General features: G+C 39.4%; 2 protein-coding genes across 41 annotated transcripts; both read right to left on the bottom strand.

Moving 5' to 3' along the window:
• Positions 1-3666: 3666 nt before the first annotated feature.
• clasp2 (cytoplasmic linker associated protein 2) lies at positions 3667-91792 on the bottom strand. 39 transcript variants are annotated; one of them, XM_041808634.1, is made up of 46 exons: positions 90862-91792; positions 80309-80387; positions 73792-73895; positions 73111-73202; positions 69837-69912; positions 68993-69090; positions 62894-62964; positions 44909-45049; positions 40726-40799; positions 40474-40566; positions 40227-40372; positions 39189-39324; positions 38343-38413; positions 38164-38223; positions 37964-38041; positions 37616-37783; positions 35706-35746; positions 35157-35309; positions 34497-34520; positions 34084-34101; positions 31684-31785; positions 31448-31474; positions 30485-30511; positions 27659-27832; positions 27424-27468; positions 23232-23339; positions 22912-22974; positions 22221-22327; positions 22038-22061; positions 19525-19680; positions 18505-18596; positions 18164-18227; positions 17405-17464; positions 17107-17109; positions 16479-16642; positions 14950-15028; positions 11521-11664; positions 11271-11414; positions 10844-10950; positions 10486-10627; positions 10109-10295; positions 9822-10015; positions 9604-9732; positions 8932-9138; positions 8600-8716; positions 3667-5062 (listed from the first exon to the last, which is right to left on the bottom strand). In XM_041808634.1, the coding sequence occupies exons 1-46, from the start codon at positions 91057-91059 to the stop codon at positions 4985-4987; spliced, it is 4665 nt and encodes a 1554-aa protein (XP_041664568.1). In that variant the 5' UTR covers positions 91060-91792; the 3' UTR covers positions 3667-4984. The 39 variants fall into 39 exon arrangements, with proteins under 39 accessions (XP_041664568.1, XP_041664569.1, XP_041664578.1 ...); XM_041808635.1 differs by having other exon boundaries at positions 19525-19677; XM_041808644.1 differs by lacking the exon at positions 17405-17464.
• Positions 91793-92158: 366 nt separating this feature from the next.
• fbxl2 (F-box and leucine-rich repeat protein 2) lies at positions 92159-121002 on the bottom strand. 2 transcript variants are annotated; one of them, XM_041809701.1, is made up of 14 exons: positions 120473-120998; positions 111630-111691; positions 105522-105576; positions 103503-103577; positions 103182-103276; positions 102530-102694; positions 99929-100055; positions 99060-99134; positions 98814-98944; positions 96424-96484; positions 96283-96327; positions 96083-96139; positions 95780-95992; positions 92159-94228 (listed from the first exon to the last, which is right to left on the bottom strand). In XM_041809701.1, exons 1-14 carry the CDS (start codon positions 120500-120502, stop codon positions 94121-94123), a joined length of 1299 nt encoding a protein of 432 aa, XP_041665635.1. In that variant the 5' UTR covers positions 120503-120998; the 3' UTR covers positions 92159-94120. The 2 variants fall into 2 exon arrangements, with proteins under 2 accessions (XP_041665635.1, XP_041665634.1); XM_041809700.1 differs by having other exon boundaries at positions 95780-96139; positions 120473-121002.
• Between the last annotated feature and the right edge of the window lie 429 nt (positions 121003-121431).

Raw genomic sequence — 121431 nt, 5'->3', positions numbered from 1 at the left:
CCCCCCAGACACAGGTGTCATTATACTGCAATCCATCAAGATTAATTCACTGCACTTGGGTGATCCTCATTTCACTTATTGTGAGACTACTAGCACTAATTGGGTGGACCGCTATTGAATGAGGTCAGTCACCCTACAGGGGGTGAATATTTATGCAGTCACTTATTCTACATTACATGTTTTTATTTAATTGACATCACTTTGTAGAAATCTGTTTTCACTTTTACATAAAAGTTTTTTTTTTTTGTCAAAAAAGCCAAATTATATATACCATGTTTGATTTATAAAATTATAAAACATCCGAGGGGAAGAATACTTTTTGTAGGAACTGTGTGGTCCATGGGCTACTTGTAGACCATGATCCATTTTTGACTGGCCAACAATAAATAAAATTGCAATGAAATATGACACACATAAGGACATGAAAAATTTGTTGTAGTAAGTTTGGTCAACTAACAGCACAATCATAAAGGGTCTCTTTGTATCTAAAACTGAGTGTGAAAAATCCACCCGTTTTATAGTGCACCCACGAACAATGACCAGCTGATTAACCACAGAAAAAGAACTGGATCACTGTTGGATGATGAGCCATCACATCTAAAATCCTCCCACAACTGATTACTCAGTCCTGCAACTTCCCCAGCATCAGATTCTCTTTCACTGAATGCATTCAACTTCTCCGCTGACACTTCGCAACAATCAAGACTGACAGACTTTAAAATGTTTAAAACAAAGTTAGACACTATTGAAAAAACAGCCTCTGCTAAATTTTACCTGATGGTGGTTGTTGTGTTAAAATTGATATTAAAAATAAGTATCAAAAAGTTTATAGCCTTGAGTTACATTGGATTGGTTTTTCTAACTTTAATTCACTAAAGGTGAGATACATCAAAGCTGCCTGAGCCCGCACAGCAGCTTGCACAGAGATGAGTGTTCTCACATGAACTTTGATTTCACAACTGAGGGTTTGAGTTACATTTCATCATCCATGTGACTGCAGCTGAAGGAACCTGCTGCTGCTCAGTGATTTTAACAGGACTTTCGTGTTTTTTTTTTCCTTTACTCAGCACCTTGAAAGCAGCCGTCTGGTTTCCCTCTCTTACACAGGGTCAGGCCCCGTCTCTTTCCACACAGAGACACCAGAGAGGGAACTCGAAACTAATGTGTGTGACTTACTCAGACTCTTCATGTGACCTCCAGACCAGCTGATGGGAGAGGTACTTGTGTGTGATGTATTTCTGCTGTGGTATCAGCTTACAGGCCAGGAACATTATGTTAAATGAACTGTAGTAACCGTCTGCCCCTTTGGAGGGTTAAAGGGAAATACCACAGAAAATAAGACTCATATTGGAGCCCAGATTCATCATTTATGTAAGGTCTGTCAAACTGTGCAGTGTCTTTTACATTAAACCACCAATAAACCAGTATCAACAAAATATTTGTTCAGAGTGAAACCTCTCTTGTAATTCTAAGATAGAAATGTTACTCTCTCAGAAAAAAACTGAAAACTGAACAATTATTCACATGGTTATGACATAGTGAAAAAATGCATCAAATGTAATTTTCTAATAAAAATGTAATACGCTCCCCTATACTCCTATACATTTTTGGAATAGAGTTAATGTTTTAACTTCCAACATTTAACATGCTAGTGTTTCTTTAGTGGTGATAAAATAAATGTATTCTTTTTCTTACAAAATTTAGTCTGAAGTGTCATTGGCAGGATGGTGTTTGAACTGAAAGATTATCAAGTCTTTATTAATTATTTTTATATGTGATTTGTCTGTTTTCACTGACCTTTTTTTTCTAACTTCATTTTAGTTTTTATAGTGAATCATTTAAAGTCAGATTTCAACTGTGCAAGAGAGCCACTGCCCTCTAGTGGCAAATAATTTAATCCCATTTGAGATGAGTTATGATCAGATTACCCTCTACATTTAAAAAAAAAAAAAAAAAAACACATTTTCAACAAATCCGAGCCTCCCCACTCTGTTGAGTTGTAATTTTACCTTATCTGCACATCTTTATGTAGGGAGGCTGACTAACATAGCTGGAGTATTTAACCCTTTCATCCTGAGAGGCCCTGGTATCGAAGGCAGCCCCTCCTTCTCCTGAAAGACACATAGAGCAGTCTAAATGTGAACAGATATTGTCATGTGACATTTTAAGCCCAGAAACCTTGGCTTGGCATTATAATAAATCTTTAATTTCTGCCATGTTCCATCTTTATTTACTAGCTTATTAATGTAGACCTTGTTGCTGCAGAGAAACATTCAGCTGTATCTGGGTATGTCATTTTCTAGCTAAAAAACTGGAAAGGGGCCTAGGGAAGAAAGTGTTAAGTCGGCTCCCTAAATAGTTATTGTTAATAAGATATATTTCTATTTTTTCCACCACAGGCCTAGATTAGACCACTTTATCAATGTATTGTGCATATTTACATGCAGGTTTTCTTGGCAGCTATTCAGCCCCACCAGTCAATCAATCCTGGCTGTAAAAGGGCCAAAATGAAACTGTCAGTGGATTAGCCGTGTGACCAAAAGTGAATCACTTTCATCTTTTACTGCTTGGAACTGATCAGTAATTTTAACATGATGAAGTGAGAATTGAGAAAATAAATTAATATTTAAAAAGTTTAAACGGTTCAACATGCTCATATTTGAGGTATAGATAGCGTACTGTAAAGGAATTCTTGTCATTAATACTGAGAGTATTTTGACCCTAAGAGGGGAAAACTGAAATGTGAAAAAATGTTGAGAAGAATTAATTACACTATATAGACAAAAGTATTTGGCCACACCTGTTCATTTCATCATTCAGGTGTTTAAATCTGATGAATCAAACCTATTTGTTTAGCAGTCAGATGGGCGAGTCTGGGTTTGGTGCATGCCAGGAGAGCGTGACCTTCCCGAACGCACTGTGTCAACTGTGAAATTTTGGTGCTGGAGGGATAATGGTATGGGGCTGTTTATCAGGGTTTGGGCTAGGTCTCTTGTGAAGGGCAATCTTAATGCTTCAGCATACCAACACATTTTGCCAGGCCTTCTCCAACATCAGTGCCTGAGCACATAAATGCTTTACAGAATAAATGGGCACAAATTCCCACAGAAACACTCCAAAATCTTGTTGGAAGCCTTCGAAGAAGAGTGGCGGCTGTTGTAGCTGCAAAGGTGTTGGGGGAGTCCCTGTTGGTGTAAAAGTCAGGCAGCCAAATACTTTAGTCCATATAGTGCATCTTTACTGGTATATTTTCTAACATAACCATAACCATTTTTTAACAAATCTACACCAGAAGTTACAACTACGAAGACAAAGACAAGGAAAAAGAATCATATTTTGCCCTCGTCTTCACCTGTGCAAGATTGGAGCCAAACTCCTTCCTTGTGCCACATCCTACCTGCAAGGCAAAGGTTATCTGTGTATTGTCAGATATTTTTATGTGTTAATGTGTGTGGTGAGAGGTTTAAAAATATTTTACCTGCCATGAGGGCAGCTTTTTAAATTCATCCTCTATCAGAAGTGTTGAGAGAAAAAGATCAAGAATCACTGGTTTGAGCTGAATGGGCATCACTGATGAGTAAAGACAAACACGCTCAAGTCTTTGGACTCTTCTTTTACCACGACACTACTTGTTCGTAAAAAACAAAAGAGCTCAGCCGTATGATCTGTACAAGTTCTTGATTTTATTGTAAGCACAGCTTTGTAAATGCACGGAGGAAACACAACAGTGGAAACTAGAATGTTACAATAACAGGAAGGAAAGAAAGACACGATGAAGAGGAGAAGAGAAAATGGTGACATGACATTTTTTTCCGAACTGTAAATAATACATTTCTACAAGTTTCTCAGCAGAGAAAACATGAGTGTGAGAGACTACTGCACGCGCAAAGAGAGAGAAAGAGAAAATAAAAACAAGGACGGGCACAGGTGCGCGTGTGCACCTCCCAGGGGGACTCTCCTAAATGACAGTTATTAGATGATTCATTTTAATATTTCATTTAGATACATATCCACTATGTGATAAAAAGCCATGTCCTGTCATACTTCATGTAGTAAGCAGCACGCACTTGTCTTCCTCCCCATGTTGCCAAGACCTGGCCATGGGTTTTTTGAAAGGAGCGGACTTCATATTAATTTAAAACCCCAATCACGCCGACTCTGTCCCCGATAAAAAGTTTAAAATTTAGTCTCATGCATAGCCAAGCACACAACGCCTCCTTTACTTTGGGTTCTGCCTTTGCTCTGTTTTTGGAACAAGCAGGCATAACCCTCTGTGACTGCGCGCGTTAGTGCTGGGAGGGGTTGCTCGCTCGTACCTTTTAGGCTCTTCAGCACCTTTTTGAGAGAGAAAATGTTCGTTTATGAGTGTGTGTGAAACTCCAGACATCAAAAACTGCTGCAGTAAAAACTCATGGCATAAAAGAAACCCAAACTATGACACAATGTACATTTACATTCCTGTCTACCTGGCCCCGGTAACTCACTGCTCAAGAAAGACACAAAGGTTGCACCGTTTCTTCGTCTCGGCCCCGCCCTTTGAACCTTAACCTGCCCCCCGCCCCAAAAAGAAATATGAGATCCATGCAGTTGCACCACTTTCTGTTGACATCAAGAGGACTCAGAGGGGGATACTGTTTGTCTGAAAATTAGAGGAAGTGGAGAGGATGGACGTTTTCATCCTTGAGTGATTAGTGACAAACCTGTGTGACAGAATGAGTGTTATCTGTTCATGTTTAATTGAAGGGTTCAGTTCAGTCGGGGTGGATCCTCAGCAGTGGTCAGGGAGAACTACAACACTCCTCTCTGCTGCATCAAACAGGAAATGTAAGAGGACTGTGTTTGTGTGAGTGTTTACATGTGGATGGAAGCAGTCTGACAGAGTGTTAGGATGTCTGTGTCGGCCTGTGTTGGTGTGAGCTCATTTAGGGTTTGGTGGGCAAAGTTGTAGTTCTTCAGTTGCCCTGTGGGAGGGCGCTGTTGTCTCCTATAGGCCCTCAGATGGGGGTTCACTGCCACTGGAGCCAGACTGGGCACGCTTGATGTATAGATTCAACAGCTTCAGCTGCAGACAGAACAGAGACCACTGATAAGTTTTGGACTGAACTTAGCATCAAACACTTAATATTAGTATTTTCTTATTTCTACATTCACTCTCTATGCTGTGACATTATTTCCAAGATTATTTTTCATTTATTTTGATAGGACAGCTGAAGAGAGACAGGAAATATCAAGTCTGGCCTGTGGCCTCTTTCCCGCATGTCTCCCCCACTCTCCCATCCCTGTTTTAAACACTACTGTCCTCTTCTAAAAGATAAAGGCATAAAAATCCCCAAAATATGTCTAAAAGAAAGAAAGAAAAAAAGAAATATGAACCCAAATTTCAGAAAAATTTAAATCACTTAAAATCATTTAATGACACATTTTGCAGTTTGGACCCTAGATGAAACAAAACAATTATACACAGAGACATGGCAAACAAACATGTAAGCACATCACTACAGAAGCCCTGAGAGGACATGTATACATTAGCAATGCCTGCCATTGGCTGGCTAAAAAAAGTCAGATCACTTGTTGGTCAGCACATAAATTATAAGTTAGTTAAAGGGACAGTGTGTAAAACAGTTAGACTAGACCACAAATGTTCACTTCTCGTCTTAACCAAGGCAATGACTAGAATTAAAATACACCAGACCGTTAAATGGTCTCTCTCGCCATTTCATGGAAATGTGGCAGTACAAGATGGTTTAACACTAATACAAGCATATGATTATATATTATGCTCCATTTTTAACCAGACTATTGCTAAATTTTACTAAATGTTACATACTGTACCTTTAACCTCATTCTTAATATCCTTCATGAGTTCAGACACGCATTTTTGGTCTGAATCATGAAGGATATTAGTGCTTCCCAAAGTGTGGGACCCAGAGGATCATGTTTTAAATGATTATTAAAAACTTCATTGCATGCTATTTTTTAGGCTCCAGATAAAATAGAAACACAGACAGGAGTTTTAACTCATTACTACCTTTATAACATTTATTTTGTCTGATGTATACAACTGCTGTCACGGTTTAACTTGTCTTAGATTAAGTAGTGACACGCCATTAAATATTCTACTATACCACTGGCTTCACAATTTTAAGAATTTATGAGTGTCTTCAGAGACATTGATGCTACTTGGAAAGACTTTAACGGACCTTGAAGTATAGATAAAAAATAGACACTATAACTACGTGACTTTGCAGGGGTACAATAAAACAATATAGAGGGCAGTGGCTCATTAATTGAAATCTGTGACATTATCATTACCAAAAAAAACAAAAAACTTTTTTTTGGTAATGATAATGCATCTGAAAAGAAAGCATTTGCATTGAAATCCCTATTAATGAAAAAAAAATATGATCTTTTTTTTTTTTTTTTTTTTTTTAAAAGATGGGACAAGAAAGGGACAGGGACGAGAGAGCTGGGGAGCGATATGACACCTGGGCTGACGGTGTACATGGGGCATGCCTTAAACCATAAGGCCACCTGCGCCCACACAGTTGCAAGAAAGGTATGTGAACCCCTTGGATTTAATAACTGGTTGACCCTCCTTTGGCAGCAATAACCTCAACCAAACGTTTCCTGTAGTTGCAGATCAGACCTGCACAATGGTCAGGAGGAATTTTGGACCATTCCTCTTTGCAAAACTGTTTCAGTTCAGCAATAATGTGGGATGTAGGGATGTCTGGTGTGAATCGCTCTCTTGAGGTCATGCCACAGCATCTCAATCAGGTTGAGGTCAGGACTCTGACTAGGCCACTCCAAAAGGCGTATTTTCTTCTGTTGAAGTCATTCTGTTGCTGATTTACTTCTATGCTTTGGGTCGTTGTCCTGTTGCATCACCCATCCTCTGTTAAACTTCAGTTGGCGGACAGATAGTCTTAAGTTTTCCTGCAAAATGTCTTGATGAAATTGGGAATTCATTTTTCCGTCAATGACAGCAATCCATCCAAGCCCCGAGGCAGCAAAGCAGCCCCAAACCATGATGGCCCCTCCACCATATTTCACAGGTGGGATGAGATTTTGATGTTGGTGTGCTGTGCCTGTTTTTCTCCACACATAGCGTTGTGTGTTCCTTCCAAACAACTCAATTTTGGTTTCATCTGTCCACAGAATATTTTGCCAGTAGTGCTGTGGAACATCCAGGTGCTCTTTTGCAAACTTCAAACGTGCAGCAATGTGTTTTTTGGACAGCAGTGGCTTCCTCTGTGGTGTCCTCCCATGAACTCCCTTCTTGTTCAATGTTTTACTTATTGTAGATTTGTCAACACAAATGTTAGCATGTGCCAGAGATTTCTGTTAGTCTTTAGCTGACACTCTAGGATTCCTCTTCACTTCATTGAGCATTCTGCCCTGTGCTCTTGCAGCCATCTTTACAGGACGACCACGCCTAGAGAGAGCAGCAACAGTGCTGAACTTTCTCCATTTGTAGACAGTCTGTCTTACAGTGGATACATGAACATCAAGGCTTTTAGAGATACTTTTGTAACCCTTTCCAGCTTCATGCACGTCAACAATTCTTGATTGTAGGTCCACTGAGAGCTCTTTTGTGTGAGGCATGGTTCACATCAGGAAATGCTTCTTTAAATTAGCAAACTCAATACTGGTGTGTGTTTTTTATAGAGCAGGGCAGCTTTAACCAACACATCCAATCTCATCACATTGATTGGACTCCAGGTTGGCTGACTCCTGGCTCCAATTAGCTCTTGGAGAAGTCATTAGCCTAGGGGTTCACATACTTTTCCCACCCTGCACTGTGAATGTTTACATGGTTTGTTCAATAAAAACATGAAAAAATATCATTTTTGTGCAGTATCAGTTTAAGCAGACTGTGTTTGTCTATTGTTGTGACTTAGATGAAAATCAGAACACATTTTATGACCAATTTATGCAGAAATCCAAGAAATCCCAAAGGGTTCACATACTTTTTCTTGCAACTGTAGGCTGTGTCAGGTTATCATGCTAAGTGGGACTGTGGATGTTAAACTACAAAAGAATCGAAGGCTGGTGGTGCTAGCACTGCTTACATTAATTACATTCAGCAAACCAACTTCATGGTGTTTACTCACAGCTATCATGATCCCTTCTCAATTAAAAAGTGCATGATTTTAGTGGTTTTCTGGGCTTTCTCTTTAATTTTAGACTGGTCAAATAGATAAAATTATTATTATTTGTGTTCAATCAGAAGTGAAATTATTTACCAAAGAGTATAGCTAGCATACAACATTATACTGTTACATTTTGAGATTTTCTACAAATCTGGAGAAACTGACACATAAGGAGAAAATCAGCTTTGTTACCCCAAGATGACAGAGAAAATATGTCGAGATTTCAAGAAAACACAGCAAAAGGGAGTGAAAAACCACATGGGTGTATGTCCGCTTAAGGATTCATATTGACATTTGGCCATTTTTTGTCCTCCAAGGCCCACATTCGTGACACACTGAAATCAGCTCCGAGATCCACTTTTGGATCTAAACCCACCCGTTAAAAATCACTACAGCAGAGCAGAGTGTGTTTAAAACTACACACTTGTGCTGAAAGCTGTGGTTACCTTGCTGCTGGAGAGCTGGCTGAGGTGTGGTTTGAGGTCCTCACCAATCACTGCATAAATGGCCACCAAGCAGAAAACACAGGCTTTCCTCACACTGCTCTCAGAGTTATCGTAACCCTGAACAAACAGACAACATCATATCAAACACCAGCAGGACTCACTGCTAACGACAGCACACTTAGGAGTGTGGAGGGTTTGCTGTATCAGTAAAAAGGAGCACAGAGGGCTAAAATCTTAAGTAATAACCAACATTGTTATTTCTATTAGTCCTTGGATCACAGAATCAAAACTATGTGAACTGACTGACACTAAGGTTGGTATATGAGCGTTACCTGAATGAGTCCTGGCACTATCTCAGGCAGCATGCTGATCAGACCCTCTCTGGGAATCCTCTCCACCACTTTGGTCTGCATCTTGATGGCGGCTAGGTTAATGGGATAGTCAGCAGACTGGATGATAGGACACAATACTTTGATACACTGGTCTGGGCTGATGGACAATGCCAACATAGCCGCCGTCTCCTCTGCTGCTCTTACAACCTGCAGGAACACACAGGAAAATAATTTATATCTATAATATAAAACAATAATGTAGGCTTAGATAACACTCTCTACAGTCAGAGAAATTCTTGTACCATGTTTCCTTTATTATACATTTCTTAAACATGTTCAAATATATGCCTCAAGAAAAACATAGCATTTCTTTTTTAATGTAGCTGAAGAGTCAGCTATTACTAAGGGGTAAAGGGAAGATTTAGAGACATTTGTCTCTTTTGGGTCTGCTTGACACCAGTTTTTCACACAGCACTGCTGTCTTTAGTGTTTTCTCTGGTTATAATTAGCAGTGGCTTGATGCACCAATTATGCACAAGTAAGTGTATCCAGGCTGCCACATTTCCAACCATCGTGGATTTGATTGTATAAGCTGCAAACATATATCACAGAGTAAGCACGATCTGTTTTGGTATTGCATCATCTCTGACTGCAGTGCATGTGTTTTAGTACCTCTTTGTGGGGGTCTTTGTGAGCCTCCAGTGCCTTCATAATGGTGAGCTCTGCGTAGTTTTTGAACCTCCCGGGCTGTTTACAGAGAATCTCCCTCAACACCCGCAGAGCCAGCGTTCGGATCAAATGCTACAAGAAAAACAAACATTCAAACTCATGAACTGATTTATTTATTTTTTTGGTGTAATTCATCACAGTCACGAACACCATGTGAGTACCTCTCTGTCTCCCATTGTCTCCAGCAGCAGCAGCAGGATGGTCTTAAAATGTTCATCCCACACCTGCAGCGTGTTTTCACGGATCAGCTTCAGCAGCTCGCACAGAGCTGCCTTCCTTTCCTCGATGCGCTCGTTGTGATTGGACAACTCTTTGAGCAGCTCTGCCACCAGCTCTGATTGGTCCAGGCTGCTTTCTGTTGACATTAATACAAAGAATGAAGCTACAATCACAGAAAAAATCATGCTGTGATTTGAAAATATTGTTTATTTTCATTCTGATTTTGTACCATCTGTTAGCTGCTCAGAGTCGTCCATGCTGGTGTCTTTGCGACTGTGTTTGAATGGAGAATCAGAGAAGTGCTCGCGGGCTCCTCGGGGGCTGGAGGAGAGAAGGGGGGTGTTGAGGAGGGACGTCTTGTTGTCCAGAGCCATGCGGCCTCCGTCTACAAAGTCTGACACTCTGTCTCCGTCTCCCTGCAGTAATTTAATGAAAGATTAGAACAAATACTTACACAATCAATCAAAACTTTCTCTAACTGCATGTAAATGCAGCAAAATATGGTTTAGTATTGTCTCTGTTGTCATTCAAAATTGTGTTTCTCGGATTTGTAAGAGACTCAAATATTCACAATACAAATAAAATGCATCAGTTTGGTGTACTGACCTCGTCTCCCTCCCTCCTTTGGACAGGTTCATTCATGTCTTCTTGGCTGCGGACACTGAAGTTCTGGATGGCCTCAGTGACACCTTTCAGTGAGCTGTAGATATCCTCTGAGTTCATATTCTCTGTGTCATAGTCAAATGCACTGCACCAAAACAAAAACAAAGAACCATCAATAAAATGAAAAACCAAAATTATTTAAATATTTATTAAATGTGACCTCTTCATGATTTCTTTCCTTTTTTTTTGTGAAATTAACTACAGTCCGTCTCCTCCTTAGATCATCCTTTTTTATGTGCATGTTAATTTTCAAATGGATTTTCTGATTGTGTGTAAGTGATGAGATAACACTGAGGATCACCTTGGTGAGGGCGTGTTCTGGGAGGTATTGGTGGGGGAGGTAACAGGGCTGGACCAGCTGGCAGGAGATCGAGGGGTGTGGCGTGTCAGGGGGCTTCCCATGGGTGCCTAGGGAGGTAAATAAGGGGAAAAAAACAAAATGAGAAAAAATTATGGCATTTAGAGATGCACAGATTAATATCCAATCATTATTATATTTTTTGCTGATTCCAATAATTTTTTCATAACATCTTATGGTGTAACACTCCCACTACTCCCAACTTTTTCTCTGACCATAAAAACAAATCAGACTTTGTCCAACAGTGACTTCTACCGCCCAGGCTTGATATCAGCCCATACTGATATTAAACAAATGCATGGGTGCATCCTTAATGGCACTGATGTTTCAGAACAATGACTGAAATAAAGACTGTGTGGGTGTGTTTTACCTGTGCAACATTGCCTGTGTTCTTCAGGTGGTTTTGAAGCAGCTTGGTGGCTCCGTCCTGGAAGGTTTTGGGCAGAGCTGCCAGCAGCATTGTGAACTCTGGAGTGTTGAGCTGGAACAGAGCGATCAAAACCGACTGGGCAGCCTGAAACAGAGAGAATCCTTCTATATCAAAAGTTTTTCCTCCAGTGTATGTCACATATTGTGTGTATGAGTGGATCAAAAGCAGCTGAAAGTCTGCGCTTCAGCACCTTTCTGACATCAGAGCTCTTGGGTTCGGTCGTCCATGTGATGATGCGGGAGACGGCCAGCCGAGTCTCACTGGAGTTCACAAAGTCAGGAGCTTCCATCTGTAATGTCAGCGTCTCAATGTACTTCAGAATGGCCACCTTCACCTGTGATAGAAAAACACATATTAATAAAAGTTATTAGAAATGATTTATTTATGAAAATTAAACTACATGGGCGATAATCACCTGTAAAAACACAAAAGGAGTAAACACAAAATTAAGCACAGATGAGAAAAACACCACTTATGTTCACAGCCAGCATGAAGAATCACAGCAGATTGTGAATCTCTTGTAGGTCTGAAAATGAAAAAAAACTGATGAATTAGTGACACAAATCAAAGTGCATTCATGGTAATGTTGTAAAATAACCAAAAGTAAACAGATGGCAAAAGAAAAAAACAGAAGAAAAGTAAAACACTAAATGCAAACTTCTATGCAGATTCCAAAAACTGAACAATGACTGACTCCTGCCCTGATTTTTCTCCAAATCTCCCACTCTCTCTCTCCTTCTTTGTGTCTCTACAGATGCTCCTTTAGCACCAAACTTCCTCCAAATCACCTACTTGTTTAATGGGCCATATAATTGCTCCCCCCGGAGCGCACTGACCTGGGAGGACTGGCTCCAGGCTGCGGCCTGCTCGTCTAGAGAGCAGGCGTGGCGCCGCGCTCTGGGGGGGAACAATTTAACCCCGGACCCTCCCCTGCCTCGCCCTCGCCCGCAACACGAGCTCCGTACAGGCTTCAGAAAGAGAGAGGAGAAGCACCGCGTCAATCAACGGAGACAGAAAGGGAGACGAGGACAGGGGGAGGGCAGGGGGAGACAAGAGCGGAGGAGGCAAAGGAAGGAGGGAGGGACGGTGCAGGGAGTTAAGGAGGAGGAAGAAGAATGGAAAGTAGGCTTGGGCGGGAGGGATTTATTGAGTAATTTTTTTCTTGTACACAAGGCTCCCACATGATGGCAGCAAAGAGCTGTGTTGTCAAGCATCGGAAACACAATATATCCATTGTCCTCACTAAATTGTATGTATTCATCTTTGTGCTGCTATTTGCATTTTTTACTGTGAGATATTGTCTCTTTTGGAAACTCAATTTGGAAACTGACTCAGATAAATAAGAAGAAAATCAGGACATTTAAGTGAAATGCAACCAAAAAAATCCAGAAATATCAACAGGCTTGCAAAAATCTCCAACAATTTTTTTCTAAGAAGGTTTTTATGAAATACTTAACTCGTCGTCCGTGATGAAGAGTCCTGCTTTGAAGTAACAGGGGGCAGATCCCTTTTTATGGGTACAGTGATGCCTTTAAGTGGACTAATCTTTATTGTTCAAGAGGAAAAAAGCATATGAACCCTAACTTTTCTAACCTGACTTGCCAGATAGAATAATTCCATATCCAGATGACCAACATGGAATCTGGCCAATCCAACACCTTTGTAAGGTTTTTCCTTTTTTGGTATCTACAACAAAATAAGTTACATTTGTCTGAAAGCTTTAAGTTTACAGAAGTGGCGTGCTGTTTCCTGTGTTTACACAATGGAGGCAACGATGACTCAATTCCATTGCAATAACTCTCAAAGTCACTCATTTGAAGTGATTTATTTCCTAACTGAGCCATAAATGCGTTTCTACAACAAGAACAGTTCTGCACATTCACTGTCTTTTATCCTGTATCTTTATCATATTAATATTGCATGGCATTAGGCTGTTTGATTCCTGTTGATCACTAATTCATTTATCATCACCATTGTAGTGTGTTAGTGAAATTTGTCATCACTTACAAACAGAACGCTTTGCTAGCTCAGCCTTAAATTTCCCATGCATCTGTTTAGCTGTACATCCTTATTACGTTCCTAGCTGCTCAGAGAGACAGGAGTGTTTATAAAGCTTAAGTCTCTCCGTGAAAGTTAAAAAAGATAGATTTAACCATTTTCAGCATGACTTTACCCCCAAAATACCCTGCTTTGGACAGATATTTGTTGACCTTTACACCTTATAGAAACAAGGTTTTGATTTCCCATGTCATATTCATCCAACCTTGCAAAGCAGATGTACTTGCCAGACTGTCATTAGGCAAATCCATCTCGCAAAGCACCAATCCACAATGGTTGTTGTTATGGATTAAGTCGGTATATACAAAAGGCTATGACGATGGTGGTGACCCACCCGGATGTGGCTTTAGAAGAGAGTCAGTTTAATCAGATCTGGACCACTTTTCTTTATCAAAACCAGAGCAAAGAGTCAGACTGAAAGCTCCTTTTAGCAGAGAAGGTGGTTTTTGCACGTCTACCGCTGGGCTTTGGCATAAGTTTAAGCCAACAACAAGCTTCCCTGTTCAAACACTATGGCAGCGCCAGCCTGTATAGCTCAGATTAGTACTGGAGCCAGGCAAGTCTACATCATTTTGTATTGTCTCTTTGATTGTCAGACAGAATGTTTGTCCAATCGCCTTCTGACAATTTTTTGGGAAAAAAAAGACCTGGCCTTTCCAAATGCTTTGATTGGGAGGTTTCCCAGATGAATGTGAAATATATCCATGCTATGGCTATGTAAGCAGTCTATCTGGCATGTCAGGTTAATATTTATCTGCTTGAAATGTCCAAAACCAGCTGTTCGACATTTGACAAACTGAATTGCAAGAAACGTCATCAGCCAGCCTGATTTGAGCTGTAGCAGTTCAGTTCAGACAGCTGCAACTGTCCCCACTCATGTTCTAGAAAGGGCTCGTTGCATTGCGAATTTTTGGTTTGAACCTGACTTTAGCCTCCATGTTGCTGTTGCCTCACAACCATTTTTTGGCAGCACAAGTTTAGCCTTAAGCATCCAACTCAGTTAAATGTTTGAATTACAGTCTTCTGATAGCTTTAATAACTTTGCAAATAAAGAAAACAGAACTCAGAGGTGTTACATTCTAGTAGGGAGAGGAATAAGGGACAAAAGGTGAGAATAAGGTGAAGCAGGGGTGAAAAAAGGGTATGGGAGGGGGCAGAAATAATGGGAAGGCTTGATGTGAGGGATGGGTAAGGCATGCTGGTGAGCCAAGAGTTTGCTCCATCAGCAGGGTTAGTGAGCAAGAGGAAAGAAGAGGAGGAGAAGATGGATGTGAGGAGGAAAGCTTGAAGGGTGTGTCCACACTGTAGCAGAGCAAAAAAAGCCAATCGAATGCCCACGGCAACTGCCGACCAATCACAGCCCGGGACTCAGGGTCTTTTTTGGGAGGTGGGGCTGCATGTGCAGGCATGAGGTCATATCAGAACTGCAGTTACCATTGATACAGTCTCTAAGTTTCCAGCCTCCTCTCCATCACTCAGTCATAAACAAAAACACCTCCTTCGCCTTCTCATATAAACATACATGGACACACGGTGACACCAAAAGAACCATGGGATTTACCTTGAGGTTAGGCGTCTGCGTCTGGTCCACTGTGAACCTCATAAGAATAGTAAACTGGAGGTCATTGGGGAAAGACTCTCTGTAGAAAAAATAAAACAAATGTCAAACTCACACAGTAATGCATCTCAGTCTTTCAGGAGTCTTCACAGTTTAAAATACAGTACTATGTCAAAGTTTTAATCAAATAAAGAATGTCAAATAAAAAATCTGACATTCTGATGTCCTTCAATTTTCTTACAGCCTATATATATAACCATGTAGCATATAGCAATGTTTAACAATGTACATCATCGTATTGCATCATGATTACAAAGATCTAGAAACTCTATGTCTCCAACCTGCTTTCTCTGAATGAACAGAAATTGTGTGCATGTAGGTTTATATAACTCATAATCATATTATATATTCTTGTAAATTGTTTTCCTGCCTCAGTTGCATAACTGGCATTTTCACTGAGTATCTATTGACAATGAGTTGAAAGAGTATAATGCCCTCTGACTGTTGTCACCACTAATTGATGTATAGTGCTGCCCATGGTGCTGATCATGTGATCGTAGTGATTTCATGGTGTAATGGCCTTAACTATGCACTACATCCCAACTGAGGCTACACACTGTGCATGAACCAGGCTATCAAGTTTTAAGTGTTTTACTGTAACTAATAGGCTGCACTACTGGAGGTCACTGCAGGTCGCAAGTAAGCCATGATGTCATGTTGTAAAGTGCAAAGACAGGTAAACCTGCATATGTATCAGTTGGGGGCTGAGAGAGTGAGCACAAGAAAAGAGGGCAGCGGAAAGGAAAGGAACAGCTACGTGGTTTCCTGTCTTTTCCCACACAGTTGGCCAACCTGTCTATCTCTTCTTCCCCATGAAGCCTAATCAGAAACAGCATGTTTCATAGTCACAGCAAGACTGGCAGTTTTTTTTTCTTCTTGCCCAGCCTGTCGTCCCACAAACCCAACTGCTCACTGGGGAAATCCCAAGTGTCCCAATACTGAGTGACTGGCACGGCTGAACATGTTCCAATTGCGAAGGGAAGTAGTTATGATGTGCCTATTATTTGCAGCACTCACCCCTCTTGTCCTCATCATTCTAAGTTTCTTTGTGACTTTTTCAGCATGGACAGCACATCTGGAAACCACTGTCATTACCACTGTCAACACTGACATTAAACTGTATTTAGCGACCTCAACTTGGGAGTTTGGCTGTTACTCACCCAGTTTCAACCCTCATACACAGCTGCATTCGTCTGAGTTAATGATTGTGTTTCAAACTTATGTTTCAACTGCAGACAAAGGGTGGTCGACCAAATATTGACTTGTGTCCTTACGTTTTCTCACTTTCTCTGTTCACGTATTTGTTAATTAATGAAAATCAACTATTAACATTTCTATTTTTTGAAGCATTCATACTTGTGTGGCTGTATATATACCACACATATCTTTTTACACAATTCTAGATTCATCATTGAGTTAGTGGAAACATCGTCATGGCTATGTCCTTTGTTAGTTGCTTAAGTGGCACCCACCGTGTGACATCTAGGGCTCTCTGAACTTTGGCCTGTACAGAGCCCAGCAGGTCAGCTCCCATCTTCTTCAGCAGCTGTGTGAGCAGGACAAACAACCAGTCCTGCAGATCTTCCTTATGGACCACGATGAAATCTACCAGGGTCTCCAGGAACATACTGAATACCTGAACAGACAGACAGTTAAGGTTAAACAGAGACTTTAATCCCTGAACAACACACATGTTAAGAGCCCAAACGCATGCATACAAATGGTCCAACATTTACACCATGTTTACAGGATAAGGTCACGATCAAAAAGTATCATGTGAAACCAAATATTAGTTCCCATTTTGAAGTTAGTGGTTATCAACTCTTCATTGCAACAGCGACCATCATTCCCAAACACCAATTAAACGTAATCACCACATAACGAAACGTAATATAAATAAAATCTATCAAAACAACACGTGACAGCACCAATCACACCGTGTTTTGGCCAGATGGTGTAGATACAAACAGCATTATGTCAGTCAGGTTAGTGAGTGCTTGTTAATTTGTTTGCCCTTGTAATTGGTCATCCAATCAGATTAATGAAGCAGATTTTCATCCAAACACATTAATGACAGTTTTACACATTTGCCAAACTTACTCTCTACAGAGAGTTCCAGAGGGGGGGAGGCATGGGGGAGAGAGAGACACATCTGTTAGCATCCTGACAGAAAAAAGCCTGAACATGCCAGTTTTCACTCATAATCAAGACTTTTAATCCAACATTTGCTAAATGAAAAAAGATACACAAAGTAAGAGAAACAGCATTTTTATATATATGTGAGGCGATGATTTGTGAACACTAGAAAGAACTGAGATAAAAGTTTAGGGAAGAAAGGAGATGAATAAGAAGTGGGAATGAAACAGATGAAGCTAGAGTCCACGGCGTGATGCGGTACCTTGAAGGAGGCTGAGCTTATACCGGATTCTGCCGTGCCGTACATCCTGCCGGAGTCTCGCTGAAATTCATCAAATCGTCAAACACGTCAAAAACGAGGGTGGGAGGAGAGGGGGGACTCACACACCTTACGTTATGTGTGAGGCACTCAAAAAATGCCGTAACAAAAGTTTCAGTGTTAGAAAGGGCGAACCGCAGCTGGTTAGTCAGAGAGAAGAGCTGGCAGCCGCAATGTTCATCTGTAAATGTAAGTGTAGGTGTGTGTGTGATCTGTGTCGTCGCTTTTGATTGCAGTGCAGGGAGGGGAAGAGAGGGAGTGGCAATAAATGCAGTGAGCACAGCCAGCAAATCGGCTGCTGAAGAGTAACAGAGCAATCCAGCAGGACGGCGCACGAAGAGTGAGGTCACACGCAAACTCAGGCGTGGCATGCCGTTAGAAAACAGTACGTCGCACACTCTGCATGCCTGTGTTTATGTCTGTGTGAGTATAAACATGTAAGTGTACATATGAGAGGTCTTTTTCTCCTGTCCAGATTTAGAGACTTCACTTAACATCTGTGACTTTAAAAATGTCTGTGTGAGGCAGTAAGGAAATCCTTGTCTTTGTTCTGGCAGAATCCGGTACAGTGAAGGATGGTGAGACATATAAAGTATGTGAAACCAAAGTTAAATCAAATGGGTGAAAATGGATCTGTGTGAAATGAGACTGTAAATGAGTGCTGTGGCTCTGTGTGTGTATGTCATCCGCATGCAATCATACCTTACTGTGAGGATCTGCAAACATCCTGGTGAAGATCTCACATAATCTCTTCAGCTCTACCCGACTGCAGATCAAAACAAAGCACACTTAAATAAAAAAAAAAAACAATCCTTAGATAATTTTAAAACATTATTTTAGAGTATAACCTGTAAGATGTCCTGCATTTGTAAAATTAGTTTTGTTTTTGAAATACCTGCCTTCAGTCTACAGATGAAAATTAGCTACTGTGCTAATAACAACATACAAATACTGGCATGTGTTGCTGATATGTTGATTAATGTGCAATTCAGTAATTTCCATTAAAAATCATTTAAATATAATGTGACTGGTCTGTGGAAGACCTGAGGGTGCGTTGGTTCTTGAGCAGCGCCTGTAGACCCAGCAGTCCCTCCTTCCTCTCGGACCAGTTTGCACTGGCACATCTGTTCAGCACCTAGCAATCAAGGATGTTTTGTTGGCACGATGGCAAGGCAGCTTTATTATATAGCCCATTTCTGATCAAGAGTTTCACAGAGTAATCAAACACAATAAATACATCAACAACTCTTCCAACATAATAAAAAAGAAATAGTGAGGATGAAACTGGTGACATGGCTTTAGCATTTTCCTTTGTGAGATTTTGGAGATGGATACAATAACTGGAAAAAGAACTCTACTGTAGTGTACTGGAAAGATAACACTTCATTGAGTCCTAACAGGAAAACTGCAGAAAATCCCCCATCTGCACGGCTTGCTCAATGTAAGAATTCTGCTGTTTTTACTTTGCCATCTGTGTAAAATGTCTGATACTAAAACTTCTGTCAGCTTAATGTACCAAGAGTATGATAAACCTCAGTGTAAATGGGGTGAAGAAGGCAGGAGAAGGCTTGATGCATTCTAAACATGTGATCTGCTGCTAACTTAAAAAAAGAAAAAGATGCTTTTAGCTAAACAGCAGCATCTTAAAATGCAAAGTGAGGTTCTGAGATTCCAGGAACATCTGAAATTGTTAGTGACCAGAAAGCAGCAGCACGGACAGAAGCATTTGTGGTTTATCACACTGATTCTTATGCTTTTAAATAATATAATCCAGCCTTCTCACCGAGACACTTTAAAACAACAGATTTGTTTTAAAGCATTTGTTTAGATTGATGCAATTAAGACAAAAGCAAAGCTAAACCAACAACAGGGTAAATGAAAGGACAAAGAAAGCAGGGTCTCTGTGGTCCAGTGTCTACTCTGATATTGATAATTTCCTCATATTTAGAAACCTGTGATGATCAATTTAATATTAAGTTCATGACTGTGCATATTGCTTTAAAGAAAAAGGCTGCCAAACAAAGACTAAGATGAACATCAAGGCTTTCTGAATCTGTTCTCACCTCGGCTACATCTTCTGTCTGTCTCATGTAGGTGGGGATGGCTCCTCCGTTCCTGGAGCTGTAGGACCGCTCTGAACAGGCGCTGGAGGCGTCACTGTTAGCGTCATCATCTGAGTACATGCCGTAGTTTTCGTACCGCCGCCGGGCGGGCTTCTTCTGCAGGAAAAGGACAGGAAAAGAAAAAAAAGGTATGAAATTAAGCTGAAAGGGACAAACTACAATCAGGCACTGGTTGAAAATACGAGGGTTTGGGGAATATTCTACGCTACGATTTTGTCAAGATTCTTTGGTTCCAATTCAATTTATGACGGAATTCTGAAGTGTTACTATTCTCTAAGTATCATGACTGGAAAGTGTCAATTATTGCAATTTTCTTTTCTTTTCTAAATCAAAACAATTATACAATAGGACAAGGAGTCTCACACTGGTAGGAAATATTGCCAAAAACAAAGCACATCATGTGTTAATTTGTTTTTTTTTCCTCTTCATCAGCTGGCTTTTCTTACCGCCTGTCAAACACTCAGCTTCAGCATTGAGAAGAATCGTTCCCAAAAAATCACTTACTCTATGATCATTTGACCAGCTCCATCTTGTATAAAATTGGTTGGCTGAAGTAGTGACATCAGTACCTTGCTGAACAGGCAGATTTTTGGGCCTATAGCCAAAATATTGGTTCTAAATATTTTCATAGCTTACTGCTGATACAGATTACTCACTTTTTCAGCTAACATTTGCTGATATCGATATCATTCTGATAAAGTAATACATCCCTATCCTGAATAGCCCGGAAAAGATGCTGGTTGCAGCAGTATCCTTTTAAGTACCCTAAAGCTACTGATTTCACTCTTGCTTCATTGGGAACAGCTTTGCAAAAAAGATAAACAGACTAACATAGCATGCAAACTAACTCTAGCAGGCTTAAATTAATCAATGATCAACTATGAAGCTCTCTGTTACAACACATTCACTAACATGAATCAAATATCCACTGTTCACTTAATTCAATCATAGTGGTTCACACTGGGTAATAGTGAATGATGTTTTGAAATCTTTTCTTAAAAACTGAATGCTCATTAGCTAGTGATCCAACTTGCTCACCTTGAGATAGCTGATAACAGTTATAGCAAAAACTTCTGTCTAGTCATCTTCTGTCAGTGAGGATGGAACAGTTTGTTCCTTTACTAGTCAGTTCAGTCAGGGAGACTGACAGGAAGATGACACAGAGTTTTGGCTTTGTTACTAAATTGTTGCGGTTTTCTAAGCAGATACTGTATATATTATCACAACTGTTGTAGGCAGAAAAATGTAAACAATCGTCCAGTAATTGCATGACAGGCGAGATGCAGACTGCAGATCTCAGACGGCCCCCCTTGCAGAACACTACATGAGATGCTGCATGTGTCAGAATGGAAATGCATAACAAAACTTCCAAATGAAAATTGGATTACACTTCTGATTAGGGCTGAAGTTGAAGTACACACAAGGCTACTAAAAGTTTAAAAAGCTACTAAAAGTTAAAAGGCAAAAACCTGACCTGGAAAACCTAATTGGGAATTGTTTAACAAAGTAGACTACTCTAATGCAGCTAACGTAGCTGAGGCTAAAGTTAAGGAAGCTACATTAGTTTCACAGATAACAGATAATGTAGCTAAATCTAAAGCTAGCAAAACTACATAACACAAGCTAAAGCAACAAAGCTATGTTAGCTACATCAGCTTTATAGGTAATAAAGCTAAATACAAAGCTAGCACAGCTACATAACCCAAGCTAAAATAAACAAAGCTATATTAGCTTAGTATATAACAGCTAAATCTAAAGCTAATGAAGTTACACAACTAAAGCCACAAAACCAAACAGCTATGTTAGCTAAGTAACCGTCGAAGGTAACGCAGCTAAATCCAAAGCTAACACGATACATAACCCAAGCAGCTAAGCAAACAATTTTCTGTTTGCCACATTAGTTTATGCTACATTTGTTAAAGCTAGACCTGTTCTAGAGGTAGGCATGCAAATATTGACACACATTAGCGTCTTTATCTTTAACTAAAACTATTGAAGTAACATTGCTTATGTCTTACATAGTAAATGCGTAGCTAGTAAAGCTATGCAAGTTCTAGCTAAAGCTAATGAAGCTAAAGATAGCCAGCGTTAGCATATTTACTACTAAAACAGGTATATACATAATTCAATCCTGGAGTAGACCTGAGATTTTCCCCTCTTTTATTTATTTAATGTCTCTTGGTCTGTAACGTTTGCAATTAAGATATTTTATGAATGCAACAGTTTCAAATGTTTTGCCAGTAAATTACGTCTCCTCCGTTCTGACGGATGCAGTATCTCACAGTAGTGGTCTGCAAGAGGGGTTGTCAGAACCCTCTCAATAATTGCAGTGTGTTACTCAATCAGATTTTTCCCACTGTTAAAAAACATGCACCCAAACACCAAGCTGATGAAACGTTAGCAGCTAAAAATCACACACAACACACAGGTAAGAGGCAGGAGAAGAAGCTGACCTTTGAACGCATGTCTCCCAACAGCTGACAGCATTAAACAAGAGGTAGAATCAAGGGTTAGTTAACACACACACACACACAGACACACACACTACAGGAGGTGTCAGCTCCAAGTGGTCACAGCTTACTTGAATGTTCAGGGTTTTAATGTGTGTTTTAATGTATGTTTGTATGTTTTCATACCAGTGCATCAGCGAGAGCCTCCTCTACATCTGAGCCTGTGTTGAGCACCCTCATGGCGCTGACTGAGGAAGAAAGACGACTGGACTGACTTATGCCAAAACCCGATCCTGCAGAGCATCAGAAAGACAGATAGAAGGATGGAAGACAGACAGAAAACTTAAAATTCTATACCAAACACAAATATGAGACCCTCTCTTCTCAGTCATCCATCAGTCTCTTACTTGTCCTCTGATGACCCATCATCCACTCTCTCTGACATTTACTCAGCCCATACACTTTCACACTACATATCCCATAAGTCAACATCGTAAGTTGATGTGATGACTTGTTAGATGACATTGCAGGCACCACTGGGGAGGAAAAAAAGATTGACAGAAAACACAGGAAACATTTTGGTGTCCCTGCAGAAAGGAGGTGGAGCTAAATCAAGAAGAAAAATGGGTAAAACTGTCAAAATGGTCGTCAACTGGCAACTGAACGGGCGGAAACATGCAATTCCACTGGAGGATCCTGGAGCAGAATGGGAAAAAAAATAGAAAAACAACACGGAAGCTGATGGATAAGAAAAGAAACAGGCTGACGAGTAAAACAGGAGGGAATGCTTGGCACTGAAGAGAACAAAATGAAGCGAACATAAAATTAAGGCAAAGTGGGTGGGTGAACAGAGAACAGAGATGTACTCAGCCTTCACCTGCAGCCCCAAAAGTATCAGGTGTGTGAAGAGCTCCGGTGGAGCGAGAGTAGCTTCGTGTTGCTGCAACCAAGATTAAAAACACACACACACACAGTTTAACACCCGTGCACACGCACACGAGAAAAACAGACGGGCACTAAAACTACTCAAAGAGTTTTAGATTGAAGTCTGAAAGGCAGAAAAAAACATGCAAGTTTCTTCATTCACTCTTAACTTTTTAACTGATGAGATTTTGTTCGGCTTGAGTTTACTTTGAATATGTCTTAGAGGTCTTACTTCTCATCCCTCTTGCTTCTCTTTCCACTACTGCTACTCACCCAGGGGTGTGAAGGAGCGTACGGGGCTGGTGTCCCGGCTGCTCTCCCTGCTGGCCTCTCTGCTGCAGCCCTGACTCATACTTGGACGAGGGATACGACTGCCCCGAGCTAACGCCACCCAGGGGGAGGGGTGAGGGGGAAGAGGAGGGAAGGAAGAGAGGGGAAGAAAAGTGGTATCAAGGGTATAAAGACAAAGAAGAAAGACAAACATGAGCAGTGACAAAGAAGAAAGAGGGGGGAAGGTACAAGAAAAAAAGACATAAATATGACAAAACAGGTAGGGATGCAGAATATTACACGCAATATACCGCTGTCTGCAGATAGTAGCATGAGAAATGTATTATTAGTATCGGCAGAGAGAACATGTCTGTCAGAATTTACAGCTAAAATATGTAAGTATGTGCTTCTGTGTTATTTCAAATTCTTAGACAGGATAGTCTCAGTGAATCGCAACACTGTTAAACTTGATGTTTTATTCACTGCCAGCAGGTTACAACTCTGCTGGCTGTGGCTCTCAAGAAGCATGTTCTCATCGTTACTGTTTAAAAATACTTATACTGACTTTACTTATACTGATTTGAATGACTTTACAATTTTCATAAATTAATGTCTACATTTGACAATGAATGCATCTGTTGTTGATTGTAGAATCAAGTGTTGATTGTCTTGTTTTATGTCAGTTTCAAAAACAAAAAGACTTATAATAAAAGGAAGAGCGTCTTGAACAAGACACTTAAGTGTTCTTGTATATGTAATTGTATCAATATCAGAAATTACTAAAATTAGTTTATTATTGGCACACTGGTTACCAGTAAAAATCAAATATTGTGCATCCCTAAAACAGATAAAAGTGACAAACAAGGACAGCTATGAGCACAGGTCTCCTGGCCCTGAGGGAGCATCTCATTAGGCTAAAGTCACCTCTGAGGACAGAGATAATAAAAAAACAGTGGACAAGTTTATTCACTAATAATCAGCCTGCAAATATAAACTTAGATTCAGGCTGTAACTATATAATTTTCATCATCTGTTAAACTGCCAGCTGTCATTGCTCATTAAAATTTCCTAGAGTCACAGCTGAAGCCTTAATTTTCGAAACCAAACCACTAAAAATGACAAACATGTGGTTCACTATGTTTTAAAAACAAAGAAAGCAAATCTCCCACTGTTTAAAAGTTTATGGAACAAAGAGGCTCAAAAGTAGTTCAAGTTAACTATCAACTAGGGAAAGTTAATACTCTAATCAATGCAGCATTTCATCTATATGCAACTTCTAACTATTATCAGTAAACTAGTGGACCTTTTCTTTACTCCGAGGATACATGTATGGATGCGGGGATACATCATACATTACATACATACATTATGAAAACTGTTTTCTGACAAGTATTGCACTAGGTGGATCTCATTTTTAACTGCAATTGGCAGAATTATGCTGATAAACGAAGCTGTAGGATTGGGGTATGAAAGCGTGCCTACCCTATTTATGCATGCTCTCCCACTGTCACGCCAGGTGGGCTGGGTAGCGTGATAGGTTTATTTAATTAATATTTCGGTAGTATCCTTTCCTTAAATGATAAAACCTCAGTGCATGAGCCAGTGATTACAAAGGTTGAGCATCAATCAGACGTATCACTGAACAGGAAATATGGATTAATTTTGATGATCAGCAGATATAAAATATGATCAAAACTCCATTAAACCCATTTAATGAGGCAGAGAGGAGAGAGGTGGTTAGGTAAACGATGTGAAGCAACAGCCAAATGAAACAGTTAGTTATTGTAAGGATTTGTTAGATATTTCATATTTCTCCAGTCAGAAGCTGCAGGAAACTTCTCAGCTCAACTTAACACAGAAATTATATTAATTATTAAGATATACTGTATCATTCAGTTCAATAGATAATTTATAGATAATTTAGTTAAAAAATAATAATTCTAGTATTAATTAGAGAATAAAGCTCAAATAAAATAAAGGGGTTGACACTATTTTCTGTTGGAAATTTGTTTTTAGTTCAGATTTTTTTTTTTTCATAAAAAGGTGACATTCAGTTTATTATTATGGACATAAAATTGAACAGACAAGGAAACAGTTGGGTATTAGAATTGGCCAATCAGTGCAGTCAGAACTGGAATCAGCGCATCTCTGGTAAAAGTACTACAAGCACAAAACTCTCTAAAGAGAAAAACATTTTTCATAAACTTAGTCTCTTGATTTTGCTTTGAAAGAGCACTGGTTTGATGTGATTTACTTTGAAATGTACAGTGCTTAACACATTTATTAAACCATCACCCAAAGTAAGGTTTATGCCACAGCTGCCCTAAATTAACAGCACTGGTAATTACCAAAATCATTTTTTATGTTTTTGCAATGGTTAATACACTGATATGTAGAAGCTCTTTAACCAAATTGATATTTTTTATGCTAAAATATAATTATTATTGTTATCCATGAATTTTCAAATTTACTGATTTACAAAAAAACTGAAAAAAATAGTAAAGCACATTATTATTTCTTGATTAATATGTCAAATTATAGTTCTTTACTTGCATTCCTGAACAGAACAATTAGTTTTAGTGGTTGAATGTTATGCTTGATTCATTTCTTACTTCTCAGAGAAGCCCAGTGAGCCAGCTTAAATTTGGGTATAAAAAGGTGAATTCAGTCTGAAATCCCTCATTCCTTTTCAAAATGGTAAAACGTTGAGAACTCACTAAAAATGAAAGAGTTTGCATTAAAGCACTTCATGATGCTGGATGGTCTCTGAGACAAATATGACAGGTGGTCTAATAAATTTGTTAAGCATTGTACATATTTTTTTCACAGGGGAGCATGCCCCCCAGCACCCCTTAGAAAGTTTGGAGTGTACAGGATGGTACCACTTCTGCCTCAATTTGAGCCAGTGAAACCCAGCCAAATAATATGGCATGAACTGATGCCATTAGCTTATTTTTAGCTGCTGTCCAATCATTTTAATGCTTGCAGCTAGCATGCCAAACTAATGAATTAAAGGTATATTTTTCTGACCCAACAGAAGTCACTTGTCAGGCAAACGCAGATTTGTTTCCATTGTGAAACATGAGAAAAATGTTGGCATGGAGGGAGACCTACAGCAAAAGATTACTTAAAAAACATCAGTAAAAGTAATCAGATAAATGTGTATCATATCAACCCTAATTTCAGAATTGGTAATGACTAAAATGCTATAATGTAATTCAAAGACAGCCTCTATAACAAGTTTTATTTTTCATGTTAGAAACAACAAAAGAAATTGTTTTATTCAGTGTTATTGTCATCTTCACATAAAATAAGTTTTCTTTGTAAAGCTAAGATTTGCTCTTTAAAAACTCTTTTTAAAAAGAGGATGGGGGCTAGGTGTACAAATAATTTATCTAGATTTCTGAGAAATCTTTAAGAAGTTTTGTATTCCCCATGAAAACAGCTGGGGATATTTGGAGTGACTCTAGCTATCAAACAAATCTATCAAAAAGCCAACACAAGTACCAGTTAAATCCAGTCATACTGTTTGAGAACAAAACGTTAAAAGCATTACTGTAATTTCCAAATTGTTGTGGCTTTATGTTCTGTTGGCAGATCAAATGTTTCAGCCAAATTCAGATGCACCCTCGGGATGGAGTGCTCTCACATTTAAACAGTTGCATAAACACACAAAGTCAGGTAATCATCTGCAAACTCACAAACAGACACAAAGAAAAGGAAAAGGAGGTGATTTGAGATGAATTTGAGCGATAGAGGGGTGGGAGTGGGGGCTTGAGGGGAGGATCTGCGATTGTACCCAGCAGCACCGCAATCAACTTCACTGTTCATTGCTCTGTTCATCAGCTTCAGCAGCTACACTCAGCCAATCAGGGTTAATCACAGCCTAACAAAAGTCCTGATGAAGCTTTGCTGATATGCGTTCACCAGCCACTAACAACAAATTAGTACAGAGAGGGAGGAGGCGTGTTTATCATGTATTAGAATATGGGGCACCTGTTACCATAACATCACAGCCATGAAGTCATAGAAAGGTTAAAGAGGTAGACTAAGAGGCAGAGGCAAACAACTACAGCTTGATTTAAGAGCTGGGGAAAGAAGTAGAGGCTGTGAGAGTGATGGGATGATTTTACAATGCACAGACTGAGGGAGAGACGTAAACAGCAGGATGGTCCATTTGAGGTTGGCACCTTACCTCCTCGACTTGCTCCATTGTAGATGGAGCTAATGCTGGAGGGAGCTTGAGGACAGAAGCAACAGAAGCAGGAAGAGAAAGATAATGAGGGGAAAAAAATTAAGATCAAAAGTCATTCAGTTGTAATTCTTCAGCTGAGAGACATTTTATTATTTCAGTTGTTATGAAAGAAAACAAACCCAAGTCAAAAGGGAAGGATGATACAAAACTGAATAAAAAAATTACATAATCTCACCAACAGACAAGCGGGTAGGGGAAGAGTCTCTGGAACAGCCCTGGCTGCGAGGGATGCGGCTGCGTCTGTGTCCATCAGTGCCGGCTCCAGCCAGCACCCGCTGGGCCCCGGAGCTCATGGTGCTCAGGGCCGTACTTGTCAGCACACGACCCGGGGAGCCACTCCGACTTCCAGCTTAAGAGAGACAGAGAGAGTGAGAGAGACAGAGAAAAACAGTAAAGTCAGATGACTGATCTTGCAACAAGTGAGAACTACGAAGTATAAACAATTTCACTCTACAGTGAAGAAAAGATAGTGACTTGATCTGTAGACAAACATATAATAAAGACCGGTGTTACAATCCTCTTAGTGGCAATACTCTAAGTACATCTGGTAAAAGTTTTAACATTCAGTACACAGATTAAAACAGACAAAACTTAATGACCAGGTTTCCACTGTTTGATGACATTGGAAAGAGGGACTAGGAGAGATGAAAAACATACTGAAAGGAGTAGAGATTTAAAGTGTTGACAATAGGATTGGGCGGTGTCCATTCTTAATACAGTTAAACCTTTCCCAACTTCCTTCAGTATATAGTATTACCACCACGTTATTAAAAATCCAATTATACAAGAATCAGTTCAGCCCAAGAACTTTCTCAAGAAATTGAGAAAACGCATCCTTTACCAACTCTAAAAACACTGATAATCCACTTAGAGCTTATAACAGCGGAGCTGGAAGTGAATTATACTTGTTCACAAACTTCACGAGTAAACAAAGGTACATAATTAAGAAAGGTGGTTCAAATGAGGGTTTGTCTTTTTCCCTCTCCCTCTAGGTGCCACTGTACACATTCTCTGTTTTACTCGTTCCTACTCTTGCTTCATGAACACTGGGCTGTGTCCTATATACTTAATATGTGTGGGCTCCATGGCTGACACTTGTGATGCTACTTCAATTGAGGGTGATGAAGCAATTTGGTTAAGGCCTACGAGACAGCTCAATGTGTGTGCCAAAGTGGCTATGGCAATGTGGAAGAGCTTTACCACAATCCCTGTACATTTAAACACCCCCCCAACAGCCTGCTAACAATGTTCACCTATAGTCACGTTAGTTTGAGTTGATTTAAAAAAAATTTTAATGACACAGGAGGCTGTCCGTCACATTTACAGCTCAGATTTGAAATCCTAACCGGCCAATCTGAAGTTCATTTTACTCACTAGACAATAGATGGGTGTGTGTGAAAGACAGAAGCAGGGGACACAGCTGTTTAAGAAAAAAGGGAAAACTTAAAACTACCATCAATCATACTTTCAAATATCAAGCCTATTTTAAAATGTCTTTTCAAGAAGCTGTCATTTTTCATGCAAACCTTTTTATTTTAATTAATCTAGTTATTTCTTTATTGTTAATCTTATACAATATCAATTAGTTTAATGATATAAATGACAATGAATTTGTAAAGAAATTGACATTGACATTGAGGGGTTCAACAGACTCCTTGCCTCCATTGATCAAAAGTAATCGTGCAGAAATGTAGAAAATGGAGGATGTATTGGATGAATTGTGATGCATCCCAATAGCGAACTGAATAGTTTGCCTGATAATTGTAGTTAAATGAAATGGAAAGGCGAGACCAGTCAAGACGCACAACTCTACTAAACAGTACATCCTTTTTTGATCGTTTATTCATTTGCCAAATCAGCCCTGCGTGGTTAATAGTTCTTTCCTCACGTTACATCATCTTAAAACACAGGCAGTAATGTTGCTGCTGGAAATACACACATTTTTAAAGGCATTTAGTATGAAAAATTAAAAGCAGATTTTTCCATGATTGGACTTAAAGCAAGACTATGGCTGTTTTCAAATACTCTGGCATACGATATTGTATAGCCGCCCAGTCCTAGTTGACAACATATATTTTTACTGAAAAATAATGTGATAAATAAACTCTATTCAATGAGTTGAGAAAATTACATAAAATACACCCAAGTTACCGATGTCATTAGTACCTCCTCCCAATTACATCATGTCTCCAGAAAAAACCATGAATGTCTGATTCTACGTGATTAAATTACACTTGACCTGAAAATGAACAGCAGAGAAAAGCTGCTTTACATAAAGTGTAGAAACAGACTATAGGGGAACAAACTAAAAGGCTCATCACATGAAAAGCTGACTGAACAGTCTCACTCACTCTCAATCATTCACACAGACACACTCTGCAAAACGCTAACACACAAACTTGGTCTAATAAAGTCTGTCTCTAAGTCTGTACTTAAACTAAACACGACTAAGTGACAGGGAAAAAAAGATTTATAGAGATTGTTTTGCTATCTTAATGCAGTCTTAATAACCACTTTAAGACTGCATATTTACTATAGTTGTTGCACACTTTTTACATCGACAAGTAACTTTTTCCCTCTGCTATATTTCATCAGTTTTTGTGTGCATATGTTTATATAAAGCAATGTCTCAAGTATCACTAAATGTTGTTTCTACTGATTTTTTTCACGAATCTGAACTACATTAGAGGTGTTATTATACCAAACAAAACTGCAAATTCTTATTATTGAGAAAATTATTCATCTCCTCAATAATTTGGCTTCACTCTGACACACATGGGGTGCAGAAACACAAGACTCCCAATGCAGTGTGTCTAGCATGATCATAGAGCAGCCATGTTAACAGTCTAGTGATTACAAATCCCAGCATGCCTTAGCCAGAGTGGGACGAGCCTTAAGTGACCTTTCTGGGTGCATGTGACGGGAAAGGGGGTAAGAGCAACAGAGGAAAAGCAGTAAAGGTACAGAGAGCAGATAGAAAGAAGTAGCGTTGTAATCTTACCACCAACAGGGGTAGCAGACTGAGATCCTGAGCCATTAAGCCCATTGGTTGGGAGAAAGGGGAAAGCAGAGGCGAGGGGTAAGGAAGAGCAGATTAAACCAGAAGAATTAAGGGTGTTAGCGAAATTAAAAATAATAAACAGACGCCATGGGAGCCAGAACACAGAGGTTGATGGCAGCGCATCCTAGGGTTCAATACCAACAAGAAAGGCAAAACTGAAGCATTTCGATAACATAAATCCATGTATTAAGGAGAAAACTGAAAATAGATTGCTTAGACAAACACATACACTGAACCAGCAGCAGATGAAAGCCTGGGAAAAAGCAGTGCATGTTGGGAAAGGCTGGCGTACGTATGAAGCGAAGCCTGTTTCACAATGAGGAAAAAAAAAGCCTCAAAGTAAATATGCTTAAAAATATCCACACACCAACACACAAACGTAGAGATCTTTCTGAGCCTCTGTTCAGCTGCCATGTCCTCTGTCTTTGCAAGTGTGCTATTTTCAGATTTGGGCTTTGAACTTTCAATCAGACAATCAATATTTTCTCATCTTTCACCAAATGTCCGGATATGATTGCTGCACCGGGTTGTAGTCAAATCACTGTCCACTGTCCAGAACTGGAGTCTAAGCCTGCACCAGAGCCATCACGCTGTAAGCAGCATCAGTTTTCCCGTATCAGCATTTTGTGTTGAAATAGCAGTTAACACAGACTTGTGTTGTCTTGTTTTGTACTTTTGATCACCTAAATGACAGCCAGAGCCAGGCTAGAGCAGTGTAAATACACTGTTCAACACACCATCCCATCAGTGATGAGACAGAGCATGCAGAGGAAAACACAGCACACACTCCTAGTTATAAAAAACACCTTGATCAGAATGAATGCAATAGCAGGTGGACCACCAATCCCACTGTGGAACACAGACAGACACACACACACTGACTCTGACGCACAAACAGAATACCTGGTGTGCAATCGGATTCGTCGGAACCTGAAGGCACAAAAACATTTACATGGAGCTTATCGTCACCGTGAAGGCAACAGGAAATCAAACTCCACAAAGAAAGAGCCTGAAAACTACAATCACACGCTCTCAGAGGATAACAAACACCTTTCTGTTGGGATGTGAGGTAATACCCAGAATGTTTCAGTTACAGCTTTATGTCACGCTGCGTGTTTCGTGTGAGGTTGGGTACGTACGTTGTGACTGGGAGACCATCTTGGTGCGGCTGCGTCCCCGTGAGTCCACCTGGCTTGAGACGCTGCTGGCTGTGGACAAGGGCTGCTTGGTGCGTACACGGCCTGTGTGTTTGCAGAGTGACATATTAAAAATAAATACAAGGCAGAGGTTACCTAGCTAATATTTCTATTTACAGAAGCAAAATGAAGCAGTGGAACTAAGAAGCACTACAGCAGACTAAAAGCTGCTACTGAAAAAAGCAGCTAAACTTAAATCAGAGCCTAAACCAGACAGGTGCAGCAGGATGCAAACACAGATAAATACAAAAAAAAGAAAGCATTAATGGATTATCTAAAGTGTTAACTGATTACTGATGATACATGATTATATTTTAACTAATAAAAATATAAGAAAATAGACTTTATGAGCCATGATGAGATATATCTGCATCAGAGACAGTTTATTGTACACTTAAAGGTGTTGTAATGCAACATACAGTCAAACCACTACTAATGTTTCTTTTGTTATGCTCTTCTACTGTTAAAATCATTATTAGAACTACTCAAACTACAATCAAAGGCAATGTTTCCAGTACATTGATAATACTTGGGTGGGCCACCCAGGTATATTTAAAACAAAGTATATTTGCCAACCATACTCTCTTTTATTGGATGCACAATATTGGAGGTGGTGTCCTCCACTTCTACAGGTCTGTTTATAGTCTTAAAATGTATTAGCAACAGCCCTCTCTGCTTTCACAACTAAAATCAGCATGGAAGCAAGAAAAAAGAAGCATGTGGTTCTGCCTACTCTGCTGCTCTTGTAGCAGTTGCCAATTTTTCTTCTTTGTGTTTTGTTAAACTCCCTTCCTTTCTCTTCCTTGTTGGTTGTTTATTAGCAGTTAGCAAACACTTTCAGACATTACTGCCACCAATGTTGGTGGGTAAATACTCAACACTTTTGCCTCCTTTTTTTAAACTGACAAATTCATCGTGTGATTACGTGCAGCAAACAGTGACCGCCGAGCTATGATGGTTCAGGACGAATACAAATACTGTTACAACCCTAGTAAATAGAAGGTCTAGTAGTTGTTTTTCACTTAGGGCTTCATTCAGGATGTTCAGGGTTCATAATGGGCCTCCTCATGTGTTGTGCCCCAGGCAACAACCTAGGCCTGAAAGTACATTTGTACAATTTGCAGATATTTTTGTCAGACATACTGCTGGTATGTCAACCCAATCTATCGGCAGTAAATATCAGCAGAAATTTAATAACAGCAACATACAGAGACTGTTATGCTTTGTAGAGCATCTCTGTTGGCTTGTTTGGGGCTTCAACAAAAGTCTCTAAGTTTATATATAAGTTATAAGTTTTTTATTGTGAACACTCACATCAGGAAACATGGCATTGTAAATAGCAGCTTGAAGGAAGGAAGTGAAACTGAAAACTAAAGGTACAGTTACAAAAAAATGAACATAAAGAGACTTTTGAAATCATCTTTCTAGGGGTCGCCTGATTGTTAGCCTGGTCCATTATTGAGGCTGATATTTGGCATATAGCCAATTACTGGCATCTGCATTTTATTCTACCAGTAATCAGTACAGGTAATTAATCAAAGAGTGTGCTACTTTGGTTCCAATGCAAAGTATGCCTTCCCTTCTGGCTCTAGTTTCACTTTACGCAGTCCCACCAAGTTGCCTGTAAACAACAAAATCTGATAAGCTACATGTCATGAGTACTAGCTAATCAACACTTAAGCCTGGGCACCACTGATACCGGAAGCATACAGAAGTACTTCCCGTTTTCCTGCTGCTACTGTGTTGCTCTATGCCAATTTTCATGTAGATAGGGCTAGAGCTATTTTGCTTATTTTTCTTCATTTTTTGATTATGCAGTTTTGCTTTTGCTACATGAAATACATTTTTTAAGTAATAACAAATGCATATCAGTTCCAAATATTGATCATCGGTCTTATTACTATCAGCCCTGAAAAAAAGCCATATCGGTCAAACCCTACATTTTTCTACAATCTTGTTCTCAGGCACGAGTTCAGTATGCTATTATATGTTTGTTTAAGGGGGACAAGGGGGTTGCAGCAACTGTAAATGGATTTAAATGAATTATCTTATCTTAATTTTGTCATTTTGCATATCGCCCAGCCCTTTGGGATGGCCATTCCTATCACCCAAGAACACTGTCATTCTGTGGGAAACATTCAAAGTCTTGACCATTTTGTAAATCTTTGATTAAGATGGAAAATTCAAAGATTCAACAGTGTAAGGTTATGTTTCAAAATTGAGGAATGACAGTTCCAGAATCTAAAAATACTGACTGCATGAAATAAAAAGCTTTATTTCTAGCCTAAGTGTAAGTTTCCAACAATTTTAGGCCCACACACATCCACCTAATCAAGATCTTACCATTGTCTGACCTGGTCCCTATGGACAGACAAAGAAGGAGCATGTTGTAATCAACACATTTCCCCCACAGCACTAAAACAAAACATCCTACATATCCTACAACAATTCAAAAGCTCTGACGCAGTTAAATACAGCTGTTAAAAGATTATTTATATATTAAAAAAAACTTCAAACTTTAATAAAGGAGAAGATGACATTAGATGTGTAATTAATTTGATTTATGATGTGCTGAGTAGGATGTTGACATGGATGAGGGTGGAGCATAATGCTGACAGCAGAGGGCGCTGACGCTTCACTCTGCAACAAAAGGAGTTGACACGGACTGGGATGAAATGCGGGAGAAGAAGAGATAGAGAAATAAAAGAAAAGCGTGTGTAGGCTGTAGCTGGTGAAGCAGAGTGAGATGATCTTACCATCCGTTTTATCAGAGGCATCATCTTTAGTAGCAGAGAGAGAGGGGAGAAGAAGAAAGTGATGGAGGAAATAAAAGGGAAGAAATGGAAGGAAACAAAAGCAAAAGAGTGATACAAATGAATATTTAAGTAAAAGGTTGAAACGGAAAAGAACGAAAGAAGGAAGGACGTGAAACAGAAGATGTAAGAAACAAAGAATGATGAAATAATGAGAAGAAATAAAGAGTGTAAGAAAAGTGAAAAGACAGAGAAGAGAGGAGCAGAGTCTATTAGTTTATCTGATTAACAGAGAACCGTGCAGATACAGAGGTCAACGCCGAGACACAGAGAGAGACAGAGAGGATGATATTCATCTACTGATCATGCACACAGAGAATATCCATTTTACACACATAAAGGATACACATAAACAGGCAATGAGCAGGCAGCAGGAGGAGAGAGTACGGGAGCGGAGAGGAGAAAGGCCAGTCCAAGCTCTGTGTGAGTGTGGAGGTCTATCTTGATAATCCTGAGCTTTAATCAAGGATGTTTACTTTAAACCGTCAGAAACTTTAGAAGCATGACTTCAGAGCTGATCTGAGTTTGGAGTTTCGATCCCTGCTGATTACATGCTGTCTGACATCTGATTAGTCATCTAACTCAATTTGCAGGGGCCCTTACCCAATGAGGAGTAGGAACCAGGGGGCAGACGACCCGCTCCCCTGGTCTGCCCGACGTGCCGGTGCTTAGCGACTGCTGCTGCGTTTACATCCACGTCGCTACGGGATCGCTGCAGGGAGGCTGATGGCGCCCCACCTTTTGAACCCGCAGGGACTGATGGGACAGGAGGAGTGGGAGGAGGAGGATGGGGAAGGAGCGTGTAGGATAAGGGATGGGAGGTGATGAGGGCATATATACATTACAACAACACATGCAGGCACCACAGTAAACAAACATAATACTGATACCATACAGAAACACACAAACAGCCCAGACACATATACGCGTATGTGTGCGCACATGTGTGTAGAAACATTAAAAAAGAAAACAGAAAAGGAAGTGACTGTACGGGGCCGGACACAGGCAGATGTGAATGAAAAGATGGGAAATGGTTTTGTAGAGGCCGATGTCGGTCAAAGTAGTGCATGTGTGTCTGTGCATGTGTTTGTGTCTTCAAAGGAAGGAGTGAGCGAGAAATTATATGTTGGTGTGCGTGTGTGCTTGACTCACCTCGCCCTGGAGCTGCTGACCATTTAGAAGTCAGAGGCCGGCTGAATGAGAGAGAAAAGTAGGTCAGACCACATCAAAACAACAACACACAGCCAGAAAAGTAAATACACTGCTAGGTTTAGGGTCATTATTTTTGTTCTAAATGAAACTAATATTCTGTAATATTTCCTTAGAGTAAAGTGGCTGCTTTTTCAAGCTTTATGTAAAGACCAAATGTAAATATAAACAGATATAACCTGAATAAGAAAGGAGGACAGTATAAGTACAGAGTGAAAGAGGTGATTGTGCTCATTTTGATCACTTAATTTAAATCAGTGGGTCCCAGCCTTTTTTTCCTTAGGGACCTTAGTGAATCTACCTGTAATGCAGTCCTACTCATATTAGCCATATATAAGATTCATCACCATTAATTAATCACAAAGCCTGTAATAAATATGATTTTTAAAAATCTCTTAACAGCACTTCTTTAAATTTTTGATGAGATATTAGAAAACAAATAGTGTTTAAAACTGTGATATTTCAAATGTTTTTTTTATAAATTTGAAACTTTTTATGCTCCAAAATTCTGTGCTTGGTTTATTGTAAATATACAAATTTTTAATGTTAAAAATTTTGAGTTCCTATTTATTTTATTTTAATCATGCACAGACAGGGCCCCTCTTAGATCTTTGGTGCCTACCCTTGGGGTGCCCACACCCCAAGTAGGGAATCAATGATTTAAATTATGACTCAATATCTTTTTCTCACTCATTTAAATTTTTAAAGGGTAAAAATTGACTTTCACAGTGACTAGTCTTTGAATATTTGAGGAAAAAGAACTGAAGACATCAACACAACTCATTAACTCTTCACAGTTATATGAAATGTAAGTATGAATAAAAAGGGAAAGAACTGAAAATTACTAACAGCTATAAACTTGGGTTAAAAAAGTTCAGTTTCATGCACTGCATTGGAATGATATTATACTGCACATTCCATATGAATTTAAAGATGAATCAATAAATAAATTAGCAAGCATCATCTAAGCCAGTGGTTCTCAACTTGGGGGTCAGGACCCCTTTTGGAGTCGTGAGACACTGAGAGGGGGTCACTATATGCCTTCCAAAAAAACCAAGAGTATTCTAAATAATTTCAAATTGTATATTTTACCAATTTTTATTTAAAAAATATCATTATGAATGCATTATTTATTTTACATTCATATCATTATGAATACATCCATTAATAAAATTAGTTTATAGTAAACAAAAACATGGGCATTTGGTGAGATTTATGCTAAAATTAAAGTAAAGCTTAAAAAAATCCATAAAATATAAGTCTGCACGACCATTCCTGAATGAAAACGGCTGTGTTCAACTATGCATCAACCACCTTTAGGTACACTGGGGGTCCCCAGTTTCTGGCACCTTTATTTTGGTGGTGGTCGCAGGCTGAAAAGTTTGAAAACATCTGTTTTGTGACACTGTTTCATCCTATTAATGTCCACACCAACGCATGTGTCAAACATTGCTTGATTTTAGATTTCTTTGGTACAAATTTGTTGGTTGAAATGTGATTCAGAAGAGGCAAAACACTGAAAAAAATCCACTGGATATAAAGCTATTATTTACTATTACAATGAAGTTAAAAGCTTTAGCACTAGTGGAGAAGTTAGTAAGGACCCTCTGGAGATAAAGAGGAGAAAAATTAAAGTAAACTGGCATTTGTTCTACGTTAAAGTGCCAAAGTGGCAAGTAGTTTAGCAAATAAACTCTATGATATTTTATTACATGATATTCCGTATGTATATGATTTATCAAGATGAGAACATGTCCCTAAAAATTATTCCCAGACAAAGCTAATAAAAATTTGAACTCAAAGCACTTCTAAAGTCTAAAAAAACGTAAGAGGGAGAAGTGCTGAGGGTTTACTTTAGGCTCTCTTGAGAAGAGGACGAGGAGCGGTCGCTCTGGGGAAGAGAGGCTACACTGCCAGAGCTCTTCAGGCAGGACTGAAGGGTCCTCTGGTACGACGACTCCAGGGAGTTGTAGAGAGCGTCTGCCTCCCCTGGGAAGTGGTTCCTCAGACCCCAGTAGGCCCTGAGAGAGACAGCAGCCAAAAAAATGTGATGTGGACTTAGGACAGGAAAAAAAGACAAGGTGATTCAAAGAAAAGTAGGACAAAGGGATTTATAAAGATGGAAACGATGCTGGTGGGATATTAAACAATACTCCTCTTTCAGATAATTCAATCTTTAGAAAAGCCTGCATGTATCTTACTTGCGAGCCTCAACTCTGGCCTCTGAGTCCGCATCTCGTATTCCCTTCTTGATGCTCTCAACTAGAACTGCTGTGTGCCTGCAAGGCAAATATATAGATAGACAAAAGAGGAATTAAGCAGAGAAAAGGTTTAAAAGATGTTTCCTTCTTTGTAAACCACACTAATGTGAATCTTGCACCATGCAGGAATGCATCCTCACCTCTCTAGAGAGTGGGTCTGCCATTCTTGTAGTAAAAGATCCAAGAAATCATAACAGCGCCTGAAGAGGACAAATTATTATCGCTCTCAATAACAGAAAACAAAGCACTTTATGATCACAAAGCGAAGAGTCATTCAATATGTGGCCATTACACCACACCAGGTTGCTGTTAATCTCACCTTCTAACAGCCACAGACTTGGATGTGCAGTTACTGGTTATCAGGGGGATAAGCCTAGGGACATGGGTGTGCTGCAGAGAAGGGACAAAGTAGGAAAGGAAAGGAAAAACATCAATGAGAAGAAATAAAATCCAATAACAAAGACGACAGCAGTACAGACCCGGCTGCAGAAACAAACTAGACAGGGGGCACTACATTTTTTTTTTTTTTTGGGGGGGATGTTGTCAAAGTTGTCGAAGATGTCGTCACTCACGTTTCTTCCATGCGGATGAGTTACACTGCTTGGAGGTGCTCCTTGTGCTCCCTAGCTGCCGTAGCTAACCCTCCTAGCATGAATGTTTACTCCAGTGTGGCTGTTGACTTAGGTGCTAATGTTTCCAATAGAAGTGAAGCTGTATGGTGCTGCTTCCTGCTAGCTCCCGTCTGCATCGTCACTTGTCCTCGGTACTTTTGTAGTTTTTGGAAATAATTTCAGATATTCATGTTCAGTTAACGCGCACTAGCGAGGGTGAACGCCATGAATGTATGGCTCGGTATAACTCAGTGACCCGCCCCCCTCTATTTGTAATTGCTAGCACGTTGTCTTCGTTCGTTGGTTGGATCGGTTGAATTGTAGGATCAGTAAATCGAAACAGGAACAATAGAATATGGCTACTCTGATGAAAAAAACAAAACCCAAATATGGACAGCTTCAAGTCCCAGGGGGGGCACGGCTGACTCCGTGGGCAGGCACAGCCCCCCAATGCCTGCCCATGCCGCTGGGTCTGCAGCAGTGTCCTAGATTGACTGAAACAATCTCTTCAAGACTGTTGAAAGAATTTGGACGGCTATTTCTGTAGAGCTTACCCGTATAATAATGCGGATGGCCGACACACCTGAGGTGGCCATGACTTTGGCACAGTTTGGGATGAGGTTGAACAGGACGGGAACGATGGCTTCCGCTCCATGGTCAAATTTATTCCCCAGCACTGTGGAGAGGTGGCTGCAGGAGTACACACACATAAATGCTTCACAAACATGTCAAACAGAAACAAGGAGCCCATTCTGTTGTAAAAGTCATTAAAAAGTTCTAGTGTTGCCTGATTCATCAGGTATTTTTCTACTTTATTGTGCCCTCATGAATTATAACAGAGTAAAAAGCTTTTTTGCGTTTAGCTGAAATACCCACATTGCAATGAGTTTCATAAACAGTAATAAAGCCCAGTCCAGACCAAAGTTTCATGACACAGCTGACTGTTTTAGAACAGCTATGTGAACTGAGCCATCAAAGCTGGAGTCAGGTCTGCTGACAGTGTTGCCTCAAATCACCCTTAACTGTCTTTTGGATACTGCAAGCAGATCAATGTAAAATGAGAATTGAAAATCTTGTTTTAGGACAGATACAAAGACACACAGGGCTAGTACAAGCTAAAAATTAAGAAATTGGAGGCTGCAGAAATTGGAGGCTTTAAATGGACTGCCTGTAAAAATCTTCGTCTCCCAGTCACTGGGCTGTGAAGTGGTAGGCTTTCATAAGGTTGCAGATTGGCCCACTGTAAGTCACAAGCAAGTTTTAACTAATTTCATCATGAATCTTCGGTCAGAACTGAGCTTAAAAGTAACTGTTTAGAAATCCTACATATGTCAATAACGGCACAAAATGACACGCCTTAATCACTCCAACAATTAAACTTACTGATCCCTAAGCTTACAAAATATAGTGATCTGTGAATGCTTGAAAGAGGGATGGATTTTACTCTCACTGCACATCAAGCTAACCCCTGTCACTTTTAAGAGGAGAGCATACTGCACTTCTGATTTGACATTTGGCAATCTACCCATCAACTCCAACAATGGCACTGTTTGCCATCTGTGTCCCCCCTAGTATCTGTAATCAGTACTCACGCCACAGTAATGCAGGCCTCTCTGACAACTTGTGAGCGCAGATCTTTGGCTGACAATTTGAAGGCTCCATCCAGTAGCCGTAGGTGCTGGTAGAAACAGTCATAGGTCTGTGCGCCAGCCACCAACAATGAGCGAATTTTCTTCAGCTGCAATAAAACAAAATAAAAATCACAGAAATCAACAAGGGTTCAACCTCTAAAATGTGATACAGCTTAAGAAAGGAATATCTGAGGGTGCATTAACTCACAGCATTGGCTCTCTGGTCCCAGTCGTGTTTGTCATCGGAGCAGATCTCGCGGATCTTATTCAGGTTGTCCTCTAGATCCCTTGATGAGTAGATCTGTAATGAGAAATAGTGGCGGAAGACAGGGGAGAGAAGAGGGAGCAGAGCAAAAATGTGAAAAAGTCTCAGACAATCTGAACTTGACAGTCCAGTTTGGTTATTAAAAGAGATGAATGTGTGCAAATGTGTGAATCTCTGCTCCTGTGTGTGGCTAACCTGAACTGTAGGGACATCTGTGAAAGCTTTTATAAAATCTTCTTCATCAATCGCTCCCGCACTTTCCTTGGATACTGGAAAATAAGAGCAGAGAGTGGATATGTGTACATTTAAATGGTTTAAATGGTATGATTTAGGAATAAACACAAGCACACTTTTATAAACATGAACACAGTTAAGCCAGTGGGAGCAGCCTGGGTTTATTATGGGCTTTCTGGCAGTAATGGGTATGTACATCGTGTTTCTCTGGGGGGCTGGAAGCCTTGTGGTCCACACCTCCTACATCCTCTTACTGAGGGAGAGGAGAGGAGAACAGGACAAGATGGAGTAAGAGTAGGAAGGCCAAAAAGGGAAGTCAAAAAGATGAGAATACTCCTAAAAAGTGACATACATGAAGAAAAACAAATTCCCAAAGAGAAGGAGCAAGGGGGGGCAAGTGGAAGAAAAACATTTTTTCTGGTGTGTGTTTTTGACAATGCCGCAAAGAAATAACATAAAAACTCTATATGGCCTGTAGAGAGAAGGGACACACTGTTGTAATTGGGTGAATGTGCGCAGTATCATACTGTGTAACACACTTGCAATCTGGGCACGATCTATTCAAACAGCACTTCACCAGCATTTTATCATTTTTATTACCCACTTGATGAAATGGAAAGGTTAATGGCATGCTATCAGGGTGAGCAGTAATTGGTGCTATCAAATTTGACAACTATGTTGACTTTAACACTGAAGGAACTGTAAAAAAATGGTTAGATTAAAGTGTATTGACAACGTATAGATATATAAGTTTGTTATTTGTATATAAACAGTTAAAGGAGATTATAAAGTACAGGTATAAATGTGTAAAAACAAACAGCACACATACTTCACAGCAAGCATCTAAGTATTTAAGTGAAGCCACACCTAGCAATTTATTTTTTAATCACAGTTATTTAAAGCTTCTGATGTTTTTCCCTGTGGGCTATGGGCAAAATAAAAATCTCAATATCCAGTATGAGTCTAGCTGTCAGGTGTTGCCACAGCATGTAGGCGTTCTGTATTATTAATGCAAATGGAGACAATAGGGCCTCCATCGCCACCATCACAGACTGATTAACTCACTCCCCCTGAGCGGAATAAAAAATATTTACAGCTGTTTTACCCAAGAAACAAATGAAAAGCTCAAGGTTTGGAAGGTGTAAACCTCTGAAGGAAATATCCCCAGCATGCCCTTGACTTCAGCTGCTGCACAATCAATAAGCCTGTAATGATCTAAGTGACAAGAGATCACAGTCTTGTGTTTTCACCCAGCAGAGCAAATGTAGCAGGACTCTGACAGACTGCTTGCTGGTGAAACACTTCCACCTACTCATGTATGAGAGCATGTATGTGTATTACTGCAGACAGATACATAAGAAGGAAACTGGCTGTATGGCGGTGGGAACACAGCTTTTTTCCAATAGAGACAGAGACAGACACGGGGGGGGGGTGATCAATACATGCAAAGGCGAAGCTAGCATAACACTCCAGCCATCTAAAGCAGGGGGAGGATTTGGCAGAGAGGGCGACGCTCTCTCAGCGGGGAGGAGGATATAAATCAAGCAGACCACAGATACAAGGCTGCTGATAAGAACATGAGAGTGTATCAGATTTCTAAGAGAGATAGAGTCAGAGTGAGCCACTGTGCAATGCTGTCTTATTCAATTTCAGTTTGTTTCTTTGTCCTACAGTCTGTCACTTTGATACACTCTCAGACTACTAATAAACCCTCAGACAACTGGGAGATAGAACAATGCATCCACTCTGGTAATATGATGCCTTAGACTGACTGAAGCTAAAATGTCAATTTTTATATCAAATATATTAATATCAATCAATAATTTATGTTTAATAACAGAATAATTTAAACCATGCAATAGCATACAAACAATGAATGTGCACTAAACTTCTCCTTATTGTATGCCCTTCAGCATCTCTGTAACTCTTCTGTTTTAACCTAAACTACTTGTTTATTTGTGTTCTGTGGCCCTTTATTTAATTCTTTACTGCTTTGGACATATGAGGACATTTACAGGCAGTTAGAAAATTATAATTATTGTATTCACACTAAAGCTTGGCTTAAAAAATGCATGTAAACATGTCAGTCCTGCTAAAATCATACTAAATCAAAGTTCTCAAAATCAGACTTGCACTCCTTGACAATGTGGTAGGTGACTGATCTTGCTGGCACATTAACACCTCAAACAGAGCCGACTAGACTAAGCATTCTGCTCCACAGTTTCTGTGCTGGGTTTTTGTTGAATGGCATAACTGTCAAGCACATCAAGACTTGTGTTATTGTCTGCCTTTGGTTATCACCTTAAGAAAGAGGTATGGTAATAAGATGTCATCTTATTTATGCCAGAAGTAAAGTACAGAGTGAATCAATGGAGCTATACTGTTTGTCCATGATTTCCCAGTTCAACATACGACCGGCTGGCTGCTTGTTAACTTGCTAGCATGGTCAACAGGAAGAAAGCTTATAGTAATCTGCTAAAAGAGGACATACTGCCATGGATTATAGTGGAGGTGGACATTCTCCAGTCAGTACATCAACTCTCCCACTGTGCTTGTATCCTAGAAAAAGGACAGTGGTCCAGTTAAATTGCCTAATTAAGCTATAACCATAGTGAGACTTTAATGTGCATTTAAGGGTGTTTTCACACCACAAGTCCAGACCAATGTTCATGATTTTGTTACATTGTATGCATTTGGTTCAGTTGGTTTCGGTGTCAAACTGTTATTACTGCAAACAGACTAACAGACTTTATATAACAAACCTAAGTGATATCGTCATCAACCACGTGGGTTGAATGTCTCTGTAGTTTACAGTGATTGGTTTGTTAGCCGGTGGGCATTTGACGTCATCACGTTGAATAAGGCACATGGCTTGTGTGTAGGAAAAAATGAATAAAGTAGTTATTTCCACCATTGTATTATTGTTGATTTACTACTATCAACAGCGCAAACTTGAAGAGCAGCACATATTACAAGCCTGAGTTCGCTCGGACAACTTTAGAGCTCACAATCCTGCAAGTCAAGGCAACGCTGACTCAGAAGAGAAGGTGAGTGTTGTAATCCTTGGAAGCACTGATTCTTCGCAGAGTATTATGCACCATCATACTGAATACTGCTGTTGCAGTTTCTTTATCTTCAGATGGCACTGTTCTCCTGTCCTCTCGTATCCTTTCTCTTTCATTCTCCAAGAAATCATTTGGAAAGTTTCCGTATTTTCATGTATTTTTTCCAGTTGGCCCAAAGTAACACTGTCAGACCAAATGTCTGGTTCTAATGCCATAGTTTCCTGTCATTGATGTGAAGGTCCGAACCTTTCAAAATAATGCTTTCACACTGGGCATGAATCAGACTGTGGTTCAGTTTGGTCCGGACTACCTCTTTTGGTGAGAGCAAGGTCCAACTGTTTGGTTCAGACCATGGTCCAGGAGAGGTTTCATACCTGTCCTTTAAGTTTGGATCAAACTGAAAAGTCCAAAAGTCCGTACCAAACGACACAGGTGTGAAAGCACTCTTAATGTACAGACTGAAAATGTTGTCAGTTGTAGGATTCATTTATGTTGTTATCTTAAAAGAACTGTACATATATGATGATAGCAGCAGCAGCTGCTAAATCATGAGTCTTAACAGAACCTAAAACACAATCAGATGCAAACTGCAAGCATTTAGAAAGATACAGTCCAGTTCTGGTTTCAATAAAATGCGAAAGAAAGGAGAATTTAAAATCTGCTTATCTAGCTTTGCATTGTGATTCATTACGACTCACTGAATTCAAGCCTGTGGTGTTGGCAAATGCATACAAAGCCTATTCCTTAGGAATGAATAACACAAGGCAATTCTTAACAATGCCTTGTGGCCTTGAGATCTTTACAAGTTCTTTAGTCCTATCATTCAGTGTCAAGTATAAATGGTGACAGTGCTGAGCACTTAATATACAGACGTGATGCACACTGAACAAAATACTAAAAATAACCTCTAAAGAGACAGAAGCAATATCATAAGTTGTTAAATGGTCATTGACAAATTATATGTCTGAAAATATAAATGTTATAAGCCATACTTGATCAATAAAAGATCCCTTCTTTTTTAAAAAACTTGAAGATGTATGCGTGAACTGCATTTGTGTGTGCAAATATAAATTTGGTACCTAGCTTGCCTCCAGTGGCACTGGGCCTTCGTGCAGCTGAGGACTCTGCCGGTTTCTTGGGAACTTTTGGGACCTTGAATGCGGCCTGGGCCGAGGAAGAACGACTCCCATCCACACTGTCATCATCATCAAAACTACGATCTGTGGGAAGAGGGCAGAGAGAAGTCTGTTAACATCCAGGGTGAAGGTAGGAGAAACTTTTTGCTGATACTGTTTACTTAAATAGTGTTACGAATGCAACAAATGCAAATGAAAGCAGAGAGTCAACCTCAAAGTCACAAGTGGGAACTCTGGCTCAGTGTACAACTTCACTCATGGTGCAAATGTGTCTCACATCATAAAAAACAACAGCCCACCAGAAAAGTAAGCAAAAGAACCCCCAACAATGACCGCTGTACAACCAGCAACATCCAAACACAAATTTACACTCTATCAAAGGTCATGATGGGGAACTCCTAACACTGGTGTATCAACACTAGGGCTGGGCAATTATGGCAAAAATCAAAATCATGATTAATTAATCAAATTTTCCTTGATTATGATTAACGAACAATTATTTCACACCTGACTTGGTTTGTGCTGTAAATATCTGTATAATTTCAAAACAAATAACTGAAATTTTTATATCCAATCTTGTGTACTTTGACAACAAAATTATGTGGCTAAATCTATTAAATGTTGTTGTCTTTTAAACAGTTTTGTGCCCCTGAGGTAATCAAACCAGAGGGGTACTGGTTCGAGTTTGATTGGCCATTTTCAAATAAATTTTCCAGGTCTGACCTCCTGATAAAGATTTAAGATGATACAGATATTCTTTCCATAAAAAACTGTCATGGACATTAGTTACTGACACTGACATGAGCTACAATTAGGTTATCAACAAGGATAATTACCAAATACTACCACAGACCTGTGTCTTTTAGCAAAACAAAACTTTATCTGAAAAAAAGTGGCAAAAATGATCATTCCTTTTAATAATGATCATATTTCTACTGCACTATGGCGATAATATTTTGATTTTCTTTCTGTGTCTATTATTATAAAGACTGCCATCACTGAGGGTTAATTATTCAAATTGGGATTAATGCTATCTGTTTGATTGGTGTGTTTTCCACAAAATTAAACTAACAGAAACTCATCTTGCCCCCTCCTCTGCACCCCCCTCCTCCCCTCATAGGCTACACATAGTAGCTTATCAGTTTGGCTTATTTCTCTCCCTCACCGTCTTTCTGCTTAAGTGTTATCATCATCATCAGTAGCCTTTCTTTCATCAAATCACCTTTAAATAAACGTCGTCATTATTTGTTTTCACCCAGGAGCTGATTTTAAAATGACTGATCTGCGCGACAAAGTTTGATGTTTATTAATTCATGATCAGAATCAGTGCAGGAACTTTATGGGGTTTAATCATAAATTCACAAACTAATCAATGGCAGAAGTTGACGTTTAACAGGAGAGGATGTAATTACAGGAGAGACCTGATAAAAGAGTTTCTGTGTAGAGAGAGAGGCAGAGCGTGGACATGGTGCACTTATTGACTGATCACCGATCTCCAAAAATAGATATATTGAGGGTTAATTTACTGATGAGTGACGCCCAACTAGAGTACAGTCATGGACATAAGTATTGGTACCCCTAGAATTTTTCCAGAAAATACACCATTTCTCCCAGAAATTGTTGCAATTACAAATGTTTTTGGTATTAATATGTTTATTTCATTTATGTGCTTTGGAACCACACAAAAAAACAACATTTACATTAAGACTTCTATGTTTACTACGTACAGACAAAAATGGTCTGTCAATATATGGTGTAAACCAAAACTACGAACGTATTGTCTTATGAAGAATAGTTATGATGTAGAGTCTTATGTTAAGTATAATCTCACTGGAAGACAGAGATCATTGTGTGCACAGTTGTGCTCAGGAACTTTACCCCTAGTCACATAGACTGACAGATTTAATGCTATTCCAGAGGAGGACAGAGTGTGTTTGTCGTGTAACTTTGGTGAAACTGAGAACACGATTCATTTTCTGTTTTACTGTCCAATTTATGATGACTTAAGGGATTTACTTTTTAGGAAAATGTCCTTGATTAATGCTGATTTTTTCTGTGAAAACCTTGAGTTCTGTTTCAGAAAAGGAATCTTTGCTGTAGCAGATTTTATCTGCAAAGCCTGGGAGAAAAGGCAGAGTGTATTGTTTACTACTGAGCTTGGAAAAGATCACACAACTTTGTAATTGTTGTGAATTTATCTTTTTGTAAAACACTGCAATTGTATTTCTGGTGCCTTATAAATCCATAAGGGTTGGGCACTTTTTGTACATGACACGTAAATGAAGAACAATCAATCAATCAACAAATCAATGTAATTAGTTAATTTGATCCCTGTATAGGACAAAAACATGTTTGGCCATAAACGCCCAAATTTGTTGATTTCTGGAACATTTAGGGCCTCTATAACCTGACGCTATATAACCTGGGAAAAACTTCAATACTATGCGTTTGGGACAGGGCAGAGGCTTTGAAAAAACTCAGAGTATGATTGGTTGAACATTCTGTCTGTCACATCTTTAAGGGCCAATCAGAGCAACAAAACACGAGACTTAGCCGCGACCGAGGTGTGCATTTGCTGCTACCGAGGAATAAAGCAAACCATGGCAAATATATACATGTCAGTACACGGCTTTTGTCGTTTTTGAAAAGAAAACAACTCACTGCTGTTCTTTGTTCTTTTAACTAAGAAATGTCAAGTTTTGATAAAACTGGCGCTTTAGCAGCATCCGCAATAAGCTCTTCTGCAATAACTGCACCGGCCTCTTGTTGCTGCTCACTTATGTCACAACTCCGCCGCATCTGAAAGTACTGCCTCTCGTCGCTGATCGGTCCTGTCACTTTCTAACCGGGCCCAAATGGTTCAGACGGGAGCTTTGCAAGACGGATTCGCCAGTGACAAACAAGGAAACGGGTGTATCCATCTGCTTTGCAAGATTAGGGCCTCTATTTTTGTCATAACAATGCTGTTTATGACATAGACATGCATCATATACAAAAAACATTATTAGAATACTATAAAGCTGGCTACAAAAATAAGACTGGATGAATACATGTCTTGGTGAACTTGCCTTCTAAATTCAAGACTTCTCACTGGCAAAAATAAGACTTTTTATAGCCCTAAATTTCAAATGTCCTATTAAAGACATTTTAAGACTTTTAAGTATCCACAGTAATTGAAAACTGGTTACTCCAATACAAGAAAAAATTGCTTATTCAAGTCCTCAAATATTTCACAGCACCTTGGACTTTATCTACCTATCCTACACAGCACATAAAAAGCCGAAGGCTATTTGAAGGCTGGAAAGAAAAGTACAGATGAGAAGCAGAGAATGGGGGAGGCTGTGGTCTACAGAGAGCTTGGTCAGGAATCACTAAATCAATACTAATTACAAACACACCAATGGAAAGAAGGAAAAAAAGGCAAACCCACGCATATACAATCACTTCAAAGAGCCCAAAAACACAAAAAAAAACAATCAAGGTTCCCACTTGTGCAACCAATGACTGACATAACTATCTGGAACTCAAATACTCAATCTGTATGCTAGCAGAAATAAAGCTAGCTAGAGCTAACAGTGAAACCGGAGACACACTTACAACCATGCAGGATTTCAAATATGACAGTCAAGACACTTGTGGACAACGAAGCAACACACACACACCTTAGTCCACAGTGGAGGTGAAAGTGTTGGCATAGGAATGCAGTCGCAGTCTGGTCGCTCTGACAACCAGCCGTGCAGAAATGCGCCAAAGCCACCACCCAACACCTTGACTCATACATCAACTTACCTCCATACACTCACAGTCAACATGCACAATGTATTGACAAGCATGCAAGTGAGTACAAACAAGCTAAATGCTCACACTTAAAGCACCACCTATTGTTTCAAGTTGACAACATAGTTACTCATCATGTAAAAAAGCAGATATTACCGTTATTTATCATCATTTATCACACTAAAATACATCCACACACCCAGGTCCATCCCTGCACTCACAGTCACAGATCCGCTGGCAGATAAGACGCCTCATACTTCTAGGAGGGCGTGGTATTGGGGTCCCCCCTCTTCTCCAAGCCGTACCCCAACAAACAAACACACACAAACCTCAGACACACTTCACATCGGGTCTACACACACACATAGACACCGCACATCACTGTCCGAAAATCCCTCCACCCATACCAGTGCCGGCATTTTCTTTCACTCTCTCTCTCTCTCTCTCCTCCCTCTCCCTCTCCTAGCATCTCCCCTCCTCTTTCCCTCAGCAGCCTCACAGCCAATCAGAGCAGAGGTGACATCATACTGTTGCAGCCAGTGCGGAGGCAGGACTATGAATGTGTGTGTGATGGGAGAGAAAGGGAGAGACACATACAGACACCCCAGGAATATTAAAAGGCCAGGGCTTCTCTGTGTCGCCGCCAGACCAGCTAACCTACACTCATTAGCACTATCAACACAGACTCGTCATCCTCTCACAAATACACAAACATAACTGTCAGTGACCTTTAACACAGTTTTTATGCCACTACGTTTACCTGCCAGACAACACATTTAGTAAATCCCTCCATCTTTGTCTTAAGAGGCACTGAAGAACAAAGGATCATAGGGTGAACAGAGGGAGGGGGCTGAAGACCACACCTCTCTATTTGAGGTCTTGACCCTCCCACTCTCACTCAGACAGTGTTGTCACTAAGTATTTGGACTGGGACATTTTCTTGTGTGTATTGTGTTGTCAAAGGACACAGTGAGGCTGATCGACTATGGCAAAAATTATAGTCATGACTACTTTAATAATGATTTACAATAAAAAATCAATAAACAAAATAACTACTTTCATTGCCAAAATATCACAAAAACACTTAAACATTTACCACATGGCGGAATGTATGGACACATTTTTGCTGTGATGGCCTAAAAGGTGGAGTAGCATGCTTGCAAGTCAAACACCTGAAAGGGCCAAATATTTCTGGAGAAACTTTTGCACCTCCTTTATCGCCATTACTGATGTGCTCTTGAGTAACAAACTATGTAAACAAACACACACGCTAATAAAACTCCCTGATAGCCTGGATACAATCCGAAATATTAAATAGAGACTACATGAATAACACTTTTGTTTTCAATCATGAAGTTACAGCAAAGAAGCAAACAGACCAGCTGTATCAACATTAACTTGAGATAAGACTACAAGATCCCTTTAACTGAATCAAAACCTTTATAAAACTGGCTCTTTCATTCAGTTTGGTTCGTGTGCAAGGTACTTATAGAAATGTATTCATAGTATCAGACATCAGTCAAGAGAGTTTAATTGCTTTCTTACAAAACCCATGGGACAATTAGCAACACTCAGTCATGCATTGAGGGTCTTAGCATTGATTAGCATCGCTGTTAGCATTATTATTTTGTCTAGTCAGACCCCATGGGAGTAAATGATGTCTCTGGGTGAAGGGCAAAGGCGAGCGAGCGAAAGAGAGAGAGAGAGAGAGAGAGAGAGAGAGAGAGAGAGAGAGAGAGAGAGCCTTGTAGAGAGCAGACTGCACTCATGCTGTTGCTATGGCGACCTGTGCTTGCCAGCTTCTGAAATGAATAGAGCAACAAACAGGGGGAATAAAAATGTTCAGTAAGCCTCCTTGTGCACATTCAAATATTACATTTATTTTAATCTACAGTTAATATTTCTGTTTATTTACTGACTCCAGGCGGGTTTAATTTAATTAAGACGGATTCTGCTAATATGTGGATGAGAGGCTCCTCATGCACGACCAGATAATACGGCACAACATGCAAATTATGAGTTTATACGCACACACTAAAAGAAACAGACACAGCAGACAAACACATGCACACTCTGTGAGAGATATCAGCTCTGCCATGTACCAGGCAGTGTTGCCATGGAAACTCCAGGCTGAGATTTTCCTCCTCTCTCCATTTCAGAAGACGACTCATGACAAGAGAGGATTGGCTTACATACATAGACCTGATCAGTTGTCCAGAAATACTGAGTCAGGGGTCAAAATAATACAAGTCTAAAAACATCTGCAAAAGCACACAGCAGGGCCTCAGTGGGTCAATCCCTAATCCGTGTGGGAATAATCCCACAGCATTTCCCAGCCTAAAAAAAAATTATAATCTACATGCAAGGTCATACACTCTCGCAGAAGTACTTTAGTGATTAAATGCCAAATCTGTGAACACAAACACACAGACTTCACACGCAAACAGATTGTCAGTTGTGGCCACATGATGGCAGCACTGGCTCTGCTCTCAACAGACAAATCCATCAGTGAAAACCTGATGAGAAACTGGACACAGACACTTAATGTAATAATGTTTTTTTTTTTTTTCCATAGCTTTCATAGTCGAGCAAACTGCTGTGTAGTAGTTTCCTGTGAAATTTCCATGAAATCCTACATTTCCCACAACCCTTGCGCGTTGTTTACATTTTTCTGTCATGGTGTCCCACACTGACGAAGCCTGCTGGCTTTGCAAAGCAATAAACTTAAGAGACGGTGGTATGTACGGCCATTAAATGCCACAAGAGAAGAGGAAGGGGAGTATGCCATGTTGGTGAAGGACATGCGAAGTATTGACATGGAAAAACATTTTCAATACTTCCAAATGACATGTGAAAACTTTGATGATCTGGTTGGGCACCTAGCCCCACTCCTCCACTCTGGGAGTCACTGCTCACCCATCAACGCTGCACAGAGGAACAAAATGCAGGTCGGTGTCACATTTAGTGTGGGTCGATGTGAAAAATACATGCCAAGCAGTGTTTGTGTGACACCAGCACGTGGAGCGGAGTCCGCGCGGTCGTAAAATTTGAGCTTTGCACACACGGGCCTTGTGGACGTCTGATTTGAGTCTGCCCGAGTATGTTTGGGCCTTTAATCAGGATGTAGCATTAAAAATCAAACTTCTATGGTGAACTAAAAATGTGCTTGTTATTTTTAGGAGTATATTCAACCTCCTAAGATCCTGCATATACATATGAGGACAATACAACTTGGCTTTCCAACAACATAGTACAAATTCGTATAAAAATTTTTGAGATAATTGTCAAGGATGTCCACTGATGTTTAAGCAATTTGCATAATTTGTTAATGGATATTTTGGGGAATTTGCTTGGAAATTTTCAAGTATTTTCATGAAAAATTATGGGATATGTTAGTCTGTTTTGGGAAATTTCATCAGAAGTAGTAGGAAAATAATCTTTGAATTTATTTGCCACATTCATGGGCATTTGGGAAACTTGTCTGGATGTTTGGATAAATCTGATTGGGAATCAGGGGGTTCTTTGAAATTTGAATGAATTTTTATAGAAATTTCAGGAAATTTGTTTGGATTTTGGGAAATTTTCTGTCAAATTCTTTGAATTTTTGGCAATGTACTTGCAAATGTTTGGGGATTTGCTAAGAAATTCCAGGGTGAAACTGCTTTGAAATTTGTGAATTTGCTTGAACATTTTCAGGAATATAAAATTCCTTTAAACTGAAATCCAAATTTTGTGTCTTATCAAACTAGATATGTTAGAATAAGATTGCTGTAAGCATGTGAAAAATACTGAGATCTGTGTGTGACTGAATTTTGGATTTGCACTTAGAAAGCTGTTCACCTCTTTCCTGGCTGGGTTTAATTTTGTTGTTTAACGTGACTGCCTTCATCGAAAATTAACAGCCAGTTACATGCTGTGTTTTTGTTCAATATAAGGTAAATTTCCAAATCCATCAGCAACGGTAGCCTACGAATCATTAAAAGTATTGTGTTTCAAATACAGGATGAGAAATGAAACCGAGACTCTTTTGCTGTAAACTGCCTGTCATGACATCAATGTGATTGCTTCTCCAGTGGATTAAGAAAAGAAACTGTTACATAGCAGTATAGCAAACAGATGATTCCTCCACCATTCAGACTGCAGCATTTTTTTATTTAAAAGGATCATATCTCTCATGCGGGGTGTGGCTTCAACTAACATGCCTACACCATTATAGAGCAGATTTTACTGCCTTATTATTTTAATGTCTGAAATTTGGCTTGGTAGTTAATGGCACAGTGGCCTGTCAAACAACAAACCTAAAAACATATTTTTTTTCACTTTATAGGGACTTGGAACAGATTTTTGGTGGATAATTTTTTGATTGGAATGTTTACATCTTATGATAAAGTTTCACTGACACATTTGTGGAATATTAAAACATTTTAGGGTAATTTCTATGGGATACTTTAAAAATATGTTCAAGAATTTTCACAGAACTTTGAAGTGATTTCTCTGAAATTCCAGGGAATTTGTGTAGATGGTGCAAAGTAAAATTTCACAGAAATTCCTGTCGAATGACAAGGCTGACGTTTTGACTTATCAGGTCCTACTTATCTCCAGACAATTCCAGACAAAAAAAATATCAGGACTTTGATGCTCATCATGACCTCAGCTGAGTCAAGTAAAGTCTTCAATGGCTCACAACTCTGTGCAACAGTAGCCATACAGTAAAGCTTGAATACAGAGAACTTGTTACAGCATACTTTCGCTTGACTGGTCATTTATGGAAAGGGCAAAGCTAATTCAAAGAAAACCAGAGGGTTTTAGGACCAAACAGATAAATCACTGAAACAGCATCCAGAAGCAGCATTTTTGACTCTGTTCTTTGATTTCAACAAATGTGAAGACAAAATCTTGATATGCTTAACGGGTCATAAGATTATGTGATGACATGCATATCTTACTTTGACCAGCAAGATCTGTGTACTCTTGAGCGTGACGCACAAACTCTGTCCTTATTCTACTCAAACTTTGACTAGTATCAGAGACAGAAAGTGTAGAACACAGCAGGGGGACTGTCCAACATCTTTGCTTATATTACAGCTGAACATCTCAACATTTAACTTAGAGCACAACAAGATACCTTTAAGGAATGAAGAAATTACTGCACAGAAAGCCTGGCAATGCTACAAATTCTCGCTTAGGATTCAGGTGACCATGTACAGAGTCTCATGTAAACATAGACAATACTTTGACATTGAATTTAGACTTCATATGAGTCTAACAACAGAGGAGCACAGGCATCATTGCATAGACTGGGCCAAAAGACCACAAAAAGCACAGGCCCTGAAGTAAAAAACAAGACATGTAAGTCAGTATGAAACTAGACTTAGTTTCTACCAAGTGGTCCTGTTTGACTCAGTACAGTTTGGTACAGAAAATCTTGATCTTACTTGTGTTTCACAGCCAATATCCTTCCAGCCTTACTCATAGAAATGAGCATTATGCCTCTTCTTGCAGATCTGGATCATCTGGCGCAGCTCTGTAAAAAGAGCCAGTCTTTTACCCTAAAACAGGAGCTGACTCCCTTCTTCCTGGCTCATTTGGGAAAAACACATCACAACAGCAGCTCTTAATTTGTTGTCCTCCACAAGGTTTATATTTCCTAAAAGTATATTGCCTTTCCTTAAAAAACAAAACGAAACAAAACAAAAAAAAACAAAACAAAAAAAACAAGCTGTTCAGCTCAGTACAAAAACATGCAATTGTCATGTTTGTCCTTACTGCCATCAACCAGGAATTAAAGTTTCTTTTAAACAACCAACTGCCTGCAGCGAGTCTAGCTGGGGATAGGATAGGATAGGATAGGATAGGATAGAATAGGATAGGATAGGTACACTTGGTGTCCCAACAGAAAGATGCCAAAAATGTAGAATGCTACAGATCAGTTGTTTTCGTACCTTTTCCAACAAGCTCCATTTCTTTAAATAAAGTCAGAATTATAAAAGAAATCTAACCAACAACAGTGGCTTTTTTTTTTTGAAAATCAAACCATGTTTAAGGATGCAATAGCAATAGGCCACTAATAAGTAAAAAGGAGGATGTTGTTATGAACAAACTAATGAAGCATAAATTCAAAGGTAGTTATTTTATGGGGAAAAAACTTTATACATTTTTTCATGTGTAGGCACTGATTAGAAAACATAAGAAACAAGATGTTCTTCTTTCAACCATCCAGTTGTTTCTGTGACAGATAATAACAGAGAAGGGAGAGAGGGAGAGACAAATTTGAGGTTTAGGCTGGGATTCTCTAATAAGAGACAGACTGCACCATTTCCAGCCAGGCCAGAGAAATTGAGCTCCTTAAAGGAAGCTCACGCACGCACGGACACACATAGATATAATATGAGTCCAAGTCAGGGAGAGCAAGCCAGGGAGAGAGAGATAAACCATAATATTCAGAGGAAAAGCTTTGCCATGGCAACCAGCCCAGCCTGGAAACGGGGTCATGGTTTCCTTTTGCAGAGCAGGAGATGCACTGAAGCAGAATGAGCATGTCTGCAAGAGCGAGTGCATGTGTGTGTGTGTGTTAGTCCCTGTCAACACTGAAGTACTATGCAAGCAATGAAAGCTGCTACTGATGGTCAGTTTATTGGGCACCCCATATCTCTGGGCTTCTATGGTATGTGTGTGTGTGTGTGTGTTTGGATTCACATGCATTTTCAGACCAAACCAAATAACATTAAGTACACACCAACCTCTACGCCAGCAGCACTGACATACTTTACTTTTATACACAAACACCAGAAACACGTGTCTTTACTATACATATAAACCAACACTGACACATGTACAAACCTGAAAAAGGAATCTCATCAATGTCACTAGCTTTTCTCTTTGTTTCAGTTTTATTATGTTTGGTCTATACTAGGGGTGCACAGATGCAGCAGCTTACATCAGTATCAGCTGATATTGGATCTGTTTACAAACTCTAGCCATCTGCCAAATTATGGGGCATGAACAGATATAAGTTACTAATGTTTATCTGTTGTGTTCAGTTAATCTCATGCTGGCTTCTACTTTATCTAGCTGCTAAATCTAGTTTTTAACAGGACATTGTATCATTAGTGGTATCTGTCGGTACTGTTGGTAGCTATTTATTCTTGCTGGGGAGTTGTATCATGATTTCAAGCACAGTAATGGAAATAAAATTAAATACTAAACAGAAAAAAACTTGAAAATTACACTGTCGTTTCACTTTACTTAAATACACTTAAAGTTTTTGAGAAGTGGAAAACAAAATGAAGACAAAATTCATAAAACTGGTAGCAACAAAGAATACTAATATATAAATAGTTTGGTTTGGACCCAAAAAGTGGTCACAAAGTCATTTTCAGTGGGTCACAGATGCGTGCCTGGAAAGAAATATGTGGTAAAAAAGTCTTTAATGTAGTTTTATTTTGAAGGTTATGTCTGTTAGTTTGTTCAATCACATCTATTTTAAATCTAAACTGCCCAATCTTTATTTCAAAATGTTTGATATGGTTGATAAATTTAGGATGTTTGGTTGTTATTCATTGTAAAAGAAGTGGTGGTGGGTGAGGGCACTATACCAGTTGAGAACCACTGTTTTAGTCTACTGAACAATCATGTTAGTGCATGTCTAAGAAGAAACTGATACAACTGACCACACAAATAAAATATTTTGGGATGTTCTATGGTCGCTTAAAAAACACATTTTGGTATGGATAGTTCATGGACAAGATCTTTCTAACACTGATACAGTGAATGATGTAGATAAATATTGATTACTTTGTTGACACCACCAAAAGGTAGACAATTACAAGTAAGTGCTAATTTTGCTGTTTCAAAAACAAAATAATCAAAACTGTGTCCAACTCTGAGCATTTTTTTAACATTACGAAAAGGCAACATATGTTTTTTCTTACAGAATAGTTACATATCTTGGTATACTGACACTAATTTTGTGATTTTGACCACACAGTCAAAATCCCCACACCCCACACACACATCACCACCACCAGTCCCAGTCAAATTACCCAAAATCTATACAGAAATTTCACAAATCCATGAAAATGAACCAAAATTTCCCCAAAACCCCAAACATCAAAGGAAGACATTCAGAGGAAATATCCCATAACTTTCTACGAAACTCTGAATAATAAATACACATAAAAAAAACAAGAATGAGAGACAAATGCTCTCTCCAATTTGACAACTAGAGTAAACGGAGATCAGAGTTACAACTAAATATGTTCACTAAACATTTGGTTGTCTAAAGTAAGGTGCATACTTTACCATGTAGCTGGTATCTTGGATTCAAGTAAGGCCTCCGGTCGCTTGTATCACGAATGACCATCCCTCCCTAATATGTCCACTCTTTTAATTGAACTTGAAGGAATCACTAGAATGCACACATGCTCTTCAGCACAAACAATGCAATGCTATAGAGACACTTTTGGACACCCGTTTCCCTTCCCTTTGCAGATGCAGCCTCGGTCTGAGCTGGAGCACTCAGGGTGAAAGCACTTTGAGTTTAAGCTGATTTCGATCTAAAACCATATGCTGACAAGCCTTTGTCTGAGTGCCAGCATCCGTAGCCAGATGAGATTAAACACACACACTTACCATCGCCATCATCCCCAGCCGCCATGATCACAGTGTGTTATGGGTAAAAAAGTCCTGTTGTCTGTGAGTGTATTCACTTCTCTTCCTCTGTTCTCCCCTTTGTTTTCGCTTCTCTCTCGTTTGGTCAATCTCCCTCTGTCTCTGTCATGATGAATCAGGGAAAGGCAGTGATAGGCACAGCAATGTGACTCGCCGACTGCCACAGATCTCTGTCAGCTTCCTCCCTCAACCCACCGTCCCCCCCAACATTACTCCCCCCTCCTCCTCCCTCAGCAACAGCTGCCTTAAACCCTTCAGAGCAAACCAGAGCTGGCCAAAAAGAGATGTGGGGCAAGGGCAAGTGGGAACAAATTTGTGTGTGCGTACACACTGTGTGCTTTAATGTGAGGTGTAAGTCTGTGTTCTGTAATCAGAGGTTAAACTCTTGAACAGTTCTTTGGAGTGTTAAGAGCCAATATGTTCTTCACATCTGTCTCTGACCATTGGATTGGTCAAGTTTCTAATCAAATGTAGAGTTTTCTTCAAGACTGGAGCAGACTTGCGTTTCTAAGCACATGCTGTCTATAAAAGAAGTTCACATAGCCAGTGGGGTGCAGCCCATTGGTTTGTGGACTTCTTTTATAAAGTCTTATTTTAAGCATTTGTGCCATCACTTGCTTTTTATAGCAGGAGGTGACCACATTTAGAGCTGAACACTGAAACTGCTTTGCTACATCTCAGTCCAAATATCTTCTGCCAATTGTTCCTGTTATATAATTAATGGGACCAGGAACTAACAAAGTGTAGTGGATTGGGCGATGGCTACCTGATTGCCCCGCAGAGAGAGTGTCTTCACTTTTAAAACCAAGAGCCTTTTATACTATCTTTAGTTGAGAAGATGTGCAAAATCAAAAGAAAGTTATGAGATGACAAAACAAGCAGACTAAACAATATATGCTTATTCAATAAGCAAATATTGATTTGAGCACAACTAACATAATATGACCTTAGACCTGCTTTTAAAACCACTACTCTATAAACTAAAAGATAAGATAAGGATAGAGAGAGGACTATGATCACTTTTTTCCATTTATTTTTGGGCTTTTTATGCCTTTTGTAACAGAGGACGGTAGATAGGGTTGTAAACAAGGATGAGAGAGTGAGGAATGACATGCTGGAAAGGAACCACTGGCAGGACTTAATGTCTTATTCAGCAAATCTGCCTGAATCAAAGTCTGTATTAAGATGTCACTTTAAGCCCTATTCACATGCAAAAAAAAAATAAAATAAAATAAAAAATCTTGAAAGTTTGCAGAAGATTTAGGGGAAAAGCTGTTTGTGTGAATGACACCACCCTAATTTTTTATCCCAACTTTACCTGGCCTTCTTTCTGCCAGCCCCATTGCAAATTTTCTGCATAAAATCAGATGAGCTGATGTGTGAATGCAGAGGGACACATTCAAGAAAGGTCACCTTGGGAAAGTAGGAGGGGCTGACAATGCTTACATCTGCAACCGGCATGCAACCATGATAGCCTCATGAGACTTGTGCTTTTGTTTGGAATACATTTTTAGTTTTCTGACTTATTTGAGACAAGTAGGACCTGATAAGCATAAAACATAATCCCTGTTTTTGAAAAGGACTCAGTTTTCACCCAAAAAAAAACACTGACCCCCCCCCCAAATTCCCTAAAATCTACAAATAAATTTTCCCTCATCAACGTTAAATAAAGTAAAATTCCCCCAAATATCCTAAAGAATCCATTACATTTCCTTGAAAATTCAGGGAAAATTTGTACGGAAATTCCACCAAAATCTACAATTAAACCTCCATCCTCCCCAAATTTATAAAAATAAATTCCCCAAATATCCATGAAAGTACCTAAAAATTTCAAAGCTACTCTAACACCCCCCCTAAATATGAATTCCCCCAACATTCAAAGCAAATTACCTAACCTTTGATGTAAAATCCAGATATAATCTATAAAACTCTATCATTTATTGTTTATTAGTGTTTTTGAGGAAATCCAGAATGTCCATGCAGAGTCTCAGGATAGGGACATCCTCACACTGTAAGATGCATGTGTTAGTGATAAACTGAGAAAGACTCAGGGGCAGTTGTAAGTTCTTTTGAGTGCATGTGTGGAAAAAATATGGCTTATGACAGTCCAACATGCTGCATATGATAGTGAAAAGTTAGAAACTTAATTATATGTCAAATGCAAATGATTATCTTTCACAGCTTTTGTTTCTTTTTTTCCTTGCTGTAATGTGAATTGTCAAAACTGTTATTGTATCACAGAGATCACAAACCTCTGTCATAACTGTGCGAAGTCATTATAAAATCACAGCTCATTTCATCCAAGCTCGTGCTTTTGGTCCAAAAATTGAGTAACTACTTTTTGTTTAGTTACTTTACCATTTTTAAGCCTATGTGATGAACAAAGAAATTGATTTACTGACTTATTGTTAATTAATTCAACTCTAAATTGCAACACAAGAAGGCAGGGATGAGTCTGCACCACAAATATTGTGTTGTGTGACTCTGGGTAGTCAACTGTGGTGGGTCAAGCTGCAGTAGCAGAAAAGGACAAAAAAGAACCTTAAGTACACTTGAGGTGGCAGCCATGGCCAAACTGTGCAGCATGCATCCAACATCATGTTAACCCTTGCGAGCATCTGTAGTCACTTTCAGTTTGTATCTAAGCAGTTCTGGGACATGTGCTCAACATCTGTGTTTTTTTTAAAGTAACTTGAAAATAAATGCATTCTATAATTGAATTGGTTAACCAAGGTCTGGATCAGGGCCGTTAAACCAGTGGGTAAGGAGCTGTATTAAAGTCTGATTAATTTTGTGGTTGGTGAGGCACTTTCTAGAATGCTAAAGTCAAGTTTGAATGTCTCAGGTCAGGCAAATGACTGTGTTTGGTGCCTAATTCCACAATAACACTTATAGGGTAATGCACCATGATAAACACACCTTCAACAGAACACCTTGTTTAATCTACCATTGATTCCAAATATTCATAATAAAGGCAATATTGCATTGGATAACAACAATCAATGCCCCTAGAGAGGCAGAAGTTAAAATAACACCTCCTCCACCCTCCACTGCCACCAGAAACAGCATCATAGCAACTCCACCCACCACACACCCTGAGCTCTTCTCTGTTTCTCTCCCTGTGTCCCTCTCTCCAAGTAAACAGACTATAACAGCCGAGTAAGCACCAACCACGGCTGTCGCTGTTAGACACATAGATACAGTGACAGGGAAGCCTGAAGGTACAAACAGCCAATGACAAGCTCTGCTAGACATCAACATTAGACCTGACTGACCTCACAGAGCCTACAACCACAAAGTAAAACACTCATTTGACAAAGTTTGGGATAAACATGTGTATATGTCATCAAAAATTGGTCTGCTCTGTGGTTTTACAAAAAATATTTTGCACCTATAATCATGACCTTGTGTCCACATTAAATCGACAAGCTGCATTACAAGCAGATTACAAATCACTCTCCATATGCTGCAATAGAAGCTATCAACAGATTCTGTTGAAATTAGTTCCTTCGTCTCCGTTTTTTTGTATTCCAAGAATTCATAACCCTGTGTCTCTGAATCCACAGTAATTCCAAATGGGGATGTATGAGAATGGGTTTTTGCCAACGTTCGATAAGCTCGTATTTCCAAACACATTTGAGACCATACTGATAAGTGCACATCTTTTATATTTTAATAATCACAAAGTGTGTCCAGTAAAAACACAAGCTTACTCACATGGGGCTGAGAAAAAAAAGGAGGGAAGTGGGAAGTAAACAGTCTGGTGGCTGTTTTATATTTGGGGCTTCATTCAAAATGTTCAGGGCTCACAGTGGACCCCCTGGAGTGTGCAGCACCTTCCTGTGTAGGCACCCACCTACCCCTGATGGTACAGTTGCTTATTTTGTCAATAGATGAATAATATATGATTTATACAGCTGATATGGATGGGCAATATACCATATATGGACAAAAGTATTTGGACACAGCTGTTAAGAATTCAGTGCATGTGTTTCAATCAGATCTGTTGCCACAGGTGTATAAAATCAAGCACCTAGCCATGTAATCTCATTCAGAAACATCTGTGATACAAAATGGGTTGTTCTGAAAAGCTCAGTGACTTCAAGTGTCGTGCTGTGATGGATGACACCTTTGCAATAAGACTTACTTACTTACTTACTCCTCTGGAAAATTCTATGCTTCCAACTTCATGGCAACAGTTTGGGGAAGGCCCTTTTCTATTCCAACATGACCGTGACCCAGTGCACAAAGCGAGGACTACAAGTGGTATGACAGTTTTTTAAGTAATAAATGGAAATAAAATGGTACGTAGGCTGTCGAAGGTTAAATTCATGTATTACTCAACTGAAGTTAAAAGGCCACATATCAAAGTATAGTATTAATCTGCAAAGAGGAACGAAGGCTGGCGGAGCTAGCTGCTAATGTTAGTGGGTGCAATGTGAGACTGATATACTCTGTACTGTGTGGCTAACACAGTGACCCTGTGATGAATCGGACTGTTTTCTGAGTGTTTTCTTCTCTTTAAACTAGTTGTTTAAACGCAACATAAATGAGCATATAGCTGAATAAAAGATGCATAAGAACATCCCTATTGTCTACTTTTATCCATATAGTTTATCTGCTGAATATTTTAGCTGTTGCACTAGCTAAATTCAAAACCACCAAAAAAATCCATAACCGCTAACGTGGGGCACCTGACAGCTTGGTGGGGCCTTATTTTGCTGTGTGGATACCTTGAATTCATGACTTGTGAAAGTGGTTCGTCTCCATTTGGTTAATTTATATGGACTACAAATGAATTGCTTAATAAATCAAATGAATTTTGCTTTCATCATGTTTGAGACTGTTATTTGCTTTATGTTTATTGGGCTCACAATGAATATTTTGCAGTCCCAAGTCCTATAAAACAATTTATTGCAAGCAGATACAGCAGAACATTGTATGATAACTTTTAGCCCACTAAAAAAGAGACCAATTCACTGATTGATAATTAGGGAACAATTTTTGCCACAAAGTCTAATATTAAAGTCGGAAAATCATAATTCATAACCTATTGACAAAAAAATTTTAGTCAGTAAATCCCTTAAAACAAAGTCTCAAAGGAGGTTTCAGTAAGACCACTAACTTTTGAGGATCAAACAACATTGGCTGGATTCACAGCCCACTCTACTGCCTGGTGACAAAATCAGCAGTAGCAGTAGCCTTCAGCTCAGGTCTGGCTCAGCTGCAAACCCACACAATCACACAGATTACAGCATTAATCCTGTTAGGTCCTCTTACAGGAGCTCATGGCAACAAACACAGCACATGCAGATATAGACACGCACAGGCACCCACCCACCCATACATACACACCCACACCCCCTTCAAATACACACCCAGTACATGACTACAGTAAAATCTTCCTGACAACATGACGCAGTCTGGTGTCTCACAGAAGCTGATACAACAGTGGTAAAATAAATGAGAGAAGGCACTGACCGTGACTCGGGCTGAGAGCCATGTTGCCTGAATTCAAGGCTTCATCAAAACGAGAGAACAATGTCTGTAACCTGCAGAGACAGAGAGAGCGAGAGAAAAAGGCAGGTTAGACCAAAACACAGACATTCACAACAGCAAACCTGGATGCATTCAATTGAGAATTATTAAAGAAACTGTACTCGATCATCTTTATTGATGTGGAAAAAATGCAAAAGAGGAAAACCAGTCCAAAATGTCAAGCTAGAGAGGCAAGGTGCTTTAAATCCCAAGTGAAAGTATCAGCAGCAGCAACATGTGGACAGACACCCCGCCTGTCAGTCTGCCTGTCGGTGAGTGGGTGTGTCTATCATGCCTGTCACACTCATGAAGCTGCAGCAGTAACACAGCATGACTCCTCCTGACACACACACATAAACACACAACCCCATGCTCGATCTGCTCTGGCGTATCATGAAGACTTTCAGCATTTTGATTACACCAATCAAACATAAGGTCAAACCATTTTCTAAACAAACATCCGATCACAAACATCTCCTGCTTACTGAGCAGTGCTGATTCACATGACTGCAAAGACAATAACACTACACGTCACCATTTTAATGTCCGGTGACATGCCCCAATGTCTCCTTGCTGAAAGGTGAGCCAGAATGTGAATGCACAAGTCTTGCACACACCAACCTCTGTCTCTTCCTCTGTCAGTATTTTCCTGTCTGTGTGCCGGTCCACCACTAACAGACAGCTTGGCAGCCCTCGATAAGTGACGATTAGCGCTGAAGCGGGCTCCTCAGCCGTGCAGCCTTTTCACGTGGTTCCCCTCTGTAAATTAGCATTTTTAATTTTTCGATTTGGTTCAAAAACAGCCAAGTCTTCAGTCTTCAACAATCAATCACGTTGGTATTCCCCAGAGGACTGATTAATATGTTGCTGCGTTGCTGTGCAACGTTGCATTAGCTCCAATGCTACTGACACACTCCGGTCCTCGGCTTCCCTCAGCTCTTTGTATCCAACATGGTGCAGTGGCTCCAAGAGGAAAGGACGGAGGGAGGGAGGAAAGGAGGGAGGGAGGGTGAAGGAGAGAGAGAAAGCCAAACAGCAAGAGACCAAAGCATGGTACGGGCAGATGACAAAGCACCACCTACTGTCATATGTACATAATATACGCTTAGCTCACAGTAAACCCCTGCAGAGAGACAGACCATCCAGAATAAAGACTTAAATCTCAGGCAGGGTCTCTGAATATGTGTCAGACAGTTTGTGTGACAGGCAGCAAAGAGATTCAGTTACCCTTTACATAACCTCCCTCCCATACCCGGACGCACACACATACATATGCACACACTCATCAGAGGGGGAGGGGCTGTACCGCTAGTGGTAGACAGAAAGCGAGGCTGCTCCTCCCCCCTCTTGTCTCTCCTTCTCACCCCCACTTGTCTGTATTCCCTTCTTCCCACCTCCTTCTTCATATTATTTAATTCCAGAATCCTGTCTCTTAAGAACTCAGCTCTCAGTCTTTATTAATAACAGCTCGACTGTCACTGCGAACCCACAAAAACAACCTTCACTTTTCAGGTAGGTCATCTTCCTCAAAACACACAATGTGCTCATGAGCTAGATACACTGAAGGCTCAATCAGCAAGCATTAAACTAAATAACAGGAGACTGTTGTCTCCAGTTAATCCTTGTTGTTACAGTAAACAGAGACTTAAGTTTACAACAGTACCCTCCCTCCATCCGCATTACCTTTAATTCTCTCTTAGACCACATTAGAGAAATTAAACAACAGTTTAAATTCTCGCTGCACTCAGGAAGTCATCTAGATTAAGGTTCAAGATTAATATTTAAAAAACTAACCTGCACACATACAAACCAATCCAGGTAGCGCCTGACCTGCATTCACACAAGAGAGGACAAGTTGGGTCAGCCAGGTCAGATGGTTCACTCTGATCCATTCAGACCGACTGCCACGTCTAACCCTTGTCATCAGAGGTCAGGAGAAGCTCATCAGGTTTACAGTCGAACGAATGATGTCATCTGACACTGACAAACATAAACAGTGCACAGTTGTGCTGAACAGTGATTAAACTAACTGACCTTCTTTCATGACGAGTAAACTGAAATGTTTAACTCTGCAAATACATGAACATTTAGTGTGTTGAGGCACAATGCTGCAGACACTTGCTATGCATTTAAAGGGATGAGGCATAGGCGCTGTTTACCACACAACAAAAGGAGCTCATCATGGCATGTGGCACAGTAACCTTTGGTCACAATTATCTTATTTTTATGATCACAGGAAGCTAAAATCGTAATTGAAACTAAATTAATACTCAGCACTATAGAGTCTCATAGTGAGCTACAATGAAGAACACATCTGAGACACCTCCTGACAGAAAGTCTAGCATGCTTTTTGTCCTGCCTTCTATGATTTTTTTCCATGATATCAGTGACATTGATCAATGAGAGCACAGAGTGCTCTGCATTTGCAGCATTCAAAAATGTAAAGGAACCAAATGGCAAAGTAGAAGAAGAGTGATGAAACCGGTGCTAGGAGATGGAACAATGAGACAGAGGAAAAGTTTCTCAAGTTCTGACTACAACAACCTTACTTTTTATGGTCTGTCCGAAAGCGCCTTCCACAACAGCGAAAAGAGAGAGATGCTGAGAAGAAACAGCAACTGCTGAGTACCTGTCATTAGCATTAGCATCAAGCTAGCATAACATTCATCATAACCTTTGGATAGTAAACAAATACAATACATACTGTAGAACTGTAAATGTGTGTTTTAGTTTTTCTTCCAGGTTTCATCATGCCCAGCCCCTCTTCCTTCCAGTGTCATCACACTGGTCACAGTGATTGGGTCCCTCAGTGTAGCGTGTCATATCTGTCGCTCAGTCAAGTCACAGCATGAATTTATGGCTCATGAACACCTAAACAATACAATGACCATCGTAACTGTTAAAAAGAAAATGCAAGTCTGACCTCGGCTTTAAAGTAAGTTTAGCATTATGTGCTTCTAAAAAATTTGGCCCCAATTAATTCATACCAGCCTGTTCATCTTTATTGTCTTAACCAGCTATCTGTCATAAAAACCTCACTGACGGACCAGAAACGGTTTACTTATGGGCTTTATAAAATGAAATAAGCATTGTTTGTTGTATACTGAATCATTTATTTCACCAGCTGCAAGATGTGGGGAAAATATCTTACTGTATTGCAACTACTAGGGAGATAGTGAACAAATAAACAGACGTTTATGTAAACTGGACAACTGTCAGAGGGGGTTTCAGTACAAAAAGTTTTCCACAAAAAAAAAACAAAAAAACTAAAATTCAGTATGAGCATGAGACAATAAAAAGGTCACTGGTGATGTGTGTGCTCTGGGATAAGTGTAGATTTCTACATTTATTTAAATAGAAATGTATCTGTTCAAGAAGATAGGAAAGTTGCAGAAATCAGATCCAAATGAAAGTTTGACAAGTGGATTTGGTTTTAGATTGTCTCTACCTGAATGGAAAATTCTGTTATGCTTATTATTCAAGGCCTTCGGTCCTCCAGTCAATCACTCATTTCTGAAGGTTAAGTAAACAACTTTTCACATAAAAACAAAAACACTTTTTTGGGATTAGATGTCTTACAAATCAAATAGAGAGGCTAATACATGTTAAATTTACATAATAGTTCTAGGCAATACATATAGTTTCAATTTTATTCACAATATTGGCTTCCCATGATGATGAAAACAAAACAATCTGGATTAAATGATAACCATGCTACATGTAGTGCTGAACTTTTCTAAAGGCCTTATGTGCAGTAAATTTTTCTGTTTGTTGTTTTATTTGATATATATATATATATATATATATATATATGATTAATATTTTGTTCATTAATTGTTATTATATATCATTACTTTTATAAAAGTAGGACTGTTCTGTCTTCTAATTTCAATCATGCTTGTTTTTACGTATTTGATAATCATGGCCTTAATATCAATCAAAACAGTTGGACAAGGTTCCAGCTGCAGACAGCACAACTCTGACAGCCACTCTTACAGATGGTTAATTTGAGACACCACATATCTCAGGAAGGAAGTGTCATAATTTGCTGCAACAGCTATTTAATAATATTTGCTAGTTTCTATTAATTCCACTCCCACTTTATTCATAAACAAAGTCTACAACTACACTGCAAACATTCCAGACCAAGCAACATTTCATAAATAAAACAGAGAAAAAGGTCAGAGGTCTAATCCAAGATTATATCATGTAAAGTCCCATTTTAGAAGTAGTTAAATAAACAGTGGCTTGCTTTAGCTTTGTAAGCTTGAGCTAAGGCCAGCATAACTATGCTAGCTACGTAATTAACATTATATGAGCCAATGTTGCAAAATTAGCTTTGAACAATGTGAGCTTTAGAAAAACATAAATAAAGCTAACGTAGCTCCACAGATAACATATCGATGTAGCTGCTTTTTCAGCTTAGCTTTAGCTACGTAGCTACTTTAGTTATTAAATCTATACCAAAGTTAGCTTCAGCAATGTGAGTTTTAGTAAACAAACTAAAACTAACTTAGCTACATAGATAACATGGTTAGGTAGCTTACATAGCTGCTTTGTAAGCTTAGCTTTAGCTATGTTATCTGTAGCTAAGTTAATTTTAGCAACATAGGCTTTCACATTTGTAGCTAAAGCTAACTTAGCTAGGTGGATACTTAGCTGCTTTGTGAGCTTAGCTTTAGCTACCTTTAGCCAGATGTGTAGCTCCGTTATCTACATAGCTTACGTAGCTAACGGAGCTACGTAGGCCACGCAGACGGTCTGTTTTCATTAGGACAAGCTTTTTCTATGTAAGCAGGATGTTTTACTCAGCTTTATAAATGTTTTGTAATGAGGTTCTGAAGGTCAGGCATTTAACTTTTAACTTTTGGCATCCTAAACATTACCTGAAGTATTACTCTAACCCTAAGTTAGAGTAATGCTGTTTTAGTATGTATTTCCATTCTGAGATATACAGAGTTTCATATTAAAAGTCTGTGAATGTGGCTGCGAAATGAATACTGCAGCGGTCTTGAAAAATTGTGATAAGGATTTTTTTTCATATTTGAGCAGCCCTCGCACAGAATATGGGTCCTGTGTGTTAAACTGAATCAGTCTTCTGTTAGCTCCTAATATTTGACTCTTCTGCTTTTGCCAGTGCCCTCTCAACATTTCCAGCTCCTTTACTCAACCCCTTACCTCCTTGCTCTTTCACAACATCGTCTTTCCCGTCTTTATATGATGCTAGCTTGACGTGGCTGATATGTGATCTGGTCAGCAGGACCCTGGCTGCAACCCTGAAATCCACCCACCAACCATATGCTAACACAAAAACTAAGACTGATATAACTTTCAGCTTCTCTTTGTAAAAGCACTCAGGTAAATCTGGGTATTAAAGAATTTATTATTCAAGCACACACATATAATCATGTTAAATATTTTCAATATTAAATGTCTAAGATCTAAATCAGTGCTTCAGTCAGACCGCTGCTGACAAAACACACCAGTCTGCTTAAATCCCACATAGGCAGACAGTGTGTTTACACAGAAGACAAACAGGCTTAATATGCGCAGCACATGACACATGGCTAGATCCAGCATTCACAGACGCAAGACTCATGGTGAGCAGTCAGCAGCACACAAACCTGGCTACTGCTCTGGTCTAACACATGGGAGAAAGAGAGGGAGGGGAGACAGAAGGGGGAGGCAAAGGGGGTCAGTCAGTGTGTGCTTAGAATAACCCTCAGCCCAGTACACGTAACCAGGACGACCAAAGAAGGACGCAACCCCTCAATGGAGCTCTTCAGCTGACATACACACACTTTCTCCAGTTTTTCCCCAACTCTCTTACTCCACCCAACGCCTTTGTACCCCCCCCTCTGCCACCCCCTCCCATCCTCCTCCCCCAGTCAGTCAGCATTGTACTCTGGATAAAAGTGCCTCTGTATGTGTGAAGGGCAGAGTGGTGCATGGCGTGGCCTGGGACAGTGCGAGTGCCAGGGCCACGGGACCCTCAGACCCTCCACACACACAGCTTATTGATATACTTATGCAGAAACTCACCGTGCAGGAGGTAGTCCTCTCTTTGTCAGGTCTGCTCGGACCCTGTCTCCAACATGACGGTAAACATCCACTAATGTTGTTATGGAGGCCTCTCGTACCTACAGACAGTAGACATGACCTTATTTATAACACAAACACATGTACACCTCTAAATCCAAAGGCTTAAACTCTAAATGCACTGGTGAACCATGTAAGATTATGCTGTTAAGATTATGGTGAATTTCCTTTATAATTCCATACAGATTACTCTCTTTCCCCCTTGTCTGGGATTACCCAGATTTAAGGCTGCAAACAAATTATAAAATAATCCCTTCAGGGCCCATTTTATTCCTTTTAATGTGATACAGCTGATTTGCTAGTCAATTTTTTTGGAGTCGCTGTGATTGGGTGGTGAGATGCTGTTAAAGGGATTCTCTTCAACTGAAGGTGGGTGGGCCTGTCGAGGATGTTGATTGGTTGGGACAGTGTGTGGGTAGATAATCATTGGGTAGAAGAGAGGAGCAGATTTCAGCTTTGGGGTGCAACTCCACAGGAAGTTAAACCAACCTCGCTCTATCCCCCTCTCTCTCTCACATGCACACATATACAATAGCATTGTGTGGGTTAATGTTAGCGGCTGTAATCTGGTGTGTGTGTGTGGGGGGGGTTGTCTCTGCAGAGCCCTTCTCCTCACTAATAACAGTAATGGTCACAGCACACTGAATGCTAAGAGCCAAACCACAAGAAACACAGAAACCTCTACCCAATCACACACATTGATGATACTCACAGATGATAGAGTAAAAATAGATACAAAGGCCTTTCAGTTATGTATTGTATTACTAAACCACTGTCTCTCTCTTACCTGAGGGTTTTGGTCTCCAGTTAGAGTGCAGAGATGTGGGACTAGTTTACTGAGGCTCAGCGGCTGAGCTCCATACCTGAAACAGAGCCACAAGAGGACAAGGAAATGAAAAGGATGATATTTGTTCATCTCAATGCCATGCAGGTTTGAATGTCCTTGCAGTCTAACACAAAAACTTGTGTTTTTTATGAGTGCAAGGATGGGAAACTCTGGTTTTAAGGAGGAAAAATGAATTTTAAATATGGTTGTTGAGCCAAAAGTACACTGTATAAAGCCAATTCATTGCTTGTACAAAGTTAAAAAGCAACAGCTTCCACAAGTGTGTCATCACTGACACACCACAAATATAGGAAATAAACTAGAAAAATTGAGAGGTAAGAGAGAAAGTATTTTAATTTTTATGACAGTATCCACTTGTTTAATGTCAAACAAAGTGCACTACAGTGTTGTTAATGTGTGGCTCTAAATGTCCATTTAAATCAAAGTTAGGAGCAGCCGTTTACAATGCCAACTTAAACCACAGACTGAAAGTGCTCTGCTTCTCCTTATGTTGCTGCTGCTGTGCTGCCCTCTGTTAATTTCCCCCGTCTTATCATCCATGAAAGCTCGTTTTTTGTTTTGTGATCATTTTCAGACTTTCTTTGTAAAGCTGTGATACTGTTGCTGCTACATTGCTCTGTGTATGCCAAAACAACTTAATTGTAAACTGCTATACATCAGCTTTCTGTAAGTAATCAAATATCAGTTCATGAGAAATCACCAAACCCTGCTAGTGATTAGTAAATGGCTAGCATTAAGTCCACAGCCAGTACCTTTAACAGTACTTGATAGAAAAAATTCAGTCTTAGAATAAACAGGATTCAATAACTTTACAGCATTGTTCACAAGTGGTCAAAGCCTCTATCTGTTTTTCATTGTCACATGGAATTTCTGTTATATTCTGCAGAGCTTGCAGCTCTCTTCCATCTGCTGTGCATATCTCTTAAGTTTTATGTCTGCAATGGTTAAGACCTTTGCTTGCAGCATTTTGTTGCCAGAAAACAAATATTGAAATATCAAACCGATGAATTCTTCTAAATTTTCTCATTTTTCAGCTAGCACTGTTCCTCACATTTCTCTGCACTAATCTTGATGGTTTTGTTGTTTTCCCTTTGTTTTCTTTTTAGAGGTTTGACAGACATAATAAAAGCACAAAAGATAAAACCAACATGAGTTTAACTATCAAAGGACATGAATTTTTGCTCACCAAATACCTTTGGGTAGTAGATTCAGCACATAGGTGTCTTTTTCATTAGCAAAACCATGCCAAAATTAGCACTACTATTCCAACTGCCCAGATTTGCTGTGTGTGGAGACCTTTGAGTGTAAAAACATAAGGGATTCCAGGGTTTTTTGTCTATCTGTTTATTGGCTGCCAAAAACAATACTTATCATCTCTACGGGTGCTTCCACATTAGGCATGATTGCTTCAAACCACGCCACAGCACAGTTGTTCTCCGATACAGCAGGTGGCGGTATGCACACAGTTAGTTCACAAACCCTGCAAGTTGGAGAAGGCAGAAGCTGCCACCATGGCAGTCACTCAATTGATGACCTGAGTGAAGATTTTTAGTGTTTGTCCATTCTTCTCCAATTGAGGTTTTTCAAATATTTAGATATATTCATCATCAACCGTGTCTCATGATAGAGATGAGACGCTAGTGATCTAAAAATATCTTGTCGTAAAAACTCTGGAACTTTAGTATCGTTTCTGTTACGATACAAGACTGGATAAAAACAACCGCGATGGACTGTCAGGCGTTCATCTAATCCATGATATTTGCCCCACTTTGGCTTCTAAATATCTGCTAAAACAGGAAAGAAGGAAAAGTGTGAACTGCAGCCAAGGGACAGAGGACCGGTTAGGTGTGTGCCTGTGTATGTGTGACAGAGGCGAGATAGTTTGTGTGTCCGTCCGTGAGTGCGGGTCAGTCTGACAACAAGCATGAACGAACTAACGTTAGCTTGTTGAATACGTGAGTGATAAATGTTTACAAGTTATCATAATATCAACAACTTTAAGAGGCTAAGGCTTACCTGTGGCTCCTCTGGGATAAAATAATTGCAAGAGGACGTAATAAAAGCAGAATCCCACTATAAGAGTCTTTCATTCAAATCATATCCCGCTGTTGTCATAATCTTAAATTGTTTATGTATGTTTGAAAGGAGGGAGGCAAAGTAAAAGCGTAAAAAATATCATTTTCATTTTTTTTAAGCAAAGCCCTCCCCCACAGTTTCAAAAGTCCTGGAGGAAACCCAGTTTGAGGATTAAATGATCTTGGCTACGGCTTTTTTTTTTCTTTCTTTTTTTTTAATGGTGGTGAGCTAGACTGCAGTGTTTTGGCCATTGGCTGCATCTCAGGATTGGTGAGTTTTTGTGTACGTTTGCTTCACCCTTAATGAGGACAATAATTATCTTTTTTTGTAATAATAACAACATTTATGCAGCAAATAAGAACAGATTTCAAAATATCATGATATGGCCTAAAAATATTGCAATACAATATCATCCTCGTGATCATGTATTTTTGGTTAAAATCAGTAGAAAGTGGTAAGTTCTCAATCAACCAGGGTATCTCTAAGAAAAACATTAACCCATAACCTGAAGATATCTTAGCTGAATTCAAGCTGCTGTCAAATAAGGTGCAGTAAGCAATCATCTGTTTGATCTTATTTTTAGATGTGGGATATTTTTCATGAAACTTTCAATATGAATAATATGAAGATATGAAGAATGCAGGTTCACTGCAGCAGCTACTACATTTTATAACTTTTTCAGAAGTATTTGAGGTCAAGACTATAGACACATGTATGCTAAAAGACTGTAAATGTCACGTGACAAAAGTGGTGGTGCCTCTTGTAGCACGTGTGCCCCCTCTCCAGCTAAGAAGATTATTCCTGTAGACAGAGACTTTGTGTTTCTTCAACATACAAACTGGGGCACGCTCTTTTAGAGTAGTAGTAATAAAAGCAGTTCACAAAGCGCAGAAAATGGATTAACTCATATTTAGGCTGTTTGGATTCACTTGACAAAATCTTAGATAACAAATTTGTAAAGAAAATAAGTAATGGCATAAAGAAGTCAATGAGTTTGCTTTATTTTAAGCCATACTATATGTTAAAATTTTGCATGCAGTACAAGTAAGTTGAAATTAAACACCTACTTTTTTAAAACCCTTAATTCAGAGTGTTTTCTTTTACACTTTTTCATACAAATAAAGAGGAAGTTACTCACGTGCTTAGTGTTGCACTGAGACACAAGCAGATTCCCTCTCGACTGCGGAAGTTCTTGTGTTTAAAACCAGGAAGTAGCCTTTCCCAAACGTACTGGACAAGGAAAATGGGAGATGGAGACAAAAAGAAAGAGTGTCAGTGGGAACAAGTAGAGGAGGGTTTATCCAGGCAGTTTGTCTGGTGTTTGAGCAGATTACAGAGCACAAAGCAGGATACAATCTGTGGAGATGTCCATGTGGGTTTTATGTAGGTAACACAAAGTAAATTGGATATGAAGGGTGTAATTTCTTTATTACCCAGAAGAGGGAGCCCACAACATGGGAGTAAATCTCAGCTGGAGTGATTATTTATTGATGTGGAGGTGGCTATAGTTTGTCTGCAGTCACTGATTTGTAACTTAATCGTACATTCTGCCAAAAACTTTAACTGAACAGAACTAGTTTCTGCCTACTGACTCTGCATACAGCACAAATCAGCACAGTTTTCACATTAAAACATTGAATATCATCTATTGTCTTGAGTATAAACTTGAAATACAACTAAAATCCTGAACACTTTGAACAAAGGATGTTTTATCTTGATGAACATCTAAATCATTTTCAAAAGATCTTGCTTAGTAAGGGTCCTGAGACTTAAATTTTTCACTAATTACACTTCTCATACACAACTGTTCGTGTCTTACCATGGGTGAGGCAGTCTGCTCCATACAGCGAAGGATGAGAGCTTGGCTGTTCTCTCTGACCTGGTCCTTCCCATCGCCCAGCCTGTCCACCAAAGCTGGCAAAACTACAGAGAGAAAAAGAGGTCAACAGGCAAGAAAAAGAGAAGATGGAGAGTTGGGGTTAGGGATGACAGTGAACTCAATATGAGGGGGGAAACAGCTGTGTAATGCTTCGTACATCAGGCAAAGGAGAAATGAGGCCATGATGCTGAGTGTCTGCTGGATATAAACCCCAAAGAAAATAAAGACTGCCCCCATGTGGAGCACCTTTATAAACACATAATTAAAGAAATGCTGGATGTTTAGTATTAGTTATAGCCTTTTGGTAAGTGACAAGGAGAAAAACCTTAAACATAATGTAAACAGTTTCACCATCCTCGGCACCAGGGCTTCGACATGACAAGGGGAAAGAGAGAACAGGAAATGAGAAATGGACCGTGACTAAAATAATGTCAGATCATCAAATGCTTTCACGTCAGTTACACTTTATCTCACACACAAATGCTCTAATAGCACGGCCTATATAACACAGTGATGTGCACTGTAAAGAGCCTTTAAATTCTGGCATCCTACTGAAGTATGAGGCTTCTGGCAATGGCACAAGTGTTTCAAACGGTTACTCTAATCCCCGACGAAATGAGAAACCGAGTTAGCAGTTTGAGTGTTTTTGCAGCTTTAACATCAGACGAACATGTACTCGATAGCTTTGTATTTGAAGAGCTGCCATTTGGGGTTGCCAATATGAATAAATAATCTTAAGTGAAGGGAAAATGTTATGGATGAGTGATAATATTTAGTATTTCTTGTACTATTTAGAAGTCCCATTAATAGACTAATATCAGCATGGTGTATTACTATTTAAACTTGATGTGGCTTATCCCTCTGTGTCCAAAAGCTCTTTGACATCCATAGATGGCTGACATGTTTCTCAATTAAGATCAATGTGAGCACAGCAGGAACTTTTTCAAGTCAATACCACATACAGTGCTGAGCTTTTAAAACATCAATAGTTTCAAATTTGCAGCTTAAAAGACTGACAAACAAATGATCTACTCACTCCTGTCCAAGTTAAGTTTACTGAAATCTACATGTAAGTATAGCTCAAAACAGAAATGCACACTAAAACTTTAAAATTAATATCCAATTAAACTTAAGGGTTAGGGTAAGGGTTAGGATACCAAAAGTTTAAAAAACTGACCTACAAAAACCTTTAATAAAGCTGAGTAAACGGTCTGCTTACAGGAAAAAAGCTTGTTCTCCATGAAAACATTTTAACATAGCAAGCGTACCTTACATATCTGCGTTAGCTGCTTAAGGTAGGTAGCTAACATAGCTAAACAGCTAAAGTAGCTATTAGCTAACACAGCTAAAGTAAGCTCACAAAACAACTACCTAAGCTACATATCTAGGTTATCTACATAGCTAAGTTAGCTTTAGCTATTTTTGCTAAAGCTCATGTTGTTAAAGCTTACTTAGCTATAGATGGCAAAGCTACATTGCTAATGTAGCTATGCAGCTAATTTAGATCACAAAGCAGCTATGTAAGCTACATGGATATTTTATCTATATTAGCTTTAGCTACATTTGTTATGTAATGACAATAATTATGTAGCTAGTATAGTTATCTTAGTTTAGCTAAAGCTAACAAAGCTAAAGTGATTATAGCAGAAATCAAAATCACGATTATTGAACTTTTTTACCTCGATTACGATTAATGAATGATTATTCTAACCCTAACCTCCTACTCAGTTTGTTTTGAGAATACTTGTATAATTATAAAACAAATAACTGAAAGGAACAGGGAGAGATAAACAACTTATTGTTATTATCTCTGCCAAGGAGGTTATGTGATCAAGTGGGTTTGTTTGTTTGTTAGCAACATAACTCCAAAAGTCATGGATGGATTTTCATGACATTTTCAGGAAATGGCAGAAATGGCAGAAGGAAGAACTGATTAGATTCTGGGAGTGATCCAGATCACCGGTGGATCCAGGAATTTTTTAAAGGATTCTGCACTATTGGGAGATAGGGCTAATGGTGGAGGTCTGCGCTGTTACCACTTTACACCAGGAGATGGCAGACATAAGTAAATTATTCAAAGTTTTGGAGTTTATAGAGTTTGAAAGACGCACGCCGGTCGAGGAGACGAGTCGAAGTGTGACAGAAAAAAAGACAGCAAATTGTAGCGTGAATACTCACAATGCTGGGAGGAATAGAGAAATATTCACCTTCTGCCATGACTTCCACATGTAGCAAAGCCAATGCTTTGCCTCACCGTGTCTCCACCCCACCGGGAGGGAGTTATCGGCGAATTAGATTTTGGGAGTGATCTAGATCCAGGAATGTTTTTAAAGGATCCTTCACTACTTGGAGATAGGGCTAACGGCAGAGGTCTGCGCTCTCTATGAGGGCTTTTCTAGCTTTTCTTGAAACAATTTTAATCAAAACACACTTCAGCTGAAATTAAATTCTTTTTTGTAAAAAGTCAAATTTTCCAAGAAAAGTGGAAAATTGACAACATGTATTTCTTGCTAACAGAATTAATTCTTGTCATACTGTAAAAAGTAGAAAATAACTCTGCTTGTTGTCTAAATACAAATAACCCTGTAAAAAAACAGTATCAAAGACAGTGAATCCTACCCTGTTGGACCACTAAACAGAAATGTTCTTGACTTAATAAAACTCAGAACTGCCCTTTAAAATTCACTCAATGAGACATACACAAAAACAGACTCACTCCCACATTCATAGCCTGAAACTTCAGAGAGTGTAGTGATGTCATCTGTCTTTTCTCATGCCGTGTGTGCGCGTGCGTACATTATGTTACCATAACAGATGGTTGCCTTGGCAACAGAGGACAATACTCTCAAACATAAAAATGACAGGGGCCTTTTTGCACAAAATGTCATCTGCTGTAGTAAGAATGGAAAACGAACACACAAACACGCTATTCTTGTAAGTGGTAAGTCCACTCGTTTGTGTCATACATGTTCAAACTGTAGCCAATCACAGGGCTCTGTATAACGTATCTAAAAGCAAACAGGGAAATATAAACAGATGTGATCTTTATGTTTAACTTCTTTCTGTCACTTCATACACTTGGGAGTTCCAGCATGCACTCACATACAACACAGGCAATGAGTCAGCCCTTCAGATCAATACAATCACTCAGTCTCTATGATCTCATCCTCCTCCCTTCTCTCTGTGTGTGGGAGGAGGATGGGTGTGGGGAGATGGATAGAGAGAGTACAGGAAAGGAGAGATGGAAGTCAGATGGAGAGAGTATCCAGAGCCGGCAGTGGCTCAGAGAGATGTTTTTACCATCAATGTGAAACCCACACTTCGCCTGTGCTCACTCATACACAGAGACAGGAAACGGCACAGTGAGAAGGATAAAGAGTGTGTGTTTATTTGTGTGCTGGCAGACTTTTCACAGTATGACAGGTCCACACATCCCAAAGCTGCACTGCAGGACTGAGTGTGTTTGCAGGGTTCAAGAGCCTGTCTGGCTGACAAAGACAGCTGTTGACACCTTGAGCAGGCACACGCACAATAAGACCTGCCACTGACAAACACACACATGACACAGTCAGAGAGCATGAAATCTGATGCAAGACTCACAGTATGAGGTCATACGGATGTGAGGTGTGGATTTGGAGAGTAATAGATGGAGCTAAGTAGAATATGCAGAGTCTAAATATAGGACGTAAAACAGGCTTCAGAGCGGGCAGGAACTACAAAGTGGAAGTGAGAGAAAAGAAAGGACACATGCCAAAATACTGGAGGGTATCAAACAATACAAAACTTCAAACTGTATGTTACAGAAAAATGTTCACTGCTCAGTATAGATTGGGATGCGATGTTGTTTGCAACTCTTTATATACTTTTGTAAACTTATGAGATGCTACTGCATGAGATATTGGAGGGATACGTTTAGTAGAGGAAAGTAAAGTGGGTAAGGAAGGACATTTTTAAAGTCCCTTCTGAAAGGTATTACTTAATATTAAACATGTGCTGGCTGTGACAACTGACTGCAGCTTTATACAGTGTCATGCATATGGATGAGGGTCTTGTTACTAAGACTATGTGAAGGATTATATTTGCTTTGATTTTAGAATTTTAATGGCAAGAACAAAATGAGATCACTTTGACATGGCACAGTGAAAAATGAGGGCTTATCTGAAATTTATTTTTATGAATGAATATTTTCAGTACAGCCACATTAATCTTGATTATATCTTTTTTTTCTTTAAAGTCACAATATTACAAGCATTCATTTGTAAATTTAAGAAATTAAAGTCATTAATAAAAGATAGTTGTAATATTGAAAGAAACACGAGAATAAAGTTGAAATATTATATGATTAAAGTCATACATTTTTGTATATTAAGTCATAAAATCCAATACTATTTTGAAGTATTTTAAAAGACGATTATTTTCATGGACAACTATGCAATTCCTGTGATTAACATTGGGATTCTGACTGATACAGGTGCATCTCCAAAAATTAGAATGTCATGAAAAAGTTATTTTTTTTATTTTGTTTAATTTAATTCAAGAAGTGAAAACTTCCTTGCATCATCTCATACAAAGCGAAATATTTCAATTTTTGTTTTTTTTATCTTGACGATTACAGCTTACAGCACACACAAATCAAAAATCCACTGTCCCAAACTATTACAATATCAAAAAACACCAGTGCAAAAAAAAAAAAATTAACAGTATAAAACAAAATTTTAGTGACCTTCTGGAAAAATGTGATAATTTATGCATTCAGTACTTTGTTGAAGTTCCTTTTGCATAAATTACTGCATCTATGATACATGGCATGAAGCCAATCAGTCTGCTGAGATGTTCTGAAGTCCAGGTTGCTCTGATAGCAGCCTTCAGCTCATCTGGTTTGTTGAGTCTGGTGCCTCTCATCTTCCTCTTGACAGTATTCCAGGGATTCTCTATGGGGTTCAGGCCAGTTGGCTGGCCAATCAAACATATGTATACCAAGGTCAACAAACCAGTTTCTGGTGGTTTTGGATTCACTGTGGGAAGGGGCCAGTCCTGCTGGAAAAGGACATCAGTACCTCCATAAAGCCTTTCTGCAGATGGAAGCATGAAGGGCTCTAAAATCTCCTGGTAGATGGTTGACAGCGTTGACTCTGGACTTGATAAAGCACAGTGGACCAACAGCAGCAGATGACATGGCACCCCTAACCATCATTGACTGTGAAAACTGAAAACACTAGACTTCAAGCACCTTGGATTCTGTGCCTCTCTGATCTTCCTCTTAATTCTGGGACCTTGATTTCCAAATAAAGTTCAATCTTAAATTTTATCAGGACATTGGACCAGTGAGACACTAATGAAGTTTGTGGTTCAGGATTGGCTTGACATTAGGAACCCGACACTTGTAGCCCATTTCCTGAACACACCTGTGCGTGGTGGCTCTTCATACACTGACTCCAGCCTCAGTCCAGTACTTGTGAAGCTTCCCTAAGTTCCTGAATCTGCTTTGTGAAACAATCCTCTGAAAGCTGAGCTCATCCCTGTTGTTTATCCACTTTTTCTTACATCACTTTTCCCTTCCAGTCAACTTTCCATGAATATGCTTTGATACAGGCATTAAGAACAGTCTGCCTGTAAACTTATGTGGCTTACCCTCCTTGTGGAGGGTGACAATGACTGTCTTGACTCTGAACAAGAGTCAAGTCAGCAGTCTTCCCCATGATTGCAGTTGTGTGTATTTAACCAGAGTGGGACAATAAAGGCTCAGGAAACCATTACAAAATGGACTTTTCCACAATATTCAAATATTTTGAGATAGTGGCTTTTTGATTTTGTGAGCTGTACGCCATAATTATCAAGATTACAACAACCAAAAATCTTTAACATTTCACTTTGTATGAGAATCTAGAATTTATGAAATTTTAACCTTTTGGGGTAAATCATGGGCAAAAAAACAACCTTTACATGACATACAATTTTTTCTTAGATGCACTTGTACACTCAAATAATCTGAGCATCCTCCATGCTCAGTTACATGGAAAACATTTGTGTCTTTGGAACAGTTATGATTCCGTTATAACATGCTCTAATAATACATGAACATTCTTTAAATCAAAGATAGCAGAAAGATACTAAAATAGGCTACAACTTCACAAGGTGCTCAATACCCTATTTTCATTTTTTACTTTATTCTTGTAAAATTCTGATTTAAATCTCAAAATCTGTTTAAAAAAAACATTTTTTTTCCAAAATCTTTTTTTAAAGAGGTCTCGATACTCTGGAGTATTCTTCTGATATATCTGATAACTTTCTTACAAATGAAAAAAAAAGAAAATGTCAGCTGTCCATTTTTCAATCAGGAGATCAATATTCTATCCATCACATGAAATAAATGTATTTATAACTGGTGATTTTTTCCCCATTTTTCTTCCTGGGCTGAGACAAACAAATCATGGTAAGGATGGGTGAGATATCTTACCTGTTCCCAGGTATCCTTTGAACCGCTCTCCCATGCGGTCTACAAACGCTCCACAGATATCGATTCCCAACAAGGCCACCTGCAAAGCACAGTGGGGGAGAGGAAAGGGTTAAAGTAGGTCAAACAAAATACTAGGAGATATATTTTAAGTAGGTGACAACTGCAGCAGCTTTTTAAAAATGAGTGTGTGCAGCCCATGCAGAGGCTTTGTTTAAATCCTAAACTCTGATCTTGGCATATTCAGTGGATTTTTAAAATGCTGAATCACACTTGTCTCCTGAGTTTTGCTGAGTTTGCAAACAGTCGCGACTGTGCAAGGTAAATTTTTCATGTTCAGTCAGTCTGCCAGCAGCTCTTTCAACTGATATGGGCTCCTGAAATTCTGACATCAGGACGAGTCTTTTAGTGTGGGACACATAAACTCTGCCAAACTGACAGTAGCAATAGCTCATTAAAGCGGACTTCACCACAACAGGAAGTGACTTGTCTGTGCTGATTGAAGAGTCACATGAGAAAAATGGAAATAGAAAATTCAATACTGGAAATAGATAGCCCTATATTTGAGGTCTTGTTGTAAACACATACTAACAGAGCTTCTATTGCTTGAAAATCAATTTAGTCTCCATTACAGTCATTTTACCTATTATGTGTCTGACTTTACAGATTAAGTCTGAGAATCTGGTGTTAGAGCAGCAATGCACAGAAACTTAAACACAAAGCTACTTCCTGAATCCACCCTTTTTAGTTTGCTTAATTTTGAACACACAAATAAAAGACTGGTACCTGAGGCATGTCCATCCCAAGTGGGAAAATTAAAACAAAACAGAAAGCTCCAAAATGAAAAAGAAAAGGTAAGTGTATGAGAAAATGGCAAGGCACTTGAGTTACAGGATATTTTAGAAAGACCATCTCAAAAAAAAAAAAAAAAAAAAAAAAAAATGATGAATTAGTGTTAGTTTATGTGCAAGGTTTGAATGTTTTACTGTTGTAATTCTTGCAATTCCTTCCCTAAAATTGCATAGAAGATGTGCATTAATGATAGAAGGTACACAGACTTTTTGTAAAACAGGACAGTGTGTATGGTGGATATTATTTATTTTCAGGTCAGACTAGGAAAAATGGATTGATAATCAGTTCATCTCTGGTTTAATTACCACAAGAGCTCCAAATTGTTTTCATAAATTTTCCCTCTTAATTTTGCTCTCAAAGTGCATAAGATTAATGCATTTAACTTTAATATGTCCACATTTTAATATCAGGAGGCCATGTCCCTGGATCCCCCTAGACAGGTCAGGGTCTCCCCACCATAGTCTCCTAAACTCCTGTGGGGAAACTCTGCCATCTATTGAATGGACTTTTCAGTAATTTTGTAACAAGCACATTCTCAAGTGTGGTCCCCGGCTGAGGCTGAAATTTTGTTTGTATGAATAAAGAGAGGACGCTCTAGTAAGCAGGAATCTCAGAATCTAACACTAACAGCTGTGGCACTTATGTAACACCTTGTTGTGTCCTCCTTATACCATCTGCATAACCGCAGCTAATTTTCCTCAAATCACTTTGATTTAGTTTAGATATTTAGTAACAATCTCAATTTCCCACTCCTGGAGGTCAGCATTATTGAAATCAAAATGTTGTGAAATGTCACGGTGATGCCGAGTTTCAGAATAACAGAGTGCATTCACAGCGTTGTGTCTCTTGTCTGCCGTCACTGAGACTTGGCTCAGCCATAAAAGAAAAATATGCTTGTGATATGACTCTTTGGGGGGAAGGTAGACTGGAGTTGTGTGTGGTGGAGAAGTTGAGTTTTCCACTGTGTTTCTGATTAGGATCACATCCCACACTGCGCTGTGCTCCTGGAATGCTTGCTTTGGCAGAGTTGCTGTAACACAGAACAGTCCAAAGAGAAAATCCATTAAAACACTAAACTCCCAGACTCTTCTGTCCCATTGACTGCAGTTTTTCCCTATTTTGGCCAAAGGCAGAGCAGAACCAGGTAATCACAGAAATAAATAATGGGAGGACGAGGCGATGAGGTAAAATGCACGGATGACAGCCAAATATTACCACAGAAAACAAAAATCACCTGGCAAAGAATTAGAGCCCAAGGTCATGATGACTCCCCCATACTGACCTAATTTAGGGGGAGGAGGGGAGGAAAAACAGCAGGAGAATGAAGAAACAGAAGAGCAAGAAATCAAGCGGGAAGGCCTTCCCCTCCCCCCTCCTTTACCCGGCACCCCAACAAGTGTGGCACCCACAGCCATATGGCATCTTTTCTTGGAGAGTGAAGGGGAAAGAAGCAAGAAACTGAAGGGACGAATAACTTGGCTTGAATATAAAAAAAACGGACTTGGCGTGATTGAGGTAACCCCGGTATCACCTCAAAATGGCAAAAACCACCAGGCACTCTGACAGAACAGTGACTCCAGTGTTTACCCTGCCACACACTTTGATGCATGCTTTGCACGTTTCATATCATCCGACCAGCTGAGGAATGCTGGGTAGAAAAAAAAAAAGGTAAATATTGACCTCCTCAGAATGAATGGGTCTTTGTGCCGACAGGATGGTGCGTATGATGGCTGAGCCGGCTAATTGGCATACCGTGTACAGGTATTACTCTGGATTCTGGAGAGGCTTAAAGTGAGTCTTGGACAGAAAAACAGGGTCTAAGACCGAAACAGCAACCAAAGACTCAAAGACTGAGACAAGTGCTGAAACAATCGGACCATTAGTCCATTAAGTGGATCAAGCAGAAATTAGGAAACAACTATTTTAGATGCCTATTAACTTTTAAAAAATGTATCAAACTAAAGCCCAAACATTTGTTGTTTTCAGCTTTTTAAACTGAAGAAGTATTTTATAAAAGAGATTTACTATTTTGGAGTTTACAGCCTGTTAGATTGAAAAAGTTATTTCACCTTGTCACTGAGGGGTCCCAATGCTTAATAACAATTTAACTGTGCAAAATAATAATAATTATAACAGAAATAAAATTAGTATTTATGGACCATTAAGTGCTCAGAAATCAAAAGGGTAATTGGGCTGACTACTGAAGACTATTATGTGACTTCAAGTCCCTTCTTGACCACTGTGGCCTGTTATATATCCACTTTTAATCCTTTAGCCAATGTGCAATACACAGACATGAGGAAACTGGCTTTTACACTGAATTTTGTTCATTAAAGCAAACACTTAGCATGGCTTTGTTTCATTCAATGCCAGACTAAGCTGTCGTATAGCTATTTAAGCTTCATTACATTTGAATTACAGATTATTTTTTTCTTTTGCCTACAGGAAAGATTAAGTGATGCCCAAGATAACTGAAAATGATGGCCAGAGACTAGGAGGAAATAATGGTATCTGCTTATAACAAAAGCCCAATACGGTTCTTAAATGTTTAGAAAAAATTCCTAGCAGGTAGGGTTTACAAACATGATTTATGTATTTTTTGTCTCTTTCTGGCTGTTGATGTAAAAAGCTACTCATAAAACAGAACTAAAGTGAAACAAAATCACCTTATCTACAGGCACCTGAACAAACAAAGATTTTTTCTCACACAGTCCTATTCTAGTGCTGGGCTTTAAAACATAAAGAATATGTTTCTATACTTGGGATTTTCAAAAAAGACATGAAAAATTGTTATAATGCTGCTAGTTGGTGAAGCATCGTGGCTCTCAGTGGCATCAAGCCAAAACGTAAAATCTCTAAAATCAACACTTTTCAGGGAATGAAAAAAACCCTGTATATTTTAAACTATTTAACAGTAAATGGTCACAGTCAGCATCTTTTTAACACCTTTTTTAGATTTAAAATTTGTGAAAACCCACTGACAGATATTGGCTATAAAAAAAAACATGAGAATGCCAGAGCAAAAACAGTGCCAATGAAAGTCTGTCAGCAGAGCTGTTACTGCAGTCCATAAAACAGTCCACTGTCATGATCACGATGATGTCAATTATGATGAGTTTCACTTTCAACTCCTAACCTTTTACCCTCTTTTACAGTTGTCATTCATGTCTTTCACTGACAGCTTAAAGAGGAGTTTGCAGTAGAAGAGCTGCATGTAGTACAGTTTGTATTTCACATGCAAGCTAAATTCTGCAGTCTAATGCCCGTTTCAGACTGGCAGCTTGTTTTGCTCCAGGTCTGCTGGTGTGTCTTTCATACAAGCTGCAAGTGTGCTGCGTGTTGGCCGCATCATCCTGCTGTTAAAGCCCTGTCATCCCTTTAAGTTTTACCCCAATAAGCCTCCCTCCAAGTGACTTGATTCAGTGTATAGTGGATAAATGTAAGGAGCTATTCAGAAAACACATTCTGTACAAACAAAAGGAGCTTCTCTGAAGAAATGTTAAACCAGGCTTTTACTTTGAAACACACAAATCAGAAGTGTATTTGTACTGTATTCATCTTCACTGTGACATGCTGTAATGCTGTGGAAAGTCAAGGAGCGTAATGAGTATGAAGGGTTGTCCTATTTTGTAGGGGGTCCAATCCACCCCTGCAGTTTATAACTGTTTAAATATGCTGATTCATAAATTAAATGGATAAATGTAACAAAGATTTTTGGTCTTTCCTGCAGAGCCATGATAACCGGCCTGTATTTTTAATCTATACATTCCTGAGCACACATCTTGCATAACATCTATACTAACGTGGACCACTGGACCTTACCAAACTGGCTTTACTGACAGTCTAATGCTTTAAGTCTCATAGGCTTTTTCTGAACTTGTAAAATCAGCATTTAGCTTATGCCTCAAAAATGTGGAGTAGCTTATAACACAGTCTCAAGACTACACGCTTGTTTCTCTTGGATAATCCCAGACACTGATCTCAAACCACTTCACCACTTCATGTAAATGTTTTCCAAAGTTTCAATCTTTGTTGGTTTGCTTTAATACATTTTTGTATCTCCATTTTACTGCAAATGAAGAAAGAGGAAGGCTGAACAAATAGGTAAATAAAATATAAAAAACTTAACATTATTGACTTATTTTTTCCTACAAACCTACAGTACCCAAATGCATTATTTCCTAGTCTTTCACTGAACTTTGTGCACCTGCACCTTCATTTAAATTTGCAAGAAGATAAGATGACCCTGAAATATTTTTGTTTTGATGAAAAAGTAGAGGTGTATGTCTGTTTCGGCTGTGAAGAAATCATATAAAATACTGACTGTAAGCATCAATCTGTCCATTAAATCCTCGAACTGTCTCCTTCCTCTATCAAGCATATTAAGAAAATAATTCAACAATCCCTTTAAACGGCCCTAAAGTATGTCCAATAACAACAGTCTGGTAGCTAAAATAGCCCTCCATCAGTCCAGTGAGTGTCCAGTAATCCGGCCCTGCAGCCAATAAATGCAGTATACAATATTAATGCCCTCTGTAAGCGCCTCACATAGGCATCTGTGATTTAGTGAGAGAAAAGAGTATGAAGTGAATCTGCTTGTCTACCCACTGAGAGACAAAAGAAAGAAGTAAGAAGAGGCTGCAACTGAGTCACTGTCAAAAAAAGACCCAGACAGAGACACACAAAGGAAATAGAGATGAAGGGAGACACAGACGGAAGAGATCCAGGATTTTATCCAGCCATAAAAGAGGAACCGGGGTGCAACAGTCACCTTATCGGAGCATTTTATGTATTTATGGATAGTGACTTGTGTGCTCCGGTCACCTACCCATTCCCCATTTATCAGTGCTGTTCTCAATTACACCTCTACCTCCTTCATGCTCAGCCTCTTGTCAACTCTGCATCATCCCTCCATTCCGCTCTCTCTCTGCGCTGACTCAGCATCTTTCTAACAGCTGAGTCCTCTTCCTCTTGCTCGTCAGGGAGCAAATCAGCATCACTAAAAGCCTGCTATGTGAAGGTCTCTGGGGGTCAAAACACGCCCGGTCATCACTGCCAGACAGATTTGAGCTCAGGTTACTGTACTGTGTATCACCAAGATAAAAGAACGAATGTCACGTTAGCTTTAAAGAGCTTAGGATCAAACACTCATAGGTAGATTTGTGGAGGGTAAAATATCACCTCTCAAATCAAATATGCCTGTTCATACCAGTCATTTTATAGAAGAACAGAAATGCACCAGAGGTCTGTCAAAATCCTATCACAATTCAGTGAAAACTGGAACCGCACCATTTTATACAGTGGTTACTCATCTTCCCGGCTAAACATTTGTTTTCATAGATATCCAGGAATAACTGGCTACTACAGATCCATACACCATGATAAACTATCTTTGACTATTTTTTAGAAGCTTATGCTGTTCTTGCTAAGGATGCAAAATGTAAGATTTTCTTGATATCAGATATGCAAATATTTCCAAATCAGCTTTAGCTGTTACTTTTACATAAGCATCTATTATAACAGGGAAGAACACCAAGCCTCTCCTGTACTAGAATTTTTCTAGTTTGAAAAGGATGAGCTCTTTTCCAAGAATAGGCATTTGGTAAAGAAAAAGTTAAAGTTATTTATTTATGTTTCAAGTATATTATATGCCAAATGTATTTTTAACAGTATAAAATTGTAAATGCCTTTCCAGGAGCTTAAAACCCAGAGTATTTACAAACAATCTGACAGTAAATTTAATACTTTTAATACTATTCTGAAGATCCTCTTCATACATTTTAAGGCCCTATTACATCTTAAGTTTCAAACACTTCCCATTAGCAGCAGTTATGTATGTATTTTGTGCTGATTAGAAGAAAAATGTGACTACATAGAAAAGAAAATGCTGGTAGTATTTCTTATTGAAGTATGGCAATCAAGCTTTCTCTGAGCATCTTGAGATTGCACTATGGGAAAAAGACTGGTTTTTGATACCATAAAACAGCAGGCAATGGAAGATCTGATTTTTCTTCTTCAGCGAACTACAACTTACAAGTTTTGCACTGCAGCTACAACTCAAAAGTTGAAAACTAGAGGCTGCCTCGCATCTAATGACTTTTTCTCCAATTTCAAAGTCGTAGAAAAAATTCCAAAGTTGCAGTAAAATCATAGGAGTCTTTCTAAAGTTGCAGTTGGCTCCTGTTGTTTCAGTCATTAGGTGTGAGATGGTCATAAGACTCGATCTGAGCAGTTTTGAGGCCGTCTTTCTTCAGTCTTGGTGTTACAATAATATCAAACGTCTTTAGTCTGGTCTTATCCAAACTGTTTTCCTCAGTGATGTGATCACTATCCACAACCAATGGGAACTACTGTTGTGCCTAAGCATATTAATTCACTTCATACTTTGAAACATGAATGTGAGCGTAGATCAATCTGGAGCTGCTGAAATTCTGCGCAGAATTAAAGAGATAAAAGAAGTTCTCTGCTCAGAGATTCAGTCAGATCTCTGCACCTGTGTGTTTGTGTACCTTGTCTGTCAGTTTATTCCAGGCTGACATGACAGATAAAGTAAACATTCATTGAGATTTTCAAAGTAAAAGCCTGATCAGTCTGTTGAGTTTTTAGTATCAGACAAAGATTTTACAAAGACTGTGGGTCACTAACTACAAGATAAGAATATGATTCCTTTTGACATTTCCCATCATGCATCTGGTGAAAATTCACAACTACAATTATTGAACAGAGAACAAGCTGTAGATAGAGATGGGGATCACATTTAAGTTAATGTCTCTTAAAATCAGATGTTTTGAAATCATTTAGTGGAAACAAAAGGAAAGTTAAAGAAGTAGTGAACACTTTAACATTTTTTTCAGCTGTACACTGAAGTATCCAACTGGACTATAATAAAACACATCAGTGGTAGTGTTATTTCTGACATTTGCACCAAACTGATAAAAATATGCATATTATAGTTTTTAATCAGCTTAAACGGACATCCGCTTTCAAAGATCTTTTCTGAAAAGGTGTGGTTTATGTGACGTACAAACCTACCAAGGGTGGGTTTCTACGTCACAAACTCGATATAAAAGGTAGAACATTACCGCCTCTAACTGACTTTACCATTCAGAGACCACTCCCATCCTCTCCTGCATCGGCACTGCTTCAGCTCCGAGAGCTCTGGCTTTAGTAACGCCGGTGCTGGAGCAACGGACCGAACAGGTAGTGCTCAGAACCTCCACAGTTCACCACCACACTATAGCCTGCTTCAGGGGACTCTGGAGGGGAAAAATCCTTCACCTCAAAAGATCGCTATGAGGCAGCAGTGCTGCGGGACTCTGTCTGTGCTCTCTGGCAAGGGGAGTCACTGTCTGCTTCATCTGGAAACCCCCATCCTTTTCCCCTCCCTCCTCTCAGTACCAAGCTGCTCACTTTCTGTGCATTTTTTGAATTACTGAAGTGGGAAGAGTTAGCTTTGAGCTGGAGGTCCCCTTACACTTTAAACACCGAAGCAACTTTGGATGTTACTAGAGCTGACAGCTTCCATTCGGTTGGTCGATTGTTTGGTCGAAAAGCTTTTGTCCAATCTAGAGCACCCTGGTCGGCAAGTCATGCCGCCAACTTTATAGACTTGCATTTAAGACTCTTTAAAACTTTTAAAAGCCTTCATTTTTACTAAATTGATTCACCAACTTTAATACTTCTTAAGACGACACAGACACAGCACAATTTCACTTTTGTGCAGATGACACAGTGATATACGCATAGTCACCTTCCTTAGGAAGTGCAACACATAAACTACAGGTGGGCTCTAATGTCATCCAGGGAAAACTCTGGGTTTGCCAACAAGATCAAAATGATATGCTTCTCAAGGCCTAAGTCACAAGTTCAATATAGTGTTCTGACTTTTACCTTGAACAATGGGGTGATTGAATTTGTTCAAACTTATAAATACCTTTTTGCTAGAAGAAAATCTGGCTTCTATTCAATGGAAGCGTCTTACAAAGAAACCGAGGGTGAAATTAGATTTCTTCTACTGAAACCAATGTTGTTGTCCAATTGTTGCAAAGAAGACACTTATTCAAACATTTTTGTCTGTAACTGATTATGGTGATATTATTCACATGCATGCCACATCGTTCTCTTTAAAAATGTTAGTCAGTGCACCATGCTGCCTTGCAATTTGTTTCTGGTCTAGGTTTTGGCACTCATCATCGTGTTTTGTATGAGAAAGTTGGTTTGTCTTCCTTGTACAAGAAAGGGATGGAGCACTGGTATTTCTTTCTTTTACATGAATGACCTTTTTTCTGTGTTCTCTACTGACTCCAAAAGCTGTCTTGTAGTGGAAATCTTTTTTCTCATGGATCCATCGTTTATGATCTTCCTCAAACCCACTCTGTCTTTGGCCAAATAGCTTTCAATGTTTTTACTCCGTCATCTTGGTCTGAGCTACAGGGTCATCTTAAACTTGAATGTTTTATTAGTTTAGGAGATTTTGGACCAGTGCATGCACATGCTTTCCTCCTGAAAGCTGCTGACTAGTTGATTGATGTAACCTTGCTGTATGTTCTGTTTTTTGGGGTTTTTTTTGGCAAATATTTAAAACTTATCATGCTGCTGTCTTGATCAGGCCTCTCTTGTCAGATTTTTTTGCATCTCAATGGAAAAATTCATTGCACCTTTAATATGTTTTGGTGGTCTGTGCAGTATTTGTTTAAATTCAGAGTTTGGGGGATACTATGAAGAAATCCAGTTTTGTATAAGTCTCCCATGCGTCAATTTACGTTTGATACTTAATAGCAGATTGGTGCGAAGCATTTTCTAAGAAAAATGGGGTATTTCAGAAGACTGTTTGGGAGTCAACTTTCCTCACACATTAAATAAGCATTTTTAGACTGTTTCGACTGCTTATCTGGAGATACTCTGGCAAAATCTCACATTCCCTTGCTTCTGAGATATGGCAAAGGGTGCAGACGGGGCTACCATACACAGAGAGAGAGAGAGAGAGAGAGGAGCAGTTGAAAGAAGAAACAGAACATGAAAATGGAGAATGAGAGAATAAGAGGTAGTGTGTGTTTCTGGACAGAAAGAGAGAAAGATAGTGGGAGTAGAAAAGAAAGAGAGAAAGATGGATGAAGGGAAAGCATACAGTAGGTCATAACAATGAGTCCTCTAACCCCTCCCCCATCCCATCCAAGGCTCAAGTAGTCTACAGTCATGCTGACAATGGTCCCTTTAACATAGGCACAGTTTCAGTCAAAACAGTACAAACTCTATAAACTAGCTATGAGAGGACTATGCCCTGGATATGTCCTACTACATAAGATTAATTTTAACGTCATCCTCCTATGAATCAGGAAATACTAGAAGATTGTGAGATGAAGACAAATGCCTCAGCTGTTAAGGTTTGATAAGAAGATAAATTATTTAAAGTTAAAATGTTGTAATTCTTGCCATTGCTGAGGTCGGGAGAGTTTATCGGCTTTCAGTTTGTTGAACTTCTTAATGAGCTGATGTCAGCTCGTCTGAAATGCCTTTTCTCTGTTTAAGTTCTCACACTGAATCCAGCCTCTTGGCAAATAACACTCAATTTCCATTACTCCCATCTCTTCTGGCTCACAAGTAAACTGGTGGAAAATAATTCATGAACAGGCCGAAAGAGTGACTGCTGCAGTGACACTGCGATACCCTCAAACCTCAAACGATGACTGGCTAATATCTCTCACCTTGAAATTGCTGGAGTTCACCCATCCCGTTAGCTCGTCTACAGTCTTATCTAGCCGGGGTTTGTCCTGCTCCACGTCCGGGGAGCGCTGCGGGTCGCTCAGGTAGTCAATAAGGTCCTGACCCACCTGCAACCTGCGGGTAACGTCTTTCTGCAGCACCTGCTGGTAAAAATAGTCCATGTTGTCATGTTCCTCCATTGGGCACTCAGTGCCGTGTGGCCAGCCACTGAAGCCAGCCAAAGACAGGAGACCGTGGTGGGTAGGAGGGAGTCAGAAAAAGATTTTAACTGTCGACCCGCAGAGGGGTAGAGAGACTGTGAGGATTGGACTGCGTCTAACTGATGTTTGATCAACATACAATCCTCTGTATAAAATCGAGATCAATTTAACACACAAATCATCTGTCAGAATTGAAGCTCAACTTTATAACGTTATGACAAAGCCGCAACTCACTAGCTTGTTTACATGTAAACGTTAGCTCTGAATATTAACTTAAAACTTAGAGAAAGTTCTGGAAACATATAATTATATAGGCGCCAGGTGGGTTTCTTCAATATATCCGCAACAAAACAGGCTAGCAACTCTGGTTGGCTATCTGTTATGCTAACAAAAACAGCAAATGGCTAGTTAGCACAACGGTCTAAACACCGATAGACATCAGCTAGCTCAGCTAGCTAATGTTAGTTTTCCGCAGGCCTGACGCCTGGCTCCACTCCGCTTTTCTATTCCATGACCACAGGATGGAAAGTCCGCTCAGTTCTCGGCTGTCGACTCATCCAGCACAAAAGTTGCACCAAACTTCCAGTACAAGGGCTCAGCTCCAGTCCCGCGGTAACTGGTTTTCTTTAATCCAGGAATAATCGCCGCTGCCGCTAAAGCAGTTAAGAGGCGCTGAAAGCTTGCGCTCTGCCGGGGACTGCAGTTTACCAGGGGGCGCAACCGATCAACGATCAGGCCGATGGGTCTTCAGGCACCGCACAGCTAGCCAGCATAATGCCTGATGAAAAATGTCGGCCATTTAAGTGTAATATGGTCCTCACATGTGTTTAAATAAGAATTCAGATAAACCAGTATTTCGTGTCATTACATTTTCCTGGTAACTTCTTATCACAACCGTCTTGTTCTCATTAACGGTCATAAATCAAACCCAGCGCTGTCGATGTGGGTGTGTCTGCTGTCCCGCGGCTCTTGGGCGACATCTAGCGGTGTAGCTGCAGTATTTCTGTGGCTGAGTTTGCCGCAGTTTACTCTAGACTATAAATACAGGCAGACAAAATCCCACACTACAGAGACAAAGCACATTTACTATTAGTCACTTTTATTTATTCATTTGTTTATTTTTTGTTCATTTATTTCTTTATTTTCTTAAACATAAAATTGTTAAAACAGCTGTCAAAGAGAGGGCATTAGTATCACAGCCAGTCAAGTCAGCTATGTTTATGAGTCCATCTGAGTCTCTCATTGTCTCTCTCTGCTCTCCTTGTTTCAGTCCTATCCATAGTCCTGCCAGTCTCCCCAGTCTTTGAGCACTTATTGAAACATGCCGTTGTTTTGGCGTATTATCTCTGAATGGTGGTATATCATACCCTACCTTCTGTTGCTCTGCTAATCATCTTGATGTGAAGGACTGTCTAAATAGAGCAGAAAAAACTCTTGGTTTTCATGTTTTCACTGCATATTGGGTTAATGTAACATTTTTTTCTGATTAAAACAATAAAAAAAATTCCATGCCTTTTCCAAATCATGTTTTATGATTCCTTATGAGCTTCTTAGGCATTAAGCAAATTGAGTATACAGAGCACAGAAAATTCATGTCCTACACTGTGAACAAAATGCTGATTACACAAAGCTACACCAAATTTCAAATACATCAATTCACATGATTGTCATAAACTTGAGGTACATTTGCTTACAATGTGATAACTATTCTCTCACTTTAAAGGAAAATGTAATTTCATTTGCAGCAAAGTTGCACCTTTAGCCCTGATTGATGTCCAAATACACACAGTCAAATTGAAATAAGTTATGCCACAGTCCAGTTATAGAGTGGGTAAACCACAGTTGAATCAGCGTCACTAAACTTGCTCTAAACAGTAGGGAGACTGGAGGTCTACTTGTGTAAACAAGTTTGTCTGTAGTGCTAAGCTAATCCAGGATGTAAACAAATGCTTAAGTCGTCAAGTAGGAGCTAGTGCACAGGGCTACTGACAGGATTGGATCAGGGCCTACAAGCCAACATAACCATCAATACACACAAGAGGCCTCTCATCCCAGTAGCACACAAAGCCCACATAACGCTTTTAGACACTGAGGGTCTGAATCATAGGTCCAACAGTTTCTTCTTTTTCTTTTAAAAAAGAATGACACAGGCATGGACATTTACAGTAAGTACTGAAAAGAAAGAAAATAAAACAATTTCTGTTGGCCTACTCCAATTTTGAGTCCCCATAACTGTGATTCTTTTTTTCCCCCATTGCAAAACATTCTCTGTATGAACGAAATTGAAATCTCAACAAAAAGTTTCTCAGATGCACAAATTTGTCACGTGTCCTGTTCTATATTTCCTCTCTTCTTCCTGACTCTTCTGTGCAGGAGAGTTGAGCTGGCTGTGCCAAAGCGTCTGTTTTTATCTGTCTGATCTGTTTTTATCAGCACTCCTCTACCTCCATGCTTGGTGTTTATTGGTCAAAGCAGAATGAATCACAGGATGGTCACATAGAGGTGTCATGTGATTGGTTGAGATGAGCAAACTCTTGTCCAAGATGACAATATCGTCATTTTTTTTTTTAGTTTGAACATGATGCATTGTAGTTCCACTGTTCAGACCCCTCCCCTTCACTTCCAGCTGTCCAGGTGCAGTCCTCTCCGCCCACAGGTGGGGAGTCAGGGGTGTGTGGAGCAGAATGGCGTGGAGAACCTGTGTTTGTCTTTACAGCGAGGAAGAGAGAATGAGACCAAAGAGGAAAAGAGGGAGTCTATCCATCCATCTTCTTTCCTTCCACCCCTCCACGCCCAAACCCCAGGGACGGCTGCAATGCTGATCAGTGAGCGAGAGGAGAGAGGAGAGGAGGGGCGGGTTCAGCTGATCAGGGATCAGTGGCCATCAGTCTATATATTGATCAGTGATCAGGAGCAGTGAGTGGGTCCAGCCCCTCCTCTCCCCTTCACCTAACCCAGTCCCCCACCCCAAACCCTATAACAGCCCCAATCAGAGCAGCAGGACCTGTAGACAGAGGTGGCCCCCCCTGGCCCTCCACTGTCAGAGGATGATGCAGCAGCGGCACAGACGCTGGCCACCTCCATGTACAGAGGGAGGGGGTGTCACAGGCGCAAAGTAGGCGTGGACCTTGATCTCTGGAAGGTGGGCCTGTGTGAGAGAGAAGTGTGTTAATACAAGAATATACAGTAAACAGTTTAAACACAGTAGCAAATATTTGAGGGACTTTCTTCAGTCTATAGTAAAACACCTTAGTACTTATAGAAATAGCTTGACTTTTAGAAAGTACACAAACTCCAAGTTCTTATTAAGAGTCAGAGTCAAAGTTATCACATAAATAAAAGACTTTACATAGCAGTTGGTTAGCTTAGTTTAGCATAAATAACTCCAATTGTCATTAATTTTAGGGAACCATCCTGTCAAGCGTATGGAACTTTGGGCTTTACAATTCTAAGATGCTAAAAAGGGAGATTTATCACAATCTAACACGTTTATCATTTGACAGCCTGAATACAATTACATTCATATCACTGATTAAAAATAAAGACACAAGAGGTAAAGCTTTCCCTGTGTTTTCTTTTTAATCTAATGGCCATGTTTGTTCCAGGCAGTGAGTGATATCACAACTTTGTGGCCAACCCATTCCTTTTTTTGGAACCATTCTAAGTCTTCATGGCTGCATGGTGGTACAGGTTCCTGGTTCACTTCCAGTGCAGAGCTTGCATGTTCTCCCTGTGCATGTGCGGGATCTCTCTGCTTCCTCCAACTACCAAAGACATGCTCATTAGGTTAATCGATGACCCTAAATTGGCAATAAGTGTAAAAGTGTCTGGTTGTTTATCTCTGTATGTCAGCCCTGTGATTGACTGTACCCTGCCTCTTACCCAATGACAGCTAGGATAGGCTCCAGCGACCCCAAACGGTAAAAGTGGTCCAGAAATAGATAAGTCTTCATATACAGGGTTACTGGATCTTTGTGACAAAACCAGCCCAATTAAGAGCTAATAAAGGCAACCCAAAAATCAGCCCAATGCTGTTAATCCAAATAAAACTATAAAACATCTGTCGCACCATATAATGTCTTTAAAGTACAAAAGTATTGCCATCAAATATCCCCATGAATGTAATCATAGCTGTAATTATAATTGCTTAGGTTATTAAATGAGCTACAGAGCACAGAACATAAAATATATAGAGCAAAAATTAGGGTGTAACTTTTAACATTAAACTTTTTTAAAACTTTTTTTGGGGTATATGGCCCAGGCCTCTGGGGTAGACTGGTTATCTCACACCAGCTCTTCTGGCAGCCAAACAATAAACACACAAAGAATGGAAGAACAGTCTTGGTCTTAACTTTCAGCAAAATTATCAACAACTGCCTTAGGTATGTATTGAACAAACAAGTGGGTATTTGTTTATTAGTGAGTTTCAGAGATGCTTGGGGGAGAGATACAGTATAAAAATTGCCAGCCTGGGAGATCCTCCCCATGACTTATCTTCATGCTGGCCTAAGCTGACCAGGTACTGGGAATAACCTTGTTTTTAGCAGATATATATGACTATGTCTGTTATTTTTCTCCAGAAACATTTAGTTCAAAAGTATAGAACCCTACTGTATTATATCAAAATTCATACTCTCCAAATGTTTTGATTTTAAAAAAGGTTCAAAAAGCGAAACATTTCTTTCTGATTTCCACTGACCCGTATACGTTTGATCCCTGCCCTGGTGACTTGCTGACAGTCATAGAGCTCAATACGCTCCAGGCGATGGCAGCTCTTCAGGTGCTCCAGGGTCACATCAGTAATGAGTGGGCAGTTGTCCAGTTCCACCACAGTGAGGCGCTCTTGTCCACAGGTACTGCTGCTTAGAGCTCTGATACCATCATCTGTGATCAGCTCACAGTGGGACAGAGACTGCACAGGGCACACAGAGAGATGGATTAACACTTCACACACATTCATAAAGGCAGACACTGTGTTTGTGGCAGAGCTGTAAATGTTTACCAGGGCTTGCAGGCGTGGGCAGTGGATAGACAGCTGAACCAGGGTGTTATCTGTCACCTGTGGAGAGGACCAGATTGATCAACATCTCACGCATCTTAAGACAATTAAGTGTCTTCCACATTGGTCTATTACAGATTCACCATCACCGCAAAAATCAGCTTAAAGTTGGGGATAAATATGTCAACAATAAATTGCCTTACCAAAATACATTCTTCTAGGTCCATTTTTTCAAGCTCATGACAATTCTGTGAAGAAAACAGAAATCACTCAAATTAAGTCAAACATATTGAAGGTAAGGTAACCCAACATAAAGACAACAATAAAATAAAACAGAAACTCACCCTGGCCAGCACAGTGAACCCAGCGTCCGTAACATGGGAGCATCGTGCAGCTTCAAGGATCCTGAGAGCACACAAACACATCAGAACCTTATCTAGTCACCATATTGTATTTTCCCCAACCAATTGTTATGTTTGGAACTTTTTTGGTTTGCTCTTAAGTGATTTCTCTTATAGACCTTTCTAAAGACATTCTAATGTTTACACAAGTGTGGAGGGAAAACAAGGAGATATCGAAAAAAAACTTTCATGATTCTAATCCTTCTAAGAAATAAGAAAAAACACTCTATGCACAACATTGTTCTGAGTGTTCAGGTCACAAGTGAATAGCTCTAAGGACAGAACTTGACTGAATACAAGATACAAAGAAGACACATAGTCCACCAATCACTTAGAGATATGGAGGTGGTTTGATACAGATAGTTAAGTTCACAAGAATTGTTTACTTGAATGTGGTTTAGGCTGCACTGTAAGACTATCTTGTCACTGTATGCAGGATAGCAATGCTGCAAAGAGACAGACTGCCTGATTGAATGCTTCTCCAATTTGTCCCATTGTACACTCTGGTTGTATTATCTATAATGGCATTCCAAAAATGTGAAACCATAATTCATACATACAAGTGTGAGGTGTAGTTCATGCAAAAGGGTGGGGTGTACTAATGATACAAGATAGAGTTCACTTGTATTGATTCAGTACTGGCCAGATCAGACTACACCTTTTTGTCTTCTAAGATGGCACCATGTTAGACTATGCAACAAAAATTCAACAAAAGTTCATAGGTCTTTCAGGAGGCGGGCCAAAGTGTGTCAGTCAGAGCTACAACAGAAGTTCTGTGATAGCTAGTGGTCTTGTGCTCTAAAAAGAGGACAACCAAGAGGAAATGATTGTGGACTTGTCCCTATGTAGTATAAAGAAGAGAACGATAGGGCCTGGCTGCCCTTGAAATGGTTAACTCCAATCTTCAGGTTTAATTGAGAAAGCAATTTTGTCAAATCAGGATCGTGGGGTGTCCTGGACAATATAGGAGCGTTTGTCATTCTAGACCTGACATTTACTGATGGGCAGTGACTACACAACCATATCAGAATCTGGCTAAATTTGTACAGTCTGATCTGGCCTTAAAGAACAGTACATTTTTTTTTATCAATTCAAGAAAAATGAAAAAAAAAATCTTAACATGAAAAGATATCTGTACATGAGCAGTTTACCATAGTTTATAATTAGGGATGCACGATATTATCAGCCTGGTATCAGTATCGGCCAATATTAGCTTAAAAGGCAAATATTGGATTTCTTAAACTCCAAACACAATCTCACTCTCTAAAACACATTTTGCATTGTGATGCATTTGTAATGCATAAGGGTGAGAAGTGGTAGCAGAAGTTAGGCACAATTAAATCCAAGTGTCCCCTTTGAAATACAACCAGTCAAAATTGAAAACACTTTTTTTTAAATGATGTGAAAACAATACAAGCCAGTTCAGAGATCAAAAGTGTGTTGAAAGTTAATATCAAAGAAAGATAGGAACAATCTGAGAGTCTGAGGAGGAAAAGTGTGTGAAAAGTGGCAGACTATGAGGAAGAAAAGGAGAAGACAAACAGAAAAACCAGGAAGAAGAGAAATTTCCAATGAAAAATCTGTGATATACAAAGTTTGCCCTCTTATATAGACAATGAGGGTAGTTATATGAAAAATCACACACTGCTATAAAATATGTAAACTATGAATGAGATGTAAATATTTCTGTTGGAAAATAAAAGAAGTAGAAGACTCCCACACCCTGTTGTCGACTCTTTTAAATCCCATTGCTTTTCATCATTTCAGTAGTCAGACCTTAATCATGTATGTTCACTGTATCATAATAGCCTGATGAAGGTCTGAGTAGTTCAACGTGTAAAGCAACATCATGATGAAATGTAGCAAATCTTGGAATTGTGCTGGAGAAATATGCTGGAGTGTTAGATGTTATGATTGCCTACTTCTCTCCTCTGCACCTGTCAAGGTGTACAAAAGATTTTGTTAAAACAAGCATTTCCCTTGAGTGATCGCTGAAGTTGTTTTTTTCTATTTTGTGATGCAGTATGTAATAGTTGGTCGGTAGTGTTTGACTTTTGACTGCTGTGTTTATGATATGAAAACAGTGTTTGTTTCTGAGTATGGCTAAAACTTGCTATGACCGTATAATCACAGGTTTTGTGAATAGTTGGGTTTTGTGTTCACAGTTAAGAGAGAAGGGAGGAAGATATCAGGACATGTGTCTCAGCATTTTTTAAAAACTGTAATACCCAGTCTAAAAAAGGTTCACCTTTCTGTGATAATGCAGCAAAATGTTGGTCAAATGTTGTAAAAGAACACAGAACAGGGTCATGTGAATATGTGGTTTTTCTCACTTGAGTCGAGGACAGTTGAGTCCCATTGCAGTGAGGGAGGCATCAGTGATGTTGCTGCAGCCTGACACACAAAGGATCTGTAGCTTGTGGCATCCTCGGCACAGACTGACCAGGCCTTCATCTGTTATTTGCTGGAGGGCAAAAGGCACACAGCACAATCACAAAAAGACAAAGTCATACAGAAACATCCCTCACGCATTATCAGTCTCCCACTCCCCACATCCCACAAACAAAAGTTTGTCTTACTGTGCAAGACTGCATATTGATGGTGGTGAGTTCTGGGCAGTGTTTCTGAAGGTGTTTCAAAGCTCCGTCATCCAGCTGTGTAAGAAGAAAATGTAAACTGTATTAATAAAAGAAAACCAAGATCAATAATTTTTGTATGTGACTATGTTTTCTCAATCAGTTAAATGTAGTCCCATGTTACAACTGCCTCCTGTGACTCCAAAAAGATGAGTTATGGTGGCTTTTTTGTTGTTTTTCCCAAGCAAGAAAAATAGACAAGACTTTTTTTAAAGAAAAAAACAACAACAACAAGCTGAATACACAGCCTGAAGAAAATATTGGCTCTACAGAGGCAGCAGAAAATGAAAACACCAGACCAACACAAACCTCTACATCAACAAAAACCCAACCAATGAGATTAAGAAAATAACCTAAATTCCACAGGATGGAAAATCTACAGTGTCGGGAACAGCAAGCAGGAAAAACAGATTTCTATCCAGTAAGTTATTTATCAGATATAGGAAAAAAGTTAGTTTTTTGGCTATACTACATGAGCTGTTCTTTAGAATAGAGAAGACAGGCATTAAGGCTTGGAAAATACTTCCTCAGCAACTGCATATTAAGACTTAATGGGTTTACACTAAACTTTAAATGGTGCCCTCTGACAGCACGCAACACAATGTTTACATGCAGAGTTAGAACAGAAAATCAACCCTTTCAACCAATCAAGAATATTCAAGTATTTGTAAGGAAAAATTATTCAGTCAAGGTCTGTAATACCTTAAGAACATCAATAAGCTGTCCTAAATGCTACCTGAGAGAAAGAAATTAAACCCTTGACTTAGCATTGGTTTGAGTGTGGTTTTGTGGTAACTCTGCCATCACTGTACCTGTGTGCAGCCTCTAAGGAACAGTGCTCTTAAACCATTGCAGCCTCTAGCCAGAGCCTCGATTCCATCGCGTGTGATCTGATCACACCATGACAGGTTCAACATCTCCAGCATTCTGCAGCCATCGCTGGGAAGATGAAGAGAGGACACAGATAACATGTAAACCCAGAAGAGCTATGTAGTAGATGTAGTACTTCCTTCACACATATTTTAGCATGCCAATATCAAGCAACACTGGAATATCACACATAAATCAATGTTTAAAAACGCGCTGGCAGAATACAACCTTTTTACAGGAACATATAAGAAAATATTCTGACAATGTGTTCATGCATCACTTCCTTCACCGAAGAGCTTGTCATTAGTTGGCCAATGTCAGACATTCAGAGCGAGTATCTTAGAGCCAGTATAAACAGCAAAACAAAAACAAAAAAATTGAGCACTGATTTAATTTATCACTCCCTTTAGCAAATGGCTCCATATTAGTTGACCAATGTTTGACAACAAGGATCAATTTATTTTTTATTTATTTACAAAGGGACAGTGTACATTAATCAAGTTTCAGGAAAACTAAATGTAGCCTGGGGCTCAGATGGCCTTGTGGTTTAAAGCGTGCCTGTGCATGGGCAGCCCGGGTCGGAATCAGCATGTGGCCCTTTCCCGCATGTCTCCCCCCACTCTCTCGTCCCTGTTTACGACTCTATCCACTGTCCTCCTCTATCGATAAAGGCACAAAGACCAAAATAAACATTAAGGAAAACAAAATGTTTCGGAAGCAATTGGTTTCAGTTATGTTTTCAAAGGGTGTGAAACCAAATATTATGTTGAGGGTGCCAACAATTTTGTCCGCCCCATTTTTGAGTTTTGTGTAAAATTATGTCAATTTTAATAATAAATCATTAAATATATCATTACATCATCATACATCAATTTTGGCTTTTTTTCTGTTTTTTGTGTTGTTCAAATGCACACAAAGAAAATAAACATGTGTATACCAAAAACAGTTGTAATTGTAACAATTTCTGTGAGAAATGGTGTATTTTCTGGAAAAATTCCAGGGGTGCCAATACTTTCGTCCATAATTGTATAAACCAATGTGAACAATATCTAATTGTACAATGAATGATAGATGTATTCGTTTTCAAATGCAGACATTCAGTAATGAAAATTTTTTTTTCAGATTATGATCACTATAAATGTAAAATGTATTTTTAACATTTTCAGAAAAAAAAAAAAACTTCATTTGTCTTCTTTTCTTTTTTAAAGCTACAAACAACACTCTGCTGACAGATTTTTTAGGAGCTTATACCTTTAAAAACTAATTCTTGCAATTGAACAACAGGTTTACAGAGTGTTTACCTCAGATAGTCTAGACAAAATATTTGTAAAAAAAACAAAAAAAACCATTCTTCTTAGGTGCAAAAACTGAACAAGGTTTAGTTCAGATGCAGTCACATAAGAAAGAAAAATCTTTAGCTGAGGTAGGTCTGTTGGTGCTCCATAAAACTTTACAAACAAAATACTTCATACTATGTAGGGATTACCTTGCAAAGCAGATGGATCCGCCCATTTCCTTGCTTTTCACTGGCGAATCCATCTTGCAAAGCTCCCATCTGTACTGTTTGGCCCAGTAAGACAGTGACAGGACCAATCAGCAACGAAGGGCAGTACTTTCAGGTGTGGCGGAGTCGTGACGTAAGCAAGCAGCAGCAAGAGGCTGGTGCAATTATGGCGGAAGAGCTTAGCGTGGATGCTGCTATAGCGCCAGTCTCCAGTCGCCATGGTTCGCGTTATTCCTCGGTGGCTGCGCACGCGCACCTAGGTCATGGCTACATCACATATTTTGTTGCTCTGATTGGCACGTAAAGATGTGACAGACAGAACCTTCATCCAATAACACTCCGAGTTTTTTTCAAAGCCTCTGCCCTTTCCCAACTGCTCAGTATTAAAGGTTTTCCAGTTGGATGTGTGATGTGTCAGGTTAATACAGGGAAGCATTACGGTATATTTATACATTCTGTTGATATATTGGCTGTTTATGTCAGCAGAAATTTCATATCCTCAAAGACTGATATTTAACATCCCAAGCTATTTTCAACCTTTAACACTATCATGCAAATAATGTTGTGCATCCATAATTACAACTTTTTTAAAACAGACAAGCCGTGCAGACAAGGATGGACACTAGAACTGGTCAACAGTGTTTCGATGATGTCATCCTGTTTATGTCATAAATGATCATTTTTAACAAAATAATAAACTTCAATAAAGATCTATTTTATTGATAGCAGCCGACTGGTATCAGACTCTCCTGTGAAATAAGTGCTGATGAACACATAGTCTGAGTATTGTTCACTATAATATGTTCACGTGAATAAAATAAGGTCCTTTTTCCATGTAATAAAAGAAAAGGGCTGTTTTCATTTGAGCTTGAAAATTCACTATATTTGCAGCCTTAGGATAAAAGGCATAATTTCCCTTTGAATTTAGTATTATCTCTAAAACACCATATCTCACTCAAGAGTTCACAATGTGCACAAGTAGAGTGTGTGAGGAATGAAGCACTATTTTCTTTAAGGATTTGGATGGTGTGGCAGCTACCTGAGGGCTTTGAGGGAGTGGTTGCTGATGGACACACAGGATGTGAGATCGAGCTGTTTGAGTTTGGAGCAGAACTTGCTGAGGCTGAGACAGGTGCTGTCTGTGATCTTGGTGCAACCGTTCAGGTTCAACACTTCGATGTTCCTGCAGTTCTGAGCAAACGTCCTGGGACACAAAAGAACAGCAGAGAGGGAGAAGGGGAATTACTCTAGAGTCGCTTTATTTAATAAACACGTAGTCAGATGCAGTAGGTTGCTCAGGAGCCAATTAATAGAGTCATCTACAGGCTCCTGGGAAGTTGTTGTAAAGCTACAGTACAGTTTTTTTTTTATAAGTGCTATCCTCAAAAGTAACATCTTGTGCTCCTTAAATCAAGGGCTGATAGCTATAATTCTTCAAGTAAGACCATGTTAATGAAAAGATCAAGAGGTGCAATGGTTTGTTTTTGTTTTTAGTGTATGTATGGACCCAGTTAAAGTGTTACTGAAATGTGTTAAAACAGTTTCTGGCAAGGAGTCCCCTGGGACCCTTAGGACTGAAGAGACTGATGCTGCTCAAACTGAAAGCATAACTGTTTGAGAAAACAATAAAACCAAAAAGAGGATGATTTTAGGACAAAGTTAAAGCAAAAGCACACTGGAGACATTCTCACTTCATGGAGGCATCTCCCACGCTCAGGCAGCCCCGGAGGCTCAGCTGCCTCAGGAAGCCTCCACATCGCTTGGAAATGTTCTCCACCACCCGGCCCTGAGAGACGCAGGGACAGAGAGAAAGAGAGACAGGGAGAGAGTGACATGACTTAGGCCACCACGGAGGACAGAGGATCAGCTGTGACGTCACAGCTGGCACCAAAGCCTAGTGACCCAGCACTAAGCCTCAGGCTGGATAATGCTACTCAACAAGTACACGCATGAAGCAGCACATACACACTTGGATCTTCTCTTAATTTCTCTCTTATTAAACCACAACTCACCTCTATGTCTGTCTGAAAGTTGAACAAGTCAATCTTCTGCCAATTACTGCCATCTAGAGCCAGGACGTTCCACGCCTAAGAATGTTGATGAAACAGACACTTACATGATCAGAAAAAGGTAAATGTCATTATTATTATATATGCAGGACAAATTTCAAACATGGCAGTTCAATCCTCTCTATACAACACTTCATTGGTAGGACTCTTTGTAGGAATAAACTACAACCACTTCCTGTTTCTTTGTTCAGGGAGCAGGTGCACCAGCTGCTGTTTTCACTCACTAAGGCCATCTGGAGCCTCTCTAATGTGAGGATTTGCTTCTCTTCTATGTAATGTCATTGTAAACTAAAACCTTTTGAGATATTGGTCTGCTGGACTCTTGAAGGCGTTAAGAAACTGTAATATTCATTTAATTTGGTCTGATAATAAAATTGTTTACACTACAACACAAGTATCAACATCAGCCTCAGATACTGACTTTAAAAAGGATCTTAAAATGTATTTTTATTCTTTGGCTTTTAATTCAGCATGTCTTAACCCTTGTGTTTTTATAGCTTTTGTTTGTTTTTATGTTTTTATTATGTGTTCTTCATTCCTTTAATTGAATTTATGGTTTTCTTTTTTACTTGTATACCTTCCTGCTAAAGTATTAAGCAATGTGCAGCAATTTGGTAAACTTAAATGATTTTAAAATGTGCTATAAAATGGATTGGAGTGGATTGGAAAAATGATCAAGGGTTGCTACGATCATAACTATAACAAAAATAATTATCAACTTATGCTAGATTTGATGATAAAACAAGGCACGGTAACATGTAAATGCGGCATACTGACTATAATTAACAAACACAGGCATAAAAATTGTGTTAATGGCAAAATAAAGTTGGCTAAAACACAGAGAGGGGTGTTAAGTTGTATATGTGCCAGGAAGGGTAAATTTATCCCAACAAGGACAATAAGTGTGATTATTTGCTGCCATTGAAAAATGTAATGGTTTGATTGTAATCCTCTATCATCAAATGTTCTACTTATCACAAATCCAGTCAAAAAAATTCAAGTTTTTTTTTCTATTTAAAAACCAAAAGTCTCGTGTAAATAAGGCAGTAAAGTGTTAAATTTGTTTGAATGAGCTGTAGTGAAACATCATGACACTTTGCACTATCATGCATTGAAACAATGAAATCAGACCTGGTCAAATATGACCCACAAGGACAACAAATGCATCATCAAACCACTGGTTCGCAACTAGGGGGAAGCCATTTTCAGTGGGTTGCAAATGTGTGCCTACAAAAAATATGTGTCAGAAAGTCAATGATGTGCTTTTATTTTGAAACATATTTGTCCAACTCCTTGTTCCATCAAATCTTTTGCTCTATTTCAAGTTCAAACTGCCAAGTTTTTCATTAAAAACATTTGGTTATGATTGAAAAATTAAAGAAACTTGTGTTAAAACTGTCATGGGGAGGTGGTTGTGGGTCCTGACCCTAGGCCAGTTAAGAAACACTGATCTGAACTAATATATAAGGCTTTTTAAACACATCACGAATTTTAGTCTTAAAAATCCTTTCAGTGCTTGGAACTTCAGGTCTCTGCAACATTTGCCAGAAGTAAAGCATAAAAGAGATAGCATTACATTAGCATGAACATTTATCAAAGACAAACCTGCTCTTGGTTTGCTTCTTCATAGTTAGAGAATATGTTTCGAAATACATTGGAGCTGTTAAAAGAGAAGCAGCCACCACGGCTCTTTATTCACAGTCCACCTGCCGAGCCCTGGTTATTATTCACAGTAAGCTCATTCATAAATGGCTTTCAGCTGCAGTGCTCCATGGCTTAACAGAGCTTCCCTTGCACATAACCAGCAGGTGGCACTATATTTTAGACTTTTCTAGAGAGTTCAGTAATGGTATTCCTTTTAACCATACAGTAGTTTGGAGTAACGTCAATCCTTCCTCTGGAAACAGTGAGTGTGTCAGTGTATAGTGGGCGGTTAGGAGGTGTAAAGAGGGAAATGCTTACCTTAGATACTTGGGCACACCTACAGAGTGTAACCACATCGAGATAGGAGAATATTCTGCAAAGAGAGACAAAAGAGACAGCATGAGCATTTTGAATTTATTCTTTATTAACTATCCTTTAGTTTGATTTAATATGAGTTTTTGCGTCCTTAAAAACAGAACAATCCCCTATGTTTGGTTAGCAGGAGAGCCCCACAGACAGCCTGTGTTTGAGCTGTGGGCCTGCTCAGCCACAAAGGGCTGCATGCAGCAGGCTACTGGGTCAGCTCAATCCATTAATCTGCCAATGAGTAATCTCTGGCGCTCAGACAGGCAAGGCCACAGTCAGCATGGGGACAGACAGGCATACATTTACAGAGGGACGCACTCGGAAAACCAAACGTGGATTCCTTGTGAATAAATGGCCTGTTGCTGCCTTTAAGGGCCCATCTATAGGAAATCTGGTATTCAAAGAATTGTCACAGTGCCAACGCTTTGAGTGCAGCTGGGGTCTGAATGTCCTTTTAACCCCGGGAAACAGGAGCCCGCCATTGTTTCCTTCATATAGTCACTAGACAAAGGCTGTGTGTTTTGATGTGTGTTAGGCCAGGGCATGCTAGGACATGTCCGTCTAATCTATACTGGAGTCTTAGGTCAGGGGGTGCAAGTATACAATCAACAAAGCAATGCAAAGATACAAACACACAGTCCTTGAGGTGATCCCAGGCAACCAGAGAAGCAGACCAATCAAGCAGGCGCTCATCGATCCCTCGTCTAATAACTGGTTAATGGCTGTAGCGCCGATCATTGATTGGCTGTCTGTTTTAATCAAATGCAATCTGACTTTCCATTATGTGTGAGAGAGAGGCCTTTTAACCAATCACAGAAGAATTCTGTTAATCACACTCACACGGAAGCAATCAGCCAATCTGAAATGCAGAGTCCTCTTATGAGTCAAATTAGTGTTTTTGGTGTCTATACTTCATAATAAATGCATAATTGATGAAAAAAAGCTCAAATGAAGAGCTGTATCACTGACACACACACCAGAAAAGGGAGGTGATGATGCAACAGAGTCGTATTCAGAGCACGAGTATGGTTTTCACTTTAGTTCCCACAAGATGCTCTGATGCCGCCTCCAAACAGAAAAGTGGTTAGCAGCCTGTGACTTCTCCATCAAATTCCACCCGTGTATGACTCTTTTTATTTTTTATTTTTTACAAGATACCAAATGGTGTTTTAATGGCGCACATTCCAATTTGTTGACAAAATGTTCACCTGGCCATTGAAGCACAGCTAGATAAGAGAGTCAGGCCTTTGCTTGTGAGGGACTAGTTGCCATAGCAACTCCAGTTAGATGTGTATTTGGGTGGTGGTAGGGAGGGTGCTGACTCAGTGCTTCTGGGTAAGGAGACCCTGAATGACTCTTAACTCTCTCTGAGGCTCGTCAGACTGTCAGATGAGGTTCTTCTAAATCACAGATTTTCACAGTGGATATCTGTGCTGCACTGGCCTAGATAACAGCTGTTTACGATGCAGCACCTGAGAGGCAGACCTACACACAAACAAGCCAGGTACTCAAATATTTTCACAGTGATGCTTTCAACATAAACACTCATGCTTGTGAGATGACAAGTTAATCAAATTAGCAGATCAGTTCATAACTATTTCTACTGCAACATACTTGCACTTATATTCCTGATGCATGAACTACTTCTACATGACCCTTTTACAACCAACAGTCGCTAAAATAAACCTTGAATGCTGAAGAGTTAGATGCAGCTTATCCAAAAAGTATTATTTTCTTCCTACATCTTGGATTATTTCATTTTAGCAGCAATTCTGATAATCAAATGAAGTAATTTGAAACAAAATGTTGCTGGTTCTAACCAATTTTCACAGTTTGTCTTCATTTCAATATATTTAGGCCTTACAGACAAAATCAGGGCTGGAAAATAACTAATTAAGTTTACTCAAATAACTGCAACTGAGTAGCTTTTTGGGGTGTATTTTACATGTCATTTTACTTTTACTAAATTTTATTTTGGGGGATGTATTGTACTTCATTATATTTCAAAAAGCATCAATTACTGGGTTTAAAAAAACAAAAACTTAAAGTCAAAACAGGGAGGTTCTAGCATTCTGTCAATGACATTTAACTGGCCACTTTGCTTTGACTACACATGAAGGCCTCTCACAGAGTGAGAGAATTATTCCACATCACATCTCAAAACAGTGGTTGCACTTTATTTGATCAAGTAGATGTGACTTTACCTGAACAACCTGGTTGAAGATTCATATTCTCATGTTATTTTTGACAATAAGAAACAATTATATTTTACTATACAACCCCTCAGTGGCTACTTAGTACTTCAACTAAACTATAAAGATGCATCTCAGAACATTAGAAAATCATGAAAAAGTTATTATTTTCCTGTGTTTTCATTCAAAAAGAGAAACTTACATTTATTCTAGATTCATCATTACAAAATTGATACATTTCACATATTGTTTTAATGTTGATGATTATGGCTTACAGCTCACAAAAATCAAACATCCACTATTTCAAAATATTGAAATATCATTAAACACCAGTCCAAAAAAGGATTTATATTACAGAAATGTCAACCCTCTGGAAAATTATGATCATTTATGCACTCAGTACTTGGTTGGAGCTCCTTTTGCACAAATCACTTCATCTATGCAATGTGTCATGGAGCCAATCAGTCTGTGGCACTGCTGTGGTGTTATGAAGCCCTCCCTGCTCTGATAGCAGCCCTCAGCTTGTCTGGATGGTTGTCTCCCCGGAGATTCTCAATGAGGTTCAGGTCAGGCCAGCTGGCTGGCCAATCAAATACAGCAACAACATGGTCAGCAAACCAGTTTTTGGTAGTTCTGCATTCACTCTGGGCAGGCGCCAAAACTTACTGGAAAAGGAAATCAGTATCTCCATAAAGCTTCTCAACAGATGGAGGCATGTTAAGTGCTCTCAAATCTCTTGGTAGATGGCTGACAGCATTGACTCTGGACTTGATAAAGTACAGTGAATCAACACCAGAAGACAACATGACACACCAAACTAGGCCTGGGATGATAATCAATAAATCAATTAATCGCACGACGAATGAAAATGAACTCAATAACTTTGCCGGCCTTGATATATTGTCATGTGCATGCGCGTTTGTTTTCCTTGTCTCTCACCTCCAGGCTGGATGACAAGAGGGTTCACTCTGTGCATCGGTCTCAGCACCTGGGTGTGTTTGGTCCATAGTGGAATGAACGGGGTGAACCCTCTTGTCAGTCATCCAGTCTCTTTGTCTCTGTGGGGGGAGGCGGGCTGCAAGCATACACACACAGAGTGCAGCAAGTGAGCCTCATGAGGAGCAACGCAAGGTAACGTAGTAGAAATTAGGAGGAAAAATGATGATTGCAAAGCCAAATGCCACAGCCCCGGTGTGGGAAAATTTCAGCTTCAAACCGAATGAGCAAGGTGAGCCCATCAACACGGACGAGCCAGTATGCCGAATTTGTTCGAAAGTGGTGGCAACAAAAAAAGGCAACACAACAAACTTGCATGCCCACCTAAAACATACAAGAGTACCTTGATGCAGACAAGATGGCCGACATACATCCAATCCATACCGGAAGTCTCAACCAGAAGTCCGTACGTCTAAGGTTAGGCTTCGGCATTAAACCAGAGTGGTTAGGTTCAGTGTAAGGCAGTGGGGAAGGTGATATATTTGAGATCCAGCACCAAGGGTTAGGCTTAGGCACGAAAAAGACTGACAAACACTGGCAGCTGGGTCCAACACGAAGTACAAACTTCCGCTTGGGACTTTCGGCATGGATTGGATGTATAGCAACGCCCATGTCGGCCATCTTGACTGCAGTTGGGTCCCTCTCTAAACATAACCACCCAACCAAGTTTTCCAGCTGGGGAAAAAAAAGCTGGGGAAAAAAATTCCACCTCGAGATGTAGAGCCTTCGTCCCAACAGTCAACACTCACTGAGGCCTTTGGTTGACAAAGTAATTACAAGCTGAACAGCGCAAAATAGTGTGTTTGTTTTATTTACTTAGGATTTTTAAAAGTTCTTGACATTCCAATTACAATGGTAAAAAATACTCACGAGAAATAGAAGGTTATTGCATTTGAAAGGGTGTACTTGCATTATTATATTATCATTACATTAGTGGTTAATTTGGTCTCAAAATAATGTTGACAATAATATCGTTTATCGGCAATAGTTTGTGGGACAATATATTGTCCAGCAAAATTTGTTATCGTCACAGGCCTGCACCAAACAATCACTGACTCTGGAAACTGAAAACACTGGACCTCAAGAATCTTGGATTCCGTGCCTCTCTGATCTTCCTCTAGACTCTGGGACCTTGGTTTCCAAATAAAATTCAATATTAACTTTTTAACTCTGAAAACAAGACTACGGACCACTGAGCAATGGTTCAGTTCTTTTTCTTCTTAGCCCAGGTGAGACGCTTATAATGTTGTCTGTGGTTAAGGATTGCCTTGGCACTAAGAGCACAACACTTGTAGCCCATTTCCTGGACCAATCTGTGTGTGGTGGCTCTTGATACACCGGCTCCAGCCTTAGTCCAGTATTTGTGAAGCTCCCCTAAGTTCTTGAATCTGCTTTGTTTGACAATCCTCTGAAGGCTGAGTTCATCCCTGCTGCTTGTGCACCTTTTCTTACTGCACTTTTCCCTTCCAGTCAACTTTCCATGAATTTTCTTTACATTTTGGACTTTTGCACAATATTCTAATATTTTGAGATAGTGGATTTTAGATTTTAGTGAGTTGTACGCCATAATTATCAAGATTAAAGCAAATAAAATCTTGGAACATTTTACTCGGAATGAGATAAACTTAGAATGTATACAAATGTAACTTCTTGAAGCAAATCACAAGGAAGAACAAACTTTTACATGGTATTCTTATTAATTACTTCTTACTTTTACTTGAGTAGCATTAAAGACCAGTTATTTTTACTTAAGTCAATTTTAACCAAAGTAACAATACTTCAACTTGATTACATTGGTCTTGTACTACATAGTTATTTCAGAGTAAAATCTGAAAAAAAGTTTTGAGTGTTGGAATTGTAAGACTATTTTCTTCTATTCTGATGGATTTTTATGTCATAAGAGGAGATATGTATTGTACCTTTTACAGATATCCCAGTTTCTTTGTTGAGAATTGATCTATATTTAAATATTGAGTCATTATGTCAAATATAAGATTAAAAATCTCTCCTTTAACTGATTTATACCTACATTATCCAAAAGCACCTGGAACAACATAATGTCCCTGGCTGTGTATGATGGTAACAAGGCATAACAAAATTATAAATGCAAAAAAAGCTTCTGTCAACCCACTTTCCATGGTTTGGAAACAAGATTTACTGCCATAACAGCGAGTTCTCCTTACGACTGCGGTTGTGTAAGTGTCCCAACCTGACACATGTGACAGTAGGTCATGTGTTTTAGCTGGTGGGGTTGAGTGGATACATGTTTCTCTTTTGGTCCACCAGCGAAAGCCGCGCTGGTGGTAATGGGTTTACTGGTCGTTTCTGTGGAGCACAGCTGGAGCAGCAGAAGAGCACAGCACTGCGGAATTCCCCACTAGCGAAGACGAGCTATTTATAGCGCACTCACACAGACATACAGTTTGCATAGGCCCAGGAGCATTTCACTCACACACACAAACAAGCAGTCACCTAATGTGTCTGTAGAGCTACACTGAGATGCACACACACACATATGCACGTATAAATCAATGTCCAAGATGGATGCAGGCCTGTGCATGTGATGTCAGGTTTATGGGTCATCTGGGACTAAATATTGGTCTGTGGGTCACACAGTCAACCAAACCTCATTGCAGACTAATCACCAACATACACCACACAGAAACACAGAAACACCTACACAGTACATACAGTACAAAACTACTGACAAAACAAACACACACTGACAATCACACACTCTCCTACACATTAGGGTTCAAGGCTGCTTCAGCTAATGAGTAACCCTGACCTAAGTCCTTGTCCCTGGGTATATGATGTGCGGCATTGTGTGTTTTATGTGGGTCTGTGTATGTGTGTGTGTGGTTAATCTTACCTAAGAAGAAGCTCTTTGGGGAGCTTCTTGTTAATGGGGGCTTCATCGCTGTTAGAGAACACCTGCCGAGACACAAGAAAAACAACAACAATAAGACAGACACTAGATGTAAGACAGGATCAAAACAAAATATTATCATCATCAGGGATCTAAATCAGGTTTGGGGACACTATACTTTTCCAGCTCAAAATATATTTTTGAAGGAATATTTATTTTTACAAGTTAGTTGTAAAACAATTCTGTTTCCTATATAATTTACATTGAAAGACTGCTTCAATCAGTCCTTTTGTCTACACTAACCTCTAACACAGCCCTTATTCCCATGAGAAAACTAGCAGAGTGCTATTTTATTTCTATAATGTTTCTGATTAAAACAAATGACCGAAAAGGACTTTTCCAAAATATTTAGCATTTATTGCTGCCAACACTACTTAATATATCATATTTGGTCAAAACAAAAAGCAAGGACCAGACTAATTTAAAATGCTAATGCTACAGCTTCCTTGCTGATTAACAATAAAATGTTCCTCAGTCTTTTACAAACTGACAGAGAGTGGTATGTTTTGAACTGTCATTGTGTGTCAGAGGGAATTAAGTAAACTGAAACTCCATAATAGTGGGGTAACATACAATCAAATGACTTATCAGGCAAGAGATGCTAACCTACACAGCAAAATCATCGGTGTTAATTCAACTCCCATAGTGTCAAATTTCACATTTTTCACAGTTTACAGAATTCTCACGGGCTCCCAGTCACACTTACACTTCAGAAAGAGTTAATATTTTAACACTCTCATTGTTTTAATTTTTAACACTCACAGTGTTGATGTTTTTTACACTATTAAGTATACTTTAAACATAACATTGTGTTATTTCCTTTCACTTCAAGTGTTAATTTGGAGTATTTACATTTCTAAACATTGACATATTAGGATAAAAAACATTACATAATGAAGCAAGATTGGTATATTGGCAAAATACTCTGTGAGATATAAAGCAAAGCAACACAGGCAGAGCCAAGAATATATTTCTATAAAGACCACCACACCAACCTTTACTCTAGTCCATGTATTGTGAAGTGTGGGAAGTTGATAACTCAGTGGATAAGTTCCCTCATGGTGCAAAAATGTATAACATCAAAAACAACAACAATCCACTTTAAATATGAGCAGAAGAACCACAGCAGAGATCACTGTACAACAGGCTACACCCAAACACAATACATATAAAAACATCTAAAAACTGCCCAAGGGCAGGATGGCAAACTTTGATCAATTCACTCTTTGCAGAGTTGAACTAACACTAGTAAGTCAACACTGTCAAATAACTCCAACACTGATGGCCATTCAACTAAAAAACTGAATTGAAATTTCACTTTGAGAATTCAAATCAACTCTGAATGTTTAACACTGAGATTTCAACACTCCAGTTTTTGCTGTTTATCAGCTCCTATGGCAGTGATCATCAGCTGATGGTCAAGGGGCCACATCAGACCAGACCAGACCAGACCCCCCAAAAAAGGAATGCATGCAGCAAAAATGGGTTAAGTGAGGCAAAAAGGGTCAAAATATGCGGAAAGTGGTGAAAAGTGGTTAAAAAGTGGCAAAATGAGCAAAAAGTGGCAGCAATGAGATACAGAGGCAAAAAAATTGGTTTAGAAGCAAAAATGTTTCAAATCTGGAAAACTGTGGAAAACATGGACTGAAACAGTGATGAAAAGGGGTTTAAAAGTGGCACCAACAAATTTTTGAACATCAGAACACAACAACAGTTGACACACTTTTCAGCTCCAAAATTAGGTAACTGTTTGCCAGGGCACCAGCCCCAATACTCCTGATCCTAAACATGTATTGATATGATCAATAAGTCAAAACTGGGGAGGGCCCATTCTCTGGGTTTTTCAGGGGTCCCGTCAATTCTGTGAGCAGGTGGGACCATGAATGAGCTTACTGCCAAAGGATAAAATTGTGCGTACATTTGGAAAAAAACACATTCATTAAATCAAAATATTTTCTCATCTTAGTCTATCTTAAGTCTTGCCCTCAAAGAGTCTGTCAAGGAAAACCTGGCCCCTATACAAATGTACTTGACCTCTGTCATACAGGATGAGTCAGCAAAGTTTTATATTTGCTAGGAAATAAAAATTCAAGCTGCAACCTCTTTGGGTGAAAAATAAATAAATGCAAAACCTGCAATTCCTCAAGTAACCACTTGAGGCTAGCTTCAGAAGCACTGGAAGTCCCATACACATCCCATGTTATGTTCATTTTTAAAGCAGAAATCAGCGCATTTAGAGCCGGTTTCAAAAAATGATTTTGGTCAGAATTGTTCATGTCTTTATGAACCCAAACTAAACAGGGAGTGAACTGATTTTTATCACCTGTCGATTTTCATTTAAAGAAAGACACAAGTTGTACATAATTAAGGGAATGGCTGATATGACTACAAGCCAGTATGCTGTAGCAGTTTTTCAGAAAGCTTAAAATAATCTTCTGAAAAAGAGACATCTTTGCTTCAGTAATGATATAACCTATTTTTGTATATAGCACACATTCCTTATCTACATTGTCAGTAATGAAATACAAGAACACACCTGCTTTCCAGTGAAAAAATGCCTTGTATAATATCAGAAAAAACGGCTATGGCTTGTCAGGAAAAGATCAGATATGAATAAAAACTTATCTGGAAGTCTAACACATCAAATTATAACTTTTGAAAGGAGAAAAGCAAAGTGTTTTGTGTTATGTCTCAGTTAAAAGTAAAAAAAAATCTGATAAATTAATTTATTCTGAGACCAAGCACATATAAAATTGGAGCTTATAATTTGTTAGATTGAAACTTTAAGTTGTCCTGATTAAAATGATGTATGGAAGTTGATGGTGACTTCTAGATAAAGTTTTAAAAAACTAATGACATGAGTCAGGGCCCCCAAAAAGGGGATGAAGTTGAAGACATCTGACAAAAAGAAATCTAAACAGAAATGTTAATTTCATGGAAACCTGAATGCAGTTAAAGGGTCGACGGGATGGAATGGGGGTCTCCAGAGGGAGATTTCTCTTATGTGAAGCTATAGCAACATGAGACTTCAGAATTCTATGGTCTAGCAAATGTCATTGACATATTTTTGTTTGTTTTTTTTCTGTTTACTTAGAAGAAAAGGTTGTATTTGGGATTTATTGAGGCAGAAAATGTGATTCGAAAAGTAGCGTGACTTTTGAAGGCAGTGCAGAAGCCTCAAACTAGCATTAACATAAGAATTCATTTTGACACTGAAACAGGTATTTTTTTTCTTTCATTAATTTAAACTTAAACATTTATAAAGGGGCATCTTTGTAGCTAGTATGAATAAGAAAAAGGTTGCCCTGACTAAGCTATCTTCCAGTGAGTGTCTGAGTTTTGGTTTATGACAGACCTGAAAAATGTGAACCTTTCCTTTAATAAGATGTAACCTTGAATTACCTTTCTAGTTACTAGTATGAGAAAGAAGCTATCTCTTCCCTAAGCCATTCTAATAAACTAGCTAGAGCTACATTTGGCTTTCCACGTCCCCTCCTTACAAGCTTATAATTCTGTTAGCCTGGTCAGCTTGTTGGCATGCTTATCTCAATTAGTCTACTCGCTGGATGTCTGGCCATCTGCTGAGTGGGAAACACACAGGCACGCAAACACTCACATTCAAGTACACACTTGCAGGTGATTCAAGTCAGACCTCTCTGTGAGACAAACAGAGGCAGAACGTTCTAGATCAGGTAGGCCGTATTCAGCCATGAATTTAAATTACAGCAAACACCCACATTCTCAGGGCCTCTGCAGACAGCTATCCTGCCAGTGATACGCACCTCAGAAAGGGTATCTAATGAGGGGGACTCCCTGCTGTGTCATGCGCAAACACTGAAAATGTGAAAGCACAAAGATGTAGAGGGAAAATGCACAGGAGGAGCAAATGTTGATTCTGGAAAAATCTTGGCTCCACCTCAGCCTATGACAGATGCAAGGCCCTCAAAAGAGAAAGCAGTAGACGAGAGGGAAGATGGGAGAAAGAGGAAGGAAAGGGGGAGTATAAGGAAGTACAAACAAAGCATTTATGCTGCTGTCAAGGTGAAAAATAAAAAGATAAATGTAATAAAATCAGAGAGTAAGAGGAGAGAGAGGAAGTAAAGGCCACTCCAAAGGAAGTGGGGTCAAAAGACACAAAACAGGGAGGTGGTCTGGTCAAGGTCCAGCAAATAATTAACCAAGCTGGTTGGAATTTTAACGTTAATGCTAAGGTAACAAAGACAGAGCCTTTATCCAATAACAGCTTCAGGATATAGTCAAACTGTTTTCATCAGGGGTTCCCACATACCCCTGTACTGAATAACACATTTTCCCAATCTGCCCATAAGGGTTTGGTCCGACCTTTATAGCTAGCTTAATGAAATCTCTGAATAAGCACTTTAAAATAAAGCCTTTATCATCATCATGTGGCTTCCAGCTGCAGTTATATTTAGAGCTGTGTCAATTGAGTAAACTGGAAGTAAAACTGACCTGAATTGTACTTTACAGTTAGGGTGCCAAAGAGAACAAAACATGTCAACAAACTGGCCCTTCAGTACATGAAGTCAGTGTCTCTCTAAAGCCAGAGGTGGCTTAGGATTTAGGACTAAATTTAGATTTAATTCCAAACCACCTCTGTAACACATCACTCACCTTTGGCCTCTCTCAACAAATACAGTTGCACACAATCGAGACAATGCTAGTTGGCTTTATGCAACAAAGGCCAGGGAGATAAATAATCTCCTCATGATCTGGTTTACATTACCAACTGTATCATACAGCCACTGTAATAGTGTAAAGGCGGAAAGGTAAATACTGTAATCATCTATGACCTGTTCAAGTTCTTAAAATTCTTAGTTAGAGATTACAAGATTTTGCAGAATATCCAGTAACAGTTAAAAAAAATCCTTCAGCCATTTTTGACATTTAACACTAGAGATACACCACCTATCTGCTAGTTCAGGCCTCTCACTTTCATTACTTATACTCTGATGATCATTTCCTCAATTATTTCTGATTGTTTGGTCATATGAAATGATAAACTGAAATACCTTTAAACTCCTGAGGGGAATTTTTCCTCAATGTCAGTTTTGGCACCTCCTGTGAACAAAGGGGTGCTTATTATCCAAGTGGTTCTCAACTGGCCTGGTGTCAGGACCCACTACCACCTTCTTGTTGATCCATTTCTAATTTTTGGAACCATACCCAAATGTTTTAAATGAAAAAATGTGGCAGTTTGGACTTTAAAAAAAAGGAAAAAAACAAAGATGTGACAAAAACAAAGAAATTGAGATATTTCTTTCAATATAAAACATTTTATAGATGTTTTGCCACATTTTTTTTCCAGGCATACATCCATGACCCACTAAAAATGGCTTCATTTTTGGGTCCAAACCCACCAATTGAGAGCCAAGGCTTTAGCTAATCTAATTCTTCATATGTTTAAGGTAGTGCTTTTGGACTACCTCTCCCAGTGTATTTTCACAGTCAGCCATGTCACTCTCTGTTTATCTTTGCTAAATGTAAACAAATGTGGTTTCGGCTGTCTGACTTCAACCCAGGAGCTGAAGCATAAGAAAATGAGAATGGGAATGGTTAAAACTCTAATTTTTGATTGTGTTTTATTGACTACATCATATTGAGGCACAGGAAATAACTGAAGTCTGTTGCACAAACTGCTACATTTCCTCACAGAAGCGTTAAGTCTAAACTGTCAACAACATACTGTCTTATTGGTTAGATTTTCAGTTGGCTGCAGAATCAAACACAACAATGAGAAAAGTCTCATTTTATGGCAAAACTGAGATAAGGTTGCCATTTTAAATTGCATGATGAATAAAAACTCAGGGTCTTAAAGGTACAGTGTGCAAAACTGTGAATATTAGCAACATTTAACAGTCAGATCTAAGATTGCAATGCTCACTTTTAGTGGTTTTCTTGGCAACCTATGGAATTTGTTATTGGTTTCCAAGTTTCCATCAGTAGCCAAATTTAAAGTTCCTGTAAAGTGATTTAAAAAAAACCTTTATTTTAGGTTTGTTGTATGACAGACCACCAGGCCACATTTCAGTCATGAAAAACATCCCTAAGTTTATAAAATTAAGCTTCAAAATCATGAAAAATGAGGCAGTAACATCTGCTTTAGGGTGGTGTAGGCGTGTCGGTTGGATTAGCTGAAGCCACGCCCACTCAAAAGAAATGATCCTCTCAGTTTTTTTAAAATGCTTTTGATCAGCGCGCAGTCTGGCTCTGTGCTAGAGCAGAGAGATGGAAGTTGGGGATTAAATTTACTGTTTTCTGGCACAAATCTCTACATTATTATACTTTTCTTGACCTGTAGGCTACTGTGACCGATAGCTTTGGGAAATTTACCTCACAGTGAACAAAAACACAGCATGAAGCTGGCTGTTAACTTTTAATGAAGACAGTGACATCAGCTAACAGACTGTACAGAGATGAACTGCTCTGTAATTTTATATCATTGTAGAGTTTGGAGGGTGGGGCTATTCCCCATCAAGACTGGGGATGTCATGGGCTCATGTATTTGCCCTGCTCAAATTAAACTAAGCCAGGAAAGAGGTGAACAACTTTGTAATGGTTTAAATCCAAAGTTCAGTCACACATAGAACTCAGTGATTTCACATGTTTACAGCAACTTTATTCCTACATATCTAGTGTGTTTACTTTGAAATTTTGGATTTCACTTTACAGGGACTTCAATAATCTCTGCAGCTCTGATTTTTCAAACATGAGTATTTTTTGGACAAGAAGGTGACATGGTTAAAGAAATAATCCCTACTATTTTAGACTCAGCTATTGATACTTTAATCTAAAAATATCACAATCTATAATATATAGTGGTATGATGACCTACTTTATGTAACTGAAAAGTTAACCAAACACAAAGGTATTTGGCCTTATGATGGAAGAGTTCACCAGGTGGAATGGCATGAAGAGTACGTGGTGTGTAATCTCAGCCAGAGTTATGACATTGTGACAGTGAAGTTCAAAGCCATCTCTGGTGCGCACACTTCATTAAAGTTATCACCTCGATGTTCTGGTGCCCTCGTTCCCTGTGCCAGCAGAGCAGCATTCCCAAGCAGGGAGTTCCTCTGTACTGTCATACTCCTATTCCTAGACAGTGCATAACAGGGTGGTTTGTGAACAAGCCTGGATCCAGTTTATACGGTAATAATGCAATTAAACGACTACCTGGAATTAAAATACAGCCAAAGTTATGTTTTCACTTCCTAGCCTGCAAAAATTCAAGTTCATTATACTGTATTAACTCAGGTGTAAGACTATTAGTCAACCTTCCCATATAACCCTCTGTTACCCCCACACTACAGCTTGTTTCCCACCATACAATGGTTTTCATCTGCGTCTAAGAAGCTTAGAGCTCTGTTGAGAAATCCACCAGCATGGCAACAAACATCAGCACCTTCTGTTCTCACTCACTCCCTTACTCATTAGCAGACACCTATATTCACGATACTGGCAGCCTTACAGCGTCTGAACACCTGACGCTGAAAGTCAAGTACCATCAAGTCAAAACAGAAAGAATCTCAACAATGTGTGAAAGATATTCCAGATAAACAATGCTCACAGCTCAGGGGACCAGTCGAACCGGAGCTGATTTAGTGTTGGAACACAATTACAGCGAAAACGTTGACACAGCAAAACATGATAATTATTATACCACAGGAATTTAGCATGGATTTGCACTTTGGAGCAATTTGTAAAACTGCATTCAGCTGAGCAGAGTTGAAGGTCATTATGTGAAATAATAAAGGCTGCCTAAGTACATTTTTAATGTAAATACTTGCTGTTATGCTTTATCTCTCTTCTGCCATTCAGACAAATGTATGTATATTATTTTGAAATGGAGGTTTGACATACAAGACAACATCAAACTTTAATATGAAATGTTTTAAGATGATTCTACACAACTATGCATAAAGCAGATATATATTACAGCATCAAAGAGCTTATTCAAAGTTATGTATTACTGATAACCATGCCCAGTCATTGGTGTTAAACTATAGTCATTATGTTTTTGGTATTTTTTCACTTATTTTTCTCCAAATAATTCTGTATTAAAATAAATATGAGGACTAAGCTAAGCAATGTTTAACCTTTCACTTGTATTAGGATATCATTTAGTGATAATTTCACCTACTGCAGTTGGACACTTAGCTTATCACCTGTTTAAAAAGGTATGTTTACCCCCTTACTGCACCTCTGTCTTGGTAATATGGAGAGATTAAGAAAAACAAACAAGTCCTCATGTAATATACTGAATCCCTCACATAGGAGGAGCATCTGTAGTGTGCCAGTGCACCTCAGTGGCACCTGTCATTCACAGGTATCACAGGAGGTGCCACAGGTTTTGCAGTGCTATCTGCCATGATGACTAATTGAATGTTGCTACACTCCTTGTATTTACAAATCTCCATCTGCAGCCCCTGTCCTCCCCCCACCCTCAAAGCCTGTAACCTCAGGCGACAGTGCCTGCCAGCCAGCCAGCCTCGGCCCTGATGTATTGACTCTCCTCAGCCACAGCCCTCCTGTGTCCCGCAGTCCTGAGCTCCATGTTGTCGCTGCCTACTGGTGCGGCAGGACAATAACAGGATTTCGGATTACCCTTGACCAACAAAACGCCTCGGCTTCAGACAGCATGTAAAAATTAGGAACACGGTTGACCACACACACATACACAAACACACTTCGCTTATACAAGCCCACGACTCCCACGTCTACTAGAAACAAACAGTTTAACCGCTGGTGGTCCACTCCCTCTGTCATACCTCGAACCGGCCCTTGGTGATACCGTTCATGTCTGCGGCGGCACGTCCCTGTTACCAACCGCGCAGACACCAGTCGAGCCGTTTGACGAACACCGTTATTGTTTTTGTCGCCGTTTTATTTTTGGTCGGCCGGGGTGTAGTGTAGGAGCCGAGCTGAAGCTGGGTCCTCACACCCTCCTCCCTCCCACCCCCCAGCCGTCAGCGAGGCTCCTGTCTCCGGGTCAGGGAGGGTGGTGGTGTCGGTCCGGGGCGGCCTGCGGTAACGTCAACGGTCGTTGTCTCGGAGACCAACGGCTCCCCTGCCCGTCTCATCGCAGGGCTACCAAAATAACAATAATAACATGGACGGTCTGTCAAGTGACTTCACTTCCGCCTCTCCCTTCATCGCTCCAGCGCAAGTCAGCTGGCCCCAAAATATTCCGAATTTGATTTAAACAGACGAAATAACGCGAAATCAACGCTCAATTTCGCGTCTCGCTTTACATCCAAACACACGTATGGCGGCTGACACGGACGTTTTTTTCTTTACGTTTTCTGTTTACTTGCAGGGAAAGGGGAGGGTTTACGTGACGTCATTGCTGCGGGAAAAGCACGCGTGGTCGATTTGTTTTGATTGTGGTGGTCTTGCAGAGATTTGGGGGAATAACGACAAAGGTCGGTCTGTTTTGGAGCTTTTACTCTGAGGCGGTCACGGGTTACAACAGCACCGGGCCTGACCTGACACGAACCTGCATGACTGAGTAAGGGAAGGAAACACTCGCATCTGTTAACGCCTGATCCAGGATCTAAGATTTTCTCTGCAGTAGAGATCAGTGACACTGCTCTATGAGCTCTCAACCTGCAGACACCAACATGTTGTATTTCTCACGTAATACGTAAACTGATCATGGGTTAAGAAAATAGTCTTCCATTTTCACCAAAAGAGCAGTGCAACAAGAATATATGGACTGTGTCGAAGA

The sequence above is a fragment of the Cheilinus undulatus genome, linkage group 16 (assembly GCF_018320785.1).
Source record: "Cheilinus undulatus linkage group 16, ASM1832078v1, whole genome shotgun sequence".
Lineage (NCBI taxonomy): Eukaryota > Metazoa > Chordata > Actinopteri > Labriformes > Labridae > Cheilinus > Cheilinus undulatus.
This window is presented reverse-complemented; position numbering and strand designations above follow the sequence as displayed.

Bases quoted from the DNA above. Each gene is read 5' to 3' on its own strand.
- clasp2 (XM_041808634.1), bottom strand. From the start codon at position 91,059: ATGGAGGAACATGACAACATGGACTATTTTTACCAGCAGGTGCTGCAG. The intron at 45,050-62,893 runs GTCAGTGCCTTC...CTCTTCCCACAG, and splicing joins GGCTCTCAGCCCGAGTCACG to ATCGTAGTTTTGATGATGAT. The intron at 10,296-10,485 runs GTCAGTACACCA...AAATTACTGCAG, and splicing joins AAAGGAGGGAGGGAGACGAG to GGAGACGGAGACAGAGTGTC.
- fbxl2 (XM_041809700.1), bottom strand. From the start codon at position 120,502: ATGAACGGTATCACCAAGGGCCGGTTCGAG. The intron at 98,945-99,059 runs GTAAGACAAACT...TTTGCCCTCCAG, and splicing joins TCAATATGCAGTCTTGCACA to CAAATAACAGATGAAGGCCT. The intron at 96,140-96,282 runs GTAAGGCAATTT...TCCTCTCCACAG, and splicing joins ACCTAGAAGAATGTATTTTG to GTGACAGATAACACCCTGGT.